This window comes from Rattus rattus, chromosome 18, assembly GCF_011064425.1.
Source record: "Rattus rattus isolate New Zealand chromosome 18, Rrattus_CSIRO_v1, whole genome shotgun sequence".
In the NCBI taxonomy this organism is placed as follows: Eukaryota; Metazoa; Chordata; class Mammalia; order Rodentia; family Muridae; genus Rattus; species Rattus rattus.
Window position 1 is genome coordinate 23,891,024 of NC_046171.1, and position 136,713 is coordinate 24,027,736.

The 136,713-nt window shown below is 38.9% G+C and overlaps 3 protein-coding genes, 1 long non-coding RNA gene and 1 pseudogene across 6 annotated transcripts; 2 read left to right on the top strand and 3 right to left on the bottom strand.

Annotated features, from left to right (window-relative positions):
* Positions 1–50,204: 50,204 nt before the first annotated feature.
* LOC116887694 lies at positions 50,205–56,630 on the bottom strand. The gene is made up of 3 exons (XR_004386231.1): positions 56,406–56,630; positions 51,170–51,407; positions 50,205–50,398 (listed from the first exon to the last, which is right to left on the bottom strand). It is a non-coding gene; the product is annotated as an uncharacterized LOC116887694 (long non-coding RNA).
* A 1,147-nt stretch (positions 56,631–57,777) lies between these two features.
* LOC116887690 (rho GTPase-activating protein 20-like) lies at positions 57,778–72,278 on the bottom strand. 3 transcript variants are annotated; one of them, XR_004386230.1, is made up of 7 exons: positions 71,811–72,275; positions 70,317–70,503; positions 70,132–70,226; positions 66,685–66,922; positions 61,600–61,732; positions 60,205–60,363; positions 57,778–57,798 (listed from the first exon to the last, which is right to left on the bottom strand). XR_004386230.1 is itself a non-coding variant. In XM_032889284.1 (6 exons), the coding sequence occupies exons 1-5, from the start codon at positions 71,987–71,989 to the stop codon at positions 60,299–60,301; spliced, it is 780 nt and encodes a 259-aa protein (XP_032745175.1). In that variant the 5' UTR covers positions 71,990–72,278; the 3' UTR covers positions 57,778–57,798; positions 60,205–60,298. The 3 variants fall into 3 exon arrangements, 2 of the variants coding, with proteins under 2 accessions (XP_032745175.1, XP_032745176.1); XM_032889284.1 differs by lacking the exon at positions 70,132–70,226 and having other exon boundaries at positions 60,205–60,341; positions 71,811–72,278; XM_032889285.1 differs by lacking the exon at positions 70,132–70,226 and having other exon boundaries at positions 71,811–72,276.
* A 2,876-nt stretch (positions 72,279–75,154) lies between these two features.
* LOC116887693 (ralA-binding protein 1-like) lies at positions 75,155–104,602 on the bottom strand. Its single transcript, XM_032889288.1, has 12 exons — positions 104,561–104,602; positions 103,904–103,985; positions 99,470–99,547; positions 97,811–97,874; positions 94,241–94,423; positions 91,916–92,094; positions 91,341–91,502; positions 90,269–90,378; positions 89,693–89,882; positions 87,981–88,239; positions 79,420–79,559; positions 75,155–77,338 (listed from the first exon to the last, which is right to left on the bottom strand). Exons 1-12 carry the CDS (start codon positions 104,596–104,598, stop codon positions 75,329–75,331), a joined length of 3,495 nt encoding a protein of 1,164 aa, XP_032745179.1. The 5' UTR covers positions 104,599–104,602; the 3' UTR covers positions 75,155–75,328.
* Positions 104,603–105,711: 1,109 nt separating this feature from the next.
* Positions 105,712–106,170, top strand: LOC116887691 (thioredoxin-like protein 4A). Its single transcript, XM_032889287.1, has one exon. The coding sequence runs from the start codon at positions 105,712–105,714 to the stop codon at positions 105,901–105,903; it is 192 nt and encodes a 63-aa protein (XP_032745178.1). The 3' UTR covers positions 105,904–106,170.
* LOC116887692 lies at positions 106,011–106,672 on the top strand (annotated as a pseudogene).
* The last annotated feature ends 30,041 nt before the right edge of the window (positions 106,673–136,713 follow it).

Below are 136,713 nucleotides of genomic sequence, written 5' to 3' on the forward strand. Positions count from 1 at the left end.
GAAAGCGAACTGAGCAATTCAGAGGAAGCAAACCAGTAAGATTCTTCCATGGCCTCTGCGTCAGCTCCTGCTTCCTGACCTGTTTGAGTTCTAGTCATGACTTCCTTGGATGAACAGAAATGTGGAAGTGTAAGCTGAATAAACCCTTTCCTCCCCAACTTGCTTCTTGGTTATGATGTTTGTACAGAATAAAAACCCTGACTAAGACACTTACCTATCCTACCCCATTTCCAACTGTGTTCATATCTACCCTTAATTTTGTGATAATTACTATATATCAATTATAATTGAATTATAATTCGATTTACTATGCTCAAAACCAGTAATAATATGCAACTTGTTTTGTTCTTTCTGATATGGCTTTCTTCCTTCCTTCTTTCCTTCCTTCCTTCCTTCCTCCCTCCCTCCCTCCCTCCATCCCTCCCTCCCTTCCTTTCCTCTTACCTCTCTGATTGCCGAATGCATAGTTCAGGCTGCTGGCTCTGGACTTCGAATCCTGTAGGGATATTTTCCAGAGGGCTATGTTTACTGGCCACACTAGCAGGGACCTACTCTTCAACTCCAACCTCTCCCATCCCCACCCCCAACCCCACACGAGCCACAATTTTTTGAAAAGTTTTATTTATTGGCTTATTTATTTCTTTGTGTGTGTTTGCATGTGTGCTTGCAAGGGCACAAGTGAGTGAAAATCATAGGTCAGCATTGAGTAACTCTTCTTCTGCAGTTTTTTGTTAGATCTCTGTGTAGCCCTGGCTGGGTTGAAACTGGCTCTCTAGATCAAGTTGAACTCAAAGATCCACCTGGTTCTGCCTCCTGAGTGCTGGGATTAAAAGCATGTGCCACCATCGCCACCATCACCACCCTGAGCAACTTTTTTTTTAAAAAAAAGTGTCTAGAAGTTTTATTGCATTTATGTCTGTACCTCATGTGTGCCTGGTGGCTATAGAGACAGACCAGAAGAGTGTGTCATTGTATTGATAGACAATGTAAGCTGCCACATTGGTGCTTGTAATGAAATCCAGATCCTCTGGAAGAGTAGAGTTTTAACCTCTGAGCCATTTTTCTAGCCTCTACTTATTTATCTTTCTCATATCTATCTATATTTATGCCTAGGTCATATGTCTGTATAAGTGTAAGCCATGAGTGTAGGATTTCGTTGGTGTCTAGGAGAGACTGCCGGATGTCCTGGAGCTGGAGTTGCAGCCACCACTATGTAGGTGCTGGGAAATGAACTCAAGATTCTTTGAAAGAGCAGCATGTTCTGCTAAGCACAGAGCCATTCTCCATGTGCTCTACTGATTCCATGATACACAGTCCCTCACTAAAGCTAGAGCTTGCAGTGTGAGTGACTGCACTGGTCAGAACACCCTATGAGCCCCAGTGCTCTGGCTAAACCCACAACCCCAGTGCTAGTGTTAGGGACACCCAGGTTTGCAGCACTGGGGATGTTCTCATGGAACCTGAACGTGGGTCCTCATGCTTATCTCACTGAGCCATAGCCTCCGTCTTCTCTTGGCTTGCTTGCTTGCTTTATTTATTTATTTATTTATTTATTTATTTATTTATTTATTTATTTTTATTTTCCTTTTCTTTTTTTTTAAACCCTCTCTCTGAGTCCTGGCTCACTTGGAAATCACTGTGCAGAGCAAATTGCTTTTGTTTCCTGGGCCTCTGCCTGAGAGGCTACATTATAGGCATGTGTTATTCCTGGGTTTGCTTGCCCCTCTCTGTCTCTCTGTCTTTGTCTCTGTCTCTGTCTAATGGGTATAAAGCAAAAATTATGATGGTTTTGACTTTCATTTCTTTAATGTAATGACTGAAGAGGCTAAGATTTTCAGGACATACTGCAAGCAAAACCTAGATCATTTGTAGTCAAAATGTTCCCTTTTCTCTTAGTGGTGGGTTGGTCTGTATGTCTGGCTTTTATGTTTTGTAGCCCAGACTGGACTCGAGTTTGTAGAATCTGCCTTCTAATTTCTGGAATTTGCAAGACTGACTGTGTCCAGACCTACATATAAATTGTTTCATTCATAAGAATGAAGCCGCCTGTTGCTTTCTCTATAGCCCATGGTTGCTTAAGTACAGTTTAATGACTGTGTATTATTAGATGTCAAAGCAAAATTACTTGGCAAAGGACCAGAATGCCTTTTTTCTTACTGGTCCTGGATTGTCCAAAGATCTAGTGGTATGCTACCAGAGTCCCAAAGGTGAACCTAGAGCTGCAACTACCCTTTAAGTTTGGCTTCCGACATTCTCTGATTCTTGCAGACATTTTCTTTCCAATGCCCTTTGTTGACCAGAATGGAAAGCCTTTTTCCTTCATAGTTTGTAGATCTACCTCCACATGCATCCATCTTTTCTTGCTTTCTATTACAGTGAAGAAAATGTCTTTTCTACCAAAGGTTTAATTCTTCCATGTGCACAGTCACTTATGTGCCATGTGACCTCCTGCAGGACTAAGGCCTTTTCTCCCTGTGATGAAAGTCAGTCTCTTCCCCAATATCAGTCTTAAAATACAATAGTCTTTGACATAAAGCAAGCAAAGTCTGCCTTTAAACCCTGTACCCTAGTCTAGCACAGAGCCTCTTCTAGTCACAGTTATTTTCCATTTTGGTTTTTCGAGAGGGGTTTCTCTGTGTAGCCCTGGCAGTCCTGGAACTCCATGTGTAGAACAAGCTGGCCATGAACCCACAAAGATTTATCTGCCTGTCTCTGCCTGCAGAGTGCTAGGATTAAAGGTGTGCACCACCAGCTCCCTGCATCAGCTATTTTGTACATGGACTCCTTTATAAACATAAACACCATTCTGTGTCCACATCAAACATCCAGGATTCTTGAGCTAAGTAGTATTGATTGTATGCCTTCTGGACATAAAATTCATATATTGACATCCTAAGCATTAAATTAATTATCTTTAAAGGTTGAACCTTCTAAGGAATAGAATTCAAAAACTAAAATCATTGACCTTGTAACAGAAGCTCCAATGATTACTCAGTCCGAGTGCTTCTTTAACAAGCATGGAAACTTTTGTCCAACACCACATAAACTAGGTTCCAAAGAGTTCTGTCTAAAACAGTGGTCCTCAACCTTCCTAATGCTGTGACTCTTTAACAGTTCCCCATATTGTGGTTACCCCCAACCATAATTGTATTTTTACTAATGGTTAAATTGTAATGTAAATATCTGTGTTGTCCAATTGTCTTAGGTGACTCCTGTGAAAGGTCATTCATTCCACAGGTTGAGAATGATTGATCTACAATCTTTGTATCACATGAGAGTAGGATGAGAACCAGGCAATCTGCATCTGTTTCAGAGGCTTTACCTCATCCAATCTGGTGAGATGGCTCAGGGGTTAAGAGCACTGACTGCTCTTCCAGAGGTCCTGAGTTCAGTTCCCAACAACCATATGGTGGCTCACAACCATCTGTAATGGGATCTGATGCCTTCTTCTGGCCTGCAGATATAGATGTAGCAGGGCATTCAGACATACATGTAGCAGGGCATTCTTACATTTGATGATTTTTAAAGTATTTTGCCTTCATATGTGTATGTACAACATTTGTACCTGGTGCTTGCAGGAAGTCAGAAGCTGGTGTCAGATTCCCTGGAACTGGGGATTACAAACAGTTGCCAGGCAGCACATGGGTACTGGGACTTGAACCCAAGCCCTCCATAAGAGCTACAAGGGCTCTTATAAACTTAGTCAACTCTTTAGTCCTGATCTCAGGCTTTCAACCTCCAAGAACTTGAGAAACAGTACCAATCACTTGGAGGCTGTTTAAGGCAACAATAAAGAGCCCGTGGAAATATTCAAACTTGGAGGGGAAAAACACAACTATGAATGGTGAATGACGGGGACTAAGACTTGACTACTACCATCCTCAGTATTTAAATGAGACCTTATCATGAGAGAAGGCTCACTAACGAAGTTCACTTGGTAGAGTGTATATATCTATGTCTATGTCTATGTCTAATTATCCATCCCCTGGGTCCCACCTTTATTAGTGCATAAATGGAGCTTGGTTTCCTCTCACATATAATCCTAGTAACTGAAAGGTGGAGGCAGGAGAATCAAAGGTTAAGGTCATTGTCAGCTATATAGATTTGAAGGCTAGAAGTAGCTAATCAGCCTGTCTACAAAACAAAGCAAGAACTGAGATGGTTGAGTGGGTAGAGGAGCTTGCAGCCAACCCTGACCAAGGTCCAAATTCAACCCCTAGAACACACATGGTATTAGGAGAGAGCCAACTCCCACACGTTGTCCTCTTACTTCCACATGTCAAGAATACATGTGCACATACACACGTCTCACAATAAATTTTTGAAAGATTGTGAATTGTTTAAAAGAAAGCTGTAAGTGTACCCACACTTTTCAAAACAGAATTACATGTGTCTGGGAATAGTGTGACTGCATACAAGGAGGCCCAGTGAATAACTAACTGAAAGTCCACAATTATTCCTGTGTATACAGAGCTAATCATCTTATAACTGGTAGAAAATACATAACAGATGAGATCCTAGAGTTTTTAACAGTTGGTCCCAGGAACGTTGGTTTTTACATATTACTTTTGCACTAGATTGCATTACATTACAATTGTGCTGGATTCTTAACTCATGCACAAAGCTAATTTGAACGGATCACTTCAGTTTAGGTTGTTCCTCAATGAGAGATCGATTCCTAACATGAGTGAGGCCCAGTACTACTGATTGACTTGATTGAGTTCAGTCTCTGGATTCTCCACTGTGGAAGGGGAGAACTATCTCTGACTTGCTCAAGTAATTTATAGTTCTTTAGAGTTGTCACTCACAAACATATGCATCATACACATTTATGCAATGATTATACTGTATACAATGGAATTGGGAGGCAGAGGCAGGATGCTCTCTAACTTTGAGGCCAGCCTGCTCTACATATCACATTCCAAAAACAGCTAGAGCTATTTAGAAAGCTGTTTCTAAACACACACACACACACACACACACACACACACACACACACACACACACACACACACAGAGTACAGGAAAAAACCTGGAGATATGGATGGTTCAAGATGGTTAAGAGCACTAACAGCACTGGCTGCTCTTCCAGAGGATCAGGGTTCAATTCCCAATATCCACTTGACAGCTCATAACTGTAACTCCAGTTCAAAAGAATCTGACCCCCTCACACAGACATACTTCACATTGACATACCTGCAGGCAAACACCAATGCACATAAAATAAAGATAAAGGGCTAGAAAGATGGCTCAACGGTTAAGAGCACTGACTGCTCTTCCCGAGGTCCCAAGTTCAAATCCCAGCAACCACATGGTGGCTCACAGCCATCTGTAATGAGATCTGATACCCTCTTCTAGTGTGTCTGAAGACAGCTACAGTGTACTTATATATATAATGAATAAATAAATCTTTAAAAAAATAAAATAAAGATAAATAATTTTTAAAAAAGAAAAAAGAAACACCAAGAAAGAAGGAACATGGTGGTTCTTGCTTTAATTCCAGCACTCTGGGGGCAGACAAGCAGATGTCTAGGAGTTCAAAGCCAGACTGGTCTGGATGGTAAGTCCCAAGCCTGCCAAGTAAGACTTTGTCTTACAAACAAAAATGGCAGGAAACATCAGTAACAAGAAAGTTTCTGGGGGTCATGGTGTAGAGTATTCAGTATGCTAAGGAGAAGAAGAAACATCTAGTTTTAAACTTGAGGAAGATAAAAGAGTGTATCAAATTTCTCAATGGTCCTGAATTGTGGTCTACAATGAGCTAAAATAGAAAATTCATGCTGTGGTTTTAGCTTGGTGTCAGAGTCCTAGCTTAGCATATTTGAGTCCCTGGGCTCAATACACCATATGCAAAATAAATGAAATAAAATGCCATATCTATCTATCTATCTATCTATCTATCTATCTATCTATCTATCTATGATAGTGGTATATATATATTTTTGGAGCTGGGGACCAAACCCAGGGCCTTGCACTTGCTAGGCAAGCACTCTACCACTGAGCTAAATCCCCAACCCCTTATATTTTTATTAAAATCAAATATTGCCAAAATGTTGGATGTGGAGACGTGAAACTATTTCTCCAAGGAAACAATTGCCAAGAAACCTACTTTTTTCTTAGCCTCTTCAGTCATTACATTAAAGAAATGAAAGTCAAAACCATCATAATTTTTGCTTTATACCCATTAGACAGAGACAGAGACAAAGACAGAGAGACAGAGAGGGGCAAGCAAACCCAGGAATAACACATGCCTATAATGTAGCCTCTCAGGCAGAGGCCCAGGAAACAAAAGCAATTTGCTCTGCACAGTGATTTCCAAGTGAGCCAGGACTCAGAGAGAGGGTTTCAAGAAAAAGAAAAGGAAAATAAAAATAAATAAATAAATAAATAAATAAATAAATAAAGCAAGCAAGCAAGCCAAGAGAAGACGGAGGCTATGGCTCAGTGAGATAAGCATGAGGACCCACGTTCAGGTTCCATGAGAACATCCCCAGTGCTGCAAACCTGGGTGTCCCTAACACTAGCACTGGGGATGTGGGTTTAGCCAGAGCACTGGGGCTCATAGGGTGTTCTGACCAGTGCAGTCACTCACACTGCAAGCTCTAGCTTTAGTGAGGGACTGTGTATCATGGAATCAGTAGAGCACATGGAGAATGGCTCTGTGCTTAGCAGAACATGCTGCTCTTTCAAAGAATCTTGAGTTCATTTCCCAGCACCTACATAGTGGTGGCTGCAACTCCAGCTCCAGGACATCCGGCAGTCTCTCCTAGACACCAACGAAATCCTACACTCATGGCTTACACTTATACAGACATATGACCTAGGCATAAATATAGATAGATATGAGAAAGATAAATAAGTAGAGGCTAGAAAAATGGCTCAGAGGTTAAAACTCTACTCTTCCAGAGGATCTGGATTTCATTACAAGCACCAATGTGGCAGCTTACATTGTCTATCAATACAATGACACACTCTTCTGGTCTGTCTCTATAGCCACCAGGCACACATGAGGTACAGACATAAATGCAATAAAAACTTCTAGACACTTTTTTAAAAAAAAGTTGCTCAGGGTGGTGATGGTGGCGATGGTGGCACATGCTTTTAATCCCAGCACTCAGGAGGCAGAACCAGGTGGATCTTTGAGTTCAACTTGATCTAGAGAGCCAGTTTCAACCCAGCCAGGGCTACACAGAGATCTAACAAAAAACTGCAGAAGAAGAGTTACTCAATGCTGACCTATGATTTTCACTCACTTGTGCCCTTGCAAGCACACATGCAAACACACACAAAGAAATAAATAAGCCAATAAATAAAACTTTTCAAAAAATTGTGGCTCGTGTGGGGTTGGGGGTGGGGATTGGGAGAGGTTGGCAAGGATGCAGCACATTTCTTGTGAGAACATAAAATAGTACAGCCACTGTAAAAATAGCTGAACATTTTGTCAAAAGATAAATATAGAATTATCATATGACCCAGAATTGCACACTGTATCCCCAAAGGGCTTGAAAACAGTTCAAAGAGAAGTGTGAATTTTATATAGAGGAGAGAAAAGAGAGAGAGAGAGGAAAAAACTGAAGCAGGGTCAAATTATGCAATCCTGCCTAAACTGTTATATACCATGCAGACAAGGCTGACCTTCAACTCGAAGGAATCTAGGAAGATTGGTATAGGATATTCCTCCATGGTCAGTTGGAAAACTCTTCCTTCTGCTGATCTGGGTTCTTTGTTGTAGTTCTGTAATAAAGGACATTGAGAGTAACTCAAAAGTTTCGCTAATACAGTGGATTTATATAGCTTCATAACAAAGAAATAATAAATTTGGAGTCAGGTGGGTCTGATGAAATCCCAAGTCAACCAAACTGCCCCTTGTCAAAAACAAAAAACAAAACATTGTTACACAGGTCTGCTATCCCAATTACTCAGGAGGCTGAAGAAGAAGGAACTCAAATTCAAGGCATGTATGTTATAAACTAAATTCAAGTCCAGCTTGGTAACTCTGTGAGACTCTGTCTTTAACATACAAAAAGGACAATGTTTCCAAGAAGACTGGGTAATACAATCAGGTAAACCATCTAAACAACCCCATATGTCCTAAAGAAATAGAAGCAGTTATTAAAAGTCTCCCAACCAAAAAGAGCCCAGGACCAGATGAGTTTAGTGCAGAATTCGATCAGACCTTCATAGAAGACCTCATATCAATAGTGTCCAAACTATTCCTCAAAATAGAAAACAGACGGAGCACTACAGAATTCCTTCTATGAAGCCACAATTACACTTATACTGAAACCACACAAAGACCCAACAAAGAAAGAGAACTTCGGAGCAATTTTCCTTATGAATATCGATGCAAAAAATACTCAATAAAATTCTCGCAAACTGAATCCAAGAACACATCAAAACCATCGTCCATCATGATCATCCTAGGGATGCAGGGATGATTCAATATATGAAAATCCATCAACGTAATCCAGTATATAAACAATCTCAAGGGAAAAAAAAAAACACATGATCATTTCATTAGATGCTGAGAAAGCATTTGACAAAATTCAACACCCTTCATGATAAAAAAGTTCTGGAAAGATCAGGAATTCAAGGCCCATACCTAAACCTAGTAAAAGCAATATACAGCAAACCACTAGCTAACATCAAACTAAATTAGGGAAATGACACCCTTCACAATAGTCCCAAATACTATGAAATACCTCATTGAGACTCTTTCCAATCAAATTAAAGATCTGTATGATAAGAACTTCAAGTCTCTGAAGAAAGAAATTGAAGAAGACCTCAGAAGATGGAAAGATCTCCCAGGCTCATGGATGGGCAGGATTAATATAGTAAAGATGGCCATTTTGCCAAAAGCAATCTACCGATTCAAAGCAATTCCCATCACAATTCCAACTCAATTCCTCACAGAGTTAGAAAGAGCAACTTTTAAATTCATTTGGAACAACAACAACAACAACAACAACAACAACAACAACAGCAACAACAACAAACCAGGATAGTGAAAACTATACTCAACAACAAAAGAACTTCTGGGAGAATCACCAACCTTGATCTCAAGCAGTATTACAGAGCAATAGTGATGAAAACTGTATGGTATTGGTAAAGAGACAGGCAAGTAGATCAGTGGAATAGAATTAAAGACCCAGAAATGAACCCACACACCTATGGTCACTTGATAGCATTTTCAACGAATGGTTCAACTGGAGGTCAGCATGTAGAAGAATGTAAATCGATCCATTCTTATCGCCTTGTACAAAGCTTAAGTCCAAGTGGATCAAGATACACTCAAACTAATAGAAGAAAAAGTGGGGAAGAGTCTTGATCACATGGGCACTGGGGAAAATTTCCTGAAGAAAACACCAATGGATTATGCTCTAAGATCAAGAATCGACAAATAGGATCTCATAAAACTGCAAGGCAAAGGACACTGTCATTAGGACAAAATGACAACCAACAGATTGGGAAGAGATCTTTACCAATCCTACATCTGAGGGCTAATATCTAAAATATACAAAGAACTCAAGAAGTTAGATTCCAGAGACCCAAAGTAATAATAATAACAACCCTATTAAACCCTATTAAATAACCCTATTAAAAATGGGGTTCAGAGCTAAACGAAGAATTCTCAGCTGAGGAATATCAAAGGGCTGAGAAGTACCTAAAGAAATGTTCAACATCCTTAATCATCAGGAAAATGCAAATCAAAACAGTCCTGAGATTCCACCTCACACCAGTCAGAATGGCTAAGATTAAAAACTCAGGTGACAACAGATGCTGTCCAGGATGTGGAGAAAGAGGAACACTCATCCATTGTTGGTGGGATTGCAAACTGATACAACCACCCTGCAAATCATTCTGGAGGTTCCTCAGAAACTGAGGACCCAGCTATACCTCTCCTGGGCATATACCCAAAAGATACTCCAACATACAACAAAGACACATGCTCCACTTTGTTCAAAGCCGCCTTATTTATAATAGCCAGAAGCTGGAGTTTACACAATGGAGTACTACTCAGCTATCAAAAACAGTTACTTCATGAAATTCATAGGCAAATGGATTGAACTAGAAAATATCTGAGTGAGGTAACTCAATTACAGAAAAACACACATGGTATGCACTCACTGATTAGCCCAAAACCTCGAATTACCCAAGACACAATTCACAGACCACAGGAAGCTCAAGAAGAAGGATGACCAAAGTACAGATGCTTCACTCCTTCTTAAAAGGAGGAACAAAAATATTCATAGGAGGGGATATGGAAGCAAAGTTTGGGCCAGAGGCTGAAGGAATGGCCATTCACAGCCTGCCCCACATGTGGACCATATATATACAGACACCAAAACTAGATAAGATTGATGAAACTAAGAAGTGCATGCTGAAAGGGACTGGATATAGATCTCTCCTGAGAGACACATCCAGAGCATGTCCAATACAGAGGTCAATGCTAGCAGCAAATCACTGAACTGAGAACAGGACCCCCTTGGGAGGAATTAGAGGAAGGATTGAAAGAGTTGAAGGAGCTTGCAACCCCGTAAAAATAACCAACCTGAGCCTCCAGGGACTAAACCACTATCAAAAGACTATACATGGACTGACCCAGGGCTCCAACTGCTTATGTAGCAGAGAATAGCCTTGTTGGGGCAGCAGTGGAAGGGGAAGCCCTTGGTCCTGCCAAGGTTGGACCCCCGGTGCAGGAGAATATGGGGGGGGCAGTAAGGGGGATGTATGAGGGGGGGGAATACCCATATGTTGGAGGGGTAAGGGAGGGGATGGCGGCTTCCTACAAGTGAATCCTGCTTGCAACGAAGAGAATTCGCTTAGAGAGTGCAGCTCCATAAGCGAAAAGTATCCCTGGCTATACATAGAGAAGTATGCCTGATGCAAATGAATCCCGCTTGGAATGAAGAGAATTCGCTTAAGAAGTGCAGTTCCAAAAACAAAAATTTCCCCTGCCTAGATCTTGAAATCTATGCTTCCTACCCGTGAATCCCACTTGGAACGAAGAGAATTCGCTTAGAAACAACAGCTCCATTCACGAAAACTTTCCCACTCTATACCTTGAAAATTATGCCAATGCAAGTGAGTCCCGCTTGGAAAGAAGAGAATTCGCTTAGAAACAACAGCTCCATTCACGAAAACTTTCCCACTCTATATTTTGAAAATTACGCCTGATGCAAGTGAGTCCCGCTTGGAAAGAAGAGAATTCGCTTAAGAAGTGCAGTTCCAAAAACAAAAATTTCCCCTGACTAGATCTTGAAATCTATGCTTCCTACACATGAATCCCACTAGGAACGAAGAGAATTCGCTTAGAAACAACAGCTCCATTCCCGAAAACTTTCCCACTCTATATCTTGACAATTATGCCTGATGCAAACGTTTCCCGCTTGGAACGAAGAGAATTTTCGTAAAAAGGGCAGTTCCAATCGCGGAAATTTCCCCTGCCTAGATCTTGAAATTCACGCTTCCTACAAGTGAAACCTGCCTGCAAAGAAGAGAATTCGCTTAGAAAGTGCAGCTCCATAAGCGAAAATTTTACCTGCCTATATTTTGAAAATGACTACTGCTACAAGTGGTTTCCACTGGGAACGAAGAGAATTCGCTTAAGAAGTGCAGTTCCAAAAAAAAATTTCCCCTGCCTAGATCTTGAAATCTATGCTTCCTATACGTGAATGCCACTTGGAACGAAGATAATTCGCTTAGAAACAACAGCTCCATTCCCGAAAACTTTCCCACTCTATATTTTGAAAATTACGCCTGATGCAAGTGAGTCCCGCTTGGAAAGAAGAGAATTCGCTTAAGAAGTGCAGTTCCAAAAACAAAAATTTCCCCTGCCTAGATCTTGAAATCTATGCTTCCTACACGTGAATCCCACTTGGAACGAAGAGAATTCGCTTAGAAACTGCAGCTCCATTCCTGAAAACTTTCCAACTTTATATCTTGAAAATTACCCATGATGCAAGTGAGTCCCGCTTGGAAAGAAGAGATTCGCTTAAGAAGTGCAGTTCCAAAAACAAAAATTTCCACTGCCTAGATCTTGAAATCTATGCTTCCTACACGTGAATCAAACTTGGAACGAAGAGAATTCACTTAGAAACAACAGGTCTATTCCCGAAAACTTTCCCACTCTATATTTTGAAAATTATGCCTGATGCAAGGGAGTACTGCTTGGAACGAAGAGAATTTTCGTAGAAAGGACAGTTCCAATCGCGGAAATTTCCCCTGCCTACATCTTGAAATTTTCGCATCCTACAAGTGAATCCTGCTTGGAACGAAGTGTATTCGTTTAGAAAGTGCAGCTCCATAAGCGAAAATTTTACCTGCCTATATATTGAAAATTACGCCTGCTACAAGTGGTTCCCACTTGGAATGAAGAGAATTCGCTTAGAAACTACATCTCCACTAGTGAAAACGTTCCCTGCCTATATCAAGAAAACTAAGCATGCTATAATAGAGTCCCGCATTGAACGAAGAGAATTCGCTTAGAAACTGCAGCTCCATTCGCGAAAGAATTCCCTGGCTATATATAGAGAAGTATGCCTGATGCAAATGAATCCCGCTTGGAATGAAGAGAATTCGCTTAAGAAGTGCAGTTCCAAAAACAAAAATATCCCCTGCCTAGATCTTGAAATCTATGCTTCCTATACGTGAATGCCACTTGGAACAAAGAGAATTCGCTTAGAAAGAACAGCTCCATTTCCGAAAACTTTCCCACTCTATATCTTGAAAATTACGCCAGATGCAAGTGAGTCCCGCTTGGAAAGAAGAGAATTCTCTTAAAAAGTACAGTTCTAATCGCGAATAATTCCCCTGCCTAGATCTTGAAATTTACGCTTCCTACAAGTGAATCCTGCTTGCAACGAAGAGAATTCGCTTAGAGAGTGCAGCTCCATAAGCGAAAAGTATCCCTGGCTATACATAGAGAAGTATGCCTGATGCAAATGAATCCCGCTTGGAATGAAGAGAATTCGCTTAAGAAGTGCAGTTCCAAAAACAAAAATTTCCCCTGCCTAGATCTTGAAATCTATGCTTCCTACCCGTGAATCCCACTTGGAACGAAGAGAATTCGCTTAGAAACAACAGCTCCATTCCCGAAAACTTTCCCACTCTATACCTTGAAAATTATGCCAGATGCAAGTGAGTCCCGCTTGGAAAGAAGAGAATTCGCTTAGAAACAACAGCTCCATTCACGAAAACTTTCCCACTCTATATTTTGAAAATTACACCTGATGCAAGTGTGTCCTGCTTGGAAAGAAGAGCATTCTCTTAAAAAGTGCAGTTCCAATCGCGAATAATTCCCCTGCCTAGATCTTGAAATTTACGCTTCCTACACGTGAATCCCACTTGAAACGAAGAGAATTCGCTTAGAAACAACAGCTCCATTCCCGAAAACTTTCCCACTCTATATCTTGACAATTATGCCTGATGCAAACGTGTCCCGCTTGGAACGAAGAGAATTTTCGAAAAAAGGGCAGTTCCAATCGCGGAAATTTCCCCTGCCTAGATCTTGAAATTCACGCTTCCTACAAGTGAAACCTGCCTGCAAAGAAGAGAATTCGCTTAGAAAGTGCAGCTCCATAAGCGAAAATTTTACCTGCCTATATTTTGAAAATGACTACTGCTACAAGTGGTTCCCACTTGGAACGAAGAGAATTTGCTTAGAAACTACATCTCCACTTGTGAAAACTTTCCCTGCCTATATCAAGAAAACTAAGCATGCTACAATAGAGTCCCGCATTGAACCAAGAGAATTCGCTTAGAGAGTGCAGCTCCATAAGGGAAAAGTATCCCTGGCTATATATAGAGAAGTATGCCTGATGCAAATGAATCCTGCTTGGAACGAAGAGAATTCACTTACAAACTGCAGCTCCGTTCCCGAAAACTTTCCCACTTTATATCTTGAAAATTACCCATGATGCAAGTGAGTCCTGCTTGGAAAGAAGAGAATTCGCTTAAGAAGTGCAGTTCCAAAAACAAAAATTTCCACTGTCTAGATCTTGAAATCTATGCTTCCTACACGTGAATCCCACTTGGAACGAAGAGAATTCACTTAGAAACAACAGCTCCATTCCCGAAAACTTTCCCACTCTATATTTTGAAAATTACGCCTGATGAAAGTGAGTACTGCTTGGAACGAAGAGAATTTTCGTAAAAAGGGCAGTTCCAATCGTGGAAATATCCCCTGCCTACATCTTGAAATTTTCGCATCCTACAAGTGAATCCTGCTTGGAACGAAGAGAATTCATTTAGAAAGTGCAGCTCCATAAGTGAAAAATTTACCTGCCTATATTTTGAAAATTACGCCTGCTACAAGTGGTTCCCACTTGGAACAAAGAGAATTCGCTTAGAAACTACATCTCCACTAGTGAAAACGTTCCCTGCCTATATGAAGAAAACTAAGCATGCTATAATAGAGTCCCGCATTGAACGAAGAGAATTCGCTTAGAAACTGCAGCTCCATTCGTGAAAGGATTCCCTGGCTATATATAGAGAAGTATGCCTGATGCAAATGAATCCCGCTTGGAATGAAGAGAATTCGCTTAGAAGCAACAGCTCTATTCCCGAAAACTTTCTCACTCTATATCTTGAAAATTACGCCTGATGAAAGTGAGTACTGCTTGGATCGTAGAGAATTCTCTTAAAAAAGGGCAGTTCCAATCGAAGAAATTTCCCCTGCCTAGATCTTGAAATCTACGCTTCCTACAAGTGAATCCCGCTTGCAACGAAGAGAATTCGCTTAGAAAGTGCAGCTCCATAAGCGAAAATTTTACCTGCCTATATTTTGAAAATTACGCCTGCTACAAGTGGTTCCCACTGGGAAGGAAGAGAAATGGCTTAGAAACCTCAGCTTCACTTGTGAAAACTTTCCCTGCCTATATGAAGAGAACTAAGCCTGCTACAATAGAGTCCCGCTTTGAAAGAAGAGAATTCGTTTAGAAACTGCAGCTCCATTGGCGAAAAGATTCCCTGGCTCTATATAGAGAAGTATGCCTGATGCAAATGAATCCCGCTTGGAACGAAGAGAATTCGCTTAAGAAGTGCAGTTCCAAAAACAAAAATTTCCCCTGCTTAGATTTTGAGATCTATGCTTCCTACAAGTGAATCCCACTTGGAACGAAGAGAATTCACTTAGAAACAACAGCTCCGTTCCCGAACCTTTCCCACTCTATATCTTGAAAATTATGCCTGATGCAAATGTGTCCCTCTTGGAATGAAGAGAATTCTCTTAAAAAGTGCAGTTCCAATTGCGGAAATTTCCCCTGCTTAGGTCTTGAAATCTATGCTTCCTACAAGTGAATCCCGCTTGCAACGAAGAGAATTTGCTTAGAAAGTGCAGCTCCATAAGCGAAAATTTTACCTGCATATATTTTGAAAATTATGCCTGCTGCAAGTGGTTCCGACTTGGAACAAAGAGAATTCCCTTAGAAACTGCAGCTGCATTCGCGAAAAGTATCCCTGGCTATATATAGAGAACTATGCCTGATACAAGTGAGTCCCCCTTGGAACGAAGAGAATTCGCTTAGAAACAACAGCTCCCTTCCCGAAAACTTTCCCACTCTATAACTTGAAAATAACGCCTGATGCAAGTGAGTCCCGCTTGGAAAGAAGAGAATTCTCTTAAAAAGTGCAGTTCCAATCGCGAAAATTTCCCCTGCCTAGATCTTGAAATTTACGCTTCCTACAAGTGGTTCCTACTGGGAACGAAGAGATTTCGCTTAGAAACAACAGCTCCATTCCCAAAAACTTTCCCACTCTATATTTTGAAAATTACGCCTGATGCAAGTGAGTCTCGCTTGGAAAGAAGAGAATTCGCTTAAGAAGTACAGTTCCAAAAACAAAAATTTCCACTGCCTAGATCTTGAAATCTATGCTTCCTACCCGTGAATCCCACTTGGAACGAAGAAAATTCACTTAGAAACAACAGGTCCATTCCCGAAAACTTTCCCACTCTATATTTTGAAAATTACGCCTGATGCAAGTGAGTACTGCTTGGAACGAAGAGAATTTTCTTAAAAAGGGCAGTTCCAATCGCGGAAATTTCCCCTGCCTAGATCTTGAAATTTTCGCTTCCTACAAGTGAATCCCGATTGGAACGAAGAGAATTCGCTTAGAAAGTGCAGCTCCATAAGTGAAAAATTCACCTGCCTATAGTTTGAAAATTACGCCTGCTACAAGTGGTTCCCACTTGGAACGAAGAGAATTCGCTTAGAAACTACAGCTCCATTGGTGAAAATTTCTCTGCCTATATCAAGAAAACTACGTGTGCTACAATAGAGTCCCGCTTGGAACAAAGAGAATTCACTTAGAAACTGCAGCTGCATTCTCGAAAAGTATCCCTGGCTATATATAGAGAAGTATACCTGATACAAGTGAGTCCCCCTTGGAACGAAGAGAATTCGCTTAGAAACAACAGCTCCATTCCCGAAAACTTTCCCACTCCATATCTTGAAAATTACGCCTGATGCAAGTGAGTTCCGCTTGGAAAGAAGAAAATTCTCTTAAAAAGGGCAGTTCCAATTGCGAAAATTTCCTCTGCCTAGATCTTGAAATCTTCGCTTCCTACAAGTGAATCCCGCTTGCAACGAAGAGAATTCGCTTAGAAAGTGCAGCTCCATAAGCGAAAATTTTACCTGCCTATATTTTGAAAATTATGCCTGCTGCAAGTGGTTCCAACTTGGAACGAAGAGAATTCCCTTAGAAACTGCAGCTCCATTCGCAAAAAGTATCTCTGGCTATATATAGAGAAGTATGCTTGAGACAAGTGAGTCCCCCTTGGAACGAAGAGAATTCGCTTAGAAACAACAGCTCCATTCCCGAAAACTTTCCCTCTCTATATCTTGAAAATTACGCCTGATGCAAGTGAGTCCCGCTTGGAAAGAAGAGCATTCTCTTAAAAAGTGCAGTTCCAATCGCGAATATTTCCCCTTCCTAGATCTTGAAATTTACGCTTCCTACAAGTGAATCCTGCTTGCAACGAAGAGAATTCGCTTAGAGAGTGCAGCTCCATAAGGGAAAAGTATCCCTGGCTATACATAGAGAAGTATGCCTGATGCAAATGAATCCCACTTGGAACGAAGAGAATTCGCTTAAGAAGTGCAGTTCCAAAAACAAAAATTTCCACTGCCTAGATTTTGAGATCTATGCTTCCTACACGTGAATCCCACTTGGAACTAAGAGAATTCGCTTAGAAACAACAGGTCCATTCCCCAAAACTTTCCCACTCCATATTTTCAAAATTAGGCCTGATGCAAGTGAGTCCCGCTTGGAAAGAAGAGAATTCTCTTTTTTTTTTTTCCTTTTTTTTTTTCCTTTTTTTTTTTTTTTTTTTTTTTTCGGGGCTGGGGCCCGAACCCAGGGCCTTGCGCTTCCTAGGCAAGCGCTCTACCACTGAGGTAAATCCCCAACCCTGAAGAGAATTTTCTTAAAAAGGACAGTTCCAATCGTGGAAATTTCCCCTGCCTAGATCTTGAAATTTTCGCTTCCTACAAGTGAATCCTGATTGGAACGAAGAGAATTCGCTTAGAAAGTGCAGCTCCATAAGTGTAAAATTTACCTGCCTATATTTTGAAAATTACGCCTGCTACAAGTGGTTCCCACTTGGAACGAAGAGAATTCGCTTAGAAACTACAGCTCCATTGGTGAAAATTTCCCTGCCTATATCAAGAAAACTATGCCTGCTACAATAGAGTCCCGCTTGGAACTAAGAGAATTCACTTAGAAACTGCAGCTCCATTAGTCAAAAGTATCCCGGGCTATATATAGAGAAGTATGCCTGATACAAGTGAGTCCCCCTTGGAATGAAGAGAATTCTCTTAGAAACAACAGCTCCATTCCCGAAAACTTTCCCACTCTATATCTTGAAAATTACGCCTGATGCAAGTGAATCCCGCTTGGATCGAAGAGAATTCTCTTAAAAAGGGCAGTTCCAATCGAAGAAATTTCCCCTGCCTAGATCTTGAAATCTATGCTTCCTACACGTGAATCCCACTTGGAACGAAGAGAATTCGCTTAGAAACAACAGCTCCATTCCCGAAAACTTTCCCACTCTATATTTTCAAAATTAGGCCTGATGCAAGTGAGTCCCGCTTGGAAAGAAGAGAATTCGCTTAGAAAGTGCAGCTACATAAGCGAAAATTTTACCTGCGTATATTTTGAAAATTATGCCCGCTACAAGTGGTTCGCACTTGGAACGAAGAGAATTCACTTAGAAACTACAGCTCCACTTGTGAAAACTTTCCCTGCGTATATCAAGAAAAGTACGCCTGCTACAATAGAGTCCCGCTTTGAACGAAGAGAATTCACTTAGAAACTGCAGCTCGAATCGGAAAAACTTTCCCTGCCTATATCAAAAAAATGACACCTGCTACATAAGAGTCCCGCTTGGAACGAAGAGAATTCACTAAAAAGTGCAGTGCCAATCGCGAAAATTTCCCATGCCTATATCTTGAAATCTACGCTTGCTACAAGTGACTCCCGCTTGGAACGAAGAGAATTCGCTTAGAAACTACAGCTCCATTCGTGAAAACGTTCCCTGCCTATATCAAGAAAACTACGCTTCCTACAATAGAGTCCTGCATGGAACGAAGAGAATTCGCTTAGAAACTGCAGCTCCATATGGGAAAATGTTCCCTGGCTATATCTTGGAAACTAGTCCTGAAACAAGAGAGTCTCACTTGGAACACAAAGAATTTGCTCATAAACTGCAGCTCCATTTTCGAAAACTTGCCCTACCTATATCTTGACAACTACGCCTGCTACAATAGATTCCCGCTAGCAACGAAGAGAATTCGCTTAGAAACTACAGCTCCATTGGTGAAAATTTCCCTGCCTATATCAAGAAAACTACGCCTGCTACAATAGAGTACTGCCTGGAACAAAGAGAATTCGCTTAGAAACTGCAGCTGCATTCACGAAAACTTGCTCTACCTATACCTTGAAAACTACGCTTGCTACAAGTGAATCGACTGAGAACGAAGAGAAATCACTTTGAAACTGTAGCTCCATACAGGAAAACTTTCCCTGCCTATATATTGAAAAATACGCCTGCCACAGTTGTTCCCACTTGGAATGAAGAGTACTCGCTTAGAATCTGCAGCTCCATTCCTGAAAACTTTCCCTGACTATATGTTGAAAACTGTGCCTGATAAAAGTGAGTCCCGCTTGGAAAGAAGAGAATATGCTTAGAAATTGCAGCTCCATTCGCGAAAACTTACTCTGCCTGTATCTTGAATACTACGCCTGCTACAAGACAGTCCTGTTTGGAACGAAGAGAATTCAGTTATAAACGACAGCTCCATATGCAAAAATTTTCTTTGGCTATATTTTGAAAACTATGCCTGATACAATTGTGTCCCGCTTGGAACGAAGAGAATTCACTTAGAAACTGCGGCTCCATATGCAAAAACTTTCCCTACCTATATCTCTGTTTGAAAGTTTTGCCTGGTTAGAGAAAGTTGCTGTTTCAGGTTTTATTGCTAGTAGTCTTGTTGTTACCTTCATAGATTCCTGTGAATTTTTTTTTGTCTTATTTTTATCTAATCCCAGAGATGCCTCCTGTCAACAGATTCCAGTTGTCTCTCCCTCTTCCCCAACTTAAAACTTCTTGTTTTCTCTCCACCCCTTCTCTCACCCTGTTTCCTTCCTTTCTTTATTTCTGATGTCTATTTTATTTCCCTTTCTAAATGAGATTCAAATGTTCTCCCTTGGGGCCTTCTTATTACTTAGCGTCTTTGGGTCTGTGGATTGTAGCATGATTATCTTGTTCTTTAAAGCTACTGTCCATTTATAATTGAGTATATATAGTAGGTATTTTTTTTTTCTCATCATTCTGGAGGTTGGAGTCTCATAGTCATGTTCCTGAGCCCAGGTTCTAATGAGAGGTTCCTTGAACATTTTGAATAGGGAAATTCTTTCTGAATGCTTGCCTGCTGAAATGGTTCTCTCCAGTTCTATACATGACTGTTTTATTGTATTAACCTGGTTACTTTTTAGGAGACTCACATTCTAATATCACCATCTTGGGGCTTAAAATGTATTATACAAAATAGAGAGAGAATGAACTTTTTAGAAATGGAGAAAGCATAGATTAAGCAAGTTTAGTAAAATGGGAATCACTAGTTAGGCTTACCAGGAGGAACACAAAGAATTTCACAATTCTTTCCCATATGAAAGTATCTAATAATCCTTGCTTCTCAGGAGTGAGAGACCACTAGAGATAGGTGTGGATGCACACTGAGTGGTGCAATGAATATGGTTGTATGACACTGGGGAGACTGATAATGAAATTCACCCACCTACCAGGGAAAGAAAACAAAAAATTCCTGTGCTCTTTGGAGAAGCCTTGTTAAATGGAAAGACCAGCCTTTGCACTAACTTATAACTTTTTAACATTCTAACTCAAAAAATTGTAATGAAACTGACACAGAATTTGTGTAATTTTGCAAAGACAAGAAGAAAGACAAATGAATGGTATATAATGTCAGGTAATCCACAGTATTAAAAGAACAACAATTGTCAAATTATGTTTTGGAAAAAATTGAGAACACATTTAACAATGTGGCTGATATAATGCAAAACAACAATTTAATGAGTTGAAAGAACAAAACTGTTAGATTCTAAGAACTTAAGAGGCCAATCAATGCAAAGAATCATTTCAAATTGGTTGACTAATTTGTGTTGAGCTACAGTCTTCTTTGTTCTTCATCACTTTTTTCCCTAGGAGTTTTCATTTGGAGAAAGCTGTTTTTAAAAAATTTAAAGAAATTTAACTTGACTTTAAAGGAAAAGACAAAAATCTCTCCATTAGCATACTTTTAGAAAGAGATTCAGAAAATAATTCTGGAAAGTCAGGAGCATAAATTCTATTGATATGATATCTTACTTAGTTGGGCAGCTACTGAAACTATGTGTTATCTATTAACGACATAATGGGTATATTTTTCTCAATGCATTTTTAACTGGCTGATGAAATAACGATAAACATGTAAGTGAATAGTAAAATTCTTGCTCTTTAGTTGTCTATAGAAGAGTTATAAATGTTTAAGAAATAAAATTAAAAGGCGCTCATAGTTCACAACGTTAAAGGTTGTGGAAAATGAGACCATGTTTTAGATCCATACCAAAATTTCAAATGGCTTTGTACTTTTAAGTAGTTGAAAATATAAAGCAGAATGATATAATTTCAAGGAATGTATAAAATGCATAAAATTTAATTGGTATTCAATTGTTTTGACCTATTGGACATAGTCACATCATTCCATATTGCCATCTCATTGCTTTAATATAATGTTCTGCATTCAGAACATTGGACAGTAAACCTAAAGTATTTACTACTTTCCTCTTTAGAGAAACATGCTGGTTGATTTATAAAAAGAAATTTGTAGGTTGTGTCAGAGAGCGAATGCAAGGATAATGCCAGCTAACTATTAAAATAGGAAAATCTCATTTTTCCATGTGGAAACATTGCCCCACAAAGGTCACAGATTGTATGGGATTCACTTTATTTTGTGATAGACAAGAAATAGGAAACCAGAACTGTGAAAGTTGATAGAATAATCCAAAATATTTAAATACAATTGTCTCTAGTTTTAGAGACATGACTAACCTGGGAAGAATCCCCAACCTACAACTTCTACCTATTGAAGAGAGGATTGTATCCTCCAGTGAACACCTTACTGTACTTATTGAGAGTCTGCTTCAGAGTCTGTCTTCTGTCTTGCTTGACTATAAAAAGGCACATATTGGGACCATTGGGAACAAAGTCAGTAGCTTGGATTTGACTCTCACCTATCATAATCTTTCTGTCTGACTCCGTGTGGTATAGATATAAGAAAATTCACAGACACTGGTATTTCCTTGAAGAAGAGTGAAGACTGATGCAGGTACATTGCTTACAGTATTTTTGAAGAACTGTGTAATGCTCCTCTCTCACTTCCCACTTGTGGTTTTCTCTCTTCCAGGTGGCACTCAGGCAGTTTCATTTGGGCCCTTCAGCTTGTTGACCTTTTGGTGTTCTGGGAATATATCTTGGATATTCTGTATTTTTTGTTTTTATGTTTTGGCTAATAACCACTTACTAGTGATAACATAGCATGCATGTGCTTTTGGGGCTGAGTTTCCTCAATAAGGATGATATTTCTAGTTCCATCCATTTGCCTGCAAAACTGAGGATGTCCTCGTTCTTAATAGCTGAATTGTATTTCATTGTGTAAATGAACCACATTTTCTGTATCCATTCTTCTGTCATGGGACATCTAGGATGTTTCCAGATTCTGACTATCACAAATAAGGCCACTATGGGAATGGGGGTGGGGGGGAGGAGAACATGATTGGGTGGGGGAAAATGACTAAAGCCCTGAGGGATAGCAGAAAAATGGAAGCAGGCAACCTCAGGAGGAAGGAGGTTGGGAAGACTCTCTAGAATGTACCAGAGACCTGGGAAGTGTGAAATTCTCAAGATTCAAAGTGGAGGAGACTCTAGATGATATGCCCTACAGTGGGGAGAGGGAACTTATTGAACCCACATCCAGCAAAAAGGCAGGGCATCAAGTGAGGAATGGGGTTGCTACTCCACAGTCTAGTAGTACTCTGACCCATAATTCTTCTTGTCTGAAAAAAAAATGCAGGGGTAGAAATGGAGATGAATCTGAGGAAAAGAAGGTCCAGTGACAGGCCTAAAATGGGATCCAGCTCAAGGGGAGGCCTTAAGACCTGACACCATTACTGAGGCTATGGGGTGTTCACAAAAAGCGACCTATCATGACTGCTCTCCAAAAGACCCAACAAGCTGCTGAAAGAGTCAGATGCAGATATGTGCACTCAACCAATTAACAGAAGCTGCTGACCCCTCTGGTTGAATTAGGGAAAATGTGGAGGAAACCGAGGAGGAGGGCAACCCTGTATGAGGACCAGCAGTCTCAATTAACCTGGACCCCGGAGATCTCTCAGACACTGGATCACCAATCAGGCAACATATACTAGCTGAGATGAGGCCTCCAACACATACAACAGAGGACTCCCGGGTCTGTGTTTAGTCAGAGAAGAGGTATAACCCTCAAGAGACTGCAGGCCCCTGGAAGTTTAGAGGTCTTGGGGTGGGTGGGGTAGTGACATACCTGCAGAGACAGGGGAGTGCAGGGTGAATAGTCATGGGGTAGACTGGAAGGAGAATAAAATCTGGAGTGTAGAAATAAATAAATAAACAAACAAACAAACAAATAAATAAATTTCTAATGGACTGGTTTTGCTTGAATATGAATGCTAATAAGGAATCATAAGATGTGGAGAGCCACTGAGATCTGATGAAAATAGTAGTAATCTGCTTAATATGGGCTTTTCAGTGTAATTTTCAAGTTATTAATTTGAATTTCCCATATTAGAATGCCACTGGCGCATGCCTAATCTACATGTAAATGAGCCTCTGAGAATAAAAGACTTTTGAAGGCTTTCTGCATTATCAGAGCAACCACGTAGACAGAGGCCAATGTAGTTTGGTCAACTCTCTCTTAAGATGAAAAAGAGACAAGTCAGGCATATATGTAAAATTCCATAATTCCATGACTGTCTGAGGTGTGGCTGTCTGTCTTGCTGACTTAGAGGATTGATAAGACCTGGCATGTCCTAGGTTTTTGAATTGCTGCTAGAAGATAGTTCGTTGTATCCTGGAACTTCAGAGGAAGTCTGCAGTATTGTATAGATGCAAATGAAGGAAAAAGAAGAACAAAAGGAAGCAATAAAGAAAGAAACAAAGAAACAGGGAAGTTTGCCAGTTGAGAATATGAAATATATACATTAATCTCTAAGAATCATTAGCTGTCGTAGTTAATAAAAGTATTCAAAAAACTATCTTATCAAGAAAGAGTTAGCTCTGTATTTCCAAGTGCATAGACCAAACCATAATATATATATGATATCACAGACACATGGAAATACAGTCTAAATAAAAAACAAAATGATTTTTTTAGAAATACAGCTAAAAAAATACATGTGAATTTTGTTAAAAATGTTTTCATACAGCTACCTTGAAAACATTCAATTAGCTCATAAAAAGAATCATGAAAAAACCACAACCAGAGAGATACAAAAAAATAATTACACAGCAATTCTGGACTTCAACACATTAAATAAACCATCCATCATGATCAAGTAGGCTTCATCCCAGGGATGCAGGGATGGTCCAGTATACAGAAATCCATTAATGTTATCTACTACATAAACAAAAGAAAAAAAACCCAAATGGTTATCCCATTAAATGCTGAAAAAGCATTTAACAAAATGTAACACCCTTTCATGTTAAAAGCCTTGGAAAGATAAGGAATTCAATACCCAAACTTAAACAAAATAACAGCAATGAATAGCAAACCAGTAGCCAACATCAAACTAAATGGAGAGAAAAGTGAAGCAATCACACTAAAATCAGGGACTAGAGAAGGCGATCACTCCCCTCCTACCTATTCAGTATAGTATGTGAAATCCTAGTCAGAGCAATTAGACAAGAAAAGGAACTCAATGGGATACAAATTGCAAATGAAGAAGTCAAATTTATCGTTATTTGCATATAATATCATAGTATACTTAAGTGACTCTAAAAATTCCACTTCGGCAAAGTGGCTTGATATAAAATTAACTCAAACAAATTAGTAGCCTTACTCTACTCAAAGAATCAACAGGCTGAGAAAGAAAAGGAAAATGACACCCTTCACAATAGTAACAAATAACAAAATACTGCAGTATGATTCTAACCAAGCAAGTGAAAGAACTGTATGACAAGAACTTCAAGTCTTTGAAGAAAGAAATCAAAAAATACCCCAGAAGATGGAAAGATGTCCCATGCTCATGGACTGGCAGGATTAATATAGTAAAAATGGTGATTTTTACCAAAAGCAATCTACAGATTCAGTGCAATCCCCATCAAAATTCCAACTCAATTCTTCATAGAGTTAGAAGGAGTCATTTGCAAAATCATTTGGAATAATAAAAAACCCAGGACAGGGAAAAATATCCTCAACAATAAAAGAACTTCTGGGGGAATCACCATCCCTGACCTCAAGCAGTATTACAGAGCAATAGTGATAAAAACTGTATGGTATTGGTACAGAGTCAAGCAAGTAGATCAATGTGATAGAATTGAAGATTCAGAAATGAACACACACACATCTATGGTCATTTGATTTTTGACAAAGGAGATAAAACCATCCAGTTGAAAAAAAGGCAGCATTTTCACATGGTGCTGACTCAACTGGCAGTCATCCTGTAGAAGAATGAAAATAGATCCATTTTTATCTCTTTGTACAATGCTCATGTCCAAGTGGATCAAGGACCTCCACATCAAACCAGATACACTCAAACTAATAGAAGAGAAAGTGGGGAAAATCCTTGAACACATGGGCACAAGGGAAAATTTCCTGAACACAATGCCAATGGCTTATGATCTAAGATAAAGAATTGACATATGAGACCTCATACAATAGCATATTTTCTGAAGGCAAAAGACACTGTCAATAGGACAAAATAGCAACCAACAGGTTGAGAAAAGATCTTTACCAATTATACATCTGATAGAGAGCTAATACCCAGTATATACAAAGAACTCAAGAAGTTAGACTCCAGAGAGCCAAATAACTCTATTAAAAATGGGATATAGAGCCAAACAAAGAATTCTCAACTGATGAATATCTAATGGCTGAGAAAACACACAAAGAAAGGTTCAACATCCTTAGTCATCAGGGAACTGCAAATCAAAACAACCCTGAGATTCCACCTATTACCAGTTAGAATGCCTAAGATCAAAATCTCACATGACAAGAGATGCTGGCAAGGATGTGGAGAAAGAGGGACACTGCTCCATTGTTGGTGGGATTGCAAACTGGTACTGCTCTGGAAGTCAGTCTGCCTGTTCCTCAGAATACTGGACATAGTACTACCATGGACCCAGCTGTACTACTTCTGGGCATATACCTAAAAGATGCTCCAGCATATAACAAGGACACATGCATAGCGGCCCTATTTATAATAGTCAGAAACTGGAAAGAACCCAGATGTCCTTCAACAGAAGAATGGATACAGAAAATGTGCTACAATTACACAACGGTGTGTTACTCACCTATTAAAAACAATAACTTTATGGAATGCTTAGGCTAAAGGATAGAACTAGAAAATATCATCCTGAGTGAGGTAACCCAATCACAAAAGAACACATATGGTATGCACTCACTGATAAGTGGATATTAGCCCAAAAGCTCTGAATAACTAGGATACAATTTATGGACCACATCAAGCTGAAGAAGGAAGACCAAGCATGGATGCATCAGTCCTTAGAAGGGGGAACAAAATATGGGAGGAAATACAGGAACAGTGACTAGAACAGAGACTGAAGAAAAGGCCATCCAGAGACCCCACTTTGGGATTTATCTCATATATAGTTACAAACACAGACACTATTGTGGATGCCAAGAAGTGCATGCTGACAGGAATCTGATAGCTGTCTCTTAAGAGGCTCTGCCAGAACCTGACAAATACAGAGGTAGATGCTCACCACCAACTATTGATCTGAGAACACGGTCCCCTATGGAGGAATTTGAGAAAGGACTGAAGGAAGGGGCTGAAGGGGTCTTCAACACCATAGGAAGAACAACAATATCAATCACCCAGATACCCCAGAGCTCTCAGTGACTAAACCACCAACCAAAGAGTACACATGGAGTGACTGATGGCTCCAGCTGCATATGTAGCAGAGGATGGCCTTGTTGGGCATCAATGGGAGGAGAGGCCCTTGGTCCTGTGAAGGCTCGTTGCACCAGTGTAGGGGAGTGCCAGGGACATGAGGAGGGAGGTAGTGTGTGAATGGGTGAGTGAGCTCCCACATAGAAGCTGGGGGTGGGAGGAAGGGTTTAGATATGGGGTTGCTGGAGGGAAAACCAGGTAAAGGGGATAACATTTGAAATGTAAATTAAAAATATCCATTAAAAGAAAATACAAAAAACAAAAAGTCACCAGAGTTATTGGGCATCAACATTTTCAACACATAGTATGATCAGTAAACAGAAAGGCAAGACAGGTTAGTAACTTCTGTGTAGATGAGTTTTTTAAAAATGAGAACAGCAGAAAGAGCCTTGAAGACCAATAAGATAGAATGAAATAAAGCATGTTGTTCAGTCAGAGTTCTGTAAGAAGCATAACCGATGGAGGGAGTTTGTCATTATGAAAATAGGCGTTACCAGAGTGGCTTACAGGCTAGGACAGTGTGGGGTGATAAAATAAAGTATTAAAAGAAGAAGTCTGCCAAGTAACTTAATAAGAAAAATGAAAGGAATTCGTCTAATTTTAATCAAATTATTTTACATAGCAGCTAAAAAAAACATTCACCTCTGGGAATATCAAATTATAGAAATTCGTAATACTGATTTGCTAACATGATAACAAACAAATTATCTTAAATTTTAGATAGAAGGCAAAGGGTCCAAAGATAAAAATATGACAGTGGTTTCACATATAAAATTATTTAATTTCTGATATCTATAGAATATACTGTTATAAGAAAAAATACTATGGTATCAATAGAATATAATTCTATGAACAGCATGTGTGTGTGAGCTTAAAATTGAGTTATTAGTTTGAGATTAGATGTTAAAATTATAAAAGATTTCATACATATTGAACACAAGAAAAACAGGTATAGAAGATAATCAAAAAATCAGTTGCTTTAACAGGGGCCTCAAAGGTTGGTATAGGGCTTTAGTAGTTATGCAGTCTGTATGATCTAGACTGCTGCATGAGTTCATAAAGTGCTAAAGCACAAGGAAAGAGATGGGGAGAACAGTAAACAGACAATGAGTACTGTTTGATTCACCTGAAGGCAAATGTTGACAGGAAGCAGTCTTCCATGCTTGTGTGCTTTTGGAAGATATTAAGGCCTGACTAGCACTTCACCAAAGAATGAGAAGATGAGGAGGTTCTGGTGGTTCCCACAGCAACTCCTATTTAAGCAGAAGGCACTCCAGGATTGCCTACCAATAGGGGCTATACGTGGAAAATGGAGGCTTCATACTGTGTTACTGATCTATTGGTCCAAAACTGATGTTTAAAATACTTGGGCTTTGGTGCATTCTGGAGCCAAGTGTGGCTTGCTTACATGGCAGCCCACAGAAGCATCTATGGACACTTGACACCAGTAGATGTATATAGTGATAAGAGAGTTCCGGGGAAAAGGATTGAGTTGTTTCCTGGACAGGTAGTTTTTACCCACAAGAGTACATTGGATATATATATATATATATATATATATATATATATATATATATATATCCACTGCAAGGAAACATTGTGGGGGTGGACATATGGGCACACTGTGTTTATCACTGTTGGAAGTTTTGTTATGAGCAAACACAGTGAAGCCAGTCATGAATGATCAGGCAACATGATAACAAGTAAAATTGCCTATTCAAAATGGGGTGTTTGAGGTCAAACCATATACAGTGCTTGGGGTGGAGGGCAGGATCAAATTACAAGAGTAAGGGTCTGAAAATCACTAAAGGGAGACCACGGACTCAGACAGTATGCAAAGACCGTTTATTGTGTAGAAACATCTAGCATGCAAGGGTTACCACTGTTTCTCAATGGCAACAGAGATGGAGATATTTGAGTCTCTTTTGTAACAGGGCTGCTTAGTTGCTTCTGAGATAACAGCAGACTTCCAAAGCTGAGGGTACATTCCATGGGGTTAAAGAAATCATTAACTGAAGGTCATAACGGAGATATACACCACAGGACCCCAGGTACAAAAACAGGTGATAAAATACTGACTGGGTTTGTCGAAACAAAACTTCAAGGAGGGCTTAGATACACTCTTAAGCTATCCATGACCTGCAAGCTAGTAACAAATGGTTAAAGTTAAGCCAGATAATTGTTCCTAGTGTACATGCATGTAGGCATTCTCTGTTATAACCTCTTATTAAATTTATAATCTGAATGTGCAAATGTGCATTGTTACCCTGTGAACACATGCTCTGAGAGGCTGCAAAAGTACTTTACAAATTCTAAGTTCTCCCTTAGACTTCAACTTAGAACCTTGCAAGTCCCACAATTTCCACATGCTACTTCCTCTAGCCTCCCTCTGTGTCACTTTGAGGCACAGAGTAACCAGCTGCCAGAGTAACCCAGATGGCAGATAAGCTGCTGCTGCTGCTGCTGCTGCTGCTGCTGCTGCTGCTGAAGCAGAGTATCTTACATCCAGGACAGATCACAAATGGTTCATGGCCTAGTTTCTGAGTGGAGATAAAATGGAATATGAAAAATGGACTCCTCTTTCTTTCCCTGAGTCCTGCATCATCTTAAATCGTTGAGACATTTTTCCTGAATGATAACTGTTGTTACAACCAGGCCATTAATGGATGGGGTAAGCCCCAGATACAAGACCACCAAGCATTCTCTGGAGGCAGTATGTATCCTGCAACAGTTATGGTTGCAGTGTAGTTTCAGAGGTGGGAGTAGACTAAGGTAACTTTATTTCCAATACAGAATATCTGTCCGGTTACTGACTGTAGGGTCAGGTTACCTCTACTGGCTGCTGACATCTATACTGCAGGTCATAAATAATCTCCAGGAATAGCTATTCCTTCAAAACAGGCAAAACCAACAGTCCTGTGTTAAACTGCGAAGGAGGAGTTAGTGGCTTCTAATGTTGCCAGGAGTCGTGACTCAGGTGATGGAGTGGGTGATGCAGGAAGTAGCATGGTTTTAGGGAGCAGTCAATTAGGTAAAGTGGGACCTCACTAGGGCAAAAGGGTGGTGGGTCCTGGTGAGAGAGTGAGAGTGGGCAGAGATAGAGGTTGGGGAAGTGGTTTGTTTGGCCTTACTAATGCATTGTTGCAGCCTAAGGGAACCATAGTTCTCACAAGACTATGTTGGAGCAATTGGGCAGTTAATAGGCTTCCCAGATCGAAGCCAGGATAAGAGAGGCAAAAGATACTGTCATTAGGACAAAACGGCAACCAATAGATTGGGCAAAGATCTTTACCAATCCCACATCTGATAGAGGGCTAATGTCCAAAATATACAAAGAACTCAAGAAGTTAGACTCCAGAGAGCCAAATAACCTATTAAAATGGGGTATAGAGTTAAACAAAATATTCTCAGCTGAGGAATAGCAAATGGTCAAAAAGCACTTAAAAAATGTTAAACATCCTTAATCATCAGGGAAATGCAAATCAAAACAACCCTGAGATTCCACCTCACACCAGTCAGAATGGCTAAGATCAAAAACTCAGGTCACATCAGGTGCTGGCAAGGATGTTGAGAAAGAGGAACACTCCTCCATTGCACACTGGTACCACCACCCTGGAAATCAGTCTGGAGGTTCCTCAGAAAATTGGACATTGCACTACTTGAGGACGCAGCTATACATCTCCTGGACGTATACCCAAAAGATGCTCCAACATACAACTAAGACACATGCTCCACTATGTTCATAGCAGCCTTCTTTATAATAGCCAGAAGCTGGAAAAAACCCAAATGCCTTTCAACAGAGGAATGGATTTAAAAAAAAATGTGGTACATCTACACAATGGAGTACTAATCAGTTATCAAATTCATAGGCAAATGGATGGAACTAGCAAATATCATCCTGAGGGAGGTAACCCAATCACAGAAAAACACACTTGGTATGCACTCATTGATAAGTGAATATTAACCCAAAAGCTTGAATCACCCAAGATACAATCCACAGACCACAGGAAGTTCAAGAAAAAGGATGACCAAAATAGAGATGCTCCCACTCCTTCTTAAAAGGCGAAAAAATATATATCCATAGGAGGGGATATAGAAGCAAAGTTTAGAGCAGCAACTTAAGGAACGACCATTCAGAGCCTGCCCCACATGTGGCACACACACACACACACACACACACACACACACATTTTATATATATATATATTATATATATATATATATATCCACCAAAACTAGATAAGATTGATGAAGCTAAAAAGTGCATGCTGAAAGGGACCAGATACAGATCTCTCCAGAGATACACAACCAGAGCATGTCCAATACAGAGATCAATGCTAGCAGCAAACCACTGAACTGAGAACAGGAGCTGCTTTGGCAGAATTAGAGGAAGGATTGAAAGAGCTGAAGGAGCTTGCAACCCCATAAGAACAACAATGCCAACCAACCAGAGCTTCCAGGGACTAAACCACTGCCGAAAGACTATACATGGACTGTCCCATGGCTCCAACTGCATATGTAGCAGAGAATAGCCTTGTTGGGTCACCAGTGGAAGGGGAAGCCCTTGGTCCTGCCAAGGTTGGATCCCCAGTACAGGGGAATGTCGGATGGGGGGTAAGGAGGAGCTTGATGAGGGGAACACCCGTGTGGGAGAGGGGGAGGGGATGGACAGGAAACTAGGAAAGGGAATAATATTTGAAATATAAGTAAAGAAATATATCTAATTAAAAAAAGATGTGAATTCTTAGTCCCCACATTTTACCAGTAGTCCAGTAGTCCTTCCTGCCAGCTGCTGTGAACCTGATGACAAGATTGTTGCTTCTCCACTCAGGGGTTACCCAGATAGTAAGGGGGCCTAAAACAAGGTTCACAGGTTTCTCTCCTAGGAGGGTGGATGTCCCTTCTTGTGCAGGACCCAGGTCTGGATAACCATTGATATCCAATCCGGGTCACAGTGATGAGGTAATTATTGATGGTGGACTTCCAGCTCATCCACCCAGTGGATTCACATCCCCATTCTACACAGAAAAAGGACTCTGGAACCCCACAATTGGTTCACTGGCTCTGGCCCTAAGAGTGCCCCCAGCAGGCCTGAGACTGTGTGTTCTTCTGGCCCTGGTGTGTTGCAACTATAACCAGCAAAGGGCTATTGATCTGAGGGGTCCCATCCCTCAACCACAGAGTCACAAATCATGAAGATCAGGAAACCAAGCAGGTGGGGGAGCAGAGTGGGAGATAGAAGTGGCATTCTTACTGGTTGCAGTATTAACAATCTACCAGGTTAGATCCAGGGGACAGTGAGGACTCGTGGCTGTTAAGGCAAAGTGTGAGCTGCAAGCAAGCAGGATCTGGGTCCTAATTGCTGAATTCTCTCTCTCCGGCAGGCTTAATGTGAGTTGGTATATCCACATCTAGATCCTGCCCACTTTAACAGCTGTTGGTTTAGTCAGGATCAAGGTGTGGGGTCCTTTCCATTGCAGTATCAGGGTATTATAGTCAAGTCTCTTAATCGAGAACTTGTCACCTGCTTCAAAGCAATGTGAATTAGGAGGAGGTACAGACTCATAGGTTTCGCAGATGCTTTACCATGTTTACTTTTCATCCTGTGAAGAGCCTGCAATGACCAATCTCTGATGATCATATTCTACAATAATTTCAGATTGAAAGTTAAGTAGAAGGGAAGGGGGTCTCCTATACATTATCCCAAAGGGGTCAATCCCAAAACATAGGGGGTGTTTCTAGCCTTATGTAATGCACAGGGTAGAAGAGCCAACTAGTCTCCAGTAGTTTCTAGAGTTAATTTATTTAAAGTCTCCTTTACTTTCTATTTACCCTCTCTACCTGTCCTGAACTCTGGAGATGATAAGCATAATGTAATTTCCAGTCCATCCCCAATATCTTAACAAGTGACTGCTACCTCAGAGACAAAAGCTTGTTCATTATCAGAGCCCAACAATGAGGGAAGTCTATACCTGGGATGATATAGCCTCCATTATCTTCTTTGCCATTGTGGTCATTATGTTGGCAGTCACCTTCTTGATGGAGTCTTTACTGTATTAGGCCTTACTAATGTGCCCTCTCTCTCTCTCTCTCTCTCTCTCTCTCTCTCTCTCTCTCTCTCTCTCTCTCTGTCTCTGTCTGTCTGTCTTCTCTCTCTCTCTCTCTCTCTTTCCCTTACTTGCCAAGTAACAAGACCAATTTGCATTCACATGGAATAGTCAACAGTGGATATTCAGAGTACTTCTTCAAATTTACTTTCATATTCCCAATATTTATAATGGGCTGATGGCCAAGGACTTTGCTTTGCTATTTGTTCATGCTCTGAAAAAGACAATGTTAACCGTCTGCAGATCTAGAATGGACATATATGTGCATTTAAAGAAAGGAGGATGTGAGCACAATATGTGCAAGGCCAGACACAGCTGTAAAATTCTTGGGAATATTATGGTCCAGTGAGATGTGCGTGATGCCTGACACAGTTATTGACAGAATCCTCCAACAATCCATGCCTATAAATCTAAAGGAGCTATAGGCATGCTTGTAGCTCTTGGAATATTGGCATATTTCCACAACTCATTTTGCCCAGGCTTCTTGTCCTCTCTATAACTTGATAAAGGACAAAAACTTAATTGGGACAAAAAGTAGGCTTTTGAGCAGGCTACGATTTCTGTCGGACAATCAAAATAGCCATGTCCTCTACTACCTTAGTATACCTCTCTCTGTTAGGAGTCACCAGAAGATCAGAAGGCTATGATTGGGGTCTATTGCAAAAACAGTCTGAGTAAAGGGTTCCTGTATGGTTTTGATCTGAGTCATGGAAAGGGGCAGAAACTTGGTACAGAGCACTAGAAGAGTAACTACAAGCAGTGCACAAAATAAAGCATCGGGACAGGTAGAATCTACAAGTGTTCCCACCTCAGTGATTATAAAACCAGCTTAACCATACCCTTGTCTAATGTGTCAGAGAATCAAACTCCAAAGATGACATGCATATTTACAGCAATGAGGTGTGGAAGAAGGGGCAGAAAAAAATGTTATGGCCAAAGGACGGAGTGGTGTTGAGTATCTGTTTCCTCAGAGATCTGAACTTTTCATCATGCAGGGTAGCTCCTTGAGTAGAAATGCAAACCACTCAAAACAGCTTCATGATGTCTCTGCAATTGATGATATAGATTATCCAGGTCTCTCCTTTCCAAGAGGCTGCCAAACTACAAAGAAGACTCTTAGGCTAGCAGAGCTGCCTGGAAGAGGCTTAGGACCAACTGACTCACTTGGAAAGGACATTCCCCAATATAATGAGCCCTCTGCAGGTGGTGCAGAGTGCTCCAATTTCCACCTTTTGTGCCCTGTCACATGTTCTGCTGGGCTGTGGTAATTCAGTTCTCTTTGAGACATTTTTGCTTCTCACTAGTGTTCTTCTAAATAACCACAATAAAAGCCATGGTTCACAAAGTCAGCCAGTAGTGGTGTCTGTACGTTGGTGTGTTGTAGGCTTCCTATTTGGATAAGTAGATGTGGGTGTAACATCTATCTAAGAAAAGGTTTGCCACTCAACAGGAAATCAGCAAGCTTTCCACTAGAATGTCTTCAAACCCTAGATCCTTCAGGCATTTGCCTCTGCTATCCAACCCATGAGTTCTCATAGTTTAAAATGCCATCTTGCCATTTATTCACTGATGTGGCTAACAAGAGGATTTTTCCCAGCATCAGGATGTTATGCAGGTTCCACTACTTCTTTCAGCTCTTCTTTCATATCTGTGGGCCTAGCTTCCAGGATAGCTTTTGTATTTTGCACTACCTTTAAATTATCTGCTAATAAACGTAAGGTAAGAATTTTGGTCTCCGCTTTCCTGCAGCTGTGGTTCCGGATTTCTGGGGCTACATTCTGTATTCATTTGGGGTGGAGCCTGCTGGCAAGGGCACTCTCTCCCATTCCCCTTTATAAAAGCAAATTGGACATTTTGAACTGTAAGATGAGTAAGACATAGAATATAGTGAAGAGTAAGACAAAGATGGAGTTAAGTAAATGTAAAACTTGTTAGAAGTTACTGTCTTCTCATTCTTAATTTAATGTAATTAAAACAGCCATGTTTAAGATGGAAGTACTGCCTTTTGTTTAATACCTGAAAAGGCAGAATAGTGAGAGAAATCATTATATAATAATATGTATAAGACAGCAGAGAGAGGTGCAGAAAGACAATATCGTAAATATCCAATCTCTTTGAAATGTCAAAATCTTTAAAAATGTTAATTCCATATTTCAACATACAGTCTATGAGAACCATTGCAATGCATTGAAGTCATTCGTAAGGAATATTTATGCTGCATCTCATGAAGAACTCATTGAAATTATTACTCAAAAATTCAAATACTCAAATACCCTGAAAGTAATAAATTCATTCATTTCAAAGTGAAGACCTTTCCTTCTGTCTGTATTCAAACACTGAAGATCCTTTTCATATCTTTGAAAAGCTAAACCAAAATATGGTAGTTTTTAATTTGAAAGCAACTTTACATAAAAATAAATCATTTTACTAATAAAAATGTTGGGAAAGAATATAGAACACATCTGTTTAATGTAAATTCACTTTGTTGAAATATTTTTTATACCTTGGAAACCTGAGCTTGAAATGGTTCTATTATCTCAGAGTTAGAATATTTGTTAACTAATTTGAGGTTGTAATGATACTGTAGATTCGTAGACCTCAGAGACTGCAATTTTAAATCCTAACAGCATAATAGAATGTGTCCCTTTTTTTGTTTCCCAAGTATTCATATCAAAGCTTAATGATACTCTCTTGTTTATCTAGGTATGAAGTAGTTTGTATTGAAAGCCCCATGTGTTAACTTAGAAGTTCTATATTACTAAATATGATAGTGATGATAAGACAATTGAATGAGTTGTGCTCTATCAATATCTCCAATGAAAAAGTCGTAGACTAACAGACTGGGTACATAAAGAGGAACCAGAATTTTGTTTCATACAGGAAACACAGCTCAGTGACAAAGACAAACACTACCTTGGAATAAAAGTCTGGAAAACAATTTTCCAAGCAAATGGTCTGAAGAAACATGCTGAAGTAGTCATTCTAATATCTAATTCAACCAAAAGTTATCAAAAAGATAAGGAAGGACACTTCATATTCATAAAAGGAAAATTCCACCAAGATGAACTCTCTATCCTGAATATTTATACTCTAAATGCAAGGGCACAAACATTCATAAAGGAAACCTTACTAAAGCTCAAAGCTAATGAAATTGTAGTGGGAGACTTCAAAACCAACCCTCAGCAATAGCCAGATCATGGAATGGGAAACCAAACAGAGACACAGAGAAACTAACAGATTTTGAACCAAATGGATTTAACAAATATCTATAAAATATTTCATCCTAGAACAAAAGAATATACCTTCTTCTCAGCACCTCATGGTACATTCTGCAAAACTGACTATATAATTGGTCATAAAACAGGCCTTAACAGATACAAAAGAATGAAATAATCCCAGGCATTTTCTCAGACCACCATGACCTAAGGCTGGACTTCAATAACAACAAAATGACAGAAAGCCCACATACACATGGACATTGAAATATACTCTACTCAGTGATAACTCAGTGATAAATGAAGAAAGAAATTAAAAATGTTTTAGAATTTAATGAAAAGGAAAATTTAACGCAAACTTATGGGACACAATGAAAGCAGAGCTAAAAGGAAAACTTGTAGCTCTGAGAGTATGCAAAGAGAAACTGGAGAGAGCATACATTAGCAGCTTCACAACAAAACTAAAAGCTCAAGAAGCAAATTCACCCAAGAGGAGTACATGGCAGGAAATAATCAAACTCAGGACTGAAATCAACTAAGTAGAAACAAAAAGAACTCTACAAAGAATCAATAAAACCAGGAGCTGGATCTTAGAGAGAATCAACATGGTAGATAAACCCTGAATCAGAATAACAAAAGGGCACAGAGAAAGTACCCAAATTAACAAAATCAAAAATGAAAGAGAAACATAACAACAGAATCTGCAGAAATTCAAAACATCATCATACCCTACTACAGAAGTTTATATTCAAGAAAACTGGAAAATCTGGATTAAATGGAAATTTTTCTATCCAGATGGGAGTTACCAAAGTTAAATCAGGATCAGATAAAACATCTAAACTGTCCCATAAATCCTAAAAAATAGAAACAATTATTAAAAGACTCCCAACCAAAGAAAAAAAGATGATTTTAAGTGGAAAATTCTATCAGAACTTCCTAGAAGACCTAATACCATTATTGTTCAAAATATTCCACAAAATACAAACAGAGGAACACTACCCAATTCTAACTATGAAGCCACAGTTATGCTTATACCTAAACCACACAATGACCCAATAAAGAAAGAGAATGTCGGACCAATTTCCCTTAGGAATATCGACAAAAAATACTCAATAAAATTCTTGCAAACCGAATCCATGAACATATCAAAATGATCATCCATCATGATCAAGGAAACTTCACCCCAGGGATGCAAGGATGGTTCGATATATGGAAATCGATCAACATAATCCACCAGATAATCAAACTCAAAGAAAAAAAATGACATGATCATCACATTAGATGCTAAGAAAGCATTTGACAAAATAAAACACCCCTTCATGTCCAAAGTCTTGCAAAGATAGGAATTCAAGGCCCACACTTAAACATAGTAAAGGCAATGTACAGCAAACCAGTAGCCAAAAATCAAACAAAATGAAGAGAAACTTGAAGCAATCCCTCTAAAATCAGGGACTAGACAAAGCTTCCCACTCTCTTCCTACTCATTCAATAAAGTATTCGACGTCCTAGCCTGACCAATCAGACAACAAAAGGAGGTCAAAGGGATACGAATAAGAAAGGAAGAAGTCAATACATCACTATTTGCAGACGATACGATAGTATGCTTAAGTGACTCCAAAATTTCCACCAGAGAACACCTGATAAACAACTTCACCAAAGTCCTGGATATAAAATTAACTCAAACACATAAGTAACCTTCCATAAATACACAGACTGAGAAAGAAATTAGGGAAATGACACCCTTCACAATAATCACAAAGAACATAAAGTACCTCCATATAACTCTAACTAGGCAAGTAAAAGCTCTGTATGAAAAGAACTTCATGTCTCTAAAAGAAGAAGATCTCAGAAGATGGCAAGACCTTTCATGTTCATGGATTGGCAGGATTAATAGAATAAAAATGGCCACTTGCCAAAAGCTACAGATTCAATGCAATCCCCAAGAGAATTCCAACGAAATTCTTCATATGCAAGTTCATTTAGAATAAAAAAAACCCAGGAAGTTAAAACTATTCTCAACAATAAAATAACTTCTGAGGGAATCAAGATCCTTGTCCTCAAGCTGTATTATCCAGCAATAGTGATAAAATTATATGGTATTGGTACAGAGACAGGCAAGTAGAACAGTGGTCTTGGTTCAGTTAGATGTCAGCATGTAAAATAATGCAATTCCATCCATTCTTATCACCCTGGACAAAGCTGAAGTCCAAGTGGATTAAGGACCTCCATATATATTTTTACTCAAACTAATAGAAGAAAAAGTGGGGAAAAGCCCTGAACACATGGGAACTAGCAAAAATTTCCTGAACAGAACACCAAACCAATGGCTTATGCTGCAAGATGAAGAGTTGACAAATTGGACCTTGTAAAATTGCAAAGCTTCTGTAAGGCAAAGAACACTGTCATTACGACAAAATGGCAACTAACATCTCGGGAAAAGATCTTTACTATCCTATATCTGATAGAGGGCTAATATTCAACATATACAAATAACTCAAAAAGTTATACTCCAGAGAGTTAAATAATCTTATTAAAAATTGGATACAGATCTAAACAAATAATTTTCAGCTGAAGAATATCGAATGGCTAAGAAATAACTAAAGAAATGTTCAACATCATTAGTCATCAGGGTAATGCGAATCAAAACAACCTCACACCACTCAGAATGGCTAAGATCAAAAACTCAGTTAACAACAGATGCTGGCCAGGATGTCAAGAAAGAGGAACACTCCTCCATTGTTGGTGGGATTGAAATGTGCTACAACATTCCAGAAATTAGTCTGGAGTTTCCTCAGAAAATTGGACATAGTACTCTCTGAGGACTTAGCTATACCACTCCTGGGCATATTCCCAAATGATGCTCCAACATAAAACTGGAACACATGTTCCACTATGTTCATATCAGCCTTATTCATGATAGCCAGAGCTGGAAAGAACCCAGATGCCTTTCACCACAGGAATAGATACTGAAAATGTGGTACATCTACATAATGGAGTACTACTCAGCAATCAAAAACAATGACTTCATGAAATTCATAGGCAAATGAATGGAACTATAAAATACTATCCTGAATGAAGTCACCCAATCACAAAAAAAAAAAAAACAAAAAAACCACATGCACATGTTATGTACTCACTGATGAGTGCATATTAGCCCAAAATCTTGAATTACCCAACATACAATTCATATACCACTTTAAATTCAAAAAGAAGGATGAACCAAGTGAGGATGGTCTGTCTTAAAAGAGGACACAAAAATATTCATAGGGCATGATGTGGAGATAAAGTTTAGAGCAGAGACTGAAGGACTATCCATTCTGAGCCTGTACCACCTGAGGATCCAGCCCACATACATACAGCCCCCAAACCCAGACAATATTGCTAATTCCAAGAAGTGCATGCTGACAGGAGCCTGATATAGCTGTCTCCTGAGAGACTCTTCCAGATCATGACAAATACAGAGGCTGATGCTTGCAGCCAACCACTGAACTGAGAACAGGGTGTCCATTGGAGAAGATAGAGAAAGGATTGAAGGAGGTGAAGTGGCTTGTAACCCAGTAAGAATAACAGTAGTCACCAAGCAGAGCTCCATGGGACTAAACCACTACCTTAAGACTACATATGAACAGACCTGTGGCTCCAGCTGCATATGCAGCAGAGCATGACCTCGTTCGATATGAGGTCCTGCCAAGGCTGGACGTTCGAGTGATGTGGAATGTCATGTTGGGGAGGCAGCAAGGGGGTGTTTTTGCAGAGGGGGAAACACCTTTATAGACGACGGGGCAGTGGAAGGGGATAGGGAGCTTATGTATGGGAAACTAGGAAAGGGAATAACATTTGAAATGTAAATAAAAAGTATCCAATAAAATGTTTATAATTAAATCTACATAATTTATTTTTGATTTTAACTTGCATTACCATCTGAAAATGATCCTATCAAATCTAGAACATCTTCCTTAATGTTTAAGACCTTAAGTTGAATTATGAGACTATAACTAGTCTTTAACCCTATCAGAGATCTGAGAATGAGTTAAATATTACCTGAATATATAAGTAGGACAAGTGTGTAGCTTCTAAAACTTATGTAATCTGTAGAGACAAGTGACTGCCTAGACAGTCTCCTGTATTTTTCATAAAGTTGGAGTATCTTTTTTTAGTTTTCTGGCCTAGAACCATCCAATAGATACAGTGTGAAGCAAAAATTATGGATTTAACCTGTATTGGCAGAGTTAAATGTGGTGAGACAGGACTGTGTGGATGGGTTGGGGAGCTCTCTCAGATGCAGGGTGGAGGGGGAAGGTTAAGGGTTTGCAGAGATGAAATTTGGAAGGGAGATAGTATTTGAAATACAAGAAATGAAAACCTTTTCTTTTCTGTTAATACAAATACGGAGCATCTTTCTCAAAATAGCATGTCCTTGACCCACAACCCAAAATCATCAAAAGTATAGATTGATTTCCATTAGCAGCCTCTTGTTTTTTAGGCCTGCTCTACTCTGATATCTCTCATAGTGTGTTTGTAATACTGTAATCACCAAAATTAGAACCATCTGTGTTTTGGAAATTGAAAAATTTAAAGCAATCCTAAACAAATATTATTATCTGTTCAGAAAGCAGTCCTCCAAATTTCCTGCTGTTGACCCTCCCCCCCAACCCCTGCCATCTTATTTGGAGATCAAAGGCCTGAATTTTTTATTCATCCATACATATTTAAAAGCAAGTAATTTTCATTCATCATTCTTTGGGGTTTTGTACTTTTGTGGGTATATATATATGTATATATATGTATATATATGTGTATACATATATATTATATCACCATTCTCTTTATATGGATTGAACTAATTTCATTTCCTATTTAACTTCAATTAAATACCTTCTATTTACTGTATTCTTAGGCTGACAGTGTCATATGCCAGGGTAAACAAGCCGAGAATTCCTGTAGGGTGCATGTTCAAAGAACCCAAGTGCTTGCTATAGGATGAACTTTTAAAATTTCCATCAATTTCTCCATTTCTATATTTTATTTAGACATGTTCTCAGTGTCCTGCCTTCTCACAGCAGGAACATTTAGCATTCATAGCATAAGTTTTTGCAGAACCTGAGAGAGTGCTTGAATCACTAGCCCACTTCTTATATTTCTGGGTCGACCTGGGTGTGCCAGGCTTAAGGCATGAACCCCAGAATTATTCATGCCAAGTTGGCACAGTCTTTGGTCCTCGTCCAAAACCCATACAGCTAGGGTAAAAATCATGCAGCTCTGCTAAGAATCCAGTTCTTCCCACCCCTTAATGTTAAGGCACAGGTATTATTTTACATTCGAGAATTTCCAATTAATTTTTAAGGGTGAGTTCTAACTTACACATTGAATATCATCTGTTGCTGTACCAGTGAACCATACTCAAATGATCCCAGCAGCTGAGGGGCTGAGGACCATTCCCCTTACTGACCCCGATCCTTTATATTCACAAGTGAAGGCCACATACATACAGCCCTTATATTTTTATATGCCTTTAACAGCCCAATGGCAAGGCCACTTCTTAACCGCCAAGTGGCTAAACAATCCCCCTCTGATATTCCCATGCTATTACTTACTAAAATGTATATCCCATCTTGGTTGCCCTGGACACCATTGGGCAGCTCTCCTGGGTCTGCTTTTTCTCAGGATCTTACATGTCAGCTGCTTCTCTGTCCTGAACCACTCTCCTCTGCTTCTGTCCTGGTGAATCTCCATGCCTTCTTCCTCTCTGGTCCTTTGTCCAAGCATACAGAAACTCCTGCCTCTGTCTGCCCTACCTAGACACTGGCTATCAATATCTTGTTTTTTTTTTTTTTTTTTTGTTGTTTTTTCTTTTTTTCTTTTTTTTTTTTTTTGATTTTCCTTTTGGGGCCTTTTTTTTCTTTTTTTTTTCTTTTTTTCAGAGCCGGGGACCGAACCCAGGGCCTTGCGCTTGCTAGGCAAGCGCTCTACCACAGAGCTAAATCCCCAACCCCGTAACTATCAATATCTGTATTTACCAATCAGAACCAACTGAGGCAGGGTCCCTCATTCATAAGTTCAGGACACTACAATAAGCATGAGAATAAAACTGCTCCAGTAACAATTTGTATAGGGTTTATCTGAGAACAATTTCCCCAAAATCAGAAAGATAAACGTGTTAAAGAACTAGGAGCATAGAAAACAGCATGAGACACATAATAATCAAAGACTAACTGAACAGAGAAATAAAAATAAAAAAACCTATGAAGGAAAAAGACCAAGTCACACATAAAGCTGATCACATTAGACTAAGACCTGAATTTTCAATGGATATTCTAAAATATAGGTGGGCCTGCATCAACATTCAACATGTTGTCAAAGAATACAGATAATAGCTTAGAGTTTATTACTGAGCAAAAGTATCATTCATATCAACAAAAGAGGAGAAACTTTACATAGTATAGTCACCAGTAAGCCATGTCTCTTCAGCAATTCTTGGTCTACAAAACGGAAACAGCAGTCTGAATTTAAAGTCTATATACTCAAGAAGACAAAAATGATAAATAACCCTGTAGTAATTCATCGAAAGAGGGAAAAAGTATATGGCAACAACAAAATAAAAAAGACCCACAAATACTCCTCATTAATAAGGCTGAGCATTAACTGTCTCACACCAATAATATACAGACTATCAGTTTGGATAAGAAAACAGGTTTCATCTTTCTTCTGCATGCAAAAAGTACACTTGTTTTAGATACAATTGCATACTCGTGTTTAGGATGCAATTATCCATATTTCTTTGTGTAGGTTTCAGGTCTCATTTAGTTTTTCATGTTCATTGGTGTTGTCATTGTTCAGTTAATGTTTAGGAAGTCATGTTGGGGAGACTTTTTGGGTGAGGTCAAGGGATCATGGCAGAAGACTGGGAGGAAAGAGGGTAAAAAAAATCAATTCTATAATATTGTTTCTCCTAAGAACATCAAAAGTATAATAAATTTTATAGAGCTTTAAAAGGATAGAATTAAAATAGTATTATAGCACAGTCTAGGTTTTTTACTATATAAAACTTACTGATCCATGAGAATGGGGGAATCTTTCCATTATCTCATATCTCTTCGATTTATAAGTTTTTTTGTTGTTTTGGTTTGTAATTTTTTTGGGTTTTGTTCTTTTATATATATATATATATATATCATAAAAGTCTTTTACTTCTTGGTCATAAGTTCTCCAAGACACTTAATACTTTTTAAGGTTACTATGAATGATGGTGTTTCACTGATTTACTATTTAGTAAGTTTCTGATTTAAATAAAGAAGGAATACACACTTTGAGTTACTTTGTATTTTGCTACTTGCTGAGTTTATAAGATATATGAATATTTTTATGGACTATTTATGGTCACTTATTTTTACTGTCATATAATCTTCATAAAGAGATATTTTGACTTCTTCAATTCTTTTTTTTAAATCTTTATTAACTTGGGTATTTCTTATTTACATTTCTTTCTTTTTTCTACTGTATTAACTTGAGTATTTCTTACTTACATTTCGATTGTTATTCCCCTTCCCTGTTTCACAGACAACATCCTCCTAACCCCTCCCTATCCCCTTATAAATGGGTGTTCCCCTCGCCATCCTCTCCCCATTACCACCCTCGCCCCAACAATCATGTTCACTGGGGGGTTCAGTCTTAGCAGGACCAAGGGCTTCCCCTTCCACTGGTGCTCTTACTAGGCTATTCATTGCTACCTATGAGGTTGGAGATCAGGGTCAGTCCATGTATAGTCTTTGGATAGTGGCTTAGTCCCTGGAAGCTCTGGTTGGTTTGCATTGTTGTTCATATGGGGTCTCGAGCCCCTTCAAGCTCTTCCAATCCTTTCTCTGATTCCTTCAACGGGGGTCCCGATCTCAGTTCAGTGGTTTGCTGCTGGCATTCACCTATGTATTTGCTGTATTCTGGCTGTGTCTCTCAGGAGAGATCTACATCCGGTTCCTGTTGGCCAGCACTTCTTTGCTTCATCCATCTTGTCTAATTGGGTGGCTGTATATGTATGGGCCACATGTGGGGCAGGCTCTGAATGGGTGTTCCTTCTACCTCTGTTTTAATCTTTGCCTCCTTATTCCCTGCCAAGGGTATTCTTGTTCCCCATTTAAAGAAGGAGTGAAGCATTCACATTTTGATTATCTGTCTTGAGCTTCATGTGTTCTGTGCATCTAGGGCAATTCAAGCATTTGGGTTAATAGCCACGTATCAATGAGTGCATACCATGTGTGTTTTTCTGTGATTGGCTGACCTTACTCAGGATGATATTTTCCAGTTCCCTTCACTTGCCTATGAATTTCATAATGTCATTGTTTTTGATAATATTCCATTGTGTAGATGTACCACATTTTCTGTATCCATTCCTCTGTTGAAGGGCATCTGTGTTCTCTCCAGTGTCTGGCTATTATAAACAAGGCTGTTATAAACATAGTGGAGCATGTGTCTTCGTTATATGTTGGGGCATCTTTTGGGTATATGCCCAAGAGAGGTATAGCTGGGTCCTCAGGTAGTTCAATGTCCAATTTTCTGATGAACCTCCAGACTGATTTCCAGAATGGTTGTACCAGTAGGCAATCCCACCAACAATAGAGGAGTGTTCCTCTTTCTACACATCCTTGCCAGCATTTGCTGTCACCTGCGTTTTTGATCTTAGCCATTCTCACTGGTGTGAGGTGAAATCTCAGGGTTGTTTTGATTTGCATTTCCCTTATGACTAAAGATGTTGAACAGCTCTTTAAGTGTTTCTCAGCCATTCGGCATTCCTCAGCTGTGAATTCTTTGTTTAGCTCTGAACCCCATTTTTTAATAGGGTTATTTGTCTCCCTGCGGTCTAACTTCTTGAGTTCTTTGTATATTTTGGATATAAGCCCTCTATCTGTTGTAGGATTGGTAAAGATCTTTTCCCAATCTGTTGGTTGTCATTTTGTCCTAATCACAGTGTCTTTTGCCTTACAGAAGATTGCAGTTTTATGAGATCCCATTTGTTGATTCTTGATCTTAGAGCATAAGCCATTGGTGTTTTCTTCAGGAAATTTTCTCCAGTGCCCATGTGTTTGAGTTGCTTCCCCACTTTTTCTTCTATTAGTTTCAGTGTATCTGGTTTGATGTGGAGCTCCTTGATCCACTTGGACTTAAGTTTTGTACAGGGTGATCTGCATTCTTCTACATGTTGACCTCCAGTTGAACCAGCACCATTTGCTGAAAATGCTATTTTCCATTGGATGATTTTGGCTCCTTTGTCAAAAATCAAGTGCCCATAGATGTGTGGGTTCATTTCTGGGTCTTCAATTCTATTCCATTGGTCTATCTGTCTGTCTCTGTACCAATACCATGCAGTTTTTAAATCACTATTGCTCTGTAATACTGCTTGAGTTCAGGGATAGTGATTCCCCCAGAAGTCCTTTTATTGTTGAGGATAGTTTTAGCTATCCTGGGTTTTTTGTTATTCCAGATGAATTTGCAAATTGTTCTGTCTAACTCTTGGAAGAATTAGATTGGTATTTTGATGGGGATTGCATTGAATCTTTAGATCACTTTTGGTAAAATGGCATTTTTACTATATTTATCCTGCCAATCCATGAGCATGGGAGATCTTTCCATCTTCTGAGGTCTTCTTCAATTTCTTTCTTCAGAGTCTTGAAGTTCTTATTGTACAGATCTTTTACTTGTTTGGTTAAAGTCACACCGAGGTACTTTATATTATTTGGGACTATTATGAAGGATGTCGTTTCCCTATTTCTTTCTCGGCTTGTTTCTCTTTTGTGTAGAGGAAGGCTACTGATTTATGTGAGTTAATTTTATACCCAGCCACTTTGCTGAAGTTGTTTATCAGGTTTAGTAGTCCTCTGGTGGAACTTTTGGGATCACTTAAATATACTATCATATCATCTGCAAATAGTGATATTTGACTTCTTTTTTCAATCTATCCTTGTCTCCTTTTGTTGTCTGATTGCTCTGGCTAGAACTTCCAAAAGAACTATATTGAATAAGTAGGGAGAGAGTGGGCAGCCTTGTCTAGTCCCTGATTTTAGTGGGATTGCCTCAAGTTTCTCCCCATTTATTTTAACGTTAGCAACTGGTTTGCTGTATATGGCTTTTACTATGTTTAGGTATGGGCCTTGAATTCCTATTCTTCCCAGGATTTTTATCATGAATTTGTTGAATTTTGTCAAATCCTTTCTCAGCATCTAATGAAATGATCATGTGGTTTTTATCTTTCAGTTTGTTTATATAATGGATCATTTTGATGGTTTTCCATATATTAAACCATCCCTGCATGACTGGGATGAAGCCTACTTGATCATGGTGGATGATTGTTTTGATGTGCTCTTGGATTTGGTTTGCCAGAATTTCATTGAGTATTTTTGCATCGATATTCATAAGGGAAATTGGTCTGAAGTTCTCGTTCTTTGTTGGGTCTTTGTGTGGTTTAGGTATAAGAGTAATTGTGGCTTCATAAAAGGAATTCAGTAGTGCTCCATCTGTTTCAATTTTGTGGAATAGTTTGGATAGTATTGGTATGAGGTCTTCTATGAAGGTCTGATAGAATTCTGCACTAAACCCGTCTGGACCTGGGCTCTTTTTGGTTGGGAGACCTTTAATGACTGCTTCTATTTCCTTAGGAGTTATGGGGTTGTTTAACTGGTTTATCTCTTCCTTTTTTTTTTTTAAGATTTATTCATTTATTATATATAAGTACACTGTAGCTGTCTTCAGATACACCAGAAGAGGGCACCAGATCTCTTTACAGATGGTTGTGAGCCACCATGTGGTTGCTGGGAATTGAACTCAGGACTTCTGGAAGAGCAGTCGGGTGCTCTTAACCGCTGAGCCATCTCTCCAGCCCGGTTTATCTCTTCCTGATTTAACTTCGGTACCTTGTATCTGTCTAGGAAATTGTCCATTTTCAGCAGATTTTCAAGTTTTGTTGAATATAGGCTTTTATAGTAGGATCTGATGATTTTTTGAATTTCCTCTGATTCTGTAGTTCTGTCTCCCTTTTCATTTCTCATTTTGTTAATTTGGACACACTCTCTGTGTCCTCTCATTAGTCTGGCTAAGGGTTTATCTATCTTGTTGATTTTCTCAAAGAACCAACTTTTGGTTCTGTTGATTCCTTCTATGGTCCTTTTTCTTTCTACTTGGTTGATTTCAGCTCTAAGTTTGATTATTTCCTGCCTTCTACTCCTCCTGGGTATAGTTGCTTCTTTTTGTTCTAGAGCTTTTAGGTGTGCCGTCAAGCTGGTGACATATGTCTCTCTCCTGTTTCTTTCTGCAGGCACTCAGAGCTATGAGTTTTCCTCTTAGCACAAGCTTTCCTTGTGTCCCATAAAGTTTGGGTATGTTGTACCTTTCATTTCATTAAATTCTAAAGTCTTTAATTTCTTTCTTTATTTCTTCCTTGACCAGGTTATCATTGAGTGAGCATTTGTTCCTTCCATGTATATGTGGCGTTCTTCCTTGTTGTTATTGAAGACCAGCTTTAGCCCATGGTGGTCTGACAGATGCATGGGATTATTTCTATCTTTCTGTATCTGTTGAGGCCTGTTTTATGACCAATTATATGGTCAATTTTGGAGAAAGTACCATGAGGTGCTGAGAAGAATGTATATCCTTCGGCTTTAGGTTAGAATGTTCTATAAATATCTGTTAAGTCCATTTGGTTCATGACTTCTCTTAGTCTGTCTATGTCTCTGTTTAATTTCTGTTTCCATGACCTGTCCATCGATGAGAGTGGGGCGTTGAAATCTCCTACTATTATTGTGTGAGGAGCAATGTGTGCTTTGAGCTTTAGTAAGGTTTCTTTCATGTATGTAGGTGCCCTTGTATTTGGAGCATAGATATTTAGGATTGAGAGTTCATCTTGGTGGATTTTTCATTTGATGAATATGAAGTGTCCTCCCTTATCTTTTTTGATGACTTTTGGTTGAAAATCGATTTTATTCGATATTAGAATGGCTACTCCAGCTTGCTTCTTCAGACCATTTGCTTGGAAAGTTGTTTTCTAGCCTTTCACTCTGAGGTAGTGTCTGTCTTTGTCTCTGAGGTGTGTTTCCTGTAGGCAGCAGAGTGCAGGGTCCTCATTGCGTATCCAGTTTGTTAATCTATGTCTTTTTATTGGGGAGTTGAGACCATTGATGTTGAGAGATATTAAGGAATAGTGATTATTGTTTCCTGTTATATTCATATTTGGATGTGGTTATGTTTGTGTGCTTTTCTTCTCTTTGTTTTGTTTGCCAAGGCGATTGTTTCTTGCTTTTTCTAGGTGTAACTTGCCTCTTATGTTGGGCTTTACCATTTATTATCTTTGTGGCGCCTGGATTTGTAGAAAGATATTGTGAATTTGGTTTTGTCATGGAATATCTTGGTTTCTCCATCTATGTTAGTTGAGAGTTTTGCAGGATACAGTAACCTGGGCTGGCATTTGTGTTCTCTTAGGGTCTGTATCACATCTGTCCAGGATCTTCTGGCTTGTCCCCTTGGCTTCAATCAATTGTAATATTTCCTACTTGTTTAGAAATGTGGTATAAAACAAGAGTCCATTTAGTATGACCAAAGATGAACACAGCAAGTCATTGGTTTATAATAGTTGATAAGTCATTAGATATTGGGCAGCACACACTGCAAGGAAATTCTAGGTTATAGAATAATTGTCATCCTTGTAGATATAAGGCACTGATTGCTAAATATTCTTCACTTAACTCAGTATGGTAAGAATTCTCTTATTACTACAAATTTCAACTTTTAATGTTTCAGACGATAGTCAATTAAGGCTAATTGCAGATGTGGAAAGAAGAAAAATTAAGTAGTCAAAATGAAGGAATTAAAAAACACAATGTTAGCAATATCAATGCACTAGTAAAACAGTGGAAAAAATTCATGTGTCAACAGTTATAGGCATCTAAAGATGACCGTCAGAAGGTTAATTTTTACAGAAATGACCTGCATATGGATTGTCTAATACACACTGTACATCATGGAAACTAAATCACAAACACAAGAAAATGGACTCAAGTTGTATCCATATTTTTAGGATACAAATATCTATAAATAAATACATATATAAAACAATATTGATGAGTTTGTGATTGCAGTGACTGAAGGGAGAAAAGTCAGCCTATAGTGTTATAATTCATTTTTTAATAATGCATAGGTGAAATACCTGTGTGGGGGGAAGGGGAGGAAATGGGGGCTTATGGACAGGAAACCAGGAGGGGGATAACCTTTGAAATGTAAATAAAGAAATATATCTAATAAAAATATTTTAAAAATTTAAAATAATAATAGGAATAAATGAAAACATTTTGAACTTATTATAGTTGGGAGTTCAGGAGGGACCAAGAAAGAGTAAATATAGAAATTATCAATTATATTACTGGAGGTTTTCTCTAAGATTTGCATATCTCAATATTGTATTACAGACCATTTCCACATAGACAATGAATAAAGAATATTTCATGCTGAGGTTTCAGGTTATGCAGAGAGATAAAACAAATATACTGTATGCTTCTGTATATATCTGAGTGTATGTAATGTATAAGGATGAATATATGTGTGTATGAGTGCGTGTGTGTGTGTAAATGTAAAGCATGTTTATTTACATTTGAAAAGAGCATCCAGTATTGGTCTTTCTCAGTTTGTTTTGGCATAAGGTCTCTTTTGATCATTGCTGAACAACATGTCAGGAATATCTGGCCAATAAGCTTCTGTTAACTACTGTCTCCAACTCCCACCTCCATCCAGGTAGAAGCTTCTGGTCTAGAGATGCTTGTGCAACAATACTCAGTTTTGTTTGTGTTCTAAAGTATGTTTCGATGACCCAAATTCATGTCACAAAGCCTGTATCTCAGTTGCTTAAGCACTGATCTTTTCAGGTCATTTTGTATAATCTAACAACCGTGATCCATCTCTAACTTCATCATGTGTGATGATTAAATTTGATTGGTAATGGAATTTTATATAGAACTTTGTATGGAACAGAATTCTGGGCACAATTCTGAGGGATTATTTAATGTCATTAGTTTTGGCTGCACTTTAGAAACTGAGGTGGGAAAGCAAGTACTATAACTGGGCTGTAGAGGCAGAGACAGAAAAATGCCACTTTCCAAAGACTATGGAGAATCATGACCAAGGCACATTGGAGTGTAAGCAATAACACTTTTATTTATTATAACATTTATTATGATAGCATATGAATGCTGAAGCAGGATCTTGTAATAATTGTTCTGCTATGATTAAGTGGAAGGTAGAAGGGAACATTAAAATAGAATGACCTTATAATGTCTTCAGTCATCTTCTACCACTTATATGTGCTGGTTGTTCTGTTCTGTCCTGTTAAATGAAACATAAAATGTCATTGCTAGACAAACATTCTCAGATGATAGATTCACTTCACTTCAGATAAGAGTAATCTTTCAGTATATTTTCTTAACTCTATACAAATAATTACTTGCATTATCAATGTATACAAATTTGAGTGGTACTACCATATTAATCAGGTGCGTTTTAGCCTCTTTATCTTTCTTCACATAGGTTTTGTAATGGATCCTGTGCATTTTAATATTTATGCCAATGCTAAGCATTTGGCAAGATTGTCTCTCGTAGGAAATTAAACAAACATTATTATTTTTGCATTAAAATCAAAAAGCATGTTGACAGTGGTACAGGACTTAAACATGCAGAATCTCTAATGGATGTATAAATTAAAACATTGTTTCTAAATGATCTTATCAAAAATAATAATTTCATATGCATGAATCCTCTATGACTTAAAGACCATAGGAAGAGCGGCAATATTGTGGGATTCTTACAAAGGCTGAATAAATAGTCTGTCATACTTACATGTGGTATATATAGTACACAAGTATTTGTGTGTGTGTGTCTGTCTGTGTGTATACACATAAATTATATATACATATATATTGGTTTGTATATACATATGCATAAATTTAAGTATAATTTAATTAAAGTGTTGGTTAAAAAGTTTTTCCATACTCTAATATCATTTTGTGCCCAAAACTGCTCTCATATTTACAAATTTATGAAATAAGTGAATGATGCCATCCTTCCATTCATTTGATGACTAAATAAATCTTGGCTCACCTGTAGGACCTTCCTCCTGCAGAGCAATGGATGAAATTTTTAATTTTTCACCATTATCACATGTTTTCTTGTTGTGGCCAGCTAGGAATTCTTTCCTAACAGGTGATTTGCCAGAAGAGTTTATTGAATCTGCAGAAGTCTTTAAATCCTCAGATCTTCTGTCAATATGTTTATTAAATATATCATCATTTCCAAATATTTGATGATAGTTGTCGATCATGATTTCTATAATGGACATCTGTAACAACACAAGGCAAAACAAGATTTCACATGGTTTACAAAATTGAAATTTAAAAATGAAATCCAAAACTATGAGGAAAATAACAGTTGCCACAGATAGGAACGCATGATATGAAGTTTCTGAAATGGAGACTCTAAGTTCTCTGCATTTTACCAAAACTTGTCAAAATTTAAGGCATACTGCAAAGAATAGAAGAACTACTTAACCAAAGCAACATTTCAAACCTGATGTGCTGCCAAACACTGTGAGTTAATCTAATTAATGACTGTCTTTAGTTGACATTTTTAGGGGGTAGGGGGATTGGGGGTTTCTGTTGGGATGTTTTGAATGGGATGCCATTCTAGTTCCAGGCATGGCAATACCCTCTTTGTGACAACTTTCTGGTGGCTTAAGTCCCTTGGCCCTCCTGATGAAAGTATGCCATTGCCTATAATTTGGAATTACAAAATACAGGTGCCCATTTTCAGTGTACTTTCTCTGCTACATTTTTGCTTCCCAAGACAAGAGACATCAGGTTTCAGCTTGCTGGTTTTCTTTTTTTTCCTTTCTACAGACATGCTCCTCTGTCATGACATTGAAGTGCTATACTCTTTCAGCATTTCTAAGTCCCAAAGAACCACTTACTTGAATAAGTTTCCTTGGTCATATTGTTTTATTTTTTATTGATTATTTTATTTATTTATATTTCAAACGTTATCCCCCTTCACAGTTCACCTCCACAAACCCTGTATCTCCTCCCCCTGCCTCTATTACAGTGCTCCCTCCCTCACCTATACACTCTGGCCTCAACACCCTAGCATTCCCTAACCCTGGGTCATCAAGCTTCCTTAGGAATAAGCAGCTTCCCTCCTAGTGATGCCAAATAAGGCCATCCTCTGCTACATATTCAGCTGAAGCCATGGGTTCCCCCATGTGCAATCTTTATTTAGTGTTTTAGATCCTGGTGTTTTATTAAGGCAAAACAAATGTGCCTGAGAAAAGAAGTTGGTGAGAAAAGGGAGTTTAATGGAGAAAGTGCCTCCATCAGATTGACCTAATGTATAGAGAAGTCTAAGGGATATTGTCCTGATTAACCTTGGAATTTGTAGGGCCCAGATCTCCAGGATGGTGCCACCCTTGAGCTATTAGTCAGAAAATGAAAGATATGAGGTACAAGGCAAGAGGCAGAACTCCTACTCAGCTTCTACTTCAGTTCTTGAATCCAGGTTCCTGCCCTGCTTCAGTTTAGGCCCTGATATTTCTCAGGAGTTAACTAGTAACTCCAAGTATATCATGGAGTGTAACCTGTCTTCCATAAGTTGCTTTTTATCAGTGTTTTGTCACAGCAATCATAGAAATTATAACACTTCCTAAATTGAGCAACACTGATAAATTACTTTTCTTCTGAGATGATGGCTTAGGTTAAGTCAACTCTACTCATCACATATTTCTTACCAGCATGCAGCTAAGTTTATGTTTGAGCAGTCCTGCACAAGATAGTCATATTTTATATGCAGCTTGTACAGAATAGTTTTGCTTGTTTGTTTGCATGCTTGACCATACAAAAGAATATATTTGAAAAGAACTGCCCATAACAGAAGAATCACTAATAGTTATTATGAGTGAAAACTGAATTTTGTTGCTTCATTTGGACATGTGCTTTGATACAGGCTTGGATTTTACGTTTCCAGGAGCTTGGTAATAAGAAATTACCTATAAAAGGTAGGTTTCTAGTCCAAGCCAAGTTGAGTCCTGGGTGAGAATACTATTCATGTGTGTGACATCACTAATTTGTCCTTCCTGTGGACTTAATCCCTGGAAACTACTAGTTAAAATGTACCCTGCTTTCTTTCATTTTTTACTCTTTTGTTGCCTTTTATCCTTTTCAAAATGTATGTCTGTTTTTTTTTTCTTTCTTTCTTTTTTTCGGAGCTGGGGACCGAACCCAGGGCCTTGCGCTTGCTAGGCAAGCGCTCTACCACTGAGCTAAATCCCCAACCCCCTGTTTTTGTATCTCTTTAAATTCATCATCATGCTCACAAGTAACTCTCATTTTATTTTTCAATCCTTCCAACTATCTCTTGATAACAATCCCCCCTCGCAAAACTTCAAAAATTAAAATTAAATAAAGTTTTAAAATTAAATTAAAAATCAAACAAAAAATTAAAATCCTTTTAAAAAATGCAGTCTGTGAGATGTGTTGTGCTACTATACTATGTCACAAATACCTTTTTGTCCAAACAGGTTTACTTGCAAATGTACATTGAAATAAGTCACTGGTCTGCTTCAAGCCCTCTGGATTTTGCTACACGATCAATACCAGAACCTCCCAGACATGCCTCTTCTTACATATCCTAGCTTGCTGTAGCCTTTAAATCAGTGTGATCCTTCAGCTTTGAATCTGCAGGACCTCCCTCTTCATATGCTCCAGCAGCAGGATCTAGGCCCCCTACATATATGTAGCAGATGTGCAGCTTGATCTTAGGTATGTACCCTAAGTATTAGTGTGCGGGCTAGCTCTGACTCTGTTGTCTACCACTTGATTGGTTTCTTTTAGCTGGGCTGCTTTGCCTAGCTTCAATGGGAGGAGATGCAATTATTCCTGTTGTGAATTGATGTATGAGAGTGAGTTGGTGTTCATGGAAGTTCTGCACGACTAAGATGAAGGAAAATGGAGGGAAGAAGGGGTCGTGAAGATGGGACTTGGAGAAAGGGACTGTAATCAAGATATAGAGTAAATAAATTAGTGAGTAAATATTTTTTTCTTTATTAACTTGAGTATTTCTTATTTACATTTCGATAGTTATTCCCTTTCCCTGTTTCCGGGCCAACATCCCCTCTATCCTCTCCCCCTCCCCTTCAATATAGGTGTTCCCCTTCCCATCCTCCCCCCATTACGGTCCTCTCCCCAACAGTCACGGTCACTGGGGGTTCAGTCTTAGCAGGACCAAGGGCTTCCTCTACCACTGGTGCTCTTACTAAGTTATTCATTGCTACCTATGAGGTTGGAGCCCAGGGTCAGTTCATGTATAGTCTTTGGGTAGTGGCTTAGTCCCTGGAAGCTCTGGTTGCTTGGCATTGTTGTTCATATGGGGTCTCGAGCCCCTTCCACCTCTTCCAGTCCTTTTTCTTATTCCTTCAATGAGAGTCCCCTTCTCAGTTAGTGGTTTGCTGCTGGCATTCGCCTATGTATTTGCTGTATTCTGGCTGTGTCTCTCAGGAGAGATCTACATCTGGTTCCTGTCGGCCTGCACTTCTTTGCTGCATCCATCTTGTCTAATTGGGTGGCTGTATGTGTATGGGCCACATATGTGGCAGGCTCTGAATGGGTGTTCCTTCTGCCTCTGGTTAATCTTTGCCTCCCTATTCCCTGTCAAGGGTATTCTTGTTCCCCTTTTAAAGAAGGAGTGAAGCATTCGCATTTTGATCATCGGTCTTGAGTTTCATGTTTTCAGTGCATCTAACGTAATTCAAGCATTTGGGCTAATAGCCACTTATCAATGAGTGCATACCATGTGTGTTTTTCTGTGATTGGGTTACCTCACACAGGATGATATTTTCCAGTTCCCTCCATTTGCCTATGAATTTCATAAAGTCATTGTTTTTGATAGCTGAGTAGTATTCCATTGTGTAGATGTACCACATTTTCTGTATCCATTCCTTTGTTGAAGGGCATCTGGGTTCTTTCCAGCTTCTGGTTATTATAAATAAGGCTGCTATGAACATAGTGGAGCATGTGTCTTTTTTATATGTTGGGGCATCTTTTGGGTATCTGCCCAAGAGAGGTATAGCTCGGTCCTCAGGTAGTTCAATGTCCAATTTTCTGAGGAACCTCTAGACTGATTTCCCGAATGGCTTTACCAATCTGCAATCCCACCAACAATGGAGGAGTGTTCCTCTTTCTCCACATCCTTGCCAGCATTTGCTGTCACCTGAGTTTTGATCTTAGCCATTCTCACTGGTGTGAGGTGAAATCTCAGGGTTGTTTTGATTTGCATTTCCCTTATGACTAAAAATGTTGAACATTTCTTTAGGTGTTTCTCAGCCATTCAGCATTTCTCAGCTGTGAAATCTTTGTTTAGCTCTGAACCCCATTTTTTAATAGGGTTGTTTGTCTCCCTGCAGTCTAACTTCTTGAGTTCTTTGTATATTTTGGATATAGCCCTCTATCTGTTGTAGGATTGGTAAAGATCTTTTCCCAATCTGTTGGTTGCCATTTTGTCCTAACCACAGCGTCCTTTGCCTTACAGAAGCTTTGCAGTTTTATGAGATCCCATTTGTCGATTCTGGATCTTAGAGCATAAGCCATTGATGTTTTGTTCACAAAATTTTCTCCAGTGCCCATGTGTTCGAGATACTTCCCCACTTTTTCTTCTATTAGTTTGAGTGTATCTGGTTTGATGTGGAGGTCCTTGAGACCTGAGGAACTTAAAACTGCACCTGAATACATTAGTGGTAAAGTAATTGAAAGTATACAAAATAATATACACCAATTTGTCACCTACATACACACACACACAAATATGCACACACACATATGAAATATATATATATACATATACATATATATGATATGTACTTTTATATGACCATTATTTCACTTGATGTGAATATTTAATAATATAATAGTCTAATTACTGTTAAACACAACTATTATATACTCCAAAAATAGGGCTGGAATGAAAAAAAAAACAAGCAAAACCTGGGTAAATAGGATTATTTTAAACTTCACTCTAGTCTTCTTTGACTACCATTATATGTGAAGCATTCTGTTGGCCAAAATCAATATCTATGAAGAAAGAACAAAAGAAAGACTGAAATGATTCACTTATTTTAAACTACATTAACCATCTTTCTTCCCAAATCTTCCTGAAACAGATCAATATATATTCCACTCCACTCCAGAAAATGGAATCCTAGGGTTTCCTTTTACAGAAATGATCTTCCCAAAGTGTTCCTACTTCCTGCATTACAATGAGAATTTTGTTCCCAAAGGCAAAAGTCAGATCCCCTTACCTTTCTTGATACATCACTCCCAAACCATGCGTCCTTTGTAGTCTGATCCCACAAAACATAAGGAGCTATCCGGATAGATAACCTGTTAGTGTCTAAATTATTCGTGGATGAGTCTCTTATTATGACTAATATGCAAATGAGATGCTTTAGAAGGAGAAAGTTTGCCTGAGGAATCTTCAGTAGAAGTCTAAACAAAGAAAAGGGATAATTTTACTTTAGACTATCTGAAAACTAATGTTAGTTACAAAACTAACTATGAAGAAAACAGGGCAAATGTTTTGTAGACCAACTCATAGTATAACCAGAATTCAAAAGAAGTATAATATACAGCTAGAGTACTACATAAAATATTTTCTGCGAATCATCTTACTGTATAAAATCATGGGAACATTTTAAAAGTATGAATGATTTTCTATGTAATAGATATTTGACTGCTTCCTACAGAAGCCAGAGGAAGGTGTCGGGATATTGGTATTAGAATGAATGAGATTGTTGCAGGCCATGTGTGTTCTGTGTATGAAAACACCTAGTGTTATTAAACATCAATCCATCTTCCCAAGCACCATGGAGTGGAGACACATTTAATATCTAATGTAGTATAAATCCATGTAACATTCTTGTGACACTCTAGAACATAAGGAGCAGAAAGCACTCTAGTGACCTTACACAATGCGATTATAAAAGCTTCACTACAGCAAGACAGAGATGCATGGCGCGTGGGTAGCATGTGGAGCTCAATGCTCCTGTTACACACAAAATCATTCTCTGGAGTATTGCACAGAAAAAAGATTCAAAGAAGTCAAAGCTATACCTGACCTAGACTGTTCGAGGTAGTTATATCTGAGAAAGAAGTATTCAGTAATAGCTTCATGTTCTAATCAATGACATATATTTAGCATGTGGTATATTCACAGTAACATGGTAATAATACTAGGATGCAAATAATCCACAGGTATTATACACACCTCCTTCTTTTAATTTGTTTCACACAGGAACTAAACCAATACTCTAGGCTGACCTGCACACAAGGTGTTGCATAGGCTGTCTTCTAAACTGTGACAGTTATAAAGAAGACATCCAGGTGGGATTACAGACATGGTTCAACACTCTAGTTTGAGAAATGAACGTGTTTAAAAAGTGACAATACGTGTCTGTGCTAAGGAAACCTCTTGGCATGGGACATCACTCCAGCTTATAATACTGTAAACACAAGCCTATGTACCTTACAAAAACACTGCTTCTATATTGGTACAGTTCTCCAAGTGCTTTCTGTATCATTACCTTTGGATGTCATTAATTTTTCCAACCAGAGTTCCTTCATCTGGGATGCTTAGTCAATTCTCATATAAGTCAGAAGTCAAGTCTCATATAATTCAATGTTTGCAATGAAGTCCTTTTTTAAAATGAAAATAAAAAAGTAATGGTCAATGTACACTTTAGAAAGAACATGAAAAGCATTTTTGTTTAAAATTAGCAGTTTAGACTAGTGATTCTCAACTTGGGAATTATAATCCATTAGGGGTTCACATATCATATATCTTCCATGTCATATATTCTCTCCATTTTTCTTTATAATTCTTACCAATAGCAAAATTTTAATTGTGAGAAAGCAGCAAAATGATGTAATGGTTAGTAATTACCAAGCCATAAGAAAATATATTACTGTTACAGTATTAGGATGGCTGACAATCATTGGTTGAAAGCATGTTACATAAAAGACTCCCAAACTTCTATCTCCCCAGAATCTTGGATCAAATGTGGAACCTATATGCAGGGCCTTGTGTTATCTTCCCTAAGACTAGAATCAATGAAGCAGTGTCCTAGTTGCTATAGCAATGAAACAAACCTATGGTCTGTTCAAATTGCCTCTCCTGACTTCTAGTCCACACCATGACTTGCAATCATAGATCTGCACTCCACTTCCCAGCCCAAAGCTCTCTCTGCCTTGAAAAACACCAGATGCTATGTGGAATATCCAGACAGGAACCTATCATAACTGCCCTCTGAGAGGCTCCACCCAGCAGCTGACTGAAACAGGCTATGTAGAGCCACAGCCAAAAATTGGATCTTATGGATCAATCTTGTATGGAAGAAATGGGGGAGAGATTCCATGACCTGGAGGAGATAGGAACTCCACAGGAAGAGCTACAGAATCAACTAAGCAGCACCACTGGGAGCTGTCAAAGGCTTAATTAACATCTAAAAATCCTGCAGAAGCTGCAGCATGACCTACAGCACAATTTCTAGCAAATGTAAAGCTCAGTCTCCTTGTGGTTCCCCCAACATGTGGAGCAGGGGCTGTTGACTGTGAAAACCTGTCCCTACCTGGCCTTAGGGGGAGAAGATGTGCTAAACCTGAAGAGAGTTGATGTGCCTGGGTAGGAGGACAAACCAAGGGTCCCAATTCAGCTCAGGGAAGGAAAGAGACCCTGTGAGGGGAGAATAGGTAGGGGGCAGCATACAAGACATAAAATGAACAAACAAAAAAAATGTAAAATGATGACAACGACGATGACGATGATGATGATGGTTTAAAAATCCACCAAAACAATCAAACCAAAACCAAAGTCCTCTTCTTGGAATAGGCAACTATCAAAAAATGACAGCACCCAAAATTAACTCATCCTGACTGTATAATTGTTGAATCTGTACTTTAGGCTCACACAGCGTAAAGCTGTTGTATACACATACACCTTGCTTACAGACCCAGCAGGAATAGTGGTGAAGCTTACTTAATTTACATGTGAGAAGGTCTCACAGTTTCATGTCTTTTTCTTAAAATTTATAAATATTCAACTACTTAAATTTATTTGTAAGCATCAGATTGTTTGAAGAACAGAAACTGTCTTTTGCATGAAATACAACAATGAACTTTCATGCTGTACTAAGGATAGCAAGCCATAAAAATGGAAGAATCCCAGTTGCCCTTGTACCTGTAAATTGCTTTGAATACACATGGTTAAGTTCAGTAAGGTCTTAAGTTTCTGGCAATGAGAATCAGACACACTTGGCAAGCTCAAAGGCCAAGGAAGGATCATTCAGTACCTTTGCCTAATGTTAGTAAGCATAGTTAATCCCAGAGCATTATTTTTACTATTTATATCTAGGCCATAGCTTCACAGACTTCTGAAAGGTGAAATCAGATCATGGCCCAAGTAAAAAAAACAATGATATTTGCTCTAGAGTCACTGCAGCTCCCTGGCAAGTTAGGAGTGTTAGTGTATTAGACAAGTTAAAAGTAGGTTAGGCTAATACTTGAATATTTGACATGGAATTAGAATGGCAATATCTGGCAAAAGTGAAAGTGCTGGATTAGTTTTTGATTTAGAAGGAAAACGACTTCTTGTATATACAAGACAGAGGGTAATATTCAACATCGATAGCCTATTGTAGGTGAGTGTTGGACTTGTCAATTTGAACTGTTATTTTTGAAGGATATCTTTTGGTAAGTATTATTTAATACATTCATTTGATAAAGCACATTTTTACCACCATTATAACTTGTTCAGCTATTAATTCACAGGGTATGTTCAGAGGTGAAATCAGTGGGAATATTTGTAATGCCCAACTAAAGCCCATCTGATATATGAGGATGTTAACTTCCAACAGAAGCTCTTCACCTGTGTCTTTATGATGAATCTTTGGGTTTGTCAGACTTTTACCTGCCATGCCTCTTATCAAGAGGTCACGTGTCCATAGTTCTTAGAAACAGTCATCCCTCCTGTAATCTTAAGGACAGAAAGCACATATGCATCTCTAGAGGGATGCTTAATGTTGGTGACATGAAAACCTTCCTTACCTTCAAGACAGATGCTATTACAAGCATGCATTCTTTAATCCATTCAATGAGTTGTTCACTGTCAATTCTCTCTCTGAGGCACCAGTGTGAATTTTCAGGTAGAATTTCGAATATGTGATCTGATTCTCGTCCTTTCCCTGCAATTATGGATAACATATCCTGTGTGGGATAAGGATGTAGTATTAGAGCTCCACACCTGAAGCACAAATATGTCTTTTATTGTGAACCTGAGCAAGGACAGTTTTGGATGCACAGCTATAACTGAGAGGAATAAAGTAGTCATTGAACTTGTTTCTGTTTTAGCTTCCAAATACATTTTCTTCCCTAATCCATTTTTTCCCCAATTTGTAACATCATGGTTTTGTTGGACTTCTGTTCCCCAAAGCATTTTGGTGAATGGTCCTCTATTACTTTGTGTTTCCCTCTATCAATATCTTTCTCAAGCCTGGCATCTTAAGTAAATGCTGGGACATTTCCCTTCCAGAGATCAACTCACTATTTTACTTACTGTTTGTCCTGGCCTGTATTATGAATCCTAACTTTTGTGTTTTGAAGAAATATTTTTTCACCATATTTCTGAGACTTTTATATCCTTATTCTGTGACTTCTTAATTTCAACTATGTCTACAGATGCTTTCACATTTAAAAACCCAAGCATATTTCTATCATTCTTCCTTAATTTATTCTGTAAACATGACTACCATGCATGGGTTTACTCCACTTTAAATTGATTACACGAATACAAACAAGGTTACCAGAAAATTCTGCTCTAAAATACCTAAGAAATTGGCAGTAATGCTCATGTGTCAGACAGGATAAATTTGTTAACAAACAACATAAATTCCTATCACAGCTATAGTGCTGAAAGAGATGTTGGATACTAAAGATATGTTTCCAAAGAAGTTTAATAACTCATTTAAAATAGATTAAGCCATATTATATGGCATTTAAATATAGTCCACTAGGATAAATGATGTTAATATATATAAAAAAACCAGTGTGTTCATCTAATTCATTGATCATTTAAAGGAAAAGCCTACAGATATTTTTAAGTATTCAGTAATTTCAGAGGCAATGATATTAAGGGAGATTCCAGAGATATGTGGAGTCATAAAGAAGCTGCAAGACTTTACAGTTGGGTAATTAGTGGGGCACTTCCATAGAATTATTTCCTCCAACATACTGGTGGGTTTGAATCTTTGATGCAGTCAGTGCAAAACATGGGAATGGTATTTCTTCTCTTTTTCTTTCAATTACATTATTCAAAATACAGTAGAACTTATTTCTGTTTTAAAATGATCTTACTCTCATAGATCGGTTATCTGAACATTCCTCAGTTTGATTAAATAGCTTACTGAGGAGAAAGGTGCTATAGAAAGCCAAAATGATACTCACAAGTTTTGGAGCAGGCAGCTTTCTGTCGACATAAATGCTTGCAAGATTTTTGCCAAATAAGCATTTCTTTCTTGGTGGTGTTGGATCAGAATAAACTGGTGGCTTGGTATATATATATAGCCTTTCTGTTTCTCTGCATATAAGAAAGAAGGGAAATCATTTTTGAAACTGAACTCTCTTTAACCTTGTATATCATTTGCATTTATCACACCAAATCAAAAAGAGATATGTGTTAAAGTACTAGAAGCATAGAAAACATCAAGTAGGCACATAATAGTCAAAGGCTAACTGAACATAGAAATAAAAATACGAAAAGCTATGAATGAAAAAGACAAAGTCACACATAACGTTAACTACATTAAACTAATACCTGAATTTTCAATGGATATTCTAAAATATAGTGGGCCTGCATCAACGTTCTCCATGTTGTCAAAGAATAGAGATACTAGCCTAGACTTTATTACTGAGCAAATGCATCATTCATATCAACCAAAGAGGAGAAACATTACATAGTTTAAGCACCACTAAGTCATTTCTCATCATCAATCTTGGTCTACAAAAGGCAAACAGCAGGCTGAAGATAACGTACATATACACAAGAGGACAGAAATGATAAATAACCCTGTAGTCATTTGAAAAAGAGGGGGAAAAGTATGTGTCAACAAAAAAAATAACAAAGACCCATAAATACTGCTCATTAATAACCCTAAGCATTAACTGTCTCACACCAATAATATACAGATTATCAGTTTGGGTCAGAAAGCAGGTTTCATCTATCTCCTGCATCCAAAAAATACACTTGTTTTAGATAAAATTGCATACTCGTGTTTACGATGCAATTGCCTATATTTCTTTGTCTAGGTTTCAGGTGCCGTTTAGTTTTCCATGTTCATTGGTGTTGCCTTGTTCAGTTAATGTTTAGGAAGTGATGTTGGTGAGGCTTTATGGGTGAGGTCAAGGGAACATGGCAGAAGACTGGGAGGAAAGGTTTAAAAAATCACTTCTACAATATTGTTTCTCCTAAAAACATCAAGAGTGTTATAAATTTTATCAAGCTTTCAAAGGATAGAATCAAAATGTTACTACAGGATGGTCTAGAATTTTTACTGTTTAAATCTCACTGATTCATGAACATGTGGGAATCTTTCCATTATCTGATATCTGTTCAATTTATAAGACATTTTGTTTTGTTTTGGGTTGAATTTCTTTTTCATTTTTTTCTTTTGTTTTGGTTTTGTTTTTTTAATCACAAAAGCCTTTTATTTCTCGGTTAGAATTTTCCCAAGAAATGTAATACTTTTAAAAGTTACTGTTAATGACAGGTTTTCATTGATTTACTTTTCAGTAAGTTTGTGATTTTTACAAAGAAGGAGTACTCACTCTGTGTGTTAATCTTGTATGTTGCTGCTTTGAAAGAATTTACAAGATATCTGATTATTCTTATGGAATATTTAGGCTCACTTATGTTTACTATCATATGATTTTCAAAAAGACATACTTTGAATTCTGCATTTCTAATATATGTCCCCTTGGTCATATGCAGTTTTAATATTATCTTACTTGTTTACATATGCTGTATGAAACAAGAGTAAATTGAGTAAGACCAAAGATCAGCAAAGGAAGCCATTGGTACCATAATATTTCATAAATAACTTGATGAGGGGCAGCACACGCTATAAGGAAATTCTAGGTAATAGAATCATTATCATCCTTGCAGACATAAGGCACTCACTGTTAAATATTCTTCAATTAACTCAATATGGTAAGCATTCTTATTGCTAGAAATTTCAACTTTTGATGTTTTTAGACTATTGTCAATTAAGGCTACTTGCAGATGTGGAAAGAAGAAAACTAAAGTAACCAAAAAGAAGGAATTGTATATTTATATAACATTTATATCATATTACTTTAGGAAAATGAATTTATCTTGTCAGAGAGGAGTGACAATGTGTGACTTGGACAAGTCAAAGGACCTGCACGGATGATCCTAAAGAGAAATAACAAGATACCAAATGTTGAACTTTAAAAGCATACTTAGGAATAACATTTTTTTCTGAGAAACCAAATGAAAGACCCAGAACCATGTTCAATTCTATGGTAAAGAAAATACATTTAAGTCTAATCAAAGAACAGTTGTTTTGAACTGAGCTGTTAGTGTCACTTATTGAACCTATTCTGCTATCTTGCCATGCTGGTTATCATCGTACTTTATAGGTATTACAGGTGGGTACAACTATCAATTGCTTCCCTAACGTGTCAACTTGCCTACTGTTTTATCTACCTTAGAACTTTGACTTAAACCTAGAGGCTTCTAAGACATATCCAGGTAGATTGCGGAGATTCCTTGTAAGATTTATTTGGCAACTGGCACTCAAGCCACCAACCTTGAGAGAAATCCAAGTGCTACCTGACGCATCCATATTTTGGGGGAAAGCCACAGGAAGTTCTTTAACAATTTGTAGAATTTCTCTCACCAGGATTGAAATCATGGCTGGAGCTAGAAATCTAGTCCGATTTATGTAGCTAGTTTGGTCATACACTTTAAAATTGATGACATTAATTTAATAAATTAGCGACGTTCCTTACAGCATTTAAATATTAGTCTTATATGTACCAACAATTGGGGCCATCATCCTACACCAAAGAAGCCTCTTTGTATAGAAAATGGAGACCATTGAAGAAAACAAAAACTTGGACACAATGAAGAGATAATTGCATTACGAAAAATCCAGCACCAGTGAATACATGTACATTAGAGCTAAATGCTCTGTAGCTCAGGGACCATTGTAGAGGGCTTACAAATACTGTAAGACCCAGCATACTTGAAAGTCTGTTTTGAAATTGCCTCTCATAAAAATAGGTGCAAAATCACAATAATAGCAACGTCAATGCAGTGTTAAGGCAATGGTCAAAATTTCGCTTGTCAAAAGTTATAGGCAGCTAATTATGACTGACAGAATATTAATTTTTCCAGAAATGACCTGCATATGGATTGTCTAATACACACAGTATATCATGGAAACCATATTCACAAACAGAACAAAATGAACTCAAGTAATATTCATATTTGTAAAGATATATATATATATATATAAAACATGTACAAAACATTATTGAAATGAGTATGAAAGTGCAGTGACTGTGATGGACTTAAGGAAGAAAAGTCAAGCTACAGTGCTATAATTCAATTTTTGATAAAATTTAAAATAATACTAGTAATAAATGAAAACATTGTAAACTTACAGTAATGGGAGTTCAGGAAAGACCAAGAACAGCAAATATGGAAATTATTAATTTCTTTACTGGAGGTTTTCTCTAAGATTTCCATTTCTCAAATTTGGATTACAGACACTTTTGAGATAGACAAACCATGAATAAACAATATTTCATGTTGAGGCCTCAGGTGATGAAGAGAGATATAACAAATATGCTGTGTGCTTCTGTGCATTTCTCAGTGTATGTAATGCATGCATGTGTGTGTGTGTGTGTAAAACACATGCAGATCACATCACTGGTGATATATATTTAGAGATTAATAAGAGCTTTGAGCTTATTAACATATGAGGAGTCTCCAGTATTGGTCTTTCTCTCTATCTCTTTTTTTTTGGGGGGGTGTCTTTTGATCATTACTGAACAATATGTCAGAAATATCTGTCCAATAAGCTTCTGTTACTGTATCTGACTGCCATCTTTATTCAGGTAGAAACTTCTCGTTTAGAGATGATTGTGCTATAATACCTATTTTTGTTTGTTTTTTTAATGTATGTTTTGATGACCCAAATTCATGTCACAAAGTCTAAATCTCAATTGCTTTAGACACTGGATTATCTTTTCAGGTCATTTTGTATATTCTAAAACCATGATCCACCTCTAAGTTCATCATGTGTGATGATTAATTTTGATTGTTAATGGAATTTATTTATAACTTTCTATGGCACGGGATTCTATGAAGAATTCTGAGGGATTATTCAGTGTCATTAGCTTCTGGCCACACATTGGTAACTGAGGTGGGAAAACTAGTATTATAACTGGGCTGTAGAGGCAGAGACTGAAAACTTTTCCAAAGACTATGTAGGACCATGAACAAGGCACATTGGAGTGTAAACAATAACCCAATTTAATAACATTTGTTACAATAGCAAACAATATGAAATATGCAGCATAAAGTAAGTACAATGAGTGAAAACTATTTGTAACTAATACGGTGAAATATAAAACTAACATAGGATCTTGGAATAATTCTTCTAATATGATTATATGGGAGGTAGAAGGGAACATTAAAATATAATGACCTTAGGCCTTCTTAAATCATCCACTACCACTTATATGTGGTAGTTTTTCTGTTTTGTCCTACCAAATGAAACATAAAATGTCATCATCAGACAAATATTCTCAGATGATAGATTCACATCACTTAAGATAAGGGTAATATTTGGGTGTATTTTCTTAACTCTATAGAAAGAATTACTTCAGTTAAAAATGTATTTGAATTTGTGTGCTACCACCTGATAATCAGGTGAGTTTAACCTCTTTATCATACTTCTCATAGGTTTTGTAGTGGATCCTGTGCAAATATTTTTACCAATGATAAGATTTTGACAAATATTGTTTCTCATAGGAAATGAAACAAACATTAGTATTTTTGTGCTAGGAAACCAAAGCATGTTGACAGTGATGCAGGGCTTAATCTTGCAGAATGTTTAATCAATTTTTAAATCAAATCATTTTTTCTAAATGATCTTATCAAAAATAATAATTTCATATGCAAGAAATTCTCTAACGTAAGGATCATGGGAAGAAAGGGGGGAAAATATAGCAGACAATATTGGTGGATACTCTAAATAAAGAATGTGTCATACATACCTGAATGATGTATCCAGATGTATTTCAGTATATGAACACATATATATATCTGTGTGTGTATATATATATGTATATATATGATGTTTAAAAACTTTTCCCATACTCTCTCAAATAATCATTTTGTGTCCCAAAACTTCTCTGATATACACAAATTTATGACATCATGAAATGATTTGATCAAATGATTTCATTCATTTGATGAATAAATAAATCTTGTCTTACCTGTAGGACCTTCTTCCTGCAGTGCAGCATATGAAATATTAAGTTTTTCATCAATATCATTGGTTTTCCAGTTGTGGCCAGCTATGGCTTTTGTCATAATAGGAGATTTTCCAGAATAATTTATTGATTCTTTGTATGTCTTTAAGTCTTCAGACCTTTTGTCAATGTGTTTACTAAATATATCATCATTTCCAAATATTTGATCATAGTTGTCAATCATAATTTGTATAAGAGACATCTGTAACACCACAAGGCAAAAACAAGATTGTCATTTCACATAGTTTACAAAATAAATTTAAAAATGAAAAGAAATACTAGGAGGAAAATTACAGATAGGAACCCATGCAATGAAGTCTCGAACTGGAGACTCTAAGTCTTTTGCATCTTTATACAACTTGTTAAAATTTCATGCATATTGCAAAGAACAGAAGAACTACTTAACCAAAACAACATTTCAGAACTGATATGCTGCAAAAAACTGTGAGTGTACCAAATTAATGACTGCTGTGTGTTACTTTTTTGTGTGTGGGTGGGGGTAGCTGTTTATTGTGATGTTTTGAATGGGATGCCTCTCTAGTTCCAGGCATCGCAATACCCTCTCATTGACAATTTTCTGGTGCCTTGGTCTGCCTGGTGAAGAGTGCCACTGCTTAGAATTTGTAGTTACAAAAGGTAGGTGCCATTTTCAATGTACTTTCTCTGCTACATTTTTGCTTCCCAAGATAAGAACCATCAGGTCTCAGCTTCCTGTTTGTTTTTTCTTCTTTTCTGCAGTCGTGCTCCTCTGTCATGACACTGAAGTGCTATACTCGCTCAGCATTTGTAGGTCCCAAATAACCACCTACTTCAATAAGTTTCCCTGGTCATGTAGTTTTATTTTTTATTGTTTATTTCATTCATTTACATTTCAAACCTTATCCCCCTTCACAGTTCCCTTCCACAAATCCTATATCTCCTCCCCTGCCTCTATTGCAGTTTTCTCTCACTTGACCACACACTCCTGCCTCAACAACCTAGGCCATCAAGCCCCTCAGGACTAAGCAGCTCCCCTCCTAGTGATGCCAAATAAGACAATCCTCTACTACATATCCAGCTGGAGCCATGGTTCCCCCATGTGCACTCTTTGGTTGGTCTTTTAAATCCTGATGTTTTATTAAGGCAATAGAAATGTGACTGAGAGAAGTTGGTGACAAGAGGGAGTCTTAATTGAGAAAATGCTTCCATCAGATGGACCCATTGTATAGTGAAGCCTAAGGGATATTGTCCTGATTAACCTTGGAATTTGTAGGGCCCAGATCTCCAGGATGGTGCCACCCTTGAGTTATTAGTCAGAAAAAGAAAGATATGAGATACAAGGCAGGAGGCAGTGCTCCTACTAGGCTTCTGCTTCAGTTCTTGCCTCCCTGTTTTATTTTTGGCTCTGACATTTCTCAGTATTTAACTGGTAACTGCAAGTATATTGTGGAGTGTAACCTGTCTTCCATTAGTTGCTTTTCATCAGTGTTTTGTCACAGCAATTGTAGAAAATTATGACACTTCCTAAATTGAACAACACTGGTAAGTTACTTTTCTTCTGAGATGATGACTTAGGTTAGGCAAACTCTATTCATCACATATGTTTCTTCTCAGCATGCACCTAAGTTTATTTTTGAGCAGTCCTGCACAGGATAGTCTTATTTTATATGCAGATTGTACAGGATAGTTTTGCTTCTTTGTTTTCATACCTGACCATACAAAAGAATATTTGAAAAGAACTGTCCATAAAGGAAGAATCTTTAATAGTTATTAAGAGTGAAAAATACATTTTATTGTTTCATTTGGACTAAACATGCAGTTTGATATAGTCTTGGATTTTAGGTTTCCAGTACCTTGGTAATTAGAAATTAACTAAAAAAGCTATGTTTCTAGTTCAAGCCAAGTACAGTCCTGAGCAAGAATCTTATTCAAGCTATCCCTTGGGCTATCATCCTCCATTGTGAGTAACATCATGATATCTTCTTTCCTGTGGACCTAATACCTGGGAGCTACTAGTTAACATGTACCTTGCTTTCTGTCATATTTACATTTTCTTTATCTTTTATCCTTTTCAAAATATGTGTCCTTTATTAATTCTCTGAAATTTCTAATCATGCTACCAAGTAACTCTCATTTCATTTTTCAATCCTTCAATATATCCCTTGGAAACAATCCCCCCTCACTACATTTCAAAAATTAAAATTAAATAAAAATTTAAATTTAATTAAAAAAATTAAACTAAAATTTAAAAAAATTAAAAATACAGTGTGTGAGATGTCTTGTGCCATAAGTGGTCACACATTATACCCTCTTGTCCAAACAGATTTTCTTGCAAATGTATAGTGAAATAAGTCTGGTTTAAGCTCTCTGTATTTTACTATACTCTCAATACTGGAATGTCCTGGAGATGCCTCTCCCTCTATATCCTGGTATCTTGCTGTAGCCTTTAATCATTGTGATCCTTCAGCTTTGAATCTGCAGGATCTCCCCCATCATATGCTCCAGCAGCAGGATCTAGGGCCCCTATATATATGTAGCAGATATGCAGCTTGATCTTCAGGTATGTCCCCTACCAGTTGTATGTACACATGCAAACTCACACTCACGCACACACACATATGTCCCCTAGCCAGTATGCAGACTGGCTCTGACTCTCTAGTCTACAACTGGATTGCTTTCTTTTATCTGGGCTGCTTTGTATGACTTCAGTGGAAGGTGATTCACTTATTCCTGTTGTGAACTGATGTATGAGAGTGGGCTGGTGTCAATGGAAGGTCTACACTACTGGGGTAAAGAAGAATGGAGGGAAAAACATGTTGTAAAGATGGGACTTGGAGGAAGGGACTGCAATCAGGATATAAAGTAAATAAATGAGTGAAGAATATTGATGTATATGTGTTTATAATAAAATTAACAGCTACAGTATACCTGAGGATCATAAAACTGTACCTGAAATAGGTTAGTGCTAAAATAATGGAAAGCATACAAAATAATATACACCAATTATTCATCATTACATATGTATATACATATACATATACTAATACATGCACATGTACAAGTACACTTACACGTATATGTACACATGCAGACACACACTCATACACATACACACATATATGTATACACACACACACATACACAAACACATATATGCAATGTGCTTTAATATGACCAGCAATTCACATGATGTGAATATTTAGTAATATCATGGTCTCACCACTGTGAAACACAACTATTCTATACTCCAAAAATAGGGCTACAGTGGAAAAAACAAACAAAACCTAGGTAATCCAGATCTTTTAAAATTTCACTCTAGTCTTCTTGGATTACCATTATATGTACAGATTATTGTTGGCTAAAACATCAATATCTAAATCAATATCTAAGAAGAAAGAAGGAAAGAACAGTAGAAAGAAATGATTAACTTACTTTAAACTACATTAAAAATCTCCCTTTCCAAATCTTCCTGAAATAGATCAATACATATTCTACTGCACTCCATAAGAATGCAATCCTAGGGTTTCCTGTTAGAGAAATCATCTTTGTAAAGTATTCCCAATTACTGAATAACAATTAGACTTTTGTTCCCAAAGGCAAATTTCAGATCCTCTTACCTTTCTTAAGACGTCACTCCCAAATAATGAATCTCTCGAAGTCTGACCCCACAGTACATGTGGAGCTATGCGCAGAGATAACCTGTAACTGTCTAAATTATTCATGGAAGAATCTTTTATTATTACTAATACACATATGAGATGTTTTAATAGTATAAAGTTTGGTTCTGGGATCTGTTGCAAAAGGCTAAACAAAGAAAAAGGAGAATTTTAGGTTAGACCATCTTGAAAATAATGTAAGTTAGAAATCTAACTACAAAGAACAAATAGGGTAAATGTTTTGTAGACCAACTTATAGTATAATCAGAATTCAAAAGAAGTAAGAATATATAGCTAGAGTATTGCATAAAATATTTTCTGCAAATCACTTTTCTGTACAGAATCATGGAAAAAACATTTTTCAAATTATTTATGAATTTCAGTGTACTAGATGTATGACTGCTACCTACAGAAGCCAGAGGAACATGTCAGGATCCCTGGTAACAGAATGAATGAATATTGTTGCAAACCATGTATGTTCTGTGTGTGAAAACATCCAGTGTTATCAAACAGCAAACCATCCTTCTTGCCACCATGGGGACACATTTAATATCTAATGTATTATGAATCGACGACACACCCTTATAACAATCTAGAACATAAGGAGCAAAATCACACTCATGACTCTACTCAATGCCCTGGTATTAGAATGAATGAAGATTTTTGAAGACCATGTGTGTTCTGTGTATGAAAACATCCAGTGTTATTAAACAGCAAACCATCTTTCCAAACATCATGGAGTGGAGACACATTTAATATCTAATGTAGTATGAATCCATGTAACACTTTTGTGACACTGTAGAACATAAGGAGCAGAAAGCACACTAGTGACCCTGCAAAATGCAATTATAAAAGCTTCGCTACAGCGAGACAGAGAGGCAGGGCTCCTGGGTTGCAATGGGAGCTCAAAGCTCTGGTTAAGTATGAAATCATTCTATGGAATATCACACAGAAAAATGATTCAAAAAAGTCAAAGCTATACCTGATCTAGACTTCTCTAGGTAGTTATAGTTGAGAAAGAAGAATTCAGTAAGAGATTCCTGTTCTAATCAATGACATATATTGACCATGTGACATATTCACAATACCATGGTAACAATTCTAGGATGCAAGTAACCCACAGGTATTATACACACCTACTTCTTTTAATTTGTCTCACACAGGAACTAAACCAATACTCTAAACTGACCTGAACACGAGGTGTTACATAGACTGTCTTCTAAATCATGACATTTATAAAGGAGAAGGCTCCCAGGTAAGATTACAGACATGGTTCAACACGCTAGCTTGAGAAATGGGAATGTTTAAAAAGTGACAATACATGTCTGAGCTAAGGAAACCTCTTGGCATAGAACATCATTCCAGCTTATAATCCTGTAAACACAAGCCTATGTACCTTACAAAAGCATTGCTTATATATTGGTGTAGTTCCCCAAGTGTTTACTGTATCATTACCTTTGAATGGCATTAATTTTTCCAGCCAGAGTTCCTTCATCTGGGATGCTAAGCCAATTTTCATAAAAATCCAAGGTTAGTAAGCTTCCATCAATGTTAATAATAAAATCATTTTTTATTGAAAATAAAACAAAAAAAGTAATGGTCAATGTACATTGTAGAAAGTACTTGAAAAACATTTTTGTTTAAAATTAGCAGTTTAGACCAGTGATTCTCAACTTGTGGGTCATAATCATTACGGGGTCACATATATTTTCCATATCAGATATTCTATCCATTTTTCTTTATAATCACATCAGGAGCAAAATTTGAATTATGAAGAGAAGCAAAATGAAGTAATGGTTAAGAGTCACAAAGCCATGAGAAAATATATTAGTGTTACAGGATTAGGGAGGCTGAGAATCATTGGTTGAGAGCATACTTCCCTAAAAGATTCCCAAACTGCCATGGCTCCAGAATCTTGGCTCGAAAGTGGAACCTATATGCAGGATCTTATTTTTTCTTCCCTAAGACTAGAATCAATGAAAGAGAGTCCTAGTTGCTATAGCAATGAAGTGAACCTACCATCTGTTCAAATTGCTTCTCCTGGCTTCTAGACTACACCACTCCTTGCAATCATAGATCTCCACTCCACTTCCCAGCCCAAAGCTCTCTCTGCCTAAAGGAAACCATCTCCTACTCCTACATGGAATATCCATACAGGAGCCTATCATAAGTGCCCTCTGAGAGGCTCCATCCAGCAGCTGACTGAAATAGGATATGAAGAGCCATAGCCAATCTTTGGATTTTATGGACCAATCAGAGACTTTAAGGAAGACATGGGGGAAGGATTCCACACCCTAAAGGAGATAGGAACTCCATAGGAAGAGCTACAGAATCAACTACACAGGACTACGAGGAGCTACCAAAGGCTGAATTACCATCTAAAAAGCCTACAGAAGCCGTACCATGACCTATTGTACATTTATAGCAAACGTAAAGCTTAGTCTCCATGTGCGTCCCCCAACATGTGAAGCAGAGCTATCTGCATGCTCTTGACTTGAAACTCCTCCTCAACTGGCCTTAGGGGAGAAGATGGTCTAACCCTGAACAGAGTTGAGGTGCCAGGGTAGTAGGATAAACCAGGGGCCTGTAACTGGCTCAGAGAAGGAAAAAGACTTTGTGAGGAGAGAATGGAGGGGTGTCAGTATAGGAGACATAAAATTAACAAATAAATAAATGTAAAATAATAATAATGATTATAATGATGATGATGATGATGATGATGATGATGATGAAAGTAACTAATAAAATAAATGAACAAAACAAAGAAACAAAGACCATAGTCCTCTTCTTGGAAATAGGCAACTGTCAAAAAATGGCAGCATCAGAAATTACCTGATCCTAACTGTATAATTTGGTGAATGTGTAGAGTACACACAGAGTAAAGCTGTAATATACATGTAGACCTCTGCTTACAGACCACCTGGAACAGTGATGAAGTTTCTTATATGTTTTCCACGTGAGAATGTCTCAGTTTCATACCTTTTTCTTAAAATTGGTAAATATTCAACAATATAAACTAAGTTGTAAGCATCAGTTTGTTTAAAGAACAGAAATGGTCTTTGTTCATAAAATACCACAAATAACTTTCGTGTTGTACTAAGGGTAGCAAGTCATAAAATTGGAAGAATCCCAGGTGCTCTTGTACCTGTAAATTGCTTTGAATGAACATGGCTACCTTCAGTCACTGATCTTAACTTTCTCCCCATGATGTGGTCCCAAGTTTCTGGCAATTTGAACCAGACACACTTGGCAAGCTCAAGAGCCAAGGAGGAATCATTGGGTACCTTTGCCCAATGTTACTAAACATAGTTAATCGCAGAACATTATCTTTTCTCTTGATGTCTGGGCCATAGGTCCACAGTCTTCTGAGAGGTGAATTCAGATCAAGGCCCAAACAGAAATAAAACAATGATATTTGCTCTAGACTCACTGCAGCTCCCTGGCAAATTAAGAGTGGTAGACAGGTTAAATGTAGCTTAGGTTAATTCTTGACTACTTGACATGGAATTAGAATGTCAGTATCTGGCAAAAGTTAAAAGTGCTAGATTGTTTTTTGATTAAGAAGGAAAACAATTTTGTTTATCTACTGGACAGAGGGCAGTATCAAACATTGACAGCCTATTGTGGGTCAGTGGTGGACTAGCCATTTTGAACTGTTATTTGTGAGGGATAAGTTTTGGTAAGTATTATTTAAGACATGAATTTTGTAAAACACACTTTTATCACTATTACTACTTGTCCTGCTATTACTTTACTATATATGGCCTGTGGTGAATCAGTGGGAATATATGTAATGCCAAACTAAAGCCGATCTGTTATATGATTATTTTACCTTCCAACAGAAGCTGTTCACCTGTGCCTTTGGGATGAATCTTGTGACATTCTAATCTTTGTCAGACTTTTACCTGCCATGCGTCTTATCAAGAGATCATGAGTCCATGGTTCCAGGAAACAGAGATGGTATAACAAGCACTCATCTGACAGTGAAATCCGGTTGCCTAAGAGTCAGGCCTCCCAGACCGCTGGGAGCAGTTGTCTTGGGTTAGAGGCAAACACCAGGTGGGGTCAATTACAGTTACGCTTTCCTTCCTTCCGCTCAGTTCTGTCAGAGTCCTTAAGCAGCCCCTTGAGATGACATGGACAGGTGAAAGTTGTGCATGAGAGCATCTACATGGCTTATCCTGGCAGAGGTGTGGGTATCCCAGCCCAAGCTAGCAACTGAAGTCACTGTGGAAGGTGACTTTCCTGGAAGGTCAGTGTGGAAAAGGACTCTGGTGTGAGAAGCGTCCTGTGCAACCTCAGGGTCAAGGTGGTCATCTCTGACCACCTCTGAGAAAAGGCCCTTGCTGCTCCCTAGCAGTGAGTGGGTGGCCTGCCCTGCCCAGGCTGGTGGCAGGCTGCATGGTAATCTCCCTCTGCAACCAAACTGGGCCATCCTGACTCACATTGACAGACTCGGAGCTGGAAAAGAAAAGTGGTACACACAGGGCAGGAACAAGGAACCCCAGCGTGAGCCTTTTTGGCCAGTCAGAGAATATGAGGCAGATCCCCACTGAACAATCTGCACCAAAAGGTGTGGAAGGCACAAGCAAGAGTGGCCAGGGACCCTGCAGGGCTGGTGAGACCACGAGCGTCCACAAGGCAGGCGCAGAAGTGACCTGGTTTGGTTCCCACCCTTTGATAAGAAAGAGATCCTGATTCTACTGTGATTTAAAGAACAACAACAACAACAACAACAACAACAACAACAACAACAAAAAGCAAAAAGTTTTTTGGTTTAAAAAGAAGCCACTCAAGGGTTAAAATAGTTATTTTTATCAAAGAAAATTAATTTTCAAATAAGCTGACACTATCTGGAAATGCCTGTGTTCCCTGCAAGCCCCCCACCCCTGAGTGTCCACCGCTTCACCCTCCCAGGACCTGAGCCTGACACGGAGTCAGATGTGTGCAAGAGTGAGCATCTCTGAGAGCCTTTACAGCACACTGCCGGGCAGGACAGGCAGTGGACTCTCGCTTACACTATGATGCACAGGGCCGGGGCAGTTCAGATGCGTCTCCTTCGGGTCTTTGCTGGGCGAGGGCTTCACCTGCTCCTTGGCTGCTATCACCTCAAGGACACCTTCAGAGGGCAGTGGGCCTGTGCCCCCTTGCCTCTCGGGCTCCTCCTCCTCCTCCTGGAGCTGCTGCTCAGACTTGGCTTGCTGCATCTGGAGCAACCGGAGCTGCACTCGGAGCTCAACGATGGCCTCCCGCTCTTCACCGATTGCTTGGTTCAAGTGATTGTTCTTTATTTCTAACTCTTCATTCTGCCTCTGTAAGTCTTCCAGAATGATCTGCAGCTCCTCCTCATCCTTGCTCTCACACTCGCTGTCAGAAGAGTGCTCCTCTGTCTCGCTGCGGCCATGCTGGTGACTCTGGATCTCCGCAATCTCAGCTCGGAGGCGGTGGACCTCTTCTTTCTCCGAGGCGATCTGACTACGCAGAAACTGCTCCATGGCCAGGAGCTCCTCCTGCTCAATCAGGGTCTCATTCTCCTGGGCAAGGAGGATATTTATGTCCTCCTCATTTTCGTCCATTTCTTCTTTGGCAACATCCTCGTTCGAAAGGCTGGCTATCTCCTGGGAAAACTTGGTCTCACACTCTTGTCTTTTAGCTTCCCTCAGCTTTCTCTCGAGGGCAGTCAGAATCCTGTGTACTTCCCATAATCTTTCTTCTTTAGATAAGTCCTTTATCCCGCGCTGCAGATCTCGATGTAAACAGTTCAAAAGGAACTCCTGTCTCCTGATCTCTTCCTTGATGCCTGCTTGGGTCTCTGGCAGTGTAGGCATTGTGGCCGTGTTGGACCAACGCAGAGGTCTTGTTACTTGCTTCAGGACCACGGTGCCAAATAGCTCTTGCACATGTGTGAAAAGCACATACAGGACCCGATTGCTGATCTGGACAGTTGGGCTCAGCACTAGAGAGATGTTCTGGATGTTCATCTTGGTTTCTATCTCCTTCGCAATGATGTGGTCCATGTGCACAATGAGCCAGGAAAGCAGAAGGTGGTTATACTCCGGCAGTTCCCTGAGCAAGCGCTGGAACTCCTGCACTTTCTCCGTCTCTGTGGTCCTCTGACAAGCCTCTTCAAATCGGGGCATAAGCTCTCTGGTAAGCAAATTCTCTGGAAGGTCTCGCAAATACTGCTTCAGCAAGCTGGCTACAGTGTTAGGTTCATATTCTTCCAAGTTTGGAGACTCCTCTCGGTCATAGGCTGCTTTCAGCTCATCTACCTTTGATTTGACTCCTGACCCTCGGTAGATGCCTTCACACTTCATGCCATGCTGCTCCATGTAGTCCACGCACTCTCGGAAGACAGCTGGCAGCCGGATGCCGTCGTACATCATGGTCCTCTCTACTGCGTCAGCCAAGGGAACGCCGAAAATGGGTCTGAGACTTGGGGCGTCCGTCTGAGGCACCTCTGACTCCTGAGTTGGCTTCTTCTTTTTCTTCTTCTCCTTCCACTGTTTAACAACATCGGCTGCCATCAAGTCTTTACATTTCTTTTCTTTATGCTTTTCCTCTTTATGCTTTTCTTCTTTGGGCTTTTCTTTGATTTTAAAATCCTTTTCCTTCTTTTTAGAGAAGCTGGGCTTTTTGAACACATGGATTCCCTTGGACCTCTTCATCTTGGAAGGACTTTCAGCTTCATCTCCAGAGCTGTCTTCCTGGAAGGCAGCGTACCCTTCAGTCCTTTTCTCCTTTTTCTTAAATTTTCCTTTTTTCTTTCCATGGTCTTTCTCATCATCTGACACGATATCAGGAGGCTCGTGGAGGATGTCATGGGGAGGCGAAGGCTCACCGGTCTGGTACAATCCAGGAAATTTTGTAGGGCTGATCTCCTCGGAGCTGGGAGTCCGGGTCAGCCCGCTGCCATGCTCGGCCCGGCGGTGTTCACTAGGGCTGCTGGTGGGGGGCAGGAAGGACTCGGTCATGCTGAAGCCCTGAGGAGGAAGGGAAGAGGTCTTCTGTTACCTATCCGTTCCACCAGTGCCTGCAGCCGAGCGACAGTCTGCTCTGCTGCAGCCGCTGCCTCCTGCGCTGTCCCCCTGGCCGGCCGCAGGAACCCCATTCCCACCCCGCCCAGCCTTCGCCTGTTTACACCAATTCTTGATCAGTGGTGGACTAGCCATTTTGAGCTGTTATTTCTGAAGGACATTTTTTTGGTAAGTGTTGTTGAAACATGTGTTTTGTGAAACACACTTTTACCACTATTATAACTTGTTCCACTATTACTTCACATGGTATGGTCAGAGGTGAAATCAGTAGGAACTTTTGTAACGCCAAACTAAAGCCCATCTGATCTATGAGGATGTTAACTTCCAACAGAGGTTTTTCACCTGTGTCTTTGTGATGGATCTTTGAGACTTTTAAATGTATCAAGACGTCATGTGTCCATAGCTCCAGGAAACAGACATCGTCGTGTAATCTCAAGGACAGAAAGGACATATGCATCTCTAGAGGGATGTTAATGTTGGTGATGTAAAAACCTTCCTCATCTTTAAGAAAGATGCTGTTATAACCACGTATTCTTCGTTCCAGTCAATGTGTTGTTCACTGTGAAGCCTACACCTCAGGAACCAGTGTGATTCTTTAGGTAGAATTTCGAATATGTGATCTGATTCTTGTCCTTTCTCTGCAATTATGGATAACATGTCCTGTGTGGGATAAGCTTGTAGTATTAGAGATCCACACCTGAAGCACAAATATGTCTTTTATTGTGAACCTGAGCAAGGACAGTTTTGGCTGCACAGCTATAACTGAGAGGAATAAAGTAGTCATTGAACTTTTTTCTGTTTTAGCTTCCAAATACATTTTCTTCCCTAATCCATTTTTCCCCCATTTGTAACATCATGGTTTTGTTTGGACTTCTGTTCCCCAAAGCATTTTGGTGAATGGTCCTTTATTACTTTCTGTTTCCTTCTATGAATATCTTTCTCAAGCATGGCATTCTAAGTAAATATTGGGATATTTCCCTTCTAGAGATCAAATCAGTATTTTACTTCCTGTCTGTCCTGGCCTCTATTATGTATCCTGTTTTTTATTTTAATAAATATTATTTCACTATACTTCTAAGACTTTAATTTCCTTTTCTGTGACTTCTTTCTTTTCTTTTTTTCGGAGCTGGGGACCAAACCCAGGGCCTTGCACTTGCTAGGCAAGTGCTCTACCACTGAGCTAAATCCCCAACCCTTTCTGTGACTTCTTATTTTTAACTATGTCTAAAGATACTGTCACATTTAAGAACCCAAGTATTTGTCAATTATTCTTCCATAATTTTATTCTGTAAAAATGACTACCATACACCGATTTATTCCATATTTTCTCTATTTTCAATTGATTACATGATCAAAAACATGGTTACCAGAAAACTCTGCTCTAAAATACCTAAGAAATGTGTAGTAATGCTCATGTGTCTGACAAGATAAATTTGATCACACATAGCATAAATTCCTAGCTCAGCTATAGTGCTAAAATAGATGTGGACAGTAAATATATATTTCCAAAGAAGTTTAGTAACTAGTTTAAAATAGATTAAGCCATATTAGGCAGCATTTAAATCTAGTCCACTATGATAAAAGATGTTACTATATAGCAAAAAAATAATGTATACATCTAATTCATTGATAATGTACAGTAAAAGTCTATAGATATCATTAATTATAAAAGATTGAGTAATCTCAGAGGCAATGATATTAAGGGATTGACTCCAGAATAATATTGAGTCATAAAGAAGCTGGAAGACTTTATAGTCGGGTTATCAGCGGTGTACTTCCCTAGACCCATTTCCTCCAAGAAGCTGGTGGGTTAGGATCTTCGATGCAATCAGGGTAAAACATGGGAATATTATTTCTTTTTATTCTGTATTTTTGATTTCTTTCAATTACATGACTCAAACTTCAGTGCAAATTATTTCTATTTTAAAATGATCTTACCTTCATGTATAGGTCATCTAAACATTAATTTGTTTGATTAAATAATTCCTTAGAATGAAGGTGCTGTAGAAACCCAAACTGATACTCACAAGTTTTGGAGTAGGCAACGTTTTGTCTTCTAAAAGACCCGAAAGAGATTTGCCAAACAAACATTTCTGTTTTGCTTGTGGTGGATTAATAGATGTTACAGTTGGGTTAGTATATACAATGCCTTCGTGTTTTTGTGAATCTAAGGAAGAAGGGAAATCATTGCTGTAATTGCTGAACTCATTTAGTCCTCATTTAGCCCTAGCATACGTACCTTTTTCCCTTTACCACCTGCATGCCTTATGCAATATCACAAACACACAGAAAATAACTAATTAATATTATAACATTTATAATGATCTTGCTTCATAAGGCACTCGATATATAGTTGTATATGGCCCATTCTTCATGTATAAAGAGTAAGTTATTGTGTTTGCCTTGAAAGCTATGCTTAAAGGTATTAGAATCAAACAGTCATATAGTACCAATCTTTTCATCCCCTTGTGTGACTTTCTGACTGCCGTGGACAACAGTAAAGTACCAGCAGTATCTGTACTTCACAACACAATTTGCCTAATTGCACTTCTGTTACATTCCTTGGCTTTCTCCACTGATCTGTGAGCTCAAATCTGAGATTGTAGTGTCTATGTCAACCATATGGGTTTATTATGCTATATTTTCAGATTTTCATAAGAGACTAGGATGCTGGCACATGCCTTTATTTCTAGATCTCAGGAAGCAGAGCCAAGGGGATCTATGTAAATTTGATTTCAGTTTGGTTCACTGATCAAGCTCCATGACGGCCAGAGCTGTTACATAGAGAAAATCCAATTTGCTATTGAGTTGTTATTTTCTTTATTTTAAGAATCTATGAGATTCGACATCACACTAGTCAGAATGGCTAAGAACAAAAACTCAGGTGACAGCAAATGCTGGCGAGGATGTGGAGAAAGAGGAACACTCCTCCACTGTTGGTGGGATTGCAGACTAGTACAACCATTCTGGAAATCAGTCTGGAGGTTTCTCAGAAAATTGGACATTGAACTACCTGAGGACCCACCTATACCTCTTTTGGGCATATACCCAAAGATGCCCCTACATATAACAAAGACATGTGCTCCACTATGTTCATAGCAGCCTTATTTATAATAGGCAGAAGTTGGAAAGAACCCAGATGCCCTTCAGCAGAGGAATGGATACAGAAAATGTGGTACATCTACACAATGGAATACTACTCAGCTATCAAAAACAATGACTTAATGAAATTCATAGGCAAATGGATGGAACTGGAAAATATCATCCTCAGTGAGGTAACCCAATCACAGAAAAACACACATGGTATGCACTCCTTGATAAGTGGCTATTAGCTCAAATGCTTGAATTACCCTAGATGCACAGAACACATGAAACTCAAGAAGGATGACCAAAATTCAAATGCTTCACTCCTTCTTTAAAAGGGGAACAAGAATACCCTTAGGGGGGAATAGGGAGGCAAAGTGTAGAAGAGAGGCAGAAGGAACATCCATTCAGAGCCTGCCCCACATGTGGCCCATTCATATACAGCCACCCAATTAGATAGGATGGATGAAGAAAAGAAGTGCAGGCTAAAAGGAAGTGGATGTAGATCTCTCCTGAGAGACACAGCCAGAATATGGCAAATACATAGGCGAATGCCAGCAGCAAAACAGTGAACTGAGAACGAGACCCCCATCGTTGAAGGATCAGAGGAAGGACTGAAAGAGCTTGAAGGGGACCCCATAGGAACAACAATGCCAACCAACCAGAGCTTCCAGGGACTAAGCCACTACACAAAGACTATACAAGGACTGACCCTGGGCTCCAACTGCACAGGTAGCAATGAATAGCCTAGTAAGAGCACTGGTGGAAGGGGAAGCCCTTGTTCCTGCCAAGAAAGAATCCCCAGTGAACGTGATTGTTGGGGGGAGAGCGGTAATTGGGGGAGGATGAGGAGGGAGCACCCATAGAGAAGGTAAGGCAGAGGGGTTAGGGGAATGCTGGCCTGGAAACCAGGAAAGGGAATAAAGATCGAAATGTAAATAAGAAATACCCAGGTTAATAATATGGAGAAAAATAAAAAAGAATCTATGTTGAGAATGTTAAGAATCGGCACTCGAGCAGCAGGATCCCTGCACTCCAGACACAGCCCGGACCTGAAGACACTGGATCAACAGTTCTCTGCACCAAAATCCCGTGGGAGGGAGAGCTAAACCTTCAGAGGGGCAGACATGCCTGGGAAACCAGAAGACACTACACTCTGCCCACATTTTTGACTCCAGAGGAAAACACCTAACACCATCTGGGATCCTGGTGCAAGGGGGGCAGGAAAAGGCAGCGCAGGCCCTCCTGGTACTGCCCTCACGGAGAGCTCAACAGCAGCCCCCAACCAGCAACTTGAGCCGCTGGACCACAGGTAAGACCAACTTCTCTGCACCAAGCAACCAGCCAGGTGGACTCAGGATACAGACCCACAGGAACAGCTGAAGACCAGTAGACAGGAAAGACTATACACCTGAAAGCAGAACACTCTGTTCCTATAACTGGCTGAAAGAAAACAGGAAAACAGGTATACAGCACTCCTGACACACAGGCCTATAGGACAGTATAGCCATTGTCAGAAATAGCAGAACAAGGTAACACCAGAGACAACCTGATGGTGAGAGGCAAGCACAGGAACCCAAGCAACAGAAACCAAGACTACATGGCATCATTGGAGCCCACTTCTCCCACCAAAGCAAATACTGAATATCCAAACACACCAGAAAAGCAAGATCTAGATTTAAAATCACATTTGATCATGATTATGGAGGACTTCAAGAAAAACATAAAGAACTCCCTTAAAGAAACGCAGGAAAACAGAAATAAACAAGTAGAAGCCTATAGAGAGGAATCACAAAATTCCCTGAAAGAATTCCAGGAAAACACAAACAAACAGGTGAAGGAATTGAAAATGGAAATAGAAGCAATAAAGAAAGCACAAAAGGAAACAACCCTGGATATAGAAAACCAAAGGAAGAGACAAAGAGCTGCAGATACAAGCATCACCAACAGAATACAAGAGTTAGAAGAGAGAACATCAGGAGCAGAAGATTCCATAGAAATCATCGACACAATGGTCAAAGATAATGTAAAACAGAAAAAGCTACTGGTCCAAAACATACAGGAAATCCAGGACTCAATGAGAAGATCAAACCTAAGGATAATAGGTATAGAAGAGAGTGAAGACTCCCAGATCAAAGGACCAGTAAATATCTTCAACAAAATCATAGAAGAAAACTTCCCTAACCTAAAGAAAGAGATGCCCATAAACATACAAGAAGACTACAGAACTCCAAATAGATTGGACCAGAAAAGAAACACTTCCTGACACATAATAGTCAAAACACTAAATGCACAAAATAAAGAAAGAATATTAAAAGCAGTAAGGGAAAAATGTCAAGTAACATACAAAGGCAGACCTATCAGAATCACACCAGACTTCTCACCAGAGAATACGAAAGCCAGAAGATCCTGGACAGATGTCATACAGACCCTAAGAGAACACAAATGCCAGCCCAGGGTACTGTATCCAGCAAAACTCTCAATTAACATAGATGGAGAAACCAAGATATTCCATGACAAAACCAAATTTACACAATATCTTTCTACAAATCGAGCACTAGAAAGGATAATAAATGGTAAAGCCCAACATAAGGAGGCAAGCTACACCCTAGAAAAAGCAAGAAACTAATCATCTTGGCAACAAAACAAAGAAAAGAAAAGCACACAAACATAACCTCACATCCAAATATGAATATAACCGGAAGCAATAATCACTATTCCTTAATATCTCTCGACATCAATGGTCTCAACTCCCAATAAAAAGACATAGATTAACAAACTGAATACTCAATGAGGACCCTGCATTCTGCTGCCTACAGGAAACACACCTGAGAGAAAAAGACAGACACTACCTCAGAGTGAAAACAACTTTCCAAGCAAATGGTCAGAAGAAGCAAGCTGGAGTAGCCATTCTAATAATGAACAAAATCAATTTTCAACTAAAATTCATCAAAAAAGATAAGGAAGGATACTTCATATTCATCAAAGGAAAAATCCACCAAGATGAACTCTCAATCCTAAATATTTATGCTCCAAATACAAGGGCACCTACATACATAAAAGAAACCTTACTAAAGCTCAAAGCACACATTGCACCTCACACAATAATAGTGGGAGATTTCAACACCCCACTCTCACTGGACAGATCATGGAAGCAGAAATTTAACAGAGACATAGACAGACTAAGAGCAGTCATGAACCAAATTGACTTAAAAGATATTTATAGAACTTTCTATCCTAAAACAAAAGGATAAACCTTCTTCTCACCACCTCATGGTACTTTTTCCAAAATTGACCATATAATTGATCATAAAACAGGCCTCAACAGATACAGAAAGATAGAAATAATACCATGCGTCCTATCACACCACCACGGGCTAAAGCTGGTCTTCAATAACAATAAGGGAAGAACGCGTATATATACATGGAGGTTGAACAATGCTCTACTCAGTGATAACCTTGTCAAGGAAGAAATAAAGAAAGAAATTAAAGACTTCTTAGAATTCAATGAAAATGAAGGTACAACATACCCAAACTTATGGGACACAATGAAAGCTGTGCTAAGAGGAAAACTCATAGCTCTGAATGTCTGCAGAAAGAAACAGGAGAGAGCATATATCAGCAACTTGACACCTAAAAGCTCTAGAACAAAAAGAAGCAAATACACCCAGGAGGAATAGAAGGCAGGAAATAATCAAACTCAGAGCTGAAATCAACCAAGTAGAAACAAAAAGGACCACAGAAAGAATCAACAGAACCAAAAGTTGGTCCTTTGAGAAAATCAACAAGATAGATAAACCCTTAGAAGAGTAATGAGAGGAAACTGAGTGTCCAAATTAACAAAACCAGAAATGAAAAGGTAGACATAACTATCGAATCAGAGGAAATTCAAAAAATCATCAGATCCTACTACAAAAGCCTATATTCAATAAAACTTCAAAATCTTCAGGAAATGGATAATTTCCGAGACAAATACCCAGTACCACAGTTAAATCAGGAACAGATAAACCAGTTAAACAATCCCATAACTCCTAAAGAAATAAAAGCAGTCATTAAAGGTCTCCCAAACAAAAGGAGCCCAGGTCCAGACGGGTTTAGTGCAAAATTCTATCAGACCTTCATAGAAGACCTCAAACCAATACTATGCAAACTATTCCACAAAATTGAAACAGACAAGATTGCTACCGAATTCCTTCTATGAAGCCACAATTACTCTTATACCTAAACCACACAAAGACCCAACAAAGAAAGAGAACTTCAGACCAATTTCCCTTATGAGGATCAAAGTAAAAATACTCAATAAAATTCTGGCAAACCGAATCCAAGAGCATATCAAAACAGTCATCCAACATGATCAAGTAGGCTTCATCCCAGGCATGCAGGGATGGTTTAATATTCGGAAAACCATCAACGTAATCCATTATATAAACAAACTGAAAGAACAAAACCACATGATTATTTCATTAGATGCTAAGAAAGCATTTGACAAAATTCAACACCCCTTCATGATAAAAGTCCTGGAAAGAATAGGAATTCAAGGCCCATACCTAAACATAGTAAAAGCCATATACAGCAAACCAGTGGCTAACATTAAACTAAATGGACAGAAACTTGAAGCAATCCCACTAAAATCAGAGACTAGACAAGGCTGCCCACTCTCTCCCTACTTATTCAATATAGTTCTTGAAGTTCTATCCAGAGCAATCAGACAATAAAAGGAGATCAAGGGGATACAGATCGGAAAAGAAGAAGTCAAAATATCACTATTTGCAGATGACATGATAGTATATTTAAGTGATCCCAAAAAGTTCCACCAGAGAACTACTAAAGCTGATAAACAACTTCAGCAAAGTGGCTGGGTATAAAATTAACTCAAATAAATCAGTAGCCTTCCTCTACACAAAAGAGAAACAAGCTGAAAAAAGAAATTAGGAAACAACACCCTTCATAAAAAGTCCCAAATAATATAAAATACCTTAGTGTGACTTTAACCAAGCAAGTGAAAGATCTATATGATAAGAACTTCAAGTCTCTGAAGAAAGAAATTGAAGAAGACCTCGGAAGATGGAAATATCTCCCATGTTCTTGCATTGGCAGGATTAATATAGTAAAAATGGCAATTTTATCAAAAGCGATCTACAGATTCAATGCAATCCCCATCAAAATACCAATCCAATTCTTCAGAGAGTTAGACAGAAAAATTTGAAAATTCATTTGGAATAACAAAAAACCCAGGATAGCTAAAACTATCCTCAAAAATAATAGGATTTCTGGGGAGGATCAATATCCCTGAACTCAAGCAGTATTACAGAGCAATGGTGATAAAAAACTGCCTGGTATTGGTACAGAGACAGACAGAAAGACCAGTGCAATAGACTTGAATACCCAGAAATAAACCCACACACCTATGGTCACTTGATTTTTGACAAAGGGGCCAAAACTATCCAATGGAAAAAAGATAGCATTTTCAGCAAATGGTGGTGGTTCAACTTGAGGTCAGTCATGTAGAAGAATGCAGATCGATCCATGCTTATCACCCTGTACAAAGCTTAAGTCCAAGTGGATCAAGGAACTCCACATCAAACGAGATACACTCAAACTAATAGAAGAAAAAGTGGGGAAGCATCTCAATCACATGGGCACTGGAGAAAATTTCCTGAACAAAACACCAATGGCTTATGCTCTAAGATCCAGAATCGACAAATGGGATCTCATAAAACTGCAAACCTTCTGTTAGGCAAAGGACACTGTTGTTAGGACAAAGCGACAACCAACAGATTGGGAAAAGATCTTTACCAATGCTACAACAGATAGAGGGCTTATATCCAAAATATACAAAGAACTCAAAAAGTTAGACTGCAGGGAGACAAATAACCCTATTAAAGAATGGGATGCAGAGCTAAACAAAGAATTCTCAGCTGAGGAATGCCGAATGGCTGAGAAACACCTAAAGAAATGTTCAACATCTTTAGTCATAAGGGAAATGCAAATCAAAACAACAGTGAGATTTCACCTCACACCAGTGAGAATGGCTAAGATCAAAAACTCAGGTGACAGCAAATGCTGGTGAGGATGTGTAGAAAGAGGAACACTTCTCCACTGTTGGTGGGTTTGCAGACTGGTAAAACCATTCTGGAAATCAGTCTGTAGGTTCCTCAGAAAATCGGACATTGAACTACCTGAGGACCCAGCTATACCTCTCTTGGGCATATACCCAAAAGATGTCCCAACATATAACAAAGACATGTGCTCCACCATGTTCATAACAGCCTTATTTATAATAGCCAGAAGCTGGAAAGAACCCAGGTGCCCTTCAACAGAGGAATGGATACAGAAAATGTGGTACATCTACCCAATGGAATATTACTCAGCTATCAAAAACAATGACTTTATGAAATTCATAGACAAATGGATGGAACTGGAAAATATCATCCTGAATGAGGTAACCCAATCACAGAAAAACACACATGATGTGCACTCATTGATAAGTGGCTAGTAGCCCAAATGCTTGAATTACCCTAGATGCACAGAACACATGGAACTCAAGAAGGATGACCAAAATGCAAATGCTTCACTCCTTCTTTAAAAGGGGAACAAGAATACCCTTGGGAGGGAATAGGGAGGCAAAGTTTAGAACAGAGGCAGAAGGAACACCCATTCAGAGCCTGCCCCACATGTGGCCCATACATATACAGCCACCCAATTAGACAAGATGGATGAAGAAAAGAAGTGCAGGCTGACAGGAACTGGATGTAGGTCTCTCCTAAGAGACACAGCCAGAATACAGCAAATAGATAGGCGAATGCCAGCAGCAAACCACTGAATTGAGAATGGGACCCCTGTTGAAGGAATCAGAGATAGGACTGAAAGAGCTTGAAGGGGCTTGACACCCCAGATGACCAACAATGCCAACCAACCAGAGCTTCCAGGGAGTAAGCCACTATCCAAAGACTATACATGGACTGACCCTGGGCTCCAACCTCTTAGGTAGCAATGAATAGCCTAGTAAGAGCACAAGTGGAAGGGGAAGCCCTTGGTCCTGCCAAAACTGAATCCCCAGTAAACTTGATTGTTGGGGTGGAGGGTGGTAATGGGGGGAGGATAGAGAGGGGAACAGCCTTACAGAAGGGGAATGGGAGGGGCTGGGGGATGTTGTCTGTGAAACCGGGAAGGGGAATAACAATCGAAATGTAAACAAGAAATACTCAAATTAATAAAGATGGAAAAAAATGTTAAGAATCAATATATCACTGTAAGTATCATTTCTTTACATATTCTTAATTTCTTAATCTCATTTCTGTGTTTAACCTCTAGCATAAACTCAGGACCAGTGGAAAGAGGTACTAAAATTTGGAAGCAAATTCTAACAATAGGATAATATCTATAATGCACAGGTGAAATTTTCCCTCACATGGTAAATCCTTCATTGCTGTTTGTTATAAATCATATTTTCAGTGCTCAATGATTTAACTTTAAGTTCTGGCAATAGAACAAGTATATATACCTAGAAGGCCCTCATAGGGAAGAGAAGCAGCTGGACTTTTCGGCAGTGTATTATAGCCAGGAGTGCACGTCCTCCCAATGGGGCAGCTGCTGAGTCCATGTTCGGTTTCCTTAATGTTTCCAATATTTGTTGAATTATTCTGAGAACATGAGGACTTTCCTCCAGGAGGATGATATAGTGATGTTCCAAGCCACACTGCAGCCAAGTCCTCTCCAAAAACTTTTGGAGAATTTTCAATCATAAATTCTACTAGAGAAATCTATGAAAAAACAGGGCAAACACAGAGGGTCTCTGTCATTTTGCATGGTTGCAAAATCACATTTTACTTCTTAGTCTTGGAGGCTAAAAATATGCCGTTCAAAATTCTGAGAAAAATTTAGCTGTTAGAAATAGGGGCAGGCTTTTGTCAGAAATTTAAAAGATTGTGAGATCAGATGTTCAAGTGTGATCATCACAGTGCAATGTTACATAAGAGAATGATTTCCAGTTTTTACATTGTGATGGCCAGTATGTGATACATACTGTACACTGAAATAGCTTTGGTTACATTTTATAATATATGTGTGAGCATGATTATAAGGATGCTTATAGAAAGGCAGAGCTAAGGAGGGAAGATGGCCTCTGAATGTGGGTACCATCCTACTGAAAGTTCCCATGGGCTGTCTAAAAAGTAAGAGACAGGCAAACCCATCTGAGCAGTGAAATTCATGTGTCTCAGTGCAGTGCAATGGTAACAGCTGCATCAATATATCACTGTAGGTGCCATTTCTTCACATATTTAGTTAATTACTTAATCTTAATACAGTGATGGCTCAGTGCAGATGCAATGGTAACGTCTTGATTTTATGATTCATTATATTGGGAGGTATTTGAAATAAGATCTACTGGGAGGAAATGGGATAATTATGTATCTTCAATGGCAGGTACTTTGGAACCCTGTCTTCTCCTGATCTTTGATTCTACACAATATGAGGAATATTATTGTTTCTCAGTTGAGTTGTTTTACAGTATGTTCCTTACAGGTCCAAGGACAATTGGTCAATTAATAATGGATCAGAAACTCAAATACTTAGAGTCAAAATAACCATTTGATCACTGTACTGCATAAGGTTTGGTAGTTTATTATAGTACTTGAAAGATGGCTAACATAGAAAAGTATACACAATAATTTCTCTAAACCAATCATAACCAGCATCCTGAGGCCAATGGTATTTTACTCACATTAATCAGGAATTCTTAAGGACCATATCTGATAAAAAAAATCCAAATTGCATTGCCTTTTTTTGTTGGGGAAACCACCTTGAAAACAAGTAGAATTTCACACATTCTACACTGAATATGTCAGAATTAAGTCTTGATTGCTGAACCCAGTACCTAGGATTTTTTTTTGTATCATTTCACAGCATTTGTTCTCACTGGGTTAGTCTAAGGATATTCTAAATGACAAAGACAAAAGACTGAGTCACTGAGCTCAAATACCCATTTATATTTTACTTAAAATGCACCAATGATTCCTTCCCTCCAGAAGAACACCTTTCAAAGCTGTACTTACTTTACAAAATGAAACAAAACAAAAACCAAAACACATCAACAACAACAACAAACAACAACAACAACAACAACAAAATAACCAAGATTCTCAGGGTAATCCTGTTTTCCTGTCTCATTGTAAAGGCTTATCAATGCTAGGCATAAAGTTCTTATCTAATTACCTTTTTGCCAATATCATTTGTCACTCCATTATTGCAGGAGCTGGGCACGAATAAGAGACATGGGGCTAACCCAACAGATAGGTGGTAAGAAGACATTTCATTAACAGGAGAGTTATTTTTAATTTCATATAATATACAAAAAAGTTGCCTCAGAAGAGCCGCATTTTCAGGTGGCATTTTATCTAAAAGACTGAACACAGAGACAGTTATTTTAAAACAAGTATACTCAATTTGTAAATATGAAGGAAGGGAACGGAGTAATCGTATCGTATGCAGGATGCACTGTAAATAAAATGAAAGAATTTGTACTCAAATTATTGCTTGAAATATTTACCCAATTCAGAAAAAAGACAAATCTAATTGGAATATGAAAGTAAGATTATAAGCCTGGGCTACTGTAATTCCCACTGTAACTCATACTCTTTTGAAAGTGTCTTCCATGTTTGTGAACAATTGAAACCTTTTGCTGTCTGTCAGTGTTCTTAGTAAATGTTTCTGTGATATATAATCTCTAATGTGTGTAAGCAAATGTTACTTCTATTTTGTTGATGTTGTTCACAGTTTGCCAACAATTACCTCTGCACTGCGGCTAATTTCTCTTCATCATTGACCTTTTCGGGTACAGCAATCCACTCATCATATAGTTTTGAAGTCATTAGACTTCCCTCGATGTTTTGGAGGAAGTCCTTATAAAGAGAGGAAAAATATTTTTGTGGAAAAAATTAAACATGGAAATTATTCAAAGTACATTCACCTGTAAATTTCAGTTTAGTTCCAACTTTCTTCACAGTTCCCCAAATTTCCCCTAGTTAGAACGTTCCATGATATGTGGGCCCAGTAAGTTTCATCTATTTAAGCTAGAGACCAAAGAGTAAATTTTCAGATTTACTTGGACTATAGAAAAATCTTTCCTTAGCTCAGCATGCCTCTAGTGGACAGCTGAGCAAACTAGCACATATAAGTGATTAATACTACAGTTCGAATACTATTTTTAAATGATAGAAACATACAATTATGATAACCACAATAAAGACAACCATAGGAAGTTATTATCGGATTTCTCAGGAGCAGAAAGCCACGTCTGGTACTGGAAGCATGGAGGCACATGTGGTCATGGTTCTTAGAGAATGCCCTGCCCCTATTTCACTAAACAAGTGTACCTCCTAACTCTATTATAAATATTTAACTTAATGTTCACAGATAATATACCCTTACCCATCAAAAAAGGTTCTCTTTGAAATGGATGGAGACTATTACTGAAAACCACAGCTAGTCAAGGTACAAAGAACAAACTATCCTGTGACTCTGAGCCCCAGTTTATATATATACATAATAACTCCTGAACTGTTGGCTCTGAGCATAGGTTGAGACAGTCAGAAAAATTGTACACCAGAGGATAGGGACATTTGCTTTGAGACTTGGTCTCCTAGAAATGAGGGGACGGTTCACTTTTGATAGTTCAACAATCACATTGCTTAAACAATTTCTGAAACATCATCCATGTTATTAACACTAACAGAGGAGACTTTGAGCATATAAGATTTCTCTCATACATATCTACTGTCACTCAAGGGAATGCAAAATGAAGACAACTACTCCCATAGACTCTGAGGAATCCTGAGGTGGATGATGGAAGGACATTCCCTACCTTAAAGATCCACGCCACTACATTAACTGATTGCTTGTTTATATCCACCTCCTCTTCCGAATCCAATTTGTCCTTTACTGTTTGGCACAAAGTTATACTCAGAGGTTCTAAAAAGACACCCGTGGTTGTAGGCCCTTTCTTTTTCAGTAGGTACAGCATGTCCTGAGAAGAAGATAGAGAAATACCTGTCAGGCTTCACACACCACAGACTACTATTTGCTCCTTGAGAACCAGACCAATGGTGTGCACAGGTGCAGTGCACGTGCTGGCATGGACACTGATGACCTCAAGCTGGTTTTGTGCCTCAATCTTTTGTTGTACACATCCCACCCTAATATTATCCCTTAAAGATCAGGCAACATTTCTTCATATCAGATTTTCCAAAATAGTTAAGGGATTAAATCCAACTTTTCCAATAGATGGTTTCTGAATAGCCCTCTCTCATCTTCCTACTGGAAAGCCAATGATTTGAGACACAATTTTTACTCCACATGGTGATAGAAGTGAAGGGGTCAGGTATTTAAGAAGCAGGATTTTGTCTTAGGAGAGCCAGAGAAACACCATGTGAGACATACCAGAATTGCTGCGGGCAGGATGCCATCCTGACAAATGGAACTGAGTTCTCTTCCAAACAGTTTTCTTCCCTTTTTAACTGGTGGGGTGGTGCATACTTGGTCCTGGTGGGGCACAGAGCCCCTGTCCAACTGCGATGTCATAGAAGTTCTTTGTTTCTTAAAAGTTTTTTCCTTCATATCTGAGCAGGAGTTGAGATCATTACATGGGGTAGTATAATTTATAAAGATCTTTTACAAAACCAAATTTCAATTGCAAAATGTCCCTATTATAATGGGTTAATCATCCTGTTGTGCTTATGTAACCTTCTTCTCATATGCCCTACACTGTTATTAATCTTAGTGATGTCTCTAAGACATGGTCTTGTGTTCTGTAGTGGAAATTCTCACAAGATGATGATGTCTAACTCCATACTGTATCATGAAATACTAGATACATTGGTTGAACAAGCTCCCTGAACTATGTATAGGCTGTTGCTTCAATAATTACATCCATTTTCATAGCCACCCTCACTTTTATTCTCATTTAAAAATTTTCTATTTTTTTCAAATGTCATAGTGAAGCTCTTTTCATCCTTACTTTTCTTGTTCAGCATTTTGAAGAACCATTGTTAAGTTTATTTCAGCAGCAGCATGTCCCCCTCATGAGAAAATATACATGACTGTACACTACAGTGTCAGTTCAGAGCTGAAATTAAGTTTCTTTTTCGCTTCTGAGTTTTCTTTTAGAATATTGGACTATAATACAATTTTAAATATGTTACTTAAAACAAATAAATTAAAAGTAAACAAATGAGTCATATAACACAATATAAAATAGTCTTCTTCACTGTAAAACATATTGTCTGCCTGGCTATCTAATGCAAAATTATGAGGGCTGAAATCACAAGTAATATTAGATAGATGGACAAAGATGTCTGAGTGTGTGTGTGTGTGTGTGTGTGTGTGTGTGTGTGTGTGTGTGTGTGTGTGTGTTTATATATATGTATACCAAAACACATATCAAAATTTTTGACTCAGAATTGTTTCTGTCTAAAGAAAATGCATGGACAAAAACTGGAGCAGAGACTGAAGGAAAGGCCATCCAGAGATTGCCTCAACATCTGATCTATCCCATCCATAGACACCAAACCATGACAGTGTTGATGATGAAATGATATGCTTGCAGACAGGAACCTGACAGGGTTGTCCTCTGAGAGGGTCTACCAGCTTCTGACTGAAACAGATGCAGATACTCTCAGCCAACCACATGACTGAGTCCTGGGACCCCAATGAAAAAGTTAGGGGAAGGAATGAAGGAGGAGAGAGGGATAGCAACCCCATAGGAAGAACAATAATATTAATTAACTTGACCCCTCAGAGCTCCCAGGGTCTTAGCCAACAACCCAAGAGCTTACATTGCCAGTCTGCAGTCCCTGCTACATATGTAATAGATGGCTGTCTTGTCTAGCCTCAGTGGGAAGGGATGTTCTTGTTCCTGTGGAGGCTTGATGCTCCAAAGAAGCGGGATGCTAGAGGGGTAAGGTGGGAGTAGGTAGGTTGGTGGGGGAGCACCCTCTTAGAGGCAAAGGGGAAGAGGGATGTGGTGGGGTATTCTTGGTGGGGGGACCAGGAATGGGACATTTCAAATGTAAATAAAATTAATAAATAAAAAAGCAAAGTTTAAAAGAAATCAAGGGTATAAGTGGGAGGTTTTCAAGAAAGGAGAATAAGGAGAAATAATAATAGTATTCTATCATTTGAAAAAATAATTAAAAAGCCCCAGTCTATCAATGTTAGGGCCATTTCGAATCTAGATATAGGTCTAAAAGATATTTGTTATATGATTTGAAATGAGATTAGAGACTGGGCTACAAGCCTAAGGTGATTTCTAGTCAAGCCTGCAACAGATTATCTTCAACACCATACATCTTGTTTTTCTATGTAGATTTCATTGCAATAGATTGTCAAAATATAGTTCATAAGTAATTTTGTGCTCTAATCATGAAACCACTTGATGGGAACATATCACGATCCATGTCTTAGACCTGCTTATTCTAATGGGACAAAAATGTGTGTACACAGTGTCTTGGCATACCAGTTTATGGCAAATATCTGCCTGGGAAAAATGAAATGTTCTCCCTATAACCAAGATTAGTCTTCACATCGGAATTTAGAGTTCTCTTAATATGGACCTGAAACATACTGCTTTAGTGTTGGTTTGTTTGTTTGTTTTTTTTTTTACAGTGCCCCTTTCCTAAGCAAGAAAATGATAGTATGCTGCGATATTTTATGACAAATTAAAATGGGAACTAAGAAAAGCCACCTGAAGGAAGATGGCAGACTCACTTTTTTGCTGCTGGCTTCTTGCTGAGTTTCTGGGCTTCAAGATGAATTTCCCATGTACATCAGCGTTTAGGTATTTCATGATTACCCCAGGTAGGGAACGGAAAGCTGTAAAATTTCTTAAGTCCCGTGAACTGAAGTTCTTTTGAATATTTATCATTCTAATGTCATGTGGATACTCATGCCCTATGAGAAAAAACATGAATTGTAACTACTGTAACTGAATATAGGCAACCCTTCTGATACAATTTAGAATGCTTTGCTGTATTTCTTCTCCTTGTCCTTCCCCTTCCCCTTCTCCTCCTCCTCCTCTTCCTCCTCCTCTCCTCTTCCTCCTCCTCCTTCTCCTCTTCCTCCTTTTCCTCCTCCTCCTCCTTCTTCAGGATAATGTAGACTATACATACTAGAACAATAGAATCCTTACAGGGATACTATAATAAATTAAGCTGAGAACTCTAAAAATAATGAGGAGAAAATTTTCAGTGTATCACTTTGTTTAGAGAATATAGACCTAAGAATGCACTGTGTAGGGGGACTTTTGCTGTATTCTTCTCTAATCCGTTTTAAGACATGCCTGTTGGAGTATTAATACCAATAATATTTTTACATCATAAGAATCCTACTTCACCGGGGTTGGGGATTTAGCTCAGTGGTACAGCGCTTGCCTAGCAAGCGCAAGGCCCTGGGTTCGGTTCCCAGTTCCAAAAAAAAGAAAAAAAAATCCTACTTCACTCCTCTAGCTTCATATTAAGCAATTTAAATATTTCACACTGCATACATAAAATAAAATATGAGCACTAATTGTCTTCACAAAGATAATTGTGATATCCTATACTAGCAACTTAAAAGCACAATAAAAAACCCAGATCAAAAATAAGAAAACACACTAAAGAGAAGCAGACAATAGGAAATAATATTAAGTCTGAAATCAATTAGAAACAGAATCCATAAAACCAAGATCCTGTTCTTTGAGAAAATCAACAAGACACATAAACCTAAACTAACTAAAAGTCTCAGAAATAGTATGCAAATTAACAAAATCAGAAATGAAAAGGGAGACATAATGGAAATTGAAGAAATTTAAAAAAATCATCAGGTTTACTACAAAAGACTATACTTGACAAAGCTTGAAAATCTACATGAAATGGATGATTTTCTAGACAGATACCACATACCAAAGTTAAATCAAGATCAGATAAACTAATCAGTCCCATAACCCCTAAGAAACTAGAAGAATTCATTAAAAACAACCAACAACAATAACAGTAACAAAAAGACTAGGGCACGATGCATAATTCAGTGCATAATTCTACCAGACTTTCAAATAAAAGCTAATACCAAAACTCCTTAAACTATTCTCAAAATAGAAACAGAACTACAGAACTTGCTGGTAAGATTGTAGAGAAACGGGAAAGCTCTTCCATTGCTGGTGGGATGGCAAACTTCTACCACCACTCTGGAAATCAATCTGGCTGTTCCTCAGTAAACAGGAAATAGTTGCACCTGAAGATGCTGATATACTGGTCCTGGGCATATAGCCAAAAGATGCTCCACAGTACCACAAAGATGCGAGCTCCACTATGTTAATAGCAGCCTTATTTGTAATAAGAAGCAACCCTGATGTCCTTCAACCAAAGAATGGATACAGAAAATATGGTTTATTTACACAATGGAATACTATTCAGCTACTAAAAACAAAGGACATCGTGAAATTTGCGGGCAATTGCATGGATCTAGAAAATATTCTGAGTGAGCTAACCCAGACTCCAAAGGACATGAATGGTATATATTCATTAATCAGTGACACTACACAAAATATACAGAATATCCATGACACTAAAAGTTAAACCATAAGGAAAGCCTAAGTAAGGATGCTTCAATCCCACTTAGCAAAGGGAAATAAATAACCATGGGAGGCAGAGGGAAGGAGAGATATGTGTGAGAGTGGAATGGGAAGAGAACAGGTCAGGATCAGGTATGGGAGAGACACGAGAGAGGACAAGGGACCCAAGAGAACGAATGGAAATATACAGCTCTTGGGGTTGGTGGGAACCTCTAGAATATCCCAGAGACATGGGATAGGTGTGCTCCCAAGAGTCAAGGTAGGAAATTTTGCCAAAATGCAAAATCACGCAGATGTAAAATTTGAAGAGACCACCTTTTTAAATCAGACAGGACACCTGTGGATGGATAGGGACACTAACACACCTACAAAACTTTCAACCTCAAATTGCTCCTGTCTAAAAGAAATGCAGGACAAAAATGGAATAGAGTCTGAAGCAGTGACCAGTCAGTGACAGGCTCAACTTGGGATCCATCCCATTATTAGGCACCAATCCCAAATATTATTACTGATGCAATGTTGTGCTTGCAGCCAGTAGCCTAGCATGGCTGTCCTCTGAGAGGCCCTGCAAGCAACTGACTAAAACAGATATAGATATTACATCTAACCATTGGACTGAGGTCAACAACCCCTATGGAAAAGTTGGGAGAATTGAAAGAACTGGAAGGACTGGAAACATCATAGAAAGACCAGCAATATCAACCTGGACCCCTGGGAGCTATCAGAGACTGAGCCACCAACTAAAGAGCATACATGGGCTGTTCAGAGGCCACAGGCACCTATGTACGAGAATGTTTTCTTATCTGGCATTAGTGGGAGAGCGTGCTCTTAAGTCTGCAGAGACTTATGTCACTGGTATGAAGGTCAACTTTATGGGTTAGAGCTTCAAATTTTCAGTAGCTTTTAAAAGATCAGCTTTGCAAGAATACTTGGTGATCTCAAATTTTTAATTCTTATTCAAACTTTTCTGATAATTTTATTACTATTATTTATTTGGCAATAATCTAGTGAGAAATAAAAGAAGGCAACAAACAGAATAGCTGTAATTAAGTCAGGTTGTCTCCAGAAATCAGAATATGATTTCATATTCAGTTGCAGAATTATTGGTCATAGGAGATGTGAACTGAATATTTTACATGGATTCGGAGAAAGGGCTATATTTCTAATATTCATTACAAAACAATCTACATAATTTGGAATAAATAAAAAAGTGAAGATTTTACATTTTAGATTTAAACTTGTTTCTCTGTGTAAGTCTTTTGCTCACATATATACCTGATCTCCCTGTTAGACTTGGTGTTTGTGCAGGTCAGATGTGGGAATTAGATTCCCTGAAACCGGAGTTATAGACGGTTGTGAGCTACCATGTGAGTGATGGAAACCCTTGAGATATATAGCTAGGAAGAGTTTCTGTAATGATCACCAAATGACTTTTTTAAATTGTTTTCTCCAGAAACAATATGTCTAGAGTTTTGTTTTGTTTGCCTTATCAGGAAAATTCTGTTTCTGAAACAGAAAGCACAGAAAAATTCCTGTCATTCTAAGGCTGTTGCTTATGAGGTATTAAATTGTATCTGAATGTTATATTAGTAATTAATTATGATTTAAATGAATGAAATTATATTTAAGTCATTTTGCTTTAGTGTTTATTCAAGTTTAAGACTAAATAATGAAAATAGTGAGGATTCACCAAACTCAGCTAGTCCCTCCTTAGATTTCCCTGTTATTACCTTGGAGTACTCTTGGAGCTTTCCCAGGGCCAGGACAGAACCACAGTTGGTAATCTTCAATGTTCTGGGAGGCAAAAAGAACCAACCATCACAAATAAACTGACATCAGAGTCTTGAAGAGTCTAGCAATTTCCTTTACTTACCATTTCTAGCTCTCTAGCAGGGAAATTATTTAAACCAGTATTAATGATATTTCTTCTGACCACAGGTTTGAGTAAACAGGACTGATTTCAGGAGAAAATCTTTGGGTACTTGCCTTTCCTCTTGGAGGGAGCCTTGATCTACTGATCCACAATAAAATAAGAAGTTGCATTCAGCCATTACCACTAACCAAGACAAATAGTATTATGAAATTTCTTACATCTGTGCAGACTGTGTGTGGTATATTGAATTTCGACTTAACATGAGCACAGAACCTAGTGTCCACAGAGGCATATACTCATGGTGGCTATGATGAGTTTAGCAAAGTTAACATTCAAAAGATATGATAACTTCGACAACAGTGAACACAAGAGTCAAAAACAGAGAGTCTTTGGGTGCCTAGAAGTGAAAACAGCCTTTGGCTTTCATTGAGAGATGTCCAGTCTGTGGAGATGAAGGACATGTGTCTATCCTGGAAAATAGGCCTGATGCTGAAAAGAAGTTCTAGAACATAATTACTGCACACAGTGTTATGGATCCATTTGAAATAATCATCTAAATAGAACATTCTGTTGAAATATTGAGCACCCTCCAGGAGTGGCTCTAACTGGAATTATTATTAATTTTATTTTCTTGTAGACTCCTATTTAAAACCAATGACATTGTCCCATAGAGTTTTTAAGTGTTAAACTAGCAGACAAAAAGCACTCAAGCAGACACACCACCAAATACCCATTTACACCCCAACATACATGGAGAGGTGATAATGAAACAGAAAGAGAAAGAGAGTGAGAGAGAGAGGGAGGCAGAGGTAGAGGGGCATAAAACAGAGAGGCAGACTGACATGTGGATTCTCATTGTACAAACTCACAGAAAGTGATAGACAGGGATGCATAAACACAGAGAAACACACACACACAGTTACAAAGAGATACACATGCACATTTAAAAATAGAAAGACAATATATACACAGATATGTATGCAGAAAAGACATAGAAATGTAGACTCATTTATTAAAGATTTATTAAAAGTTAAAAATAAATACACTAGAACATGTACACTTACACATCCACACAAGAGAAATAAAAACAAGAAGAAATGGGAAAGACTACAGAATTACATACCAAATAGGCAGTATAGTCTAATTTTAAAAAAAAGAAGAAAGAAAAATATTCCCTCTAACATTGGCATCCTTTAAATTAGGTGTGAGCATATGACAAATTAATCACAATTTATTACAGTGGATATGTATTATCTAGTGAAACTACACATACAGCTCAAACCATTGGGCTATGAGTTTCATTTCACATAAAACTAGACACAAATTCAAGAAAAAAATGTCACTCAAAGGACTATTATTATGTCTTCAATAACTTCGGATTAAAAAGGAGGCATTTGTAAAATATGATTTGTAAATGTATCATGATCAAATTTCATCTGTATTTACACATTTCCACATATGTGAATCTCAAAAGCAAAATTCAATTTTAACTCAAAATAGATTGAAAGTAACTTACATGCTTTCTTATCATTGGTAGTAACTTGCTGATTATGTCATTCACCGTATTGAAGTTTGTTGCTGTTACATATAGAGGCTATAGAATGCACAGAGAGAAAAATGCTATAAAATAACCTGAAAGCTCATGAATACAAAATTAATATGATCTAATCATTATTTACAATTTATAATCTGTAACAACTCCTCTAATGTATAACTCATTTTCTTCCCATAGGCTAAGTCTAGAAGACACTCAGTCTAACATATTTATCTTAGAATTTAGTTCTTGGGTACTGAAAAATCAAACATAACTGTAAGAGGTTGTGTATGATAAAGGGTGACTGAGAAGCCATGGGTGCTAGAGCTCAGCATCCTGATTTCTCTTTCATTATGGCAGAACGTAGTCAGGGAGGGCACTTAAAAAGAGAGCAGAGACGTTTGCTTCCTCTCCAACTGGATTCCATCATTACAGCCTTACTTCCATGTGCTTCATATGCACAGTTCTAGGAAAATGAGGTTGGGAAGCAGCACAATTATTTTTATAAAAATTAAAATTAGTGAGCACTCTTATCATATCAGGGTTTGTAAATACTTAGATGGCATACAGATATAGAGTGTTGAATTCTTTTATGGTGATAGATCTAGGGATCCAAAATGAATATTTTAGAAACAAGACCCCATTTCTTAACACTCCCAGGAAAAAACAAGGTACTTGTACTATTAGCTCTCTACTGCCTCTCACATTTAGAATCTGCTCCAGAGACCTAGGAAGACAGCAGCAAGAATATAGCATGAAATCAAAGCATAGTAATTGGACAAGAAACCACTGATGTACCGGAAATCTAATAAATAACCAGACAGTGAGTAGATAAGTATATTTTTATGAAGTTAGTATCTATTATCAGTTATCTTTGATGAGGATTGTAAGTATCTAAGAAACAGTCCCTTAAATAAGAAACACAGCACATGTGCTCTCTCCCTATCCATAACAACCTTGAACCCAAACCTAAGAAAACCACTTCACAAGCCATCTCTTTTACAGAGGTTTCATTCATTATTTTTTAATTTTTACTTTTTACTAATCAACTAAAATGCATAATCTATTACTTTGAAAATAATATGAGTGAGTGTCTGTGTGTGTGTGTTTGCATGTGCGTGTGCCTGTGCGTGTGCCTGTGTGTATGTGTGTGTGTATGTGTGTGTGTTTGTGTGTATGTTTGAGTGCTTCTGATGATTCATCCAAGACTCCAATGTTACATGTCAGCTTAGTAGAATTTTATGAAAAGGACAACTTACACTGACTTTGTATTTTTTTATGCAGAGGCTAACAATTATGCAAAAGCATCTTAGAATATGAAAAAAACACAGCTCTATTCTTGTGGTTGGAATGTAACAAGAAAGGAACAAATTTAACGTTTTGTTCAGAATGTAAAATTAATCACCTATGGGTGAAAATATAGATCAGGGCTCAGAAATCACACATCCCAGAAGGAAATAATCACCTGCAAGTTTCCTTCTTACACCAATATGGCACATTGAAATATATACATATATTCATAAACCACATACTCATAGGAACACACACACACACACACACAGAGACAGACACACACAACACACAGTAAGCATAGAACATTTAAAGAAAAGTAAAGCTTCTGATATTTTGATGAATATCTGAAAACATTGGTATAATTTTAAGACAACAAAGTTTTATTATAAAGAATTCCGCACATGAGATAGAGTAATAATTCACATGGGACTTTAATTCACATTATTGAAAAATATTTTGTTTTCAGAGCATTAGAAACATATTAATGTCTAATTAATGATTGCAAAGATGTGTACATCTCTTTCTGATGGTGATTTTCTTTGTAAAACAGATTTCAAGACAAAGAGACTTTTTAAATAAAATATTTCTACAAATAACGTTTTTAAAGCATGAAAGTTAAAATAGAACTGGTAGTTTTATTATATATACTAAAATATTTCTTGACTCATGATGAACCACAGAAATGTAAACAATTCTTAAGAGAGAAGATCAACCTTAGAATAGTTCACATGCTCCTTCTATGAGGAATAAAATGTTTTAATTGTTCAAAGACAAATAAAAAATGTTTAATGTAAATATATTTGCCTATATCTTCAGATAGAAATAATAACTGTAAATATTGAAATTACATATTAATAGACTAAATGTGCAACAGTGAAGTGATACTATCACTAACAAGGTATGAATTTTAAAACAGATTACTAAAATCATGGAGGAATGTAGTAAAATGCTGTCCCCCAGCCATGGCATAAGCATTGACTCATGAGGACAGTGCAGTTGTTTTCTATACAATGCTAAGACCAAAAGTCAATATTTTATACATTGGTAATTATTAAAGTCAAGAAAAGGAAAGAACATGAATATAGGGAAAGGTTTGGGGATATCTTGTGATTGTGCAGGTGATTTGGCATTTCTATACTTACATGAAATTATCGAGTAAAGATAATTCTAAAATCATCTGCATCTATCTATTTTAAAATATAAGCAGTGTCTGAGGGATCTACATTCAATCTTAAGAGTAAAGAAAAAACAAAAATTAGGTGGAAAAATCCTAATATAAAAATAGGATTAAAACATTTTCCTAATTTATCCATAGAAAAACTTTACAGGTTTATCTTAAGTGTAATGAAATACATTGATGATTCAAAGAATTTTCAAACTATAAAAGAAAAGGCTAAAGTAGAAACAAAAAAAATCAAAGAAAACTAATAAGAAATTGATATATATAATATATATATGAAGAATTATTTCTGAATACTGACTAGAGAATATGGAGAAAGAAAATAAGGGAAGATATTTAAGAAAGGTAGAAGAATGTTTTGATGATCTGATAATATCTCTTCAAAGACAAAAAGGAAATAAACATATAACATGAATAAAAGTTAAAAATTATCTATTACCAATCTTCTGAACTACACGAAAGGTTTTTAATAATTATGGTAGGATAAAATATTAAAGCACTAGAGTCGTGGGAGAGAATTAGTAAAAATGTTCATGTTAAAGCAAATGGATCTAAGTCACAAAAGTGTACAACGCTGAGCATTTGCCCCAGCTGAAGTCAAACAACAGAGGCAAGAGAACATTTCCCTATGGGACGTTCTGCTCTTCTGCTCTTCTCTGTCCTGAGGACACATGTGGTTCAGCTAAGCTAATGAGTGTTCCCTGATTTATGTCACTGACTCAAAATCTATTTTATACTATATTTAATTACTGTTTTGTGTAACGTGGACCTGGTATGAGTAAGAAATTGCTTGGTGATCTAAAATATCTTCATTATATTCACCTTTGTAAGTCTAGTGCAGTGTCCACAGTGACATGTTAGAACACTGACTCTAGGTCCATTTTGTACCCATTAGCATTTATGAAAGGCAGAGAGGTGGTGATCCCTGAGTCACAGTCTATTCTGCTTTACAGTAGGAAATGTCTTCAATGCTCTACATGTTACATAGTAGTTAAATTTTTGATCTGCGCTAAACCCAATACTGGAAAGTGGACAATAATATGAGCCTGAGAAAAATAGACAATTATTCAATAGATATTTATGTTTATCTCAATGATAGAACTACTGTATAGTATTGTGAGGTTGTGAGTTTTATCCTAAACACCATACACAAAGATGAACACACACACACACACACACACACACACACACACACCCCACTGTTAAATTTATAAAGGTAATTTCTGAACAGAAGACACATACAAAGATACCCTCATGACTAGATTATTCAAATAAACATGAGGATGAAAGCCATGACTTTGTAGCTGGTATTCAGAGGAAGGTATAAGGATGCATAGTAAGAGACTTAGAGAAAGAGCACAGAATGGAGATAAAGAGCTAATATATCACTGAACACTTAGGTATGGAGAGAAAATGTGATGCTTTATGATAATATTATATAATAAAAATTGTTTACTAGACATAAATATTTTAAAATGAATAAGGAATAGTGGAAACAACACACAAGTCTATATATAGGCAATAAGGACTCAGGAGGGGGCAGTTTAATTGTAGTAATAATACTTCACTTGGAAATATATGCTGTTGGAAATATTTGGTTCAATTTTCAGTGATATAACAAACAGTATTTCCTCTTTTTTGGATCTCTAGTACATGAATCAGTCTTGTTTCATGTTGCTCTCTACACATCACATATGAGAGTCCTATGTCTGCATTGACTACAGATATAATTTAATATAATTTAATTTAAAATAATTTAATTAGTTCCACATAATACTGTCTAAATTCTCTCCCTCAGTCTCTCTGTCCCTCTGTCCCTCTCTCCCTTTGTCCCGCTCTCCCCATCCATGCTCTTCTTATGTCTCCATCTTCCATTACTTTACAAACTGTCTCTCTCCTAGTCATGAACATGGAATATTAGTTTTGGTTTTGTATTCACATACAGTGTCACAGCATGCAATGTCCTCAGTGAATATCTGCATGGGAAGTTCCATTTTGTTGTGTTTCTTGGCTTCACGAATGGATCTGTGAAATGCAACAAAAATATACAATACAGCAAGATTAATTAGGAGCTTATTTCAAGCTAATCCCTGTTAATATTTTTTTCAGAATCATCTTAGCTTTCAATATAAGAAAATAAGTTCAGCAATATTCACTATTCGACTGGTGAATACTCAAAAATGTTTCAGAAACAGATATAGTCAGGTAATAACACATTGACCTAAGTAGTATAGCCAGTCCTCAAAATGATGTGCCTGAAACAAACAGAAGGATAGAAATTTGCTTGACCTCAAAGGAGGAAGCAGCAGATGGTTTGAATGTGCATGCTAGAGTGACATCTACTTAGTGGAATTTAAAATAAGACTTGAGAGTACTGTTTACTCTAATACAAAGAGGAAATAATAAATGCAGAACTTCCACAAAATTAAATAAAATAAGGAATGGACAGGAGAATGCAAAGCATTTTCCATTGGCCATCTAATTAACAACTGATTTCGAGACAGAATATCAATCTATATATATATCTATATATATATATACATATATATATATCATTCCTATATCACCAAGGAATTAAAATATTAACACAAGTAAAATACCTTTGTAGAAAGAAATACCACCAAATGGTCTGTTCCATGGAACTGTGAAATTGAAAAAAATTAGAGTCATGATAAATGGTAAGATTTTTAAGGTTATTATGCATAAAAATATCTTACGTCTGTGGCCATCAATTATGGTATAGGTATATTTGGCAGTCTCTACATGATTCCACCTCTAAATGACCTAATTTTTGTACTGTCATGCTGTCATGTGACACTTTACCATCCCTAAATATAATATTTGATAAGAGAGAAACCCTAAGCATTAAAGAACAATCTTTTGAGATTTTACTAGAGGAATAGAAAACATTCAGAGAACAAAAGGTGATCTTCTCTTTTGTCAGAGTCTATGACAAATGCTTTTCCATGTAAAGAGCAAAGTCACAGAGCCTAGAATGCTCATAAAACTAGTGTTTGTGTTATTTGAGTCAACCGTGTGATGACACTAAGAATTTGGATAGAAGAATGAAGAGCTCAAATTTGGAGTATGCATGAACTTTTCACATGTGGAAAAAAATTTGAATTTTGGTGTATGTTTGATTAGAGCAGAAGGCACATGCTACACAATCTCTGTGATTCCATCAACTACACTCAATATAATATCAATATGCCATGAGCACATCTTCTCATGAAAGATTAGAATGCAAATTTGAAATTTTCCTGAACTCAGAAAATTATACCTGACTCTGATGGTCTTTTGACACCAGTCCTTTTTAATTGACTATAAAAACCAGTGATATTCTGCTACAGAGACATTCCAATACTTGAGTATTGCATGAGTAACTTTTCATCATTCAATTAAAATACTAATGTTTAAGAAAACGTGGGAGTATATAAAGTATTTTTCAAATTTAATTATACTACACAATATTACTGGGAAGAGATAAATCTGTGTACTTTTAAAACACAGATAAAATCAGATCATTTTGGGAAGAAGAATGTCTAGGATAAATAAGATCTTGTCCTGTCCACATTCTTCTAAGAAGACAATGCACCTCTGTCCTGCCCCATGGACCTTGTGGAGTCTTGAACATCACAGATCAAAACATAAAGCGCGCTGGTGCTGAGTGGAGGGCCCGTTGGTCCGGCCCTGTGGGCTCACACGACGTTAGAGGTAGCTCGCGAGGTCCTGCTGCGCAAGCGCGTTCAAGATGTTGTCCATGCTTCTGCATCTACACAATGGCTGGCAGGTAGACCAGGCAATCCATTCAGAGGAGGACTGTGTGGTCGTCATTCACTTCGGACACGACCGGGACCCCACTTGTATGAAGATAGATGAAGTTCTGTACAGCATCGACGAAACGAAATGGAAGATAGTGAGAGATCTTCCTCATCTTGTATGAGTTCCGTTTGGATAACCCAGGTGTCTTAAAGCAAACGGTGCTGGTGTCGCTTGTGCTCTGTGGCATCCTCTCTGATTCTCCCGAGTCTGATAGGCTTTTCTGCCGCCAATATGAACATCTGCTGGGCTCGGCCATATGACCTGATAAACATACAACACTGCAACCTGCTCTGCCTGCCCGAGAACTACCAGATGAAGTACTACTATCATGGCCTCTCATGGCCCAGCTCTCCTACATTGCTGAGGATGAGGTTGGGAAGATTGTGGGTTATGTTCTGGCCAAAATGGAAGAGGATCCTGATAACGTCCCTCATGGACACATCACCTCATTGGCTGTGAAGCGCTCCCACCTAAGCTTTGGCCTGGCCAAGAAGCTAATGGACCAGGCCTCCCAGGCCATGATGGAGAACTTCAGTGCAAAGTATGTCTCCCTGAATGCCAGGAAGAGCAACTGAGCAGCCTTGCACCTCTATTCCAACACCCTGAACTTCCAGGTTAGTGAGGTGGAGCCCAAGTACTATGCAGATGGCGAAGATGCATATGCTCTGAAGCGAGATCTCTCACAGATGGCAGATGAGCTGAGAAGGCAGCTGGTGCTGAAGAAAGGCAGATATGTGGTTTTCGGTTCCAAGGAGAATCAGGGTAGCACACTTCCTGGTTCCGAAGAGGCCTATCAGCAGGAGAACCTGGCTGGAGGTGATAGTGGCAGTGATGGCAAAGATAGCACTGATGTCCAAGACAGCTTGCAGACCTTGGGGTCCGCCTCTTAGGACCTGCTTGAGCACTACAGGTCCTCGTATTTTAGTCATACTGTTCTTGGGAACCTTGTTCTGCAGTCCTGTGACCAAATGGCTCTCCTTTCGATGCTTAGCAACCTTCTGCATAACCTGTGTGATCATGGAGGCACACCTGGACACAGAACCTGTTGTGTGGGAGTCAAGGAGGCCTGAGGACTGCCATGCAGCGCCTTTCTTGGCTTCTTCATGCTGCCATCAGATTCTGTTCAGTGCTGTACTGGTTCTGTATATCCTGCAGGTTTCCAAACCCTGGAATGCTAAACAGGAAGTGGGGACAACTTGAGAATACCCCAGCGTCCTGCCTTTGCCATTGTTTATCTGGGTTTTCCTTGGAGTAGAACCGTCAAGCTAGTCCTCATGCCCTCTCCCTTGTGGGGAGTTACCCGCTCTTGCTTTCTGGGAACTGCCTGGCCTTGCCCTCCCTCCTTTTGAAGAAGAATGCTCTCTTTCCTAGTGGGAGACGATGATAGGTTCTGGACTAATATGGGAGCAGAATTTGTAGATCTTAAGGAAAGGACAAGCAGAAATTAAACTGCAATCTCTAACCTGAACAAATAAAAATATAAGGAGAACAAAAAAACCCAAACAAACAACAAAACAAAAAACAAAAACAAAACAAAAAACCATAAAGCACCTACCTACATGTGGAAATGGATATAATGAAGAGTAGAGAAAATCTAGGATCATCATAGAAGGGGGAAAGTTGAGTTGGCATCCTGTACACAATCAGACTAAAATTGACTCTATTTTTGCAAACATTTTGGGATGATGAAAGCATTTGGTGAAAGGAGTTACTAGATACACACTCTTCAATGGTCACCAATAGCCATAGCCTGATTATTGTTTTCTAATTGGAGAATATTAGAATGAGTATACTTATTCACTGGGAAGTGAATTACACTCCATTAATTTGACCCACAATTTCTGAAGTTATCATCCTGTGATCACAGGTCCGAACTCTAGGTCTTACCGAAAGGTGGCAACAACATGTCCCATCGGCCAGTATAGGTAAATGGACTTGGAAGCAGCAGTGTTGTCTGACCTGAATGCGTCCACTTCATCACCAATCCACAGGTAAGCCAATGGAATGACATGTTTTATCTTAAATTTCTTATTTCTATAAAGAGAATCAAATATCTGTTAGTTTAATTTGCATTGTAGTTGGTGTTGTGGTAAAACCAAGTTCTTCCTGCCCCAGAGCAAAAAACGACACATCCATTGCTAAATCTAAGCACAGCGGCATTTACAGAAAGCCACCTGTATCAATATTTCTTACCTGGATTTAGTTAAGGAGTAACTATATTGCTTTGTTTTTTTCCCATAATACACAAAGGAAATTATTTCAAGATTTATTTTAATTAATTACATGGAAAAATCTTTCCAGAATAAAAACAAAAATATTGTTTGACTTAATAAAATTAATTTTCTGTTGTCTATCTCCCTGTACTAAAATAATCAATAACCTCATTCCAGTAGCTCCTGTAGAAAACCCGCAAAGTACATATCACACAAGTAACCAAAAAGGCGATCCTTTTTTCCAATAATTTAGCCAAATAATTAGAATAATGTCTTCCTATCAAGCATTCTGATATTATTAGAAGTGTTTTTAAGAAACAATAATCTTTGAAGCATAAATTTTCTCCTTTTGTCATTCTTTTTCTGAGTAATTTGCTCTCTGAGAATTCTACATTAAAATACAATGCATTTGATGATTGTTTTTGTCACTTTCTCCTTCCATTCTATCTCCTGACAGATCTCCTCCCCACACTCATGATTTTTTTTTGTATTTTTTTAATGATGGACCTAATATTATCTGGTGCATTTGCTGTGTAAACCTAGGTATTGAACTTTCCTTCAGATACTCGTGAGCTAATATGTGGCTACATAACTGAAGATAATGACTCCCTCTCAAATTCAGGGGACAGAATATCACAAGAATAAATCATGGTTCAAAAATCCTGTATATAAACCTTTAATATTCAAAACATGGGAAGACTAATTGCACTACAAAGAAAGATTCCTCATATAATCTAATGTAACATACTATAGTTAAAATACAAGCCATCATGCAACATGTACTTCAAGATATACATACACACATGTTTCAATACTGAGACATTTATATTTACATTTTACATTCATCATTTAAAAATCTTAATGTACATATATATATATATATATACACATATATATATGCTCAAAATTCCCAAGAAATGCTTGACCCTGAAACCTCTAATTCCAATGTCTGATAAGAGATAATCTTCCTTGAAAATGGAAATAACAATAATCACTCCTTATAAACTTGATAAACTTCTTTCCATAATGTGAATGAGAATCTAAAAACAGTTTTAATTACAATTGCAACACGACAGAAGGGACCATATGTACTGCCTTTAAGAAACCAACCATTTCCGTTTCCTTTATTCTCAACACAAAGTTAAGTTCACTTCCTTCCATCAACTATACTTATATGGCAAATGATCAGTTTATTTCTTTTTACATTTCCGATGAGTTGATTACTATCTTTTAAAATAAAATGTGAAGATTTCCCACTGTGGAAAGAAAGGGAGTTGTGTACAAAAAAACAAGAAAGATGGACAGATTGACAGACACCCAGTCCATTCTTTTATTTTCAGCCTGCCTCAGACACTAATTACCATTTTCTGTGAAGGAGCTTACATGACTGATCAGGGTTGCAAGAAAAACATACCCAGTTGGTGTATTTATAATGTATAGAAGAACTCTCACCTGAATATTTTATTTTTCTCACAATCTGTGAAATGGATCTTCTGGAAAATGATTCACTGATGATCAGAAAATTTAACCCCTGCCCCCCCCAAAATGGAATAGACTATTTTATTGATGTCTGTCTGATAAATTTATGTACTTATGAGAACACCACTTAAGATATTTACTTGATAGTATCAATACCAGCATCACATATTCTAGAAGGCTGTGATCATAAGTAGTGGAGATTATATATGATGTGGTCCCAGAAAACATCTCTATGGCCATAAATTCTAATATAACCAAGTACACAGTTTCATTCAATCACAACAGTTTTCTCTAGTGTCTGCAGAATCACCAAGCAAGACTTAGTGCCAGCAGTTTCCCTTGATAGTGGAGAGATAGAAGCTGCTTCCTGTCTCTTCATGCTAATCTGGAAGCTATGAGGTCAGGAGGCTTACATGTGTAGCTCCTTACGACCAACAATCTTGCTTCTGTAATCTATTTGTAAACACCAAGCAAGAAGGCTCCTGCTTATCAGGAGTTTAATATTTTATTTAGAGAAATGTGTCACTATATAGTTCACAGGGCTCTCATTACCAGTTGTAATACTCCTAAGTTAGTTTTAAAAAAATGCTAGAAATGTGGGCACATGCCTGCATAACTGTCTCCTTGGTAGCTTGTCGCTAATCTTTCACCAGATTCAAACAGCAGAGTAGTACCTTAATTAATTAATTTTTTAAATGTGCCCAAAGAATGTGTCAAAACAAATTGAGAAATATATAGGAGTAGTCCAGTAAGCATCAACCCTACTCAAAGAAGTATATGCCACTAAGGAAACTTGAGAATAAGAGAAATCTCCCCTAGGATTGTCAATTAGATTGCTTATCTAATACCAAATACACATTCCTGAAAACACAAATACAAGCAATATTATACTGACTGAGTAGGTTATATTTAAGTACTTAGAAACTGTACATATATATGTATCCATGCATATCTATTATATATGTGTATCTTATGTTAGCTTACATAGAAATAATGTGTAAGAATGAGTAATAAAAAAAACCAGAAAGCCATGATTTCAAAAGAGAACAAGGAGGAGTATATGTAAGGATGTGAAAGGACATGGAAGAGGAAAAGGAAGGAGAATGTGAAGTAATTATAATCTCAAAAATAAAGGAAGTCATAAACAGTTTTGTACCTTAAGGCCTTTCCACTGAGTAGCCTCTTATAGTAAGGAAAGCATGGTGCGTATACTTACAGTTTACTGGATACCACCAAAATGTCATTGAACAAGGTCAGATATCGTTTCTTTCTTTTCCACCCTCGTCGGATAACCGCAGCACCTTGGCAAACCACGGTTCGATTTTCTTCTCCTACATCTTCTTCCTTAGTCGTGTCCATATTGGAAAAAAAAAACAATTCTCCTGATGCAGAGCTCCACCTAGAGAACAAGTATTCAGTGGATAAGTTAAAAACCAATGTTCATACTGTATTTCAAAGGGTGAACGGTGTTAAAATGCAGACTAAGTTTTCCAAGCATGATTCTGTTGAGCTATAGACAGCTTTAAAATGTAACAGAAAATATGTCATGTATGAAGGCAACTATTGGGAACATATTGAAGAAGTAGGATCTTTTCAGAAGTGGGACCCTTTTCAGAAGTGTCATGGGAATAGTTTGAAGAAGTGTAGTTGGTAGGATATAGAGCAATGGTTCTCAAACTCTAAATGCTACAACACTTTAATGCAGTTCCTAAACTTGTGGTGATACCCTCCAATAAAATTATTGCATTGCTACTTTATAACTGATTTTTTGAAACTTTTATAAATCCTAATGTAGATATATATTATGTCAGATATCAGATATGATACTCTGAGAAAATGCTACAACTAAACCTTTGTGAGCTAACATTGTAGATGTGCTGAAAATAATCAGGTTATCTTGATTTAAACCAGTTAGGTCTCTGGGAGAGTCTCAGAATTGCCAGGCTTGGTCCAGCTCAAGATACAGGAAAGAAAGATTCCTTATAGTTATGAACAAAAAAAAAACAAGAACAACAAAAGGAAAAATGAAAACAATACAAGCATTCATCAAAAAATTTGTGAAATTGGTCTTGTCTAGCAAAGGTAGACATTTCCCCTGACTGTGGCAAAAGGGACATACGGCTCTCCATTGACTTGTTCATATTAGGATATCAATTTCCATTCGACCTTCTTTATTCTTGAAGGGGGTAATCATACTTGGTATAAATTTAAAATCCCACATCTAGGTTACAGACATTTTCCAACATCTTCATCCCCTTCTTCATTATACTAACTCCTAACATGTGCTAGAATCCCCTTCCTCTCTTTGTGAGTCCTTTTCTGTGACCAAGCTATCTCCATTTTCTCTTCTGATAGTCTTCCTTGTCTTTTCCCAGACTTGGTCAAGCCTGTTTCTGTTTTCTATATTCTGAAATTTTCCATGTGCCTCTGAACATTTTTCTCTCTTATCCATAATAAAATTGTTCCCTATAATAAGGGAGTGGCTTCCGTTTTGGTGGTTTCTTTATTGTGCCCTGCTCTTTCAGTTTGGATATTTAAAATATATAGTTACTCAAAGTGACTAATTCATCCCACAATATATGTTACATCTTTCAAAGAATATGTACAGAAATGTCATAGCTTTCACTTAGAAAGGACTTAAGACTCACATGAATCAAAAAGAGAACAGACAATAGTTGCCATCACACACATCAAGCAATATTGTAAAGATATGTTTAAAAAATAGTAGTACCTCAGCTTCATGAACAAAATTTTAAGTTAATGACCATGTCATGAAAGTTGTACATGTCTCATCTGAGTCAGTGTTAAATTCTGAGCATTAGATTCCAAAGGGCACAATGTGTGTTGGAAACAATAACAATTTCTTAAAAACCAGAGAATTCTTAGATTGTGGGTTAGATTTACCAGTTTCTTAAAATAAAAATCTACAGCCATGGAGGGTGAAGTAATTGGATTGAGCATAAAATAATCCTCACTTCTAACTTGTACAGTTTTTAAAACTTTACAGAAATTATTCTCCTGTGTAGCACAAAATATACCCCTCTCCATTGATAACTTTGTTTCTGTAGAACATTGGTACTGAATATTGCTACAATGATTACCCTATCAAGAAACCACTGCTGAGTTGAGAGTTATTTCATATGATCTTGAATAATCAAGACAGAACACTTCATGATACCATAAGTCTATCATGAGAATCAAATTATATAAATATATACCTTTTTAGTAGAGCCTGTGATGAAGAACTTATCAAACAATGTGAAATTTTCACCAAACTGGTGACTACAGTAGCTAGAAAACTACTGAAGTCTGAGGATTCTGTAGTTGTCAGGCTGAAGGACCATTGTGATGTCAATATTCTAAGGCACATGTCATCTGGCAAAGTGACACGTGCATTTCATTTACACTCCCTGTAGCTTTAAAACATAATTTTTGTACACAGGTGGAACCACAAGTGTTTGTAATGAATAACATTTTCACAACTATAAATATACATATAGATGTAGATATACCTATATGATATAGATGAGATAGAAGACAGATACATGGATGGATGGATGGATAGATAGATAGACAGATAGATAGATAGATAGATAGATAGATAGATATGGAAGGATGGATGGATGGATGGATGGATGGATGGACAGATGGACAGGCAGATAGATGGATAGACAGACATGTGTATAAGAGGATATTGGTTTAAAATATTGTGAAATGCATATGAATCTTCAAAAATTGTCAATTCTTATTTTTTTCAACATAAGGTTCCTTATGAAAAAGGTAGCATGGAGACTTCTTTAACACTGAGAACCTTAGAGCTGAATAGACACAAAATCACAAGGAACTTTGAATTGTAATGTGCTTTCCTGACATAGAATCAGAAACCTTCACACTTTTCTGTGAAGGCAGACAGCTTTGAAGGATACAGAGGAGGACACACGGCTATCAATATATAGTAAATTTTATAGAGTAAAGCCTAAATTAATCTAATTAATTTGTAAATTAAAATTATTAACCTAATAAGTTAGTTAAATTATTATTACAATAACTAAATTTATTTGGTCTTGGTCAGTCAAGTTTTGTAAAATAAAACACAGTCTGGTTGCTGCCGCCGTGGAGAGCTTGTAGGCAGCACCCCACAAGCAAACTTGAGCCTCGGGACCACAGGTAAGACCAACTTTTCTGCTGCAAGCGACCTGCCTGGTGAACTCAGAACACACAGAGGCAAAATTCCTCTAGGACCGGGCACTTCCGGTGGTTAGCAGGAGTCCCAAACCCGCGGATCGCTGCCCGCAGCAGCTCTCTGCTCCCAAACCCCGTGGGAGAGAGACCTCACCGCCTGGACAGGTGGGCACTCCTGAGTGGAAGAGACCACCAACACTGCCTACCCCTGCTCACATTCCTGGTCCAAGAGGAAACTGTATACAGCCTCTGGGTTCCCGTAGAGGAGGGCCCAGGAGCTACAGGTCCGCTGCATCTGAGACACCGCCAGAACCTGAAGGGACTGACCGGATAAACAGTTCTCTGCACCCAAATCCCGTGGGAGGGAGAGCTAAACCTTCAGAGAGGCAGACACGCCTGGGAAACCAGAAGAGACTGCACTCTGCACACATCTCTGACGCCAGAGGAAAACACCAAACGCCATCTGGAACCCTGGTGCACGGAAGCTCCCAGAAAGGGCGGCACATATCTTCCTGGTTGTTGCCGCCACGGAGAGCTTGTAGGCAGCACCCCATGAGCAAACTTGAGCCTCGGAACCACAGGTAAGACCAACTATTCTGCTGCAAGCGAACTACCTGGTGAACTCAAGACACAGGCCCACAGGAACAGCTGAAGACCTGTAGATAGGAAAAACTATACGCCCGAAAGCAGAACACTCTGTCCCCATAACTGGCTGAAGGAAAACAGGAAAACAGGTCTACAATACTCTTGACACACAGGCTTATAGGACAGTCTTGCCACTGTCAGAAATAGCAGAACAAAGTAACACTAGAGATAATCTGATGGCGAGAGGCAAGCGCAGGAACCCAAGCAACAAAAACCAAGACTACATGGCATCATCAGAGCCCAATTCTCCCACCAAAGCAAACACGGAATATCCAAACACACCAGAAAAACAATATCTAGTTTCAAAATCATATTTGATCATGATGCTGGAGGACTTCAAGAAAGACGTGAAGAACTCCCTTAGAGAAACAAAGGAAAACATTAATAAACAAGTAGAAGCCTACAGAGAGGAATCGCAGAAATCCCTGAAAGAATTCCAGGAAAACACAATGAAACAGGTGAAGGAATTAAATTTGGAAATAGAAGCAATGAAGAAAGCACAAAGGGAAACAACGCTGGATATAGAAAACCAAAGGAAGAGACAAGGAGCAGTAGATACAGGCATCACCAACAGAAAACAAGAGATAGAAGAGAGAATCTCAGGAGCAGAAGATTCCATAGAAATCACTGACTCAATGGTCAAAGATAATGTAAAGCGGAAAAAGCTACTGGTCCAAAACATACAGGAAATCCAGGACTCAATGAGAAGATCAAACCTAAGGATAATAGGTGTAGAAAGAGTGAAGACTCCCAGCTCAAAGGACCAGTAAATATCTTCAAGAAAATCATAGAAGAAAACATCTCGAACCTAAAGAAAGAGATGCCCATAAACATACAAGAAGCCTACAGAACTCCAAATAGATTGGACCAGAAAAGAAACTCCTCAAATCAAAAAATAGTCAAAACACCAAATGCACAAAATAAAGAATATTAAAAGCAGTAAGGGAATAAGGTCAAGTAACATATAAAGGCAGACCTATCAGAATCATACCAGACTTCTCACCAGAGACTATGAAAGCCAGAAGGTCCTGGACAGATGTCATACAGACCCAAAGAGAACACAAATGCCAGCCCAGGATACTGTGTCCAGCAAAACTCTCAATTAACATAGATGGAGAAACCAAGATATTCCATGACAAAACCAAATTTACACAATATCTTTCTACAAATCCAGCGCTACAAAGGATAATAAATGGTAAAGCCCAACATAAGGAGGCAAGCTACACCCTAGAAAAAGCAAGAAACTAATCATCTTGGCAACAAAACAAAGAGAAGAAAAGCACAAAAACATAATCTCACATCCAAATATGAATAAAACAGGAAGAAATAATCACTATTCCTTAATATCTCTCAATATCAATGGAATCAATTGCTCAATAAAAAGAGAGATTAACAAACTGGATATGCAATGAGGACCCTGGATTCTGCTGCTACAGGAAACACACCTCAGAGACAAAGACAGACACTACCTCAGAGTGAAAGGCTAGAAAACAACGTTCCAAGCAAATGGTCTGAAGAAGCAAGCTGGAGTAGCCATTCTAATATCAAATAAAATCGATTTTCAACTAAAAGTCATCAAAAAAGATAAGGAAGAACACTTCATATTCATCAAAGGAAAAATCCACCAAGATGAACTCTCAATCCTAAATATCTATGCTCCAAATACAAGGGCACCTACATACATGAAAGAAACCTTACTAAAGCTCAAAGCACACATTGCATCTCACAAAATAATAGTTGGAGCTTTCAACACCCCACTCTCATCAATGGACAGGTCATGGAAACAGAAATTAAACAGAGACATAGACAGACTAAGAGAAATCATGAGCCAAATGGACTTAACAGGTATTTATAGAACATTCTATCCTAAAACAACAGGATATACCTTCTTCTTACTACCTCATGGTACTTTCTCCAAAATTGACCGTGTAATTGGTCATAAAACAGGCCTCAACAAATACAGAAAGATAGAAATGATCCCATGCGTCCTATCAGACCACCACAGGCTAAAGTTGGTCTTCAATAACAATAAGGGAAGAATGCCCACATATACGTGGAAATTGAACAATGCTCTACTCAATGATAACTTGGTCAAGGAAGAAATAAAGAAAGAAATTAAAGACTTCTTAGAATTTAATGAAAATGAAGGTACAACATACCCAAACTTATGGGACACAAGGAAAGCTGTGCTAAGAGGAAAACTCATAGCGCTGAGTGCCTCCAGATAGGAACAGGAGAGAGCATATATCAGAAACTTGACAGCACACCTAAAAGCTCTAGAACAAAAAGAAGCAAATACACCCAGGAGGAGTAGAAGGCAGGAAATAATCAAACTCAGAGCTGAAATCAACCAAGTAGAAACCAAAAAGACCATAAAAGAATCAACAGAACCAAAAGTTGGTTCTTTGAGAAAATCAACAAGATAGACAAACCCTTAGCCAGACTAATGAGAGGAAATAGAGAGTGTGTCCAAGTTAACAAAATCAGAAATGAAAAGGGAGACAGAACTACAGAATCAGAGGAAATTCAAAAAATCATCAGATCCTATTACAAAAGCCTATATTCAATAAAACTTCAAAACCTGCAGGAAATGGATAATTTCCTGGACAAATACAAGGTGCCGAAGTTAAATCAGGAACAGATAAACCATTTAAACAACCCCATATCTCCTAAAGAAATAAAAGCAGTCATTAAAGGTCTCCCAACCAAAAAAGAGCCCAGGTGTAGACGGGTTCTGTGCAGAATTCTATCAGACATTCATAGAAGACATAGATTGGTTTGAGAACCAATAGTATTCAAACTATTCTACAGAATTGAAACAGACAGAGTGCTACCGAATTCCTTCTATGAAGCCACAATTACTCTTATACCTAAACCACACAAACATGCAACAAAGAAAGAGAACTTCAGACCAATTTCCCTTATGAACATTGACGCAAAAATACTCAACAAAATTCTGGCAAACCGAATCCAAGAGCACATCAAAACAATCATCCACCATGATCAAGTAGGCATCATCCCAGGCATGCAGGGATGGTTTAATATATGGAAAACCATCAACATAATCCATTATATAAACAAACTGAAAGAACAAAACCACATGATCATTTCATTAGATGCTGAGAAAGCATTTGACAAAACTCAACACCTGTTCATCATAAAAGTCCTGGAAAGAATAGGAATTCAAGGCCCATACCTAAACATAGTAAAAGCCATATACAGCAAACCGGTAGCTATCCTGGGTTTTTTGTTATTCCAGTTCATGAGGCTTACAGTCCAAATCCCAACATCCTGCAAACACCAGTCACTATAGCTACCAGGAATCAGACAACATCCTCTTGGGCAGAAATAACAAAATACTGACAGCAATTTGGAGTAAAACACACTTACAAATATATGGCAAAAATGCAAAATTTGTCCTTTTAAAATGTAGCTCACAAAAGTGTTAGGACCTGGGTTATGAATCAAAGGAAAGTAAAAATCGTGGTTCCTTTTATACCATGTGAGCCAACCAAGTATTATTATCTCTGTAAACCTGTTCCTTTCTCAGTACACTGAATTTAAATAGACCTTTGGAATATTAAATGGGAAACCACTTAGGAAAGAGTCCTGGAGCATAGGGCATACATAGGAATTTACCAATTATTATTAAATTTTGGAACAAATGTTAAAAAACAAGTAGTCTTTCATGTTCATTTTTAAGTATCAGGCACAAGACTTACAATCCTATGACATAAGGTTGAGACTGATATATAAAAGGAATTACCAAACACCATTTGCCAAGGACAAATGCTAAGTAAAAAATACACTCCAACTTGAGAACCAGAATACAACATGTAGGAAAACTCCTTGTACAAAATGGTAGAAAACATCACACTAAAGATAATAAGACACCTCTCCTTCCTGAACACTACAAGAAACAGAATTCCCTGAGATCTTCTAGGCTTTTCCTGTCAGGTTAAAAGAAGCCCCAGTAAGTTCTCTCGTCACCACAATCGTATTTGCAGTAGAACATCAAAGCAAAACCTAGGAAAGGCATCTGTAGCTTTCTCATTCTCAGGAAATCATTTTTATTTCATTCTAGACTTACCGATAAACTACTTAGAAAGTCAAACAAATTTGGTAGGCAACAAAATTTCATTCAAAAAATATATAAAAATGAATTCTATAAAAAATTCAATAAAAAATGTTGTAAGAAGACAAGCAACGGTAACACACCTTTAATCCCAGCACTCTGGAGACAGAGGTAGGTAGGCAGATCACTTGACTTTGAAACCAGCCGAAAAACCCAGTCTCCAACAAGAGAGAGGGGTTGGGGGGGAGAAAGGAAGGGAGAGAGAGAGAAAGAAGAAACAATTTTATTTACAAAGTTTGGATTATTTGTTTATATGTTTCTTTGTTCATTGTTAAGGTTGAGGAAGATGCTCAATAAGTAAAGTGCCTGCTCTGCAAACAGGAGGACCTAAGTTCAGATCCTTATCTACATACACTCTGGTGCAGTGCTGCACATTTCTTTCTAAGTCTAACACATCATATGACAAGAAACAGATGCTAGGAGGCAGCCAGTCCAGCCAAAATGGGAAGCTGCAGGTTCAGGGAGAAATTTTGACTCAAAAATTAAGGTAGAGAGCAACTGGAAGACACTGAACATAGACTCTGACCTCTTCACAAAGCATAGAAAACTCAGACCTGTGATCTTTAACATGTATTGACTCAAGTGCTCACTGTAATGCTGTGGAGTAAGTAATACTGTAGTCGTCTTACACAGCTGAATAAAATGAAGCACCAGAAGTCATTATCCTATCCAGGGTCATGCAATCAGCAAGTGGTAGCAGGTAGGATCTAGATTCAAGATGTCAAAAGGTCAAATCAACTACAGCATTACCTTAGAAATTTTTTTTTTTTTTTCAGAGCTGGGGACCGAACCCAGGGCCTTGTGCTTGCCAGGCAAGCACTCTACCGCTGAGCTAAATCCCCAACCCTACCTTAGAAATTTTTACAAAGAGCCTATTAGGTACCAGGCACAGTTCTAAGTACCAAGGATAAATTTATGAACAAATCAAAAGCGATTCTACTCTGTTGTTAGGAAGAGAGAGTCAAAGAGTGTAATGGGAATAATTAACAAGTGGAAAGTGTATCTGATAATAAATATAAAAGAGTAAAAGAAAAAATATTCATTTAATGTCAAACAACAGTTAGAGAGACACTTGCTCCTATTTCAGGAAGGAGGAGAAGCTCCCTCAAGTAAAGAACAGCAATAGAAGACAAGAACAACTGCCACCAGCCAGAAGAGGTGTCCAGTCTACCTGCCTGGGTAGCATCCTGAAGTCCAATAGCGAGAGTCATGGGGTAAGGCTAAGTTAAGTTGGCAGCTGTCCTGATGGCAGGGAGGAGCTTAGATTCAATTCTGTATGTAACCCAGAGGTATTTGAGAATTTTGAGCACAAACGGTTCAATCCAAGTTCTTTTTCAAAAGATCATTCTGACTGTAATATGAGGAACAGCAAGCAAAATAAGGACACCAGGGAGGGCACTAATCCAACAATCTAAGGAAGATAACACAAGAACTTAAAACTTGCATCTGTGCATGGTTTACAAGGAGATGAGATACTAAAAGAACCTGCCACTTATCACTTTTCTCATACTCTCAAGTTGTGTTCAAAGAAAATTACATTTTTAAAATATCGATTAATATCCACACTAATGTCTCTGTTGACATTGGTTGTTTGTGATTCAAAATTCTGTTTAACTTACCCTATGATTTATTTTGGTCTTTATTCATGATGGTGTCTAATTATGCAGGCCGTAATTGATTTGATTCTCACTATGTAGATCAGACTGGCTTCAAACTACCAGAGACCCCCCTGCCTCTGCCTACCTAGTGCTGAGAGTAACCAAGCCCAGTTTAGACTACGATTTACAATCCCTTACATTCTAAATCAAAATAACCTTCAGTGTCTGCTCACTTGTAGACAGTAGGTACTACCTAAGGTCTCCTGTGATTAGTTTTCTTCTCATGGCATTCTCTCTAGAATACCTGGTCCTATTTAGTACATTGCTATAAAGAGCATTCATAGTCCTAGTAAGTGCCTTCTTAAGAACTAATAGAAAATGATGTATTCAAACTATGAAGGAAAAGCTTGGCCAAGGTCATACAGCCAGATTCAAAGCCATATCTAAAGCTTCTATCTTCCTACCTCAAAAGCCATGGAAGACTGTATGTTTGACTTTATAGGTATATATAGTCATTAGCACTTATTAACAGTGGTTGGGGGCCTGGGAGCAGGGCAGTCGGCTGAGGCTCCTCTCCTCTGGGAAGGACTTGGGGACGGGGGTCATCGGGGTCGGGTATGGTCAGCCGGCCTCATTCACCAGTCCCTGATCCCCCCACAGGAACATCACTCCCGCCCTGCCATGCTCCCCGGAGACATCACTCACTGCTCCGTGTCTGTTCATTTTCCGTGAGGCTGAAAACTTAGTAATGGCGGTGAAAGTGACAAAGGCGAGGGGGTTTGGGGGTCACCACGGGGTCGCGGATCCAGTGGTCACAATGAGCCAGAAATCTAGGAATGGAGGCGGTGACTACGGTAATGGCAGGCGGAGCAATTTTGGCTGGAGCAGCAATTTTGGCTTTGGCGGCGTGATCGAGGGCTGCAGGCGGGGTTGTGGGTCGTCATGTGGTAGAAGGTCACCGCAGGTCTGTGGATGCACCGCAGCCCCACTCGCAGCGTGCTTTGTGTGCCAGGATCCCTGAGGCAGCGCAGGAAGTGCTCGTCAACCTTCCTCTGTAAACAGGATTGGAGCGGGGACGGAGGCGGCTTCTGGGGCGCCATGGCGAACGCGGGATCCCCACCTGGACAAAGGACCAACGCTTCCACGGCTTCAAAATGCCCGCGGCTGAAACAGAGCCCGGGACTTCCGTTGAGGTGTGACAGTGTCACCAGCGCTAACTCGGGATCCAGGAACACAGAAGGATAAGACGCGGTGTGATGGCGTCACAGAGAGCGATGGGAAAACCAGGAAGACAGTAGTGAAACGTCTTCAATGACAGCGGCGGTGGCTTCCGGAGTCCCATTGAGGACCTTGGGTCCAGGTCGGCACCGGGACATATGTACCTACTCGGGAATCTGCGATGGACACACCCGGTGCTCCCCCTGTTTCAAAACCCCCGCAGAGGACGCTTAGCCGGGCACTTCCGGCTAGGAGTGATGGCGTCACGGGAATCAGGAAGAGAGGAGCGCTGTGGAAATAAAGGCAGAGCAGAGATATCTGGGCGTGGCCCGATGTCCTGGTGTGACTACAGCAAACAGTAAGAGCGTGAGGATGCGGACGCCGCCTGAGGTCATCACTGACCCGACCACAGGAAACAGGCCGAGTCATAGAACTGAACTAGGTAACTGGAGCCATCCCGGCTTGTAAACGTCACAGGAGCCACAAAGTTACGGGGAACCGGGTGAGATGGACCGATGTGGCGCGGCATGAAGTCGTCATGAAGTGTGACAGTGACACCGCGACCAGGATACAATTAAAGAGTGACATGCTCCAGGCACCGGCGCCCCTCGGCGCGACTGAATAGTGAGGTCCTGAGGGACTCAGGCTGCGGCATTCAAAGTGCTGACCCAGAATCTTGATGATGACTTTACTTGATGGTGACAGCGGGGGACCGGAAGCTCATGCGCAGTCACGTCTTCTGAGGCTCTTCCCATAGCTTGGCAGAAGTGTATGTTACTGATGTGCAGTGAGCTGTGCTTTGGGATCCAGTGAATGTCCGTCATGGTGACAGGGGGCGGGGTAGATGCTGTGAGTCTAGCCCTTTTCTTCCCCATTCTGATTCAAACATTCCAAAATGGTGAAAGAATGGGCGGGTCTGCGTGCATGACTGTGGGGCAGTCCTGACGTCAAACGCACACTGGGGCTAGGCCTCTGCTGCTGGTGACTCCGCTGCTGGTGACACACACACTTCTTGACTATGTAGGGTCCCAGCCCTGCGAGTGATGGCTACAGGTGTCACCATTACCCTCCACACACCCAGAGACTCCGCCCACGGGAACCGTCCATCAAGTGTATCACAGCCGCCACTGTCAGTCATTGAAGGATCAGTGCCAGCCATGGCTCCCCTGTCAATCACTCGCTGCCCAGGCCGGCCTCAGACATCATAGTTACTGTCCATACCCTGTGCCTAGTGAACTCATTGCTTCCACCTCTAGCCTTGCCCTCATCACAGCCCTGTTTCTCCCCTCATTAGTTTGTCATGAATACTCATGAGGCTCATTTGCATGGTCCCATCCATGTGAGCTTTTGTCAAGTGTGGCTCTGCCCCACCACTGTCAGTCATTAAAGGATCCCTGTCAGATGTCAAAAAACAAAGAAACAAACAAACAAAAAACAGTGATTGGTTGTCGAGAAGAGGTTGTTTTCCTATGTAGTTTATTAGTTGTCAATTGGGGTTAAGGGAATGGAGGTATATATTTAAATACATTATCTTTGAAAATTAGTACTTTTCTACCTGAGACAACATAGCAATTAACTCAAAGTGAATCCCAACTTTTAAAAAGTGAACAGCTACTCATCATAAAAAGAAGTAAAGTTTCACATAGTGAAACACAAAGTTGTACATAGTGACACAAACAAGACACAAACAAGAAAACAGAGTAATTCAGGAAAAATGGCCAATAACTAGGCTAATTAGTAAGCTGAGTGCACTCAGGTAAACTGAATTTCTGGATGGAGAGCTTCAGGTAAGTTTCCAAGTGTCTGAACTGCAGCACTGGAAGGGCACAAAGGGTATTGTAGCAGGATTTCCCAGGGCAAAGCTCAGTTGGTGTGAGAAAGCAGACTCATAGAATGGTAATTCTAGGTTACAACTCGCCCAAGAAAAACAGCAAAGTCCTAGACCTGCATCAACTGTACAGTTTTGTAAACAATTAAGGAACTTCCTACAGGATGGTCGGCTTTCCAAACCAGACACACGGAAGAATGTGCTTCCAGACAGGTACAACTTCTGCTCTCAGTCTCCCCAGATTGACTGCTATTTTAACAGTACACATAAGTGTGAATGGAGCGTCTGTAGTGTCACAAGGGATAGGTGACCTGCATAGGAAACAGGACAGATAAGTAAGAAGGAAAAGGGAGTTCGTTAAACATTGCCTCCAGAAACTGACTCCAGGGTGCTTAAGAGCAAGATGGAGAGAGAAGCGGGTACATGGGGGATGAGCAGAGAGAGGAAGCTGGAGAACCTTGGTGTGGGACATGGGTGTGCCTGACATGATCTGCAAAAGCGGGAGGAGTGGATGCACCACTCAGCTCAGCTTAGCACCATTCCCCACCCTTCATCCTACCTGTGACCTGGCAAACTGGATGAATATTACAAACTATTACAATAGTCCTTATTGTCAAAATACTCAAGCATGAAACCAAACAACTCCTCTCCTGAAGTTCAACATTTTCGTTCCCCCACCTTAGACATTTGAAAAGAGTTTGCAAACACAAGAAACAATCAGTACTCTTTAAAACTGACTTTGCAAACCTGTGCTTTCCCCCCAAAAAGACAGATATATTCAAATAAAAATCGCCCTCTCTCTCCCTCTTTCTCACTCTCCTTTATAAATTCAACTTCAGCATTCCCTTCCTACCCCTAGAAAGTTGCATGTTTCTCTGGACACACATCTGAAAAGATGAAAAGATAGATACAGCTTCATTTCAGGAGCTACAAACAGAGCTCCTCGCTAGCTGCACCCCCAGCAGGCCCTATCCTGAAATGCCACAGTGGGGGAAAAAAGGAACTCAAGTTTGGGTGAATGTTTTATTTTTTTTTAAATTCTATTTGCACAGCAGTTATTTTCACTAAGACAAATGACAAAACATTATTTGTGAGACGGAAAAATACACACGGTACAACACAGTTCACAAAGTCATTTTAACCCAATAGTTAGTCATAGAATGCATTCTGTCCACCACTCACTATACCACATCTTTTGTGCCAATGGGCAATACATTGATTTCCTGTCCTCAACCATTTAAACTTTTAAGTGGAGTATATGAATATTGAAGCAGATTTCAGTTTTTCTCTCTCTCTTTCTCTCTCTCCCCAAGCCCTCTGGTTTTGGTTTTTGCTTGGAATCATTTCTGTATTCAATTTTTTAATTCTTTCATAACCCTATTCCATGTTTCTTTAAAAAACTACATTCATATGGCTTGAGTGAAACGCCTTGCTCCTGTAGAAGTCACATACAAGAACATGAGATTTCTTATTACGCACACTCCAACCAATGCGACCTTAAACAACTGTATAGAGGAAGTTAACAGTTATGGCGTTACCCTAATAGGAAGAGTATGTGAAGCAACCTACAACACTGCTCTTGTGGAGAAAGAAGGCGTTCTGGAGAAGTTCCATCCTAAAAATGTGGCTCCCCTTTAAGGATTCCAACAGTCATAGAGACAATGGTTGTAATCAATTAATCTGGGGTGCCTGGTGCCATTGCCAAGGAAGTAGAACTTCAGATGGGAGCTGATTTGTCATATGTATTTACCCAATGTGTCAGCTTCCTGAGTAAGTCTACTGAAGCTTCATGAGAATATTGAAAAAGAGTTTTACCAGGCCACAAGCTCGACAGAATTCCAACCTCTATATTTGGGCTATGATCAACATGTTTGGATACTTAGCAAAAGATTTTTGCTGGTCAGTCTTTAAAATGTGCTCATTATTTGTACCAATTGAGTAATGTCATTAAATGTACTCCTGTGCCAGAATATTATTAGTCTGTAAGGAATTTAGAAGGATTAGGTGCCAAAATACCCAGCACAATACTTGTATATTTTTTAGTATCATACAGAACGAATACTCCAAGAACTAAGAACTCTGTAGACCTTCCATGGTGTATTCCTTCAGTCATCTCAAACACCGTGGGCTTCTCTTGCTCTCTGACTGCTCACTCTATGTTTATATCTCCCACATTACACCAGAATCCATCAGGTTTGCTTTGCCATCATTCTATTTTTTAAACTAAGTATTGCGGTGATTATTTAATGTCTCTGTCTTATTTTGTGCTGTTTGGGAAACCCCCGTTTGAAAATCAACTTTGTTACAGAGGCACAAATCTTCAGTAATGTCACCAGACGATATGCCTTATAGTTAATTTAATGTTTGCACTCAGGGGTGCAAACTAACAAGAAGGGCCTGAAAAAGAGAGGAGAGGAGGCTATTAAATATTTTTTAGTAATATGTTGCCTTTGTCTTGTGCAGAACATGTAGAGTTGAAGCAACACCAGTATAAAATCCATCTGAGTATTCAGAGGGCCTTGAGACTTGATGCTCACATATGTCCTGCCTAAGTGGTTTCCACCAGGATTATGTCACTGGCAAGTATGACATGTTTTAGAAGCATCCTCAACAAACCCTGCTAAAATTCGCCTACCTGTTAATCTCATACTATTGCCAACTGATTTCTGCTATTATATGTAATATCAACAGAAGCATTTTCACTAAATTCCATACCTAACATTTAGGCATTACCTATCAATTATTTGCAAAAGTGCCAAATATTTGTCTCCAATAAACATTTCCATTTGCTTCTTATTTTATTCTAGTTCAAGAGTTAAGAATGAGAGTTAAGAATGCCTTCTTTGAATTATTTTTTCTGTATTGTTGTAGGGACACTTACTTGTCTTGGTTAATATGACTCTTTTTTGACCTGTGTCACCTCTTTGGATGTCTGTCCAAAGTGAGCAGTGGGGTGAACAATGGCGGGTAAGGAATGGGAAAGCACATGGCCTCACACCTATACCTGAACCCCACCCACTGTGGCCCCTCCCTCCTATTTCCCTCCCAGGCTGCTGCAGAGCTCCCAGCACTCAAATGTATTTTCCCTATGTTTTCTTTTGTCCTTTAACTCCAAACTCTGGTAAAATTAAGGAAATTTTCATTATGAAGTTTTGGATTCACTTAACATTTAAACCTATCAGTTTTTCTAAGGTGTTTTTGCAGTAGCTAAGCAGGTCCTGAGTAACTTCCAAAAGAATGTTACATTGTATTCTTTTAGAAAAGGCCTTGCCCTTTCCTAGGGCACAGGAGCAGCCTTCCTGCCAAGAATAAACAAGTTCTAACTCTGCAGACTCCTACAGCATTAGGTAGGAATCTATTACTAAACTGCACTTTCAGCTTCACTAAAAAAATCTGAAAGAACAGGAACAAGTGTAGAGTGAATGGGGGAAAGACGTGTTCCCTCAGAAGCCAGGATCCCTAGCGAGCTTCCTCAGGCAAGGGTGGGGAAGATGGAGCAGGCTGCAGTCTATGGGCACTAGCTATCCATTCATGTGCATAGCCAGTCAGCAGTTCATCATACATAAGCACAGACCCCTCCACACACAAAAATAAAAAATTCATCTTCACAAGGAATAAACACTAGTTTCCAATATGTGCAGAAGAGTAGCTACAATTGAAGTGGGACATCCCAGAGATGACACAGACTAAGGATAAATCTGAGGAGACAGAGAGAGAGAGCCCTTAAGAGTTTAGTCCAAAAGCTTGGATTACCCAAAATTGAATCCACAGAACACATGAAGCTCAAGAAGAAGAACGACTAAAGTGTGGATGCTTCAGTCCTTCTTAGAAGGAGGAAAAAAATACTCACAGGAGGAAATACAGAGGCAAAGTTTAGAGCAAAGACTGAAGGAAAGACCATCCAGAGACTGCCCCACCTGGGGATTCAGCCCATATACAGCTACCAAACCCAGACACTATTGCTGATGCCAAGAAGTGCGAGCTGACAGGAGCCTGACAGAGCTGCCTCCTGAGAGGCTCTGCCACAGCAGGACACATAACAGAGGCTGCCAACTTGAACAGAGAATGTGGTCCCCACTGGAGGATTTAGAGAAAGGACTCAAGGAGCTCAAGGGGTTTGCAACCTCATAAGAACAACAATACCAACCAACCAGATCTCCCAGGAACTAAACACCATCCAAAAAGTATACATGGACAGACCCATGGCTTCAGCTGCATATGTAGCAGAGGATAGCCTTTTTGAGCAGCGATGGGAGGAGAAGCCCTTGGTCCTGCCAAGGATGGACCCCCACAGTGCAAGGGAATATCAGGGCAGGGAGGGAGAAAGTGGTGGGGGACACCCTCGAAGAAGCAGGGGGAGGGGAGATAGGATAGGGGGTGTATGGAGGGGAAACCTGGAAAGGGGATAGCATTTGAAATGTAAAGTAAAAAAAAATTTTTTTAAGAAAAAAAAAGAGCTACCTGGCTAGGTCACTTGGACATTAGCAACCCCGCTGACAAGCTGAAAAGGGGAAGGGCACAATGACTGGGTAGGACAGGTCCTTGTAGGCCTCTGCATGTGTACCAGGCTCTCCTTCCTACCTTTCCTGTATGAGGTAGGAAAGTTCCCTGGTTGGTCTTTTTTAGTTTCCCGTTACTTTTGGGCTGAGGCCAAAGTCCCTGGACCCTGTTATCAGCATCCAAGGAAAGATGCCACAGGGCAACCTTTCAGGAATTGAGATAGCTGTTCTCAAGCACCTGTCCACTTGGTTTCGCAGTCATTATCATGTGAGTCAGGGGACGAGCTAAGGGTCTAGGGTGGTGGTAAGCTGCAAGAGCCACTCTAAACCTAGAATAGAGAACTCTCTGAAGTTAGCTCCAATCCCCATCCTTGGTTTCACTGGACTCAGAGAGCATTCAGACCAAAAGCCCAAGAAGAAGGAAGACCAAAATGTGGATGTGTCATTTCTTCTTAGAAGGGAGAACAAAATACTCATGGGAGGAAATACAGGGACAAAGAATGGAGCATAGACTGAAGAAAAAGTCATCCAGAGACTGGCCCATCAACAGCAACCAAAACAGCATCAACAGCAACCAAACCCAGTCACTATTGCTGATGCCAAGAAGTGCTTGCTGACAGGAGCCAGATAAGGGGTGTCTCCTGAGAGGCTCTGTCAGAGCCCTACTATACAGATTAGGATGGTTGCAGATAACCATTGGACTGAACAAGGGTACCCCAATGGAGAGGATAGAGAACAGACTGAAAGAGCAGAAAAGGTTTGCAACACCATAGGTAGAACAACAATATAAACCAATCGAACCCCACTAGACCTCCCAGGCACTAAACCCCCAACCAATGAGTACACAAGGAGGGACCCATGACTCTAGTCACATATGTGGCAGAGGATGGCACTGTCCAGCATCAATAGGAGGAAAAGCCTTTGGACCTGTGAAGAACTTAGATTGTCAGCAATGACCTCCACCCTTACAAAATATTGGGAATAAAAGTTGTTAGTGAAGCTAGGCTGAGATGTTTTCTACTATTGGCTATGATGTAGAAAATCTTAGGAAATAATTTGAAGTTCAGAAAGGCACACTCGAATGGGTTGAGCTAGGATCTTTATGATCAGGAAATAAGTACAATGGCACTACTGGGCAGGCTCTGAATGGCCGTTCTTCAGACTCTGCTCTGAACTTTGCCTCCCTACCCCCTCCTAAGGGTACTTTTGTTCCCCTTTTAAAGAAGGAGTGGAGCATCCGCATTTTGGTCATCCTTCTTGAGTTTCATGTGATCTATGGCGATGCACTCTTTTAATCACAGCACTCCGAGGAACAGAGGGAAGAGGATCTCTGAACTTGAAAACAGCCTGGTCCACAGAGTGGGTTCCAGGACAGACAAGAGAAACCCTGTATTAAAGAAACAACAACAAAAACAAAAAGAGAAAGAAATGAAAAGAAAAAACAACAAGGATTTCCAAACAACTCACTTGCACCGTCACAGAACAACAAACAAATGGGTGTTGTAGTCAAATGTGAAATGACCCTACAGGCCAATTGTTGGGAATACGTCTCTGGAAGGTGACATGTACGTTTTACTAGTCCACTTCCTGTCTCTGTCTCTGTGCTTCCTGCGTGTCACTCCAACGTGAGCAGTGGGGTCATATGGGGCCCAGGATAAAAGTAAAGGAGAACTACTGTGGCATTTTGTAAGAGATGGATAGGACGCTGCCTTGTCATCACTATTACATGTCAATGCTATTGAACTCATTTCAGCAGTGTCTCAGAAAGCAAAGTATTTAAAGCAGAGGTGAGGGAAATTACTATAAACGTAAAGTAAACCTAAAGGTATAAAACCAAGAGGATCCAAATAAAGACACACGCCAGAATACACACCAGATTGGCAATATCAGCTCCCACACTCTCTATGTTCAAGGAAAGCCTATAGAAGTCCCACTGATTGTTTCTTTCCAGAAATAGTCAACTTTGATCTAAACTTTTTGGGGAAGACAGAACCTGAGATTGTCTCTTTTAAACCTTAAAAAGAATAAAGTGGGATGAATCACTCTACCTAATATTTCATAATTAATATTTATCAAAGATGTGGCAGATAGATAGATACAGACAACAGAACAGAATGAAGAGCTCAAAAGACCTCAGATCTGCTCAAGTGATTTTTTTATACATATGCAAAGCAACTCAAGGGAGGAAGAAATCATTTCAGCAAAAGGTGCTGGAATAATTAAACTTCCAAAACCAAAAACAATGGGTTTCATTTTACATAAAACTAACTGCAAATCGATAGGTTCTCTTTGCTTAAATAGTAAACCATTAACTTTTCAGAAGGAAGTGTTTCAGAATTGAATGCTTAATAAAGGGTTCAGATATTCGACAACAGAAACACGGCCCATAAGAGGAAAAGTTGTTACGAAGCTAGAAAGAGCAGGCCACCTGGTGCACGGCCACGATCCAGGAAGCTGAGGTGGGAGGACCTGGCATTTGAGATCCAGCTCGGACTGCTTGCCAAGATAGTAAGATTCAGTCTCAAAAGAGGGAGGAAGAGGAAGAAGTGGCACAGGAATAGGATGTGTAGAAAGGAGGGAGGACAAAAGTTCCATCAGAGAACTACTAAAGCTGATAAACAACTTCAGCAAAGTGGCTGGGTATAAAATTAACTCAAATAAAATTCTCTACACAAAAGAGAAACAAGCCGAGAAAGAAATTAGGGAAACGACACCCTTCATAATAGACCCAAACAATATAAAGTACCTCGGTGTGACTTTAACCAAGCAAGTAAAAGATCTGTACAATAAGAACTTCAAGACTCTGAAGAAAGAAATTGAAGAAGACCTCAGAAGATGGAAAGATCTCCCATGCTCATGGATTGGTAGGATTAATATAGTAAAAATGGCCATTTTACCAAAAGCGATCTACAGATTCAATGCAATCCCAATCAAAATACCAATCCAATTCTTCAAAGAGTTAGACAGAACAATTTGCAAATTCATCTGGAATAACAAAAAACCCAGGATAGCTAAAACTATTCTCAACAATAAAAAGACTTCAGGGGGAATCACTATCCCAGATCTCAAGCAGTATTACAGAGCAATAGTGATAAAAACTGCATGGTATTGGTACAGAGACAGACAGATAGACCAATGGAACAGAATTGAAGACCCAGAAATGAACCCACACACCTATGGGCACCTGATTTTTGACAAAGGAGCCAAAACCATTCAATGGAAAAGAGATAGCATTTTCAGCAAATGGTGCTGGTTCAACTGGAGGTCAACATGTAGAAGAATGCAAATCGATCCATGCTTATCACCCTGTACAAAGCTTAAGTCCAAGTGGATCAAGGACCTCCACATCAAACCAGATACACTCAAAATAATAGAAGAAAAACTAGGGCAGCATCTCGAACACATGGGCACTGGAAAAAATTTCCTGAACAAAACACCAATGGCTTATGCTCTAAGATCAAAAATTGACAAATGGGATCTCATAAAACTGCAAAGCTTCTGTAAGGCAAAGGACACTGTGGTTAGGACAAAACGGCAACCAACAGATTGGGTAAAGATCTTTACCAATCCTACAACAGATAGAGGCCTTATATCCAAAATATACAAAGAACTCAAGAGGTTAGACCGCAGGGAGACAAATAACCCTATTAAAAAATGGGGTTCAGAGCTAAACAAAGAATTCACAGCTGAGGAATGCTGAATGGCTGAGAAACACCTAAAGAATTGTTCAACATCTTTAGTCATAAGGGAAATGCAAATCAAAACAACCCTGAGATTTCACCTCACACCAGTGAGAATGGCTAAGATCAAAAACTCAGGTGACAGCAAATGCTGGCGAGGATGTGGAGAAAGAGGAACACTCCTCCATTGTTGGTGGGACTGCAGACTGGTACAACCATTCTGGAAATCAGTCTGGAGGTTCCTCAGAAAATTGGATGTTGAACTGCCTGAGGATCCAGCTATACCTCTCTTGGGCATATACCCAAAAGATGCCCCAACATATAACAAAGACCTGTGCTCCACTATGTTCATAGCAGCCTTATTTATAATAGCCAGAAGCTGGAAGAAACCCACATGCCGTTCAACAGAGGAATGGATACAGAAAATGTTGTACATCTACACAATGGAATATTACTCAGCTATCAAAAACAATGACTTTATAAAATTCGTAGGCAAATGGTTGGAACTAGAAAATATCATCCTGAGTGAGCTAACCCAATCACAGAAAAACATACATGGTATGCACTCATTGATAACTGGCTATTAGCCCAAATGCTTGAATTACCCTAGATGCCTAGAACAAATGAAACTCAAGACGGAGGATCAAAATATGAATGCTTCACTCCTTCTTTAAAAGGGAACAAGAATACCCTTGGCAGGGAAGAGAGAGGCAAAAGATTAAAACAGAGACAGAAGGAACACCCATCAAAGCCTGCCCCACATGTGGCCCATACATATACAGCCATCCAATTAGACAAGATGGATGAAGCAAAGAAGTGCAGACCGACAGGAGCCAGATGTAGATCTCTCCTGAGAGACACAGCCAGAATACAGCAAATACAGAGGCGAATGCCAGCAGCAAACCACTGAACTGAGAACGGGACCCCCGTTGAAGGAATCAGAGAAAGAACTGGAAGAGCTTGAAGGGGCTCGAGACCCCTTATGAAGAACAATGCCAAGCAACTAGAGCTTCCAGGGACTAAGCCACTACCTAAAGACTATACATGGACTGACCCTGGACTCTGACCTCATAGGAAGCAATGAATATCCTAGTAAGATCACCAGTGGAAGGGGAAGCCCTTGGTCCTGCTAAGACTGAACCCCCAGTGAACTAGATTGTTGGGGGGAGGGCAGCAATGGGGGGAAGATGGGGAGGGGAACACCCATACAGAAGGGGAGGGTGAGGGATTAGGGGGATGTTTGTCCGGAAACCGGGAAAGGGAATAACATTCGAAATGTAAATAAGAAATACTCAAGTTAAAAAAAAAAAAGAAAGGAGGGAGGACAAAGATTTCTAGACAAGAAAACCATCAGGAAGCTTTAATGGAGCTAAGGTTCTTGTGGGCTGGTGGGGTAGCTCAGAAGCAAGCATGCATTTACTTAGAGGTCCCAGGTTTTTCCTCAGAACAAACGGGGAAAAACAAGGGGGAGGAGAGGAAAGAAAGGAAATCTGGAGTTGGCTTTTTGAGAAAAGAAAACAAGATTCAAAACTTGTTCTAATGACTCAAAATTATAAATGGGAGAGGAGGCATTGCAACTAATACTAAATAGGTACAAAGGAAACTACAATGGACAATGTATTCCAACAAATCAGACACGCTAGAGGAAATGGATAGAGTTCTAGAAGCACACAAACTATTAAGGTGATTATGAAAAATCAAAATATAAATGGATGAATGATAATTAGAATAATTAACAACCTCCCAACAAAGAAATATCCAGGTAAGAGAAGGCTATAAAAATGAATTCAAAGAAAAGTTAAAGCTAATCCTTCTCAAATCCTTGCAGATCTGAAGAGGAGGAAATAATTCCAAATTCACCTCATGAGAACAGCATGACCCTCATGCGAAGCCAGACGAGAATGCCAAAAACAAGCAAAACTACATGACTAGAGGCAAAAATCAAGGAAACATTACATTAGCAAAGAGAATGACCAGCACATTTAAAAGATTGCACCCTATGATCAAAGCTGGATTTATGCTCGGGACACAGGATTGCTCAACATAAATTAAATCATTAAACATTAAAAGTATGAAGCATAAAAATCATGTGATCATGTCAGTAGGTATAGAAAGAGAAATTGACAAAATTTAACATCTTTTTGATGACAATTCTCCACATATCAGCCATAGAAGCTAGAGTGGTTAGCGGGAGTTGTCAACTCAATGAGTTCTAGAACCTCCTGAGAGAGAGGCCTCCAGCAATATGGTAGGAGTTCATCTTGACTTGGTAAACTGTGTTGAAAAGAAGCACCTACGGCAGATGACATGGTTCTTCGGTCTGAGATCCTAGCCTGTACACAGGTGATGAAGTGAGCTGAGTGTACGCCATCATCGCTCAAACTGGGCAAAAATAACTCTCCCTTAAGCGGCTTCCACCCTGGCATTTTCTTACAGCAACTAGAAAAGTGACTAAGATGAAAGCAATGTCACCCAACGGAATGAAGACCACACAGGATGAGGGACCAGGGAGAAACACTGAAAGGTTTCCTTCTAACCCGAGGAACAAGACAACCATGTCCAATCTACCAATTCTATTCAATGCAGTACCAGCAGTCCTAGCAAGAATGAGGAAAGGATATTGAAAACGGTCTGTAGGTGACAGGACTGTATGCACAGAAGATCCACGAGAACCAAGTGTGGTGGTGCCCACTTATGATCCCAGAATCTGACAGGCAGACTCAGGAGAAGGAGGACTTGGAGGGCAGCCTGAATTATATAACAAGTTTCACATCAGCCTGGGCTACAGATACGGAAAAATAGACAAACTGAGAAAGGAAACACTGGCATATCCATGGTTTTGAAGATGAACAAAGTAGTCATAAGCCAAAGAATGTAGATGGCAAAAGGAGAGCTATCACTCCCCCACAGAGCCTACAAGAAGAATGCTGCCACACAGGCACTAGTGCTTTGCGCCACTGAACTGTCCCTGCAGCCTCCCTGATCATATCTGCTGCCAGTAACGAAACTTGGAATTTAAAAGATAGAGTTTTCCGAAAACTTGCTGGTGGCTGTGATATGAGCAGCTTTTCAATATCTAGATGGTTTTTTAAATCATTGTTTTGCTCATCATTTATTTGTTTATTTGTTTTTGGACAAGAGATCTTGCTGTTGTAACCCTGAGTACCCTGGAACTTGCAATTCAGAACAGGATTATTCTCAAACTTTGGGTATTCTCCCCACCTCTGCCTCCACAGTGCTGGGATTACAGGTGGTGCCACCCCGTATGACTTACTGAACGCTTTTTCAATGAGATAGGTGGCAACAGGAATCGGTGTGACTCTAATATATTACATTGTGCATTGGTTGGGGTATCAGTGTTTCCAAGTGACCAGTGCACAGCGCTAGCAAACTGTGAATGATCCATTCAAAGAATAGGAGAGTCCAATGGAAGAGCTGGAGGAAGGACTGAAGGACCAGAAGAGGAGACAGACTCCAAAGGACCATGAACAGAGTCAACTAACCTGGACCCTTGGAGCTCTTAGGGTCTGAACCGCCAACCAGGCAGCATGCACATCTGGCCCTACGTCCCTGCACATATGTAGCAGATATGCAGCTTGGTCATGTGGGTACCCAAACAACTGGAGCAGGGGCTGTCCCTAAAGCTGTTGCCTGCCTGTGAATCCTGTTTCCCTGGCTGGGTTACCTTACTAGCCTCAGTGGAAGAGGATGAATGCAGTCCCAAAGAGGCTAGATGTGCCCGCTAGGTGTGGGGGGTGGGGAGTGGGGGTGGATACACTGGGGGCTCCACCCTCTCTGAGGAGAAGGGGAGAGAGAGAGGGAGAAACTGTGTAAGGGAACAGGGAAACTGGCAGCAATTGGGACAAAAAGGAAGTAAATAAATAAATAAGAAAATACTAAAGAAAAAAAGCACATTGAGTTCTTTTCCCTTTTCTCCTACACATTTGCATGAGCCTGGATTTTCTCCAAGTGTTGTACTGAACCTCAGGAACTTATAACTGCTCAGTCCAGATGCCGATATTAAAAATCCAGGTGGTAGGGGTTGGGGATTTAGCTCAGTGGTAGAGCGCTTGCCTAGCAAACGCAAGGCCCTGGGTTCAGTTCCCAGCTCCGAAAAACAAGAAAAAGAAAAAAATCCAGGTGGAGTGGTAACAGACATTTGTAATCCCAGCACAGGGGTTGGGGGGTGGGGAGATAGAGGCAGGTAGATAGATCTCTGTGAATTTGAGGACAGTCTGGTCTGTCTAGTAAAGTGTGGTCTACATAGTGATTCCAAGTCTGTCTCACAGTAAACACACACACACACACACACACACACACACACACACACACATACACACACATACATACACATACACACAAACGCACACACATAAACACACACACAGACATACACACACAGACATACACACACAGACATACACACACAGACATGCACACACAGACATACACACACAGACATGCACACACACACACACACACACACACACACACACACACAAAGAATCCAGATGCATTCTATTGAAGCCAGACATTACAGAAAACTATAAAATAATGTCATTCATTACTCTAAATTATGTTTTCACCTTATAAGCACAGTTATTTCTCATAAAAACCCACCACATATGTCAATGCATATGGCTTTTTATTTTCCTCAGATTAATATCAGTTTTTAGTTCTAAGTTCTCAGATGAGAAGTATTTATAGATGTGACCCACATACACAAACTCTCCCGAGATCTTCAAAAACTTAGAGAATTTCAAGAAAACGTCTGAATATCTTCGTTGAAGACTTCTCCTTAGGCCTCAGGTTGCCCCACTCTGCTCGACTATGAATGGCTCATGTTTAACCTGGGAGCTATGGGGATAGGCTGGGGCTTAAGTCAAGTCCAACTCACCCCTTCTGCCTCCTGTACCTGGAATCTGGCAGCCATCGTCACCCAAAGCAATAGGGAAGTGGAAATGCATGGCTTTCACGTAAGGCACAGTGACCAACCAGATGGGATTCTGTTGAATTAAATCTAACATTCACATGGGTACCTTTGCTGACTTTTCATATGTGCAGCTAAAAATTCTACACGGCTCCTTTTGACCCTGTCCCAGATGGAGTCCCTGCGAGTCCCTCCTTGTGTCCCTTCTCAGGTGAGTCTGGCCTTCCTCAATTCCCACACCTCTCGTTACCTGCTGGATTTGACGGGGCTCTGGTTGTTCCTGTCCTTCTAGTAGTGGTGCTAGAGTGGCTCTCTGAAGGGAGAAGGGAGGACGAAAGGAAGCAGATTGTAAAACACATTGGCTGCTTTATAGTTTACAGAAGTCACATCGTGAGAATGGTCTCGGTATCAGTCCCCGAGGCCATTGTGGGGATCACACTGAAGAATCATAAAAATTCATGGGTTCTAAATGAAACTCAAAGACGGATGATCAAAATGTAGATACTTCACTCCTTCTTTAAATG

Coding starts and splice junctions, on each gene's coding strand:
- LOC116887690 (XM_032889284.1), bottom strand. CDS start 71,989: ATGTTTTTCAAGTACTTTCTACAATGTACATTGACCATTACTTTTTTT. Junction 66,923..70,316: donor GGAGTGACGTCTTAAGAAAG/GTAAGAGGATCT, acceptor GTGGTGTTACAG/ATGTCTCTTATACAAATTAT. Junction 61,733..66,684: donor GCAGGAAGAAGGTCCTACAG/GTAAGACAAGAT, acceptor TCTTATATGCAG/AGAAACAGAAAGGCTATATA.
- LOC116887693 (XM_032889288.1), bottom strand. CDS start 104,598: ATGGAACAGACCATTTGGTGGTATTTCTTTCTACAAAG. Junction 103,986..104,560: donor TGGTATTTCTTTCTACAAAG/GTATTTTACTTG, acceptor TGCATTTCACAG/ATCCATTCGTGAAGCCAAGA. Junction 88,240..89,692: donor CAAATGATATTGGCAAAAAG/GTAATTAGATAA, acceptor GTTTTTTCATAG/ATTTCTCTAGTAGAATTTAT.
- LOC116887691 (XM_032889287.1), top strand. CDS start 105,712: ATGTTGTCCATGCTTCTGCATCTACACAATGGCTGGCAGGTAGACCAG.